The sequence below is a fragment of the Dendropsophus ebraccatus genome, chromosome 5, assembly GCF_027789765.1.
Source record: "Dendropsophus ebraccatus isolate aDenEbr1 chromosome 5, aDenEbr1.pat, whole genome shotgun sequence".
Lineage (NCBI taxonomy): Eukaryota > Metazoa > Chordata > Amphibia > Anura > Hylidae > Dendropsophus > Dendropsophus ebraccatus.
Window position 1 is genome coordinate 19923792 of NC_091458.1, and position 144179 is coordinate 20067970.

The 144179-nt window shown below is 46.8% G+C and overlaps 1 protein-coding gene and 1 non-coding gene across 6 annotated transcripts; both read right to left on the minus strand.

The window, feature by feature from the left end:
- Window positions 1-5579: 5579 nt before the first annotated feature.
- PIWIL4 (piwi like RNA-mediated gene silencing 4) lies at window positions 5580-111229 on the minus strand. Of its 5 annotated transcripts, none has more exons than XM_069969639.1 (21): window positions 111129-111229; window positions 88985-89064; window positions 88169-88220; window positions 74735-74860; window positions 59870-60084; window positions 59227-59348; window positions 57056-57136; window positions 54817-55014; window positions 50985-51096; window positions 50706-50832; window positions 45154-45271; window positions 41376-41487; window positions 39152-39336; window positions 28982-29054; window positions 20221-20421; window positions 19699-19802; window positions 18220-18290; window positions 15720-15873; window positions 15210-15335; window positions 10049-10196; window positions 5580-6560 (listed from the first exon to the last, which is right to left on the minus strand). In XM_069969639.1, exons 1-21 carry the CDS (start codon window positions 111166-111168, stop codon window positions 6444-6446), a joined length of 2562 nt encoding a protein of 853 aa, XP_069825740.1. In that variant the 5' UTR covers window positions 111169-111229; the 3' UTR covers window positions 5580-6443. The 5 variants fall into 5 exon arrangements, with proteins under 5 accessions (XP_069825740.1, XP_069825742.1, XP_069825743.1 ...); XM_069969641.1 differs by having other exon boundaries at window positions 110908-111212; XM_069969642.1 differs by having other exon boundaries at window positions 110871-111212.
- TRNAV-UAC (transfer RNA valine (anticodon UAC)) lies at window positions 11242-11314 on the minus strand. Its single transcript has one exon. It is a non-coding gene; the product is annotated as a tRNA-Val (tRNA).
- Window positions 111230-144179: the final 32950 nt, after the last annotated feature.

The following is a 144179-nucleotide window of genomic DNA, read 5'->3' on the forward strand; positions in this document are numbered from 1 at the left end:
CTGGGGGGGGGGGGGGGCGCCTCAGCATGCAAAGTGCCTAGGGCCGCATGAACTCTAAATACAGGCCTGAAGACGACCATTGATTGGGGACAGGGTGGTGGTCACCAAGGATTATTGATGTGTGGGGTGAAGGCTAGCCCATCTACTCTGATCCCATACAAGAGCTGCTGTACGGAAAACTGCTGAAAAAGTCTATAATAGATAAGAGTGTGATCACACATGACATGTATGGGGCCCCACAGACCGGTCATGTGACCCCTGTCCACCCCCTAATGTGTCTATAATACACATCAGTACTGGGGCATGGAGCAAGGCCTTAAGTCTGATGGGTCATGTTACATGATGTGGACAGCCAGGTGCATGTGCGTCACTTACCTGGGGAGGAGATGGCACCAGGATGCACTATGGGAGAAGACAAGATGGCGGGAGCAGTGTGATGGGCAATGGTCTGCTGGAGACCTTGTGTCCTGGCATCATGTGGATGTTACTGTGACACCGACCACCTACCTGACCATTGTACACACCAAGTCCCCCCCTTCATGATAATGCCCCGGGGGTCACACTGCAGACATTGTACAGGACAAAGAGATCAAGGTGGTGACTCCAGATTCCCCCGATCTCAAAGCAATCGATCATCTGTGGGATGTGCTGGAGAAACAAGTCCCATCCATGGAGGCCGCACCTCACATCGTACAGAACCTGTGTCCCGGCATCATGTGGATGTTACTGTGACACTAACCCCCTACCTAACCATTGTACAGTCCTCCCCTTCATGGCAGTAGGACTCCCTAATGTATATACTGTATACCCCAAAAGCTTTCCTGGCACATATGGTAAAAGGTATTGAAGATCCCTAACACCGTTCCCTCCGCTTCCACTCTATAGTAAGCAGATTATTATGACTGGCCCCAATTCACCTTTGGCTGATTTTAAGTACTAAACCTATTTGTTTTGATTTTTCTCTGCAACTTTAAGTAGACTTATCCCAAGGCGGCATATCAGGCTTATTACAGGATTAGACTCAGGGCTGCAACCTGCAAACCTAAAGTACGACTCGCTTTGTTGCATAAATTAAGTAATTTTAATCCTGAGCCAGACAGTTTATCCCTGTGTGGTGACAACCAGCGTGGAGTATGTGATACGGTCACCTTCAGCTACAGCCTCATATACAGTACAGACATACATCTTTTAGGGAACATATACAAATATATTGTAGGAGCTGCACTACTGGCGGTGACCAGCAGGGGTCAGTAAAGAACTTTCATTGCTTTGTGTTACACAGCAATTTGTAGTCTACAATGGTTAGGATTCATCTGTACCACATCTAATGTCCCACTATGGGCAACTTTTACTGAGTTGTTGGACATGTAGCTCCAACACTGGCACTTTATTGATGCTCTACTGCACTATAGTTTTATTTTACTGTTTGCGCGCTATGAAAAAGCGATGCCTATTGTTTCTAATGTACTCTATTGCCATCTAGTGGTTACATGGTATAAGAGCAAATAACTAAGGTTACTGTATTAAAGGAGAAGCCCCATGGAAGGACAATAAATGTAGGCAGGCTGGTGGGGGCAGGAAAATAATAAAGAACTGAACTCACCTGTTCCCGTGCCTCACATGCTCTGGTCCCGGGTCCGGTACACATCAGCCAGTGACTTCATGACCCCAGCTGAGCGATTGCCCACCCAGCAGGACACTGCCCGTCACTAACTGGCTGAGCGGCGAACGGACAGCCGGCTGCAACGAACGGGGAGAGATGAGCGAGCATGTTCAGGTTCATCTGAGCCCAAACTCTCTGCATTTGATTACAGGTGGCTGAAGAAGTTGCATACCGCCCTGTTTTTTTCCCCAGGACTCCCTAGGGCTGCATCCAACTTCTTCAGCCACCGGTAATCAAATGCAGAGTTTGGGCTAAGATGAACCTGATTGTGCTCAAGGTTCTCCCCTCTCTATAGGCGATATCATAACTAGAAGAGGCTAAAGCTTTGCTGTCCAGGCATGATGGGAGTTGTAGTTTTGCAACAGCTGGAGAGCCAAGGTTCCCTACCCCTGGCTTAGAGAGTCTGCAGAGTCTTGGGTCACATGGATCTACTTGCCAGACTACCCAGGGGTTAGTAGTCTAATAAAGAAGGTTCCTAAGTTATTCTTCAGGATCTAAACGAATGGTCCGTTTACAAGAAGCGATAATTCGCCCGATCGATTGTTTAACGATTTTGAAGCAACAATTGGGTTTTTATCATGATCAACGTTTAGACGAAGAAATAAATTGTTAGAAAAAAATCCTTTTTGCAATCGTTTTAAGATGTGTCATTGCTGTATTTTTTTTTTTCTAGTCCAGGCGATTTTAAGAAACGTTGTAATTGGGTTTATTAGGCAAATCTTCCATTATCTACATTCAAAAAGACTTTCCCCAGGTCCCCCCCCCTCTCTCTCATCCACTGCTCATTATCAGGAAATCTCGACTCTTTTACATTAGTCGGTCCCTGATTAATCTATGGAGAGGGGAGGAGGGAGATTAGTCGCCAGCAGAGAACAAAGGACTACACAGTGGGACCTGTGTGAAAGCCATATTCAGAGATCAGAGAGGTCAGTGCTGACTTCAGAGGAGATAGCCTGGTGATGTAGCTGTAAATTAATTCTATGTTGTCCTGTATTGGGTCCTCATCTCCCTTCACCCCTCCCCTCTCCATAGAAAACCATGAAGACAGGGGGGAGAGCTTCAAACTGCTTTTTCATGATAAAATTGCATTTTTCGGCTAATAAACCCAATTACAGTATAAAGTTTCTTAAAATCGCCTGTACTATTGTAAAGTAAAGGATGTTACTGTATACAAAAACCAAGCGGAAAATCAGATGAGGCTGCCAGCACGAGGCGTCTGGGGGGCAGGTGTAGGAATCCGTGATGGTCATTCACTGGCAGCGCCACTTGTTCTTAGGTTTTGTTTCTTGCTGCCTATTAATTGTGGATAATTACAATGGAAACTTTTTATTTCACAGTATTTTTTAATAGAGACAATAAAGTGCAATAAATGCTGCCCCTATAACTGCAGCGAGGGTTGTAGCCAAATAAAAGCTTCCAAAAAACACCATTCATAGTAAATGTGGCTCGATGGAAGCTGTTCAAGAAGTTAGGGCAACACAAAATGGGAATAAGGCCTTGCCTGCCTGTGTGTTGTGGTCTTTAGCACCATCTAGTGGTTGTAAAATGGACTTATATTTCAGAATGCAACAGAAGAGCAAAACTCATCACAAAGAAGACAGCTTGGTATGAGGATGCAGCATGATGGGAGTCGGCGATTTTTAAATCATAATGACAACCAAAAACATCCAAATGACCCTGATCAAAAGTTCACATACCGTAATAAGTTCTTACTACCGTGTATTGCCAGAAAGTTTTCTGATTGAAATTCCTCGCCTATTCACCTCTGGCAGAATAGGAGAAGAATTTGAGCGGAATTCAAGCAGAATTAAAGCCCCATTGACTTCTATGGGATTCCTCTAGCGGAATTTGCCCAAAGAATTGACATGTCAATTCTTCAGACGGAAAGCGGATCCGCGGCAAAATTTTCAGCGCGGAAATTCCGCTGTGTGAACAAATAAGCGGAAAGCCCATTAAAGCCAATGTACATTCACAATGTTCATTCTTTACGGGCGGAATTCCATGCGGATTCCGCAAGCATTTTGCCGCCTGAAGATCCGCGAGAATTCCTCAGCGTGAACCCGCCCTCAGGATGCACTTGAAGAAAAATGGGCTGCATGCTCGAGTCACCACAAGAAAGCCATTACTGTGCAAATGCCACAAAGTATCTCACCTACAATACGCCAAACAGCACAGAGACAGGCCTCAAAACTTCTGGAACAAGGTCATTTGAAGTGACGGGACCAAAATCTAACTTTATGGCAACAACCATAGACGTTACATTTGGAGGAATGTCAACAAGGCCTATGATGAAAAGAACACCATTCCTACTGTAAAGCACGGGGGGGGGGGGGGGGGGATCGCTGATGTTTTGGGGATGTGTGAGCTACAGAGGCTCAGGAAACTTGGTCAATGTTGAAGGAAAGATGAATGCTGCATGTTATCAGCAAATACTGGGGGGAAATTTGCACTCATCAGCTTGGAAGCTGCGCATGGGAGGTACGTTCCAACATGACAACAAGCCAAAACACAAGGCCAAGTCAACCTGTCATTGGCTACAGCAGAACAAAGTGAAGGTTCTGGAGCGGCCATCTCAGTCTCCTGACCTCAATATCACAGAGTCACTCTAGGGAGATCCCAAGCGTTCAGTTCATGCAAGTCAGCCAAGGAATATACAGGAACTGGAGGCTTTTTGTCAAGAAGAATGGGCAGCTTTACCATCTGAGAGAATAAAGAGCCTCATCCACAACTACCACAAAAGACTTCAAGCTTTCAGTGATGTTAGAGGGGCCAATACATAGTATTAAGAACTGGGGGATGGAAACTTTTATTCAGGGTCATTTGGATACTTTTGGTTGTCATTATGGTTTAAAAAGAGAAAAAAAATCAGTTTGACATTTATATTCTCTGAAAAAAAAGAGAAGAAAGCAAAAAATCTGCCGGGGTATGTAAACTTTTGAGCACAACTGTAAGTGAGGCAAAGAGATGGAATGAAGGGGTCGTCTGTGTCTGCATAGATATAAGTGGATCAAACCCTCCTCTTTACTGGTGATCTGTGTTGCCCGTCTGGATCCTGTCCGCTGTGTGAGCCCTTAAGTGTCCACTGCTCCCAACACCTTTAATAGCTTGGCGGGCAACTCATCTAAATGACCATCCTGCTATTCTCAGCCCCTCTCAAAGTCTGTCACCTGGGAAGAATGAGCACATCGTAGAATCATGTCTAGTAGTGAATGATCTCTCATCAAGCAAGGAACTAGCACTTATTTTTAGGTTCTCTATAGATGACAGATGATCACTGGTGATCCCAGCAAGAGGGTTGTGATCAGGTTAAGACTAGGATAGGGATTGTCCGTAGCTGGGAACTCCTTTATCTGGATGTGAATGAATCTATAGGGTCATGTGTCATCCAAAGCTCCCCCTACTCACAGCCAGAATCCCACCTATTCACTACATTATGTCTATCATAAAACAAACCATGAGCTGCCACAGAGATATATCAGGAAATAAATCTGCAGAGAATTTTAGATATTCATTATTAGGGCTCTGTTCACACTACGTTTTTCGTAAAAAAAAAAAAAAAAAAAAGAAAAAGAAAAAACCGTATGCCTTTGTGTGCATCCGTTTTTCCATTGACTTCCATTATAAAAAGAAACAGATCCTTTTTTTAAACGGACACAAAAATGAGGTTGACTACGTTTTTGTGTACGTTAAAAAAAACGAATCTGTTTTGATCCATTTTTTTTTATATAATGGAAGTCAATGGAAAAACTGATGGAAGTCAATGGAAAAACAAACGCGCACAAAGGCATACTTTTTTCATCCCTTTTTTTTTTTTTACAGAAAACAGATGGAAAAAAACAACAAAAACGGATTGCAAAAACTTAGTGTGAACCCAGCCTAAGGGTCTCCTATTTTATACAGACCACAGACACCAAAGTGCAAGTAACAAAACTTTACTATAAACATTTGTACCAATCATTTTGGACAAATCCAAAGTTCCTCCTGGTTGGAGGGGTCCTTGTTATGTTTCCTCCTCTATGGTTGGAGGGGTCCTTGTTATGTTTCCTCCTCTATGGTTGGAGGGGTCCTTGTTATGTTTCCTCCTCTATAGTTGGAGGGGTCCTTGTTATGTTTCCTCCTCTATGGTTGGAGGGGTCCTTGTTATGTTTCCTCCTCTATGGTTGGAGGGGTCCTTGTTATGTTTCCTCCTCTATGGTTGGAGGGGTCCTTGTTATGTTTCCTCCTCTATAGTTGGAGGGTTCCTTGTTATGTTTCCTCCTCTATGGTTGGAGGGGTCCTTGTTATGTTTCCTCCTCTATGGTTGTAGGGGTCCTTGTTATGTTTTCTCCTCTATGGTTGGAGGGGTCCTTGTTGTTTCCTCCTCTATGGTTGGAGGGGTCCTTGTTATGTTTCCTCCTCTATGGTTGGAGGGTTCCTTGTTATGTTTCCTCCTCTATGGTTGGAGGGTTCCTTGTTATGTTTCCTCCTCTATGGTTGGAGGGGTCCTTGTTATGTTTCCCCCTCTACACTGATGCCCCTCGTTGTATGAGTTTCTCTTGTACCTTGTTTCTTTATTATAAAATTCTTAGACAAAGAATTAAGATTAAAAAAAAATCTAAAAAAATGTTGAAAACATTTAAAACATCCTAAAAACCTAAGTAAGAACAAAATAAAGTCAAACTCAGCCCCTCGGATAAGGAGATGACAGGGAAGAGGAAAATATCCCGGTTATATCACAATGTCTTCCTGAGTCAGATCGCTCCTGACATTACTGGGTGACCTGTATATATAACATATGGATTTATAGGTAAAACAAGGTGTTAGATAGCTCAATTCTTGGCTCCCGGTGGATGCTCTGGCCAACCAGGAAGGTGAGTTTATGGGCGTACTGGCATGGAGCAGGTACACGGATCACACCCTGTGGAGACACAACAAATAAGAGACAAATAAGAGCCAATCACTAGTGTTGAGCGGTCTTCCCAAACTGTACAGGTTTGGCGGCTGGAGAAGTAGGGGGTATTGCTTCACACTGAAAAGATCCAGCTGGGTATGGAATCTTACAAGCAATGCTCCATGGGAAAATATGCAAATAGCTTTCCTTCAAAAGGAAGAAAACTCTCTCTAGTGCCACCTAGAGGCTTCTAGGCGCACTACAGTTTTCTTCATTCTGGAGGAACAACACTTAGCATAACTCGCACTAAAGCAGGGTAGGGAACCTTGGCTCTCCAGCTGTTGCAAAACTACAACTCCCATCATGCCTGGACAGCCACAGCTTTAGCTTTGGCTGTCCAGGCATGATGGGAGTTGTAGTTTTGCAACATTCTTTCAAAATAAATTATATATATTTTTTAACATTTCTTTAACCCCTTAGCGACCCATGACGTATCTGATACGTCATGGTGCCGCTCGGGGTGTTCAGAGCGGGGTCCCGCCGGGACCCCGCTCTGAACGGCGCTGATCCCGGCTGACACGTGCAGCCGGGCAGTGCCTCTATTAGCCGGCGCGGGTCCCGTTGCCGCGCCGGCTAATTAAGCCTCTAAGTGCAGCTGTCAAACCTGACAGCTGCACTTAGAGGCTTTGTACACACTATCCCTGGTGTCTAGTGGCTCGGATCTCCCCCCCGCGATGCGATCGCGGGGGGGAGATCCGTTCTTCTGGCCGTGCCGGGCCTCAGCGTCGGAATGACGCTGATCCCGGCTCGGCAATAGATTGCTGTGGCCTGCAGCAGGCCATAGTAATCTATGACCGATCTAATCGATCTTTGCTGTGTATATACACAACATTGATCTCTATGAGAGATCAGTGCTGTCTATATACAAGTCCCCCAGGGGGGCTTCTAGTTACAGTAAAAAAAAAAAGTGTTTTTATTAATAAAAAATCCCCTCCCCTAATAAAAGTCCAAATCACCCCCCTTTTCCCATTTTATAAATATAAATTAATAAATAAACATATTTAGTATCGCCGCACACGTAATCGCCCGAACTATTAATTAATCACATTCCTGATCTCGCACGGTAAACGGCGTCTGTGCAAAAAAATTCCAAAGTGCAAAATTGCGCATTTTTGGTCGCATCAAATCCAGAAAAAATGTAATAAAAAACGATCAAAAAGTCGTATATGCGCAATCAAGGTACCGATAGAAAGAACACATCATGGCGCAAAAAATGACACCTGACACAGCCCCATAGACCAAAGGATAAAAGCGCTATAAGCCTGGGAATGGAGCGATTTTAAGGAACGTATATTTGTTAACAATGGTTTGAATTTTTTACAGGCCATCAGATACAATATAAGTTATACATGTTACATATCATAGTAATCGTAACGACTTGAGGAACATGCATAACAAGTCAGTTTTACCATAGGACGAACAGCGTAAATGCAAAACTCCCCGAAATCAAAACAAATTAGTTTTTTTTTCAATTTGACAGCGCAAATGATTTTTTTCCGGTTTCGCAGCATATGTTATGGAAAAATAATGCCCGTCATTGCAAAGTACAATTGGTTTCGCAAAAAATAAGCGCTCATATACGTCTCTAGGTGAAAAAATGCAAGCGCTATGGACTTTTAAACTTAAAATGGAATAAGCAAAAGCGCAAAAACGAAAATAGGCTTTGACCTTAAGGGGTTAAAGTTATATTTTTTTTTAATAAAACTTTATTAACGAAATGTAAAAAGAAAGAATATCCCTTTTAATTTTATTATTTTGGTCCCATCCTCTATAGTCTCTCCGTTTCGGGGAATCTGCTCTACATGAAGCCTTAGGGCCCTATTCCACCGGACGATTATCGTTCCGATTATCGTTAAATCGTTTGAATCTAAAAGATAATCGTTCGTTTGAATAGCAGTTAGCGATTAACGACCGAACGAGAAATCGTTGATCGCTTTATAAGACCTGGACCTATTTTTATCGTTGCTCGTTCGCAAATCGTTCGCATTGAATAAGACGTCGTTCGGTCGTTCGCAGTAGATACGAACTCAATAGCGAAGAAAAAACGATCGCCAATGCGATCATAAGTAACGATTGTCGTTCCATGGAAATGAGTGAACGTTTTCAGGTCTTTCGCAATAGCGGTCGGTTGAGAACGTTAATCGTTAACGATTATCCGGTGGAATAGGGCCCTTAGTTTTTTCTGATATGACAGCGTGGTGTTCAGCTCCTTCAGACCCTGACGGTTTGTAGACGTCTTCCGTCTTGCGGACTGATAGGCATCACTTCATGAATATGGTCTCGGCGTGACTAATGGCGGCTGGGCTGTGTAGGAGGTGACGGATGAAGTCTCGGTGAGGACCTTTGGGCTGAGCGGCTGCATCACTCTGATAATTCTGGGATATGTCAGAATAAGTGATGTTGGACAATCTGTTTTCACGCTGAGACTGGGGCGCAGAGACTTCATGGATGTGACTATTAAAGCTCAGCGGCTGCAAGGTTAAACCTGTTAGGGTAAGGCCAGGCGTAGCGGATATTCTCTGACCTGGATTTTTCAGGGAATCCAAAGCAAATCTGCAATTTATATGTAACAAAATAATTAAAATTTCATTACATTGCAGATTCACTGTGTGCACTGCAAAAGGTCTAATGAGTAGAGATCAATAACTAAATTTTTTATGGGATTAGCACAGTATATAGCTACATATGTTGCTCACAGCTTTTGGAGGTATATAAATGAAATGCACTGCTAGTTACAGTGTGAATAGTGTCAGAGGAGATAGATGCACTGGGAAGTTTCAGGCTGCTGCACTTCTTGACATCCACCAGCAGAGGTCACTGCAGCACAGCTATTGCATACAGCAGCACAGTCTTTAATTTGAAGTAAATCTCCAATACACTTATATCTAGTATACAAAATCCCTGACACATCTGGTATAATCTGTACAGTATTAACAAATGCAGAACACACTGATGGCGAAGATCTGCAATGCATTCGCTGTAAAACAGAACGTGCCGAAGTAAGGAATATAGGGGGGATTTAGAATGATAGAACCCTCTCTATAAAGCCTTACTATACAAGAGATGAGACAACCGCTTCTTAACATTCAACGCATCATTACATGTGATGTCGGGGAGGTTGTATGGATTGTGCTCGGGAGTTGAGCCCGCTCCATATAGGTGAGTATTACAGTGACACCTGCTGGCAGCGGTCAGGACTGGAGAAAACTCTGATCCTGGCCATTTACTCCATAGGTGTTGCTAGAGCAGGGTAGGGAACCTTGGCTCTCCAGCTGTTGCAAAACTACAACTCCCATCATGCCTGGACAGCCAAAGCTAAAGCTTTGGCTGTCCAGGCATGATGGGAGTTGTAGTTTTGCAACAGCTGGAGAGCCGAGGTTCCCCACCCCTGTGCTAGAGGTTTCAATGAGAAGAAACCCCCTGTAATGTAGGTGCCGGAGGCGGTCACTACTCACCGGCCAGTTGTAGTACAGGTGACACAGCTTATAGGTGAGGCGCTGCAGGTGATCTGGTTTCAGGCCGTTGGTGTCGTACAGGACGTTGTAGTAGGTCGGATTCACCGTTCCCTGTCGGGCATTCTGACTTATCAGGAAAAAGTCATACCTGCGGGAAAGGACGGACGTCACAGGAAATACGGACCAAAGAGCGTTTCCTTCCCTGGAGGGATATCTGGCTATTCCCGTGTTTTGAGGCTCCGTGGACCCCTTTCTTTTAAATATAAATATACAATCCTCATGTCTGTCTACTTCCCCTTTTCTCCCTACACATAGAGGTGTGCTCACAACTCATATAACAAAGACAGTTGTTCCAGAAGCAGCGCCACTCCTGTCCATGGTTGTGTCTGGTACTACAGCTCAGCTCTATAAAAGGGGGTTAGAAAGACATGGCCGCTTGCTCCATAAACAGCACCACCCTTGTCCCCAGTTTGGGTGTGGTGTCCCATTAAAATTAATGGAGCTGAATTGTAATACCACAGACAACCTGAGGATGGGGTGGCGCTGTTTCTCCATATAAGTACCTGTGTTTTATCTAATCCTTGATAATTCCTTTCAATTTTTTTACCTTGAAGAAAGTGTCTGTTTTTCTACCCCTAGACAACCTCTTTACGGGCCCTATTAAACGGGACGATTATCGTGCGAAAAATCGTTATATCGTTCGAATTTAAACGATAATCGTTCTGCGTAATTGAAGGCAACGATCGAAAAATCGATTGTGTGTCGTTGATCGTCGATTTGCATCTGAACCTAAAATTATCGTTAATCGTTCGCTTTAGTTCCACATTCGTTCGCTAATCGTTCAGTGTAATTGCACATTGTCCATTGTTTTGCTGGGATCAGATGGAGCAAACAATCATAGTAACGATTGTAACTAACGTTAATCATATCAATCTCGTTTGCTATCTTTATCGTTAGTCGTTAAAAGTCGCTCCGTGTAATAGGACCCTACGCCACCGCAAAGGGGTAGACAAAGCAATGCTGCCGGTTGTAGACTAGGTGCGTATATGGAGCTGAAACCCACATTGTACAAAGTGAAACATAAAGATTGTGCAGCAGAACTTTGTCTCTTTTTTCTGCCTCATGTGAACATACCCTAAGAAGAACTCCGTACATAAAGCTAAACATGGCACTTGGGCTCCCACAAAAGTTTATGGTTTCACTGGGGATCGAACCCAGGACCTTCTGCGTGTAAAGCAGACGTGATAACCACTACACTATGAAACCACCAGGTGTCAGTGTCCTGTGTACTACAGCACTCACCACCCAAGTCTCTGTCCTCTGGGCTTTGTCTCAGGAAACAGTCAGACTTAGAGGGGCAAAATTGTGAAAAAGTGTTTTTCACAGTTTTTTTTTTCTACCACTGATCTTTCTGGAATTCTGTATGCCAGAAATACATCTTACCTAGAAAAAGCTGAATGTTCACGATAAACGCTAAAAATACTGTGCAAAAAACCGCATTGATTTGGATGCAGAAGAATCAGTGTGGATTATGGTCATACTGCTGCATCCCTAATTCCCAGGGAAGCCCAGGGCAAAAGTTAAAGGGGTACTCCGACGTAAAAATATGCTTTCAAATCAACTGGTGTCAGAAAATTATACAGATTTGTAAATTACTTTCATTTTAAAAAAAATCTCCAGACTTCCAGTACTTATCAGCTGCTTTATGTCCTGCAGGAAGTGGTGTATTCTTTCCAGTCTGACACAGTGCTCTCTGCTGCCACCTCTGTCCATGTCAGGAACTGTCCAGAGCAGGAGAGGTTTTCTATGGGGATTTGCTGCTGCTCTGGACAGTTCCTGACATGGACAGAGGTGGCAGCAGAGAGCACTGTCAGACTGGAAAGAATACACCACTTACTGCAGGACATACAGCAGCTGATAAGTACTGGACGACTGGAGATTTTTCATTAGAAGTTATTTTCTGACACTAGTTTATTAAAAAAAAAAAGTATGTACCACTTTAAAGGGGTTATCCTGGCTTAGAAAAACATGATCACTTTCTTCCAGAAACAACGCCATTCTTACCCACAGTGAATGGAGCAGAATTGCAATACTACACACCACCTGAAGACAGGGGTGGCACTGTTTTTGCAAGAAAGTAGCTGTGCTTTTTCTAATCCTGGATAACCCCTTTAAACGAGTATTCCCATGTGGACATCAACAGGAGATAGATGAGGCTTGTATACGGCTGGTAATCCCTTGCATCTCACTGAGCTGCAATACTAAACATATCCAATAAGTAAGAGTGGCGCTGTGAAAAATGATCAGATCCCTGTGTCTAACCTCAGAGAACCCCTTGAAGTCTCAGTCCGGAAAAGCTGTACCCGATTACCTGAAGACATGGGAGTAATATTCCAGCTGTAAAATTAGCTTTTCCTTCATTAAAAAAAATCATCTCCTTCAGCTTCTGCTCGTGTTCACACATAACGCAGTGTAAGTTCTCGCATATCAACTCTGCATGAACTTTTATCACATAGTTTCAGCCATTGCAGAAAGCGAGGCACAGCGGGAATGTTACCAGGAACATTCATCTTCTTATAGGCATATATTAAAGAGGAACTCCAGCAAAAATCTTTTTTCCTTCAAATCAACTGGTTTCAGAAAGTTATATACATTTATATCTCAAGCCTTCCAGTACTTATCAGCTGCTGTATGTCCTACAGGAAGTGGTGTATTCTTTCTAGTCTGACACAGTGCTCTCTGCTGCCACCTCTGTCCATGTCAGGAACTGTCCAGAGCAGTAGCAAATGCCCATAGAAAACCTCTCCTGCTCTGGACAGTTCCTGACATGGACAGAGGTGGCAGCAGAGAGCACTGTGTCAGACTGGAAAGAATACACCACTTCCTGCAGGACATACAGTAGCTGATAAGTAAATTTCAAATCTATTTTAGTTTCTGAAACCAGTTGATTTGAAAGAGAAAGATTTTCGCTGGAAACACCTTTAAAGGGGAACTCCGGATAAGAAAAACTTGTTTTCTATTAAAAGTACATTAAAAGTTATATAGATGTTTCTATACAATGTATTACTGTATCTGTGCTGTTCTGCCACACTGGGAGCTGATAGACATCCAGGAAGTGAAGAAAATTGGCCCTTGTGCCAATTCACATTGTCTCCTGCTCCTACTGCTCTCCCCCCTTAGGCTAGGTTCACACTGCGTTTTCAGCATCCGTTTAACGGATCCGTTTTTTTTAACGTCCAGAAAAATAGGGTCAGCAACGTTTTTTGGTCCGTTTTGGTCCGCCAAAAAAAACGGATCCGTTTTTTTTTTATAATGGAAGTCAATGGAAAAACGGATGCACACAAATGAATCCGTTTTTTGCAATCCGTTTTTCATGCGTTTTTTGCAAAAAACGGATGCGTTAAAAGGATGCTGAAAACGCAGTGTGAACCTAGCCTTAGGAGACAAATCTTCCATGCCTCTGTCTCACATTGTGTGTGTTTGCTGAGCACAGGCTGATGATGCAGACAGGGGGCAGGGCGTGATGTCACAGGAGGCTTGGCTGGATCCCCCAATCCCCTGGGTGATCCACCATCTCTGACCGGCCAGAAGCAGCTGCTGCACTAATTTTACTGATTGTGATGGGTGGGGGACTGTGATGATCAGCTGAGGGAAAGCATTGCATTCTGGGAGCTGCTCAACCAGGAAGGACAGAAACACAATACAGAACAAAAAAAAAACCCAAACAAATTCATTTTTGGTAGTTTCAAAACTGGGATAGATAGGTAAGTAATGCTATATGCTTCTGCAGAAGTTTAAATTTATAACCCCTACCTGAAGTTCCCCTTTAAAGGGGTTATCCAGCAAAAATCTTTTTCTTTCAAATAAATTGATATCAGAAAGTTTTACAGATTTGTAATTGAGTTCTATTGAAAAATCTCAAGTCTTCCTATACTTATCAGCTGTTGTATGTCCTGCAGGAAATGTTGTTTTATTTTCAGTCTGACACAGCGCTCTCTGCTGACATCTCTGGCCAAGACAGGAAATCTGTCTCAGTTTTCTATGAGTCCCCATAGAAAACCTCTCCTGCTCTGGACAGTGCCTGTCTTAGCCAAAGATGTCAGCAGGGAGCACTGTGTCAGACTGAAAATAAAACATTTCCTGCAGAACATACAGCAGTTGATAAGTATGGGAAGACTAGAGATTTTTAAATAGAAGTAAATTATAAATCTTTATAACTTTCCGACACCAGTTGATTTGAAAGAAAAAAGATTGTCGCTGGATAACCCCTTTAAGGCGAATGAGCTGTCAGAAAGCAGGGGCTGCTGCAAACATCTCCAGGACCTGTCGAAAAGGTTTTTTTTAATTGACAGGGACACAAGCTACAGGCCAAATGCATGTGGATGTTACTGTCATGAGACTCTGTGGATGACACTGTTATGGGGGATCTATAGATGACACTGTGTTATGGGGGATGTGTAGATGACACTGTGTTATAGGGGGATGTGTAGATGACACTGTTATGGGGATCTGTAGATGACACTGTGTTATGGGGGGATCTGTAGATGACACTGTTATGGGGATCTGTAGATGACACTGTTATGGGGGATGTATAGATGACACTGTGTTATGGGGGGATCTGTAGATGACACTGTTATGGGGATCTGTAGATGACACTGTTATGGGGGATGTGTAGATGACACTGTGTTATAGGGGGATGTGTAGATGACACTGTTATGGGGATGTGTAGATGACACTGTTATGGGGGGATGTGTAGATGACACTGTGTTATGGGGGGATGTGTAGATGTGTTATGGGGGGGATGTGTAGATGACACTGTGTTATGGGGGGATGTGTAGATGACACTGTGTTATGGGGGGGTGTAGATGACACTGTTATGGGGGATGTGTAGATGACACTGTTAAGGGGGATGTGTAGATGACACTGTTATGGGGGATCTGTAGATGACACTGTTATGGGTGATGTGTAGATGACACTGTGTTATGGGGGATCTGTAGATGACACTGTGTTATGGGGGATCTGTAGATTACACTGTTATGGGGGGATGTGTAGATGACACTGTTATGGGGATCTGTATCCTGTTGGGAGTAGTAGTGTCCAACCTGTGAGTCCTTATATGTAGTAGTATTCCTAAGGCTTTGCAGACTGGACGATTACTTGCCATTCTGGTCTTGTGGCTCCACTGTCAACAACAGTTCCCAATGGCGGGTTCTGAAATCCTCGGTGGGACTCATTGTAGAACCTGACGGTACATCTCTTCCTCACTACCACCACTGTGATCCTGGGGCTAAAGCAGATACGATACAGAATTACACAGGGTACATTGGTTCTCCAGGATTAGCACTTCCTTACAAAAACAGCGCCACCCCTCTTCTTAGGTTGTGCATGGTATGGTATTTACTTCAATGGAATCGAGTTGCGATAGCACACCTGAAGGGTACGTGTACACTACGGAATCCCGACAGAAAACGAGTGGCCGCCAGAGTCTGCGAGCGGGTGCAAGCTGTGGAATCTGCAACGGGTTTTCTGTTGGGATTCCGTTGTGTGAAGCACAAACTGAGCACAGGAGAGGTGTTGTTTCTGAATAAAAGCGGCCATGTTTTGGTAAGCATGGACGACCCCTTTAAGTTCCCCCATGAGGCCATGCTCCCACTTTCACCTGTCCTCATACCTGTGAGCAATCTGACATTCTCTAAAGAACCCAAGAAGTTGGGGGATTTCATAATCTAGAAGCATCTGTAGCTGTCCGTCCCCGACTCCGTCCCGATAGATGATAATACGGCTGGGGAGTTCCTTGTTACTTTTCTGCCACTGTTCAATGGCGCCTAAAGTAAAGACATAGGTCAGATAGGGGGCTTAGTATTCAATAGGGAACATTGCAAGAGGAACTATGGTTAGGTAGGTGGTCGGTATCACAGTAACATCCACGTCAGGAACTGTCCAGAGCAGGAGAGGTTTTCTATGGGGATTTGTTACTACTCTGGACAGTTCCTGACATGGACAGAGGTGGCAGCAGAGAGCAGTGTGCAGACTGGAAATAATACATCACTTCCTGCAGGACATACAGCAGCTGATAAGTACTGGAAGACTTGAGATTTTTAAATAGAAGTAATTTACAAACCTGTATACCTTTCTCTGTACAGCGCTGAGGAATATGTTGGTGTTATGCACACAATATTAAATAAGGGACATTAATCTGGACTAGTAATTCTACCACAGCCTTTTTCCCATGGTGCCCTGCAGATATTGTCCATTAAGGTCGGGGTAAGATAATGTTTGGAACGATTTACACTGTCCGTGCTGAACAAATAGAGACACAAAGCCTTATCAGCCCCGTTCTTTATTAAGAGCCGGGATAGCGGAGTCCTTGAGAACGTATTATATTTTCCACTTCTTATCTTCAGCCTCAGATGAAAGCTGTCTGCCAGCGCTCATAAGAGTCCAGATACTTTTCATTAGATGCCTGAGCGGCACGTAATACCGCTATCAATATATACGGCTGAGCAGCACGTAATACTGCTATCAATGTATACGGCTGAGCGGCAGGTAATACCGCTATCATTGTATACAGCTGAGCGGCAGGTAATACCGCTATCAATGTATACGGCTGAGCGGCATATAATACCGTTATCAATGTATACGGCTGAGCGGCAGGTAATACTGCTATCATTGTATACAGCTGAGCGGCAGGTAATACCGCTATCATTGTATACAGCTGAGCGACAGGTAATACTGCTATCAATGTATACGGCTGAGCGGCAAGTAATACTGCTATCAATGTATACAGCTGAGCGGCAAGTAATACTGCTATCAATGTATACGGCTGAGCGGCAGGTAATACTGCTATCAATGTATACAGCTGAGCGGCAGGTAATACTGCTATCATTGTATACAGCTGAGCGGCAGGTAATACCGCTATCATTGTATACAGCTGAGCGGCAGGTAATACCGCTATCATTGTATACAGCTGAGCGGCATATAATACTGCTATCAATGTATACGGCTGAGCGGCAGGTAATACCGCTATCATTGTATACAGCTGAGCGACAGGTAATACTGCTATCAATGTATACGGCTGAGCGGCATATAATACCGTTATCAATGTATACGGCTGAGCAGCAGGTAATACTGCTATCATTGTATACAGCTGAGCGGCAGGTAATACTGCTATCAATGTATACGGCTGAGCGGCAGGTAATACTGCTATCAATGTATACGGCTGAGCGGCAGGTAATACTGCTATCAATGTATACAGCTGAGCGGCAAGTAATACTGCTATCAATGTATACAGCTGAGCGGCAGGTAATACCGCTATCATTGTATACAGCTGAGCGGCAGGTAATACCGCTATCATTGTATACAGCTGAGCGGCAGGTAATACCGCTATCATTGTATACAGCTGAGCAGCAGGTAATACCGCTATCATTGTATACAGCTGAGCGGAAGGTAATACTGCTATCAATGTATACAGCTGAGCGGCAGGTAGTATTGCTATCAATGTATACAGCTGAGGGGCAGGTAATACCGCTATCAATGTATAAAGCTGAGCGGCAGGTAATACCGCTATCATTGTATACGGCTGAGCGGCATATAATACTGCTATCAATGTATACAGCTGAGCGGCATATAATACTGCTATCAATGTATACGGCTGAGCGGCAGGTAATACTGCTATCAATGTATACGGAGCTCAGCATGCCTGACCTATTGGTGGACAGAGCAAGGGAGCAGGGCTCCTGCTGCAGTCAGCAGCCAAACAGCCAAGGACAAGTCCGATCTCCAACAAGAAGAGGTGGAGGGTAATTCTGATAGCAATATGATGGACTAGAATGAAATTTTGGGATAATATTGTCCTGCTGGTTGTACTCTCTTCCATCAGAGAACACTGCGCACTGTGACAATAATGTGTAAGAAAACACGACCATCATGTAAGTTTATGAACAATAATCAAAGTGCGCAGGTTTTCATGTTGCGTTGGGTTAATATTCCGCCGCCTAGTAGAGAGCTGTGTTTGCGGTGCGTGCCCCGGTCTCGGCACACAAGACATTATGCAGATTAATGGTAAACATGTTTTCGCTGCCTATTTTGCTGTCTGATATTTCAGGACTGATTAATACACAGGGAGCGCTATCTGCCAATCTCAGCCGCTCCGGGCCCGGCGGATAAATTACCTTTCATGCACACTTTCAAGCAATCAGCAAAATCTGTCGATGTCTTCTGAATCATACATTGTGAAAACCACCTGGAAAAAAAAGAAATATATAAGAAAAGATGAAAACATCGGCAGAGCTGAAATTTCGCAAACGCCATTCTGGGGGTGAGCGGCGGAATAATGTGGGATATTAACTCGCCCTAAGTGGAGAAAACAAACTTTCAGGCGAAATTGATGTTGTGTTACCTACAATGATTTACATTTAGGAGACAGTCTACAGAGGGGGAATAAATCTACAGAAAAAAGGAAAGAAAACTGAGATATGATAAAAAAAATTGTTACTTCAAGGGATTGTTCAAGTGCTTGAACATGACTGGCTGCGTGTGTGTCACTGTGTGTCTCCCTTCTCTTCTACCTATAGACTTCTATAGGAACCAGCTGTAACCTGATCTCTCAGTAAAGCTGAAAAGTTGTCTGCTTTCTGGCTCCTGTGTATGGATTTTTTAAAGAGGTACTCCTAAGACTCATTTTTTGTTAATACATTTCTTTAAAGTGAATGTACCATTCCAATGGAGCTGCCCCACAGAGGGGCAGGTGTTTCCTGCCACTGGGGGCAGGCTGGCCCGCCTCCAGTACTTCAGTCTGGGCCGGTGCTCGGTAATAGACCAGCCCTGTGCGCGGGAACTGGTCCGCGGTTCACAAAAAAGACGGCAGCAGCGGCTTTCCAGCGCCATTCTATTGATATACAACACTTAAGGCGAATAAACCTGATGGTACATTCACTTTAAAAAAGTTAGATTACTTTATTTGAAGTTTTATAACTTTATTTAAAAAAAAGTATTGTGTTTTTATTTACCTATACACTTCCGTTGAGTGGCAACAGTAAGGGGTGACAAGTTTCCATTTCCACTGGGTACTGTATATTCTTATATGGGGGGTGTCACAGTGTCTTGCTGCCTCTGCACAGTAAGCGGTGATTGCTATTACAGTATAGTACATCTGGTGGTTCAGTTCATAGCAAAGGTGATGCCAGCAATGATTCATACTGTGCTGTCTGCATTGCTGCCCAATAACCAGAAGGGCTGTGGGGCTGCAATGAATGTTAGGTAAAAGGTGATCATATAATGTTCATTGCAGCTCACATGTGGGACCCGGGGAGAAGCAGAGCGCAGAAGGAGCCCTGGACCATGGATAGGTAATGTATGCACTTTGCAAATCATCAGCCGCCGGCCGTGCACCATTATTACACTTAGCGATGCATGGTTGGTGCCTGACAATTATAGGTCCAAACCTACAGTATATCAACGACCAGACGATCGTTGTCCTCGGCTGAGCGTTGTGTTTATTACTCAGAACGATAATCGGCCGGATAGGGCCGATTGGCCGTTAATAGGGCCCTAAACCGCGACTGATAGCAGTGGATTACCTATACAAAACAATTGTCATTGATAGTGGTGTTGTGATCAATAGCTGTATCCTATGTACTGTACATACTTACTTGGTTAGTCTTGAATTTGTGCTCGCCACGAAGCCCACCACTGACTGAGACTTATTGATGGCGTCTTTGTTGACATCTATCCCAATCACCATAAGAGACTTGAGCTGTAAGACATTAACCGGCATTTAGTTAAGGCCGTATTCCACGGGCCGACAGTGAGGAGCAAATAAGCGCTGTGAGCGCTCGTTTGCTCCTCATTCCCCGCTCGCTGCTGCCGCTATTCCACACGGCAGCTGATCGTCCGGGCAGCCCATAGGATATAGCGGCAGTCTGCTGCCGCCGCTCCTATTCCACGGTGCGACGGCAGCAGATCGCTGCTATATAAGTCGTTTGTCTTTCAACATGTTGAAAGACAGACGACTTCAACGATCAGCCGACATGAACGATGTCGGCTGATCGTTGCCTTCTATTCCATGGGACGATTATGGGCCGTAACGGCCGATAATCGTTCCGTGGAATAGGGCCTTTATGGTAATGAGTCCTTATGGCTACTGTCTGTAAGGGGGGGGGACAGAGACTTACAGGAATCTCCACTGCCCACAGTTCTCCTCCGGTTTTACAGATGATCTGCATGGCGATTTTAGTGGCAACGCTCATAATCATGTTCTGCCTGGTCAGAGTGCGGTTCTGCACACATTGGCTCGGGACCGGCTGCTCAAGGTTGAGATACTTCTTTATGGAGTCATAGTTGTCCTTGGATTGGGAGGGTAGAATGCAGAACACCTGGAAGGGATATAAAGGATGACTGAACACATATCCCAGCCTCGTGGTGTAATCTCCTCTCCATCCCATGGTGAAAATATTACACATTTTATACAATTTCCATTAGAACATCACATTTTCTTATATGTCACTGTGTTATATATGTAGCAGTGTAAGAATAAAAGAAAAAAAAAAAGGAGAGGGCAGATAGACACCGACAGACCCCCAATGACCTTAATGGGCTCCATCAGGGTTCCAGCATGGTGCCTGTCATTTTATTGGGAAAAAATAAGTGCTTGTTTTTTGTTGTCTGTGTGTGAACATAGCCTTAATGGGGTTGCCCAGGCATATTATCCCCCATCCAACACTGGGCATCCAGCTGTGGAGAAACATGGCCGGTCAGATGGATCCAGATCTCTGTGGAGAAACATGTCTTAGTCAAGTGGACCTAGATCTCTATGGAGAAACATGGCCGGTCAGGTATGTCCAGATCTCTGTGGTGAAACATGGCCTGGTCAAGTAGATCCAGATCTCTGTGGAGAAACATGGCCCAGTCAGGTGGATCCAGATCTCTGTGGAAAAATATGGCGGGTCAGATGGGTCCAGATCTCTGGGGAGAAACATGGACAGTCAGATGGGTACAGATCTCTGTAGAGAAACATGGCCTAGTCAGATGGATCCAGATCTCTGTGGAGAAACATGGCCTGGTCAGGGAGATCCAGATCACTGCGGAAAAAATGGCCTTGTTAAATGGATCCAGATCTCTGTGGAGAAATATGGCTGGTCAGGTAGATCCAGATCTCTGTGGAGAAATATGGCCTGGTTAGATGGATCCAGATCTCTGTGGAGAAATATGGCCGGTCAGGTAGATCCAGATCTCTGTGGAGAAATATGGCCTGGTTAGATGGATCCAGATCTCTGTGGAGAAATATGGCCTGGTTAGATGGATCCAGATCTCTGTGGAGAAATATGGCCGGTCAGGTAGATCCAGATCTCTGTGGAGAAATATGGCCTGGTTAGATGGATCCAGATCTCTGTGGAGAAATATGGCCTGGTTAGATGGATCCAGATCTCTGTGGAGAAATATGGCCGGTTAGGTAGATCCAGATCTCTGTGGAGAAATATGGCATGGTTAGATGGATCCAGATCTCTGTGGAGAAATATGGCCTGGTTAGATGGATCCAGATCTCTGTGGAGAAATATGGCCTGGATAGATGGATCCAGATCTCTGTGGAGAAATATGGCCTGGTTAGACGGATCCAGATCGCCAGGTAATGGCCAATCGCTGCTGTGGTCATCAGCACAGCATCTTAGCCCTAAAATGGCCTTTTGCTAAAACGTGTACATTTACTTTAAGCCACTCTTCCTGGTGAATATAGAAGAAGGGGGCGCACGTGGCCATACCCAGCACCTATCATGCCTTCTGAAAAATGGCAGGATGAATACTTATGAATATCCAGATTATAAAATGGCTGCCGACGGGTTTCAGTAACTCAAGCATGTAAGATTAAAAACCTGAAATAATTCCTTTGTAATTAAATTTTAGTGAATTCATTACTTAAAACATGGACACTCGCATAGACTGGGGCGTGCGGCTCTGATGATGCCGCATTAGCCGGGTGTTATGAGATGGCTGCCATGTTGATTTATCCTCTTCTTAATCAGAACCTCTTTTGTAATGATCCTGACAATAAAAACCTTGTTTTTTTAGATGGCGTATTTGTTCATTCTGCCTTCGGTTTAATAGGCACAAGATTATCTGCCAGAAGATTATTACGTATCGCTACGGCTGGGGTTTTTTTCTCCTTGTTTGCGGCTGACTGAACCGGCTATAATCATCCGGAACAAAATATTATATCTCATCGTCTTTACTAAGGAAGTGTTTTCTAATTTCACTCCAGCACTTTGGTTGTTAGGAAGCAATAAGAAGCTACATAAAGATGATGGAAGGAAATAGGGTGGAAGGCCTCAAACTAGAAACTTAGGAGAGACTCACAGAACTTTATCTGTATAAGCTGGAGGAGAGAAAAGAAGGGGGCAGTATAGGTTATATGGGGAAGAAGGGAAAGGAGGACATGATATGTTACAGGGGAAGAAAAAAAATAGTATGGTACCATGTTAGCCAGGAAACGCCATGTGGTGGTAAATGCTTCCGATCTAACTATTTTTTGTTGGCCAATAATGGTGTTAGTCCTAAAATACTTTGATTAAAACTATTTACCACCACATGTTATAGGGGAAGAAGGGAAAGGGAGGGCATGATGGAAACCATGTTCTAGGGGAGGAAGGACTTGATGGAAACCATTATATGTAATAGGGGTAAGAAGGGAAAGAAGGAAATGGTGAACATTTTTATATGGTATAGGAGGAAGAAGGGAAAGGAGAAAATGATGGAAACCATTATAAGTTAAAGGGGAACAAGGGAAAAGAGGACACGATTCAAACCTTTACATGTTATTGGGAGAAGAAGGGAAAGAGAGGACATCATGGAAACCTTTATATGTTATAGGCGGAAGAAGGGAAAGAACAATATGATGGAATCCTTTATATATTATAGGAAGAAAAAGGGAAAGAAAGACATGATGGAAACCTTTATACATGTTACAGGAAGGAAGAAGGGGAAGAAGGACATGATGGAAACCTTTATACATGTTACAGGAAGGAAGAAGGGAAAGAAGGACATGATGGAAACCTTTATACATGTTACAGGAAGGAAGAAGGGAAAGAAGGACATGATGGAAACCTTTATATGTTATAGGAGGAAGAAGTGAAAGAGGGACATGATGGAAACCTTTATATGTTATAGGAGGAAGAAGTGAAAGAGGGACATGATATAAAGTAGAAGGGAATAGAGGACATGATGGAGGACATGATGACAAGTTTTATCTATGTTATAGAAGGGAAAGTGGAGTGATGATGAAAACATGATGGAAATCTTTATGTATGTTAGGAGAGGAAGAAGGGAAAGGAGGGATGTGATGGAAACCTTTATATATGTTAGAAGAGGAAGAAGGGAAAGGAGGGACATGATGGAAACCTTTATATAAGTAATAGGAGGAAGAAGTGAAAGAGGGACATGATATGAGTTAGAAGGGAAAGGAGGACATGATGACAAGTTTTATGTATGTTATAGAAGGGAAAGGGTAGAGATGATGAAAACCTTTATAAATGTTATAGAAGAGAAGAAGGGAAAGGGGGGCATGATGGAGACCTTTATGTATGTTACAGGAGGAAGAAGGAAAATAATGAAAACCTTTATATATGTTACAGGAAGAGGAAGGGAAAGGGAGAACATGATGGAAACCTTTATATATGTTAGGGGAGTAAGAAGGGAAAGGAGGGACGTGATGGAAACCTTTATATATGTTAGGGGAGGAAGAAGGGAAAGGAGGGACGTGATGGAAACCTTTATATATGTTAGGGGAGGAAGAAGGGAAAGGAGGGACGTGGTGGAAACCTTTATATATGTTAGGGGAGGAAGAAGGGAAAGGAGGGACGTGGTGGAAACCTTTATATATGTTAGGGAAAGGAAGAATGGAAATAAATAAAAACCTTTTCATGTTACAGGAGGAAGAAGGGAAAGGGGGACATGATTGAAACCTTTATATATGTTACGGATAAGAGTAGAGCAAAAAAGGGAAAAGGGTGCTCAGACCCCCACTGTTTTCTCGAAGTAGACTATAGAAGCCAGAGGCTGAAGAGCGCACTTCTTCTGATAGACCTGTATATTGGTGGGATATTAACACCTGGACCCCAGGCCATGAAAACATTTGACATGTGACTAGAGATGAGCAAACCTGCCGAGGTTCGGGTTCGTATGAACCTGAACTCTCGGCGTCTGATTCCCGCTGTCTGCCTGCTCCGTGAAGAGGGTGGATACAGCCGGAGGACCGCCTGGAAAACTGGGATACAGCCATAGCTATAGGCCATATCCCAGTTTTCCAGGCGGTCCTCCGGCTGTATCCACCCTCTCCACGGAGCGAGCAGACAGTGGGAATCATATGAACCCGAACCTCGGCAGGTTCACTCATCTGTACATGTGACATGTGAAAAGTTTTTTGCCACTAACAGGAACACTTATAATGAGGTTGTAGGTTGGAGTGTTTTATTATTAAACTAAATAAAAGGAGGGGGGCCATTGTGAGATTAGTTGTGAGGGGGAGATCAGACCCGATCATTATTAATTCACTCATTAAAACGGAGAATCAATTGCAGAGAAAAGAACATGACGCGGTATGTCAATCACACAATCCATTACACGTACCAAGAATAGAAGGCAGCCAATAATACGTGGGGGGCGAGAGTCCTAACAGCACGTCAGTACACAGAGCAGCGTGTTCCTGTGGGTAGGCTTCTGGGGTTTATAAGTGCAGCCTAGTTACACCTCATTTGACATACACAATATTCCCTACCTGGTGTTCTAAGGAATATAAATAATCAAATATAAGCAATGTGTCCGCCTCCCGCTATTCCTGGCTTCACAGTTAACACTAATGGACAGAGTGTGTAGAGACGCTTCTTCCCATTAACAAGGGTAATGGGAAACCTTTCTATTTTTTTCATTCTTGACGAGTTCTAGGAAAAGTTGCTCCAGAATTGTTATTACGTTAGAAATATACGTAGTTCCTATAACATATAGAGCTGACGAGACTTCTATCGTTTCTTATGTCTTATTTCTGATGTCAGAAAATTATACAGATTTTGTAAATTACTTCTATTTAAGAATTTTGAGTCTTCCAGTATTTATCAGCTGCTGTATGTCCTGCAGGAAGTGGTGTATTCTTTCCAGTCTGACACACTACTCTCTGCTTCAGGAAGGAACTGTCCAGAGCAGTAGAAAATCCCCATAGAAAACCTCTGCTGCTCTCGACAGTTCCTGACATGGACAGAGGTGGCAGCAGAGAGCACTGTGTCAGACTGGAAAGAATACATCACTTCCTGCAGGACATACAGTAGCTGATAAGTAATGGAAGACTTGAGATTTTTAAATAGAAGTGATTTACAAATCTATCCAACTTTCTAGTATCTGTTGATCTAAAAAAATCTATATATTTTTTGCTGGTATTCTATTTTATTAGGTTGCGTTGACATGTACAGGATCTGCAGCAGATTTGATATCAATCTAACAAAAAAACTGAACATAGCATCAAATCTGCGCTGTCAAATCTGATGCAAATCCTGTACATGTGTACGCATACTTTAGGGACCTCTTCCACAGAGTGATAATAGGCCAATTATCGCTCCGTGGAATAGAGACAACGATCAGCTGATGATCGTGTCATCGGCTGATCGTTTATTTAGGTGCAAACCTAAAATAATCAGGCACCGATCGCGCATCGCTGCATGGAATAGTAGTGCGCGACCGGCGACCGAAGATTTCACAAACACCATACATCACCTATCCATGTTGCAGGTCTTCTCCTGCGATCCTTCTTCCTCCCGATCCCGCGCGCAGCAGCAGCAGCTTCGGAGCGCCCTGTCTTAGCTGACAGACCGCTTAGCCAATCACTGGCCAGGACCACCGCAGGCTCAGACAGGGCGCTCCGAAGCTGCTGCTGCGTGCAGGATCGGGAGGAAGAAAGAGCACAGGAGAAGCCCTGCAACATGGATAGGTAATGTATGCTGTTTAAACAAGGGCTGCAAGGACATCGGTAATGATGTCCCTGCAGCCCTCCCTAAACAATTATCAGGCGTGGAATAGGCCCAGTAAACGAGCGCCAATCTATCAGATCGCCCGGATGACTCTGCTTTTTTCCCATTTCATTTTTTTTTTGAAATATGAGAAAGCATTAAAACCAACAATTTTGGCCCTGGCTAGCTAATCTTTTTCTTACTGTGTCCATACATACAGTGATATTTTCATAGTTTGGACATGACAATATTATTATATTTTATATTTATTTATTGTTTTACATTTGTTTTCGACTGCTCTTTTTCCTGTATCACTACAGCACTTAACATGTGATTGCTCTTACAATACGTCTAGACTGCAGCATACTGTACTTTCCCAATTACCTATTACACTCTGTAAAAGAAGTAGTAACGTGGCAGGCGTGGACGGATCAGCATGGCATGGTGGTGTCATGTGATAGTGGGGCTCTGTCCAACATGGTCTCTACTGACCGTGGCATCTGAGGAGTTAAATGGCAGGGACTGGTGTTATCCCAGATGCTGCCTGTGGGTTGCATCCGTGTAAGACGTACTGCGTTTCTCCAAAAATAAGACCTAACTTTATTTTGCAGTTTTGCAGACTTTTTGGAGTAGGAGTGAAATATAAACCCTACTCCAATAATAAGCCCTAGTTATAATCAGCTGACCTTATCCCTGGCACTGGGTGGTGTGTATCAGCCAATCAGGGCCAGACTTGGTATGCTCCTCCCCCAACTGCTCGCAGGGGAGGCAGGAGGGGTATGAAGATGCACAGTAGGGGACATTGAATATGGGGGGGGAGGTGGAGGGTACGTGGGCCAACTACAGCATGGGGACTACCTGCAGAGGCGGATGTCTAAAGTAGGGGGGGAGGTATACAGTATAGGGGAACAACTACAGAGGAGGAGGGAGGTATACAGTATGGGGGGGGGGGGGGTTCTTACTGCAGAGGGGGATGTATAAAGTATGGGGACTACCTGTAGAGGGGAGAAGAATGTATAAAATATAAGGGGAGTACCTGTGGAGGGGATAAGGATGTATAAAGTATAAGGGGAGTACCTGCAGAGGGGGAGTATGTAGTATAGGGGAACAATTATAGAGGGGGTATATATAGTATACAGACTACCTGCAGATTGGGAGGTATACAGTATGGGGGAATAACTACAGGGGAACTTACAGTATAGGAGCCTAACAACAGTGGGACATACAGTATGGCGGCTAACTACCATATAGAGTGAGGCTACAGTGAAGGGGCATACCATGTTTCTCCGAAAGTAAGACCTACCCTGAAAATAAGCCCTAGCCTTTTTTTTTCAGAAAAGAGAAATAACATAAGACCCTGTCCTATTTTTGGATAAACAGGGTATAGAGCAGTCACAGCTCCAGGACCCCCATCCTATTTCCCCCTATTGTCCCTTTAAGGCTTCTCCATACTATCTGTCTAATAGGAAACGTGGATGTAGACCAGAGTCTCCTTTCAGGCACTGAAGGCTCCTAGATAAAAGCTGTGCCTTTCAAGCACCTGTTTCAGCTTGATGAGACTGGATACCGAGGGCTGACTCTTATATCTGCACCGAGCTGAGATACAGGTTCCCCAGGGCAACTCTTATCTTCTGGATACAATCACAATTAAGTAAATCATTCGGAGCAGAGAAGACGCCCGGCTCATTAGATTGCTAGGAGCGGCCCTGGGAACGTGTCACCTACTCATCAGGAATGTTAATATGGGTTTATACAACATGAACGTCTTAGAAGAAAGCCTCCAATAACACAGGGGGGCACTATTATTTACAGGCTGAAGGCCACATTATCAGATGGCGCTAAAATCTGGGGTATTCACAGGATCTGCCATAAACGTGTGAACTCCAGGAATCGGCAAGTCCATGTTGGTTATTACAGTCTGTACTAATGATTGCTTTACTTTAATGAGCCACAATGAAATAGGGGATGGGTAGTAAAACTACTAGGATCTAATGCAGTGAAGGGCTTAAAGGAGAAGTCTGGCCATTTGCAAAATCTCACAGCCAGCAGGGGCAGGGGGGAACATAACAATCAATCATTGCTTACCTCTCACTGTACCCGCAATGTGCTGCGTGCCCCGAGACCCCCGACAGAACGCATTTTCCAGAGTTGTGATGACATCATCACAACCTGGGGGGAGGGATGAAATGCCTGTCCCAGCTGGTGGACAGCCCGCTCAGCCAATCAGTGACTGCAGCGGCGTCCCCCCAATCACTGACTGGCTGAACGGGCTAAATTTATTTATGATAGGAGATCCTGGCACCAACACCCATCTGTAAAACATACGGATTAGAGATGAGCGCAAATGGAGCGTTCAGCATCTGAATACCGGTGGCTGAAGAAGTTGGATGCAGCCCGAGAAAGTCCTGGAAAACATTGATAAAACCTATGGCCATAGCCCATATCCATGTCTTCCTGGACTCCTTAGGGCTGCATCCAACTTCTTCAGCCATCAGTAATCAAATGCAAAACGATTGGATTCGCACATGCTCCAGTTGCGCTCATCTCTAGTATGGATGTATATATGGACAAAATTAACAGACCTTGGCCAATAAAAACTTTTCACATGTCCCTGCTACTTGACAAAAGTTTTTCTTATAACACTTCACCCATCACTGAGCTTTTTGGCGTTCCAACGACCTTATGAAAACTGATCACATACAAAGATCTGATAATGCTGCTATGTGGATGTATACAAGTATCCCAGATTCTGTATCCGTTTCATCATTGCTCTTACTGCTATGGGATGCTGAGCAATGATATGGGGGGGTACTGTGGATAAAACTGGCAAGGGCTGGCTCTACTATACAGTCACAGAGGTTGGTTATGGTATCCAGGCAATGTCACTGCTGCTTCTCATAACTATTTCATGATATACCACCTGTACTTCCTCAGAATACATAGCACGTACCAGCTGAAGATCAGGGTTCACATGTTGCTGCAGAGCACGCAGGAAGGAAACCGGGCTGTCTTCTACCTGGATTCTGGAGACACAAGTACAATAATGATATTAGATAGAAAGACTGGTATGGGCATTCATTCATATAATCTAGTGCAAGAATATTCATCCAGAAACCATTCCCAAGCACATGCAGGTACATGAGGATGTCACAGAGACCATCAATCCCTATGATAACTACTCCTTCATGTCCACACTGGCTGCAGTACCAGGATAATGGCTGCCCTGCACCATCATAGAGAACACTGGTTATATCTCACACCAGCTACAGTATATACCAACATGTATGTGGCTTATGTGGCCAATACACCGCATCATTCACCACCCACTGTTTGGTGTAGAAAGACAAAAGCTGCCATTGTTTATTAGGCAAATGTTACTTTTAAAAAAAAACTTTTCACCATAATCCGGTGACACCTGAACAACCACTGCGGGCTGGTGTATATAAACGGCCAAGAAGTGGTTAATTCAATGAGCGCTATTGTATTTTGTATATTGTGTTTTATTGCAGAAATCAATAGTACAGGCGATTACTGTAGAGGGGAGACGTGGAGGGAGATGAGACACCAAAACAGGACAACTAATAGTTAATTTACAGCTACATCACTGAGCGATCTCCTCTGAAGTCAGCACTGACCTCTGACCTCTGAATGGCAGCTTTAACACAAGTCCCGCTGTGTAATCCTTTGTTCTCTGCTCTCTGCTGGTGACTAATCTCCCTCCTCCCCTCTCCCTAGGTTACACAGGGCCCGACTGATGTAAAAGAGTCGAGATTTCCTAATAGTGAGCAGTAAATGGGAGATAGGGAGGGGGGGCACCTGGGGAAAGTCTGTTTGAATGCAGATAATGGCATATTTGCCTAATAAGCCCAATTACAAAGTTTCTTAAAATCGCCTGGACTATTGATTTCTAAAAGAAAAAAAAAAAATATGACAGTGACACTTTAAGAAGTAGCTTGTTTCCTTCACTTACCACTAGAGGGCGCCCCTAACCAGTAAGAAGTTGAGTACTAACTTATAGAGATCGTCAGGGTGTATCAGTTCCTATTCAGATCTTTAGAATGTATGGGGTGCGCCATAGAGTTGATAAGACTGAGGAAAGTGAACAGCTCAAACACTAGGAACTACTTTATCACAGGTATCTGGGCAAACACATTAACTTGTACAGGGTGTATTGTTATCATAGTGACCTGTGCCCACACCTTACACTTCTATAGGGTATATTGTTATCATAGTGACCTGTGCCCACACCTTACACTTCTATAGGGTATATTGTTATCATAGTGACCTGTGCCCACACCTTACACTTCTATAGGGTATATTGTTATCATGGTGACCTCTGCCCACACCTTACACTTCTATAGGGTATATTGTTATCATAGTGACCTGTGCCCACACCTTACACTTCTATAGGGTATATTGTTATCATGGTGACCTGTGCCCACACCTTACACTTCTATAGGGTATATTGTTATCATAGTGACCTGTGCCCACACCTTACACTTCTATAAGGTATATTGTTATCATGGTGACCTGTGCCCACACCTTACACGTCTATAGGGTATATTGTTATCATAGTGACCTGTGCCCACACCTTACACTTCTATAGGGTATATTGTTATCATGGTGACCTGTGCCCACACCTTACACTTCTATAGGGTGCATTGTTATCATGGTGACCTGTGCCCACACCTTACACTTCTATAGGGTATATTGTTATCATGGTGACCTGTGCCCACACCTTACACTTCTATAGGGTATATTGTTATCATAGTGACCTGTGCCCACACCTTACACTTCTATAGGGTATATTGTTATCATGGTGACCTGTGCAAGCACCTTACACTTCTATAGGGTATATTGTTATCATGGTGACCTGTGCAAGCACCTTACACTTCTATAGGGTATATTGTTATCATGGTGACCTGTGCAAGCACCTTACACTTCTATAGGGTATATTGTTATCATGGTGACCTGTGCCCACACCTTACACTTCTATAGGGTATATTGTTATCATAGTGACCTGTGCCCACACCTTACACTTCTATAGGGTGCATTGTTATCATGGTGACCTGTGCAAACACCTTACACTTCTATAGGGTATATTGTTATCATAGTGACCTGTGCCCACACCTTACACTTCTATAGGGTATATTGTTATCATAGTGACCTGTGCCCACACCTTACACTTCTATAGGGTATATTGTTATCATGGTGACCTGTGCCCACACCTTACACTTCTATAAGGTATATTGTTATCATCGTGACCTGTGCCCACACCTTACACTTCTATAGGGTATATTGTTATCATGGTGACCTGTGCCCACACCTTACACTTCTATAGGGTATATTGTTATCATAGTGACCTGTGCCCACACCTTACACTTCTATAGGGTATATTGTTATCATGGTGACCTGTGCAAGCACCTTACACTTCTATAGGGTATATTGTTATCATGGTGACCTGTGCAAGCACCTTACACTTCTATAGGGTATATTGTTATCATAGTGACCTGTGCCCACACCTTACACTTCTATAGGGTATATTGTTATCATAGTGACCTGTGCCCACACCTTACACTTCTATAGGGTGCATTGTTATCATAGTGACCTGTGCCCACACCTTACACTTCTATAGGGTATATTGTTTTCATGGTGACCTGTGCAAGCACCTTACACTTCTATAGGGTATATTGTTTTCATGGTGACCTGTGCAAGCACCTTACACTTCTAGGCTATGTTCACACGCTGGTAACACATCAGCCATTGTTTGGCTGATAATGCATTATCGGCCGCAGGAACATTATTTAATACCCATTGAAATCTGCCGTCCGGATCTGGGAATGAATTAAGCATTGATTTCCAGGAACACTAGGGTCGGCATGACATAAGCACAGTGTGTGAACCGGCTATTATTTGTGGCCGCTGTTTAGAAACAATGCCCAGAAATAATTGACATGTCAATTATTTCCGCATCCGTATTGAACAACAGCCGTTGTTCAATACACTTTGTGAATGACGGCCGTTGTTTGCATTGATTTCAATGCAACTCAATTTTTAATGACAAGAACGTCCGTTGTTTAAATCGGCAACAACGGCTGTTCTTGTCATAAAAAATAGATTGTGTGAATGTAGCCCTGTAGGGTATATTGTTTTCATGGTGACCTTGGATCACAATGTGCACTATTCAAAGTCAAATGCCAGTGCAAGGGATCAACATGTGACCATGGACAATACACAGCTCCATCAGTCACTAAAACGAGCCAGGACTAGTGCTCAGCTAAGTGATTCCCTCCCTCTCTCTATCCTAGCTGCTCCATACACGTTTCATAGAGGAGAGAGAAGCCCTTAGCTAAGACCCCAGCCATCTGTGGGGGTCTCTTCAACCTGACTCCCTTTGACCATCACAGGTTTCTATGCATTTTTCTGTTTTCTTTAAAGCGACTCTGTACCCACAATCTCTCCCCCCCCCCCCCCCCCCAAACCACTTGTACCGTCAGATAGCTGCTTTTAATCCAAGATCTGTCCTGGGGTCCGTTCGGCATGTGATGCCGTTTTTGTCATAAAAAACAACTTTTAAACTTGCAGCCCTGTGTCAAATTGGTGAGGCCTAGAGTGCCTGTGCCCTAGGCCTGCAATGCCCCTCTGTCCCTCCTCCCCATTAGAAACGCCCCAAGGCAGGGTTTCTCCTATTCATCACTTGACTGAACACTGCACAGGTGCCATAACGATACAGCATTTGTGTCGTGTTCACACAGGTGATGAATAGGAGAAATTGTTCTAGGGGCATTCCTAATAATGAGGAGGGCGGGGAGGAGGGACGGAGAGGTGTCGCAATCCTAGGGCACAGACACTGTAGGTCACGCCAATTTGACTAAGGGCTGTAAGTTTATAAGTTGTTTTTTAGGACAATAACTGCATCACCTGCCGAACGGACCCCAGGACAGATCTTGGATTAAAAGCAGGTATCTGAAGGTACAAGCGGTTTGGGGGGGTCAGATTGTGGGTACAGAGTCATTTTCATGAAAGGAACATGATTCTTTTTTTCAGTCATTTATGGTCCAAAATATGCCTGTCTGTCAACCGTTTTTAGATGTTTTCATCCCGAAAAAAAACGACTTGCAAATTGCATAATCCTGTGTCCTGCACACAGTGTGCTCCTAGCTTCAGAGGGTTACCAGGACTAGAAGGCACCTACCTGCCATTACATCTGTTGGTAACATAAAGGATCCCATTAAAAAGTACAATTGGTTTTAAAGAAAAAAAACAAGCCTTGATGGAGCCCTTTTAAAAGCACCATGTAACCCGGCCTCAGTGATACTGTGTTATAGGATACTGAGTGAGCGGCCCCAGTGCTTATCACACGGCTCCTGGCTTGAAGGCATCTGCCAGTCATGAAGTCTATGGGCCATGCTGACAGGATCAGTAAGCATAGACAGGCACAGCGCCATCGCTGTATAAGAATGTCGGCAGCTACAAACAGCCAAAACTATACAGGGTGATATCACTGACCAAATACATTGCATCATGTACAGAATACCAGAGTCGCCTCATTTATGGTTTGGAAAATGTACATTGTAATACAAGTGAGGAAGGACACAACCAATGTAAGTGTGACATATTCACCTCCATCCAGTGCCAATTTTTTGATTTGCTAGTTGCACCCAGAAGACTCCATGAGTCCCAGAAAAGCCCCGCCTAGTTGACACTTTTAACCAATGAAATGAAGCGAGAGTAAAGGGGGGGGGGCAGTATCACTTTATCATCTAGGGACTGTAAAGCCCAAGGAACCAAGGGAAACTCACTGTCACATTCCTGAAACCAAGCCATGACTATACAAGACTTGTGGATGGTGCATTGTCCTGCTGACAGTCTCTTGCTGCCATGGAGGGATGAATTTGGTCAGGATACTTTAATTTGGTCAAATACTCTTCCTGTGTGTTATACCCAGGTGTGTCTACCTGCAGTGTATGTCATCCTGTGTCGGTGTGATGACCTCTCCCCCCTGGTACAAGGGCAGAGATTGCAGATCCCCCTGCAGGGTTCCTCACGAACTCATTTCTTTGGCCAACCGAGGTTTACTAAATCTGGCTGGGAAAAAGGGGGTGTAGCTTTATTTAACGTCCCGAGTGTCCCCCCTTAAAGTGTCACTGTAATTTTTTTTTTACAGAACTCAATAGTACAGGCGATTTTAAAGGGAACCTGTCCCCCCCCCCCCCCCGTGCCTGGGCAGAGCCCGGCCAACGCCCGCTAGAGACCCTTATACCCTTATCCCGCTCCTGGAGCTGCTCCCGTTGCTGAGTTATCACTGTCGGAAGCCCGGATGAGTCCGACACTCATAGAGAATGACAGCTCTATTCATTGTCCATGAGCGTCGGACTCATCTCTGATGCGCGCGCGCCGGGCTTCCGACGGTGACAGGGGGGGGGACCACAGGTTCCCTTCAAGAAACTTTGGAATTGAGTTTCTTAAGCTAATGTGCCATTATCTGCATTCAAAAAGACTTTCACCAGGTCCCCCCCTCTCTCTCATTCACTGCTCATTATCAGGAAATCTGGAGTCTTTTACATCAGTCGAGCCCTGTGTAACCTATGGAGAGGGGAGGGGGGAGGTGGGATTAGTCGCCAGCAGAAAACAAAGGATTACACAGAGGGAGCTGTGTGAAAGCCGGTATTCAGAGGTCAGAGAGGTCAGTGCTGACTTCAGAGGAGATAGCTTGGTGATGTAACTGTAAATTAACTCGTTGTTGTCCCCTCTCCATAAGAGAACCATAAGGACAGGGGGGAGAGCTTCAAACTGCTTTTTCATGATAAAAATGCATTTTTCAGAATAAACCCAATTACGACGTTTCTTAAAATCGCCTGGACTATTGATTTCTGCAAAAAAAATATTAAACAACAGTGACACTTTAACTTCCCCAAGTGTTCGCATCTGGATAACATTGCCAAACCCAAACAATTTCACAGATCCACTAAACACTACTTGTGAATAAATGTCCTTTTTTTTTTTTTTCTTAGGGATAGGCCACCAATACCACCCTGTGTAGCAAGACTCAATAGCCAGGCTCTACTTCTTACAAAATGATCACAAATTACTGGTACTGATAATCTCTCCTGGATGGATCGTCCTATGTTCTGTGTGGATGGGACCAAGGACCCCCCCCGTCTAATGCTAGCTATGATGGCAGTGACAAATCTCCCCCTGTATCTACATGTAGTATAAGTCTGACACTTAGCAGGTATACCAAGACTGTCACTACCAGAGCCTGGTCCCCTGTGCTTAACTTACCTACATTATTTGCTCACATTGTAAAACAAGCTAAAGACGTGCGGATACACGAAGGAGACAGCAAACAAAAGTAAACACGTAACCGAACAATGTGGCCGCGTCCTAGACAGGGTGTCCGCCTCACATCTCCGTATCGCTGAGCTTCCTCCTGCCGTCCCTATTATGCAGATTGCTGGAATATAGAGCATTTATTATTCGCTTACACTAAACTCTTATCTGCGGCGTCTCGGGCGCCCCGCTTGCCCCGTGTTCAGACACGGCCAACTTGAAAAGGAAGAAGAATGCAAACAGAACGCTCCCATTAATCCCTTATGTGTCACTTTATTTGTGCAGATGAAAAGGCTTCAGCCGAGGAGAGGAGCGTTCTTCCCAAATCAGAGCGGATTTAACTCCCGGGCCTTTGTCTGATGGCTCAGGATCCACGTCACGGCGTCTCTTTGTGAACGGAACAATGCGGGAGGATTGATACCGCCCGTACAGAGACGCCGCTAAAGAAGATGCCACAAAGCCTACAAAGTGTATATCCATACGGCAAAGGGAAAAGTAGGCTAAAGGTATCCAAACTATAAGAAGTTGGAGGTGTCACGGTCCAGTCACATCCTGAGCTGTATTCTGAATTCTGCTAAAGGCTAAACTCACCTTATCTTTTAAGGTAAAGACCACTGCAAATACACAGGGTGCATTGCCTGTCACTACTAGAGGGGGCATCATGAGAGTCCCTGTCCGAAGACAGAGCCTGGATCCTCCCCCCCCCCTACACAGGAGCGAGGAGCATGGCAGGAGTTTGTGGAGGAAGAGACACGCGAAAGTGATGTGAGCGATGTACAGGGGAGACAAGTATGATGGTGAGCAATGTACAGGGGAGACAAGTATGATGGTGAGCGATGTACAGGGGAGACACGTATGATGGTGAGCGATGCATTGGGGAGACACGTATAATGGTGAGCGATGTACAGGGGAGACACGTATGATGGTGAGCGATGTACAGGGGAGACACGTATGATGGTGAGCGATGTACAGTGGAGACACGTATGATGGTGAGCAATGTACAGGGGAGACACGTATGATGGTGAGCGATGTACAGGGGAGACACGTATGATGGTGAGCGATGTACAGGGGAGACACGTATGATGGTGAGCGATGTACAGGGGAGACACGTATGATGGTGAGCGATGTACAGGGGAGACAAGTATGATGGTGAGTGATGTACAGGGGAGACAAGTATGATGGTGAGCGATGCATCGGGGAGACACGTATGATGGTGAGTGATGTACTGGGGAGACAAGTATGATGGTGAGCGATGCACAGGGGAGACACGTATGATGGTGAGCGATGCACAGGGGAGACACGTATGATGGTGAGCGATGTACAGGGGCGACACGTATGATGTTGAGCGATGTACAGGGGAGACACGTATGATGGTGAGCGATGGATCGGCGAGACACATATAATGGTAAACGATGTACAGGGGAGACACGTATGATGGTGAGCGATGTACAGGGGAGACACGTATGATGGTGAGCGATGTACAGGGGAGACACGTATGATGGTGAGCGATGTACAGGGGAGACACGTATGATGTTGAGCGATGTACAGGGGAGACACGTATGATGGTGAGCGATGGATCGGCGAGACACGTATAATGGTAAACGATGTACAGGGGAGACAAGTATGATGGTGAGTGATGTACAGGGGAGACACGTATGATGGTGAGCGATGTACAGGGGAGACACGTATGATGGTGAGCGATGCATCAGGGAGACACGTATGATGGTGAGCGATGTACAGGGGAGACACGTATGATGGTGAGCGATGTACAGGGGAGACACGTATGATGGTGAGCGATGTACAGGGGAGACACGTATGATGGTGAGCGATGCACAGGGGAGACACGTATGATGGTGAGCGATGTACAGGGGAGACACGAATGATGGTGAGCGATGTACAGGGGAGACACGTATGATGGTGAGCGATGCATTGGGGAGACACGTGTAATGGTGAGCGATGTACAGGGGAGACAAGTATGATGGTGAGCGATGCACAGGGGAGACACGTATGATGGTGAGTGATGTACAGGGGAGACACATATGATGGTGAGCGATGTACAGGGGAGACACATATGATGGTGAGCGATGCATCAGGGAGACACGTATGATGGTGAGTGATGTACAGGGGAGACACGTATGATGGTGAGCGATGTACAGGGGAGACACGTATGATGGTGAGCGATGTACAGGGGAGACACGTATGATGGTGAGCGATGCATTGGGGAGACACGTGTAATGGTGAGCGATGTACAGGGGAGACAAGTATGATGGTGAGCGATGCACAGGGGAGACACGTATGATGGTGAGTGATGTACAGGGGAGACACGTATGATGGTGAGCGATGCATCGGGGAGACACGTATGATGGTGAGCGATGTACAGGGGAGACACGTATGATGGTGAGCGATGTACAGGGGAGACACGTATGATGGTGAGCGATGTACAGGGGAGACACGTATGATGGTGAGTGATGTACAGGGGAGACACGTATGATGGTGAGCGATGTACAGGGGAGACATGTATGATGGTAAGCGATGTACAGGGGAGACACGTATGATGGTGAGTGATGTACAGGGGAGACACGTATGATGGTGAGCGATGTACAGGGGAGACACGTATGATGGTGAGCGATGTACAGGGAAGACACGTATAATGGTGAGCGATGTACAGGGGAGACACGTGTGATGGTGAGCGATGTACAGGGGAGACACGAATGATGGTGAGCGATGTACAGGGGAGACACGTATGATGGTGAGCGATGTACAGGGGAGACACGTATGATGGTGAGCGATGTACAGGGGAGACACGTATGATGGTGAGCGATGTACAGGGGAGACACGTATGATGATGGGGAGCGATGTACAGGGGAGACACGTATGATGGTGAGCGATGTACAGGGGAGACACGTATGATGATGGGGAGCGATGTACAGGGGAGACACGTGTAAGTGGTGGTGCATCGGGGAGACACGTTTAGGAGGAGACATCCTGGTGGATGAGCTGGTTGTGTGGGCAGTACCAATGTGTTGATGGTTTAGACACCTGAAGCGCACATGACCCATTCCACAACGGTGCATTGACCTACGGAAAGCCATTTACACAGTATACAGCTACAGCGACTATCTCTACTGCGTCTGTCACGGACTGTGGTAACCGCTCACCTGCGCTTGGAATTTCATAGAGGTTCAAGTGTCACGATGGTCTGGACGAGTCGGTCTGTCTTACATATTCCTGACACCAGTGGACACTGGTGGGGATCCCTCTTCCTTTGAGCTGCGGTGATTTATGTATACTACAACACCATTCTATAGGGTTGTGCCTATTTCTAGGTGAGGTGAGGTAATCTGGTGTGTGTTCTCACCTTTGCTGATTGTATTGCACTAGGAAGCGCCCTCTTGTTTGTTTCTATAATTAATTGAATAGTGTTAAGTGGCACCATATGGGAATGGTACGTATATATATATATATATATATATATATATATATATATATATATGCTATAAACATTTTTTCCACTTCCAGCTCTGGAGTACACACAGGATGTAACACTGGATGGTAATATACACTATAAAACTCCATGTTACAAATACACATACAGGGGGAGATTTATCGAACATGGTGTAAAGTGAAACTGGCTCAGTTGCCCCTAGCAACCAATCAGATTCCACCTTTCATTTTCCGAAGGGTCTGTGAGGAATGAAAGGTGGAATCTGATTGGTTGCTAGGGGCAACTGAGCCAGTTTCACTTTACACCATGTTTGATAAATCTGTCCCACAGTCTGTATCTTACATTTTGGGGTATTCAATGGGGAAGCCCATCCCATCGCCCACTTTTATCAGACATTGGACCAGCTGCTCGGCGACATCTCCGCTGCGGTGACTGAAGAGCAGAATCCAGTTGGACAGAGGCTTAGCCTGGATCATTCTGCCGCCCCGTGTATCTCGGGACCAGTCGGCAGCAGATGCAGGTTGACACTGAAAGACAAATAATACATAAATATTAAAATAACTTGAAATTTTATTCATCCATAATTCCATTTTAGTCTATTTCTGAGAAAAGCTGGGTGACAAGTAATATTGCCGCTATGAGGATTCTTTACCATCTGTGATCTGAGTATCCACCAGGGATTTCCTCTGGGTTTTCATCACTTTTGTGAGTAATAATACATGCAGTGCTATTCCTGCCATCAATGATGGAGAGTCTGACACACCGTATTATCATTTACTGGCTCTATTGTGTTTGGATCCACCACACTGTACATGTGATCCGTCACAGCATCGTGACTTCTGCTGATCCAGCCTGCTCTAACATTTCAGGGGTGTTCATGGTGCTTGCAGAAAACCATTCACATGCTGCCCAGCAACCCCAGTCAGATGAATGATTGATGATGACTGATTGTACGTCTGGGTAACATACACTGTGTCACAGGTGTCAAACTCGCAGCCCTCCAGTTATTGCAAAACTACAATTCCTATCATGCCTGGACAGACAAAGCTTAACACCCTGCTTCCTGCGGCCGATAATCGCAGCTGTGGATAGAAAAAACGCTGATCGGGTCTTTAAAGCGAGCTTCAAAATCTATTGTTATCGGTTGTACATCTTCCTTTGTAAACAGGGGATGAGGTCAACAACGATAAAGGCAAACTGACTGCACTATGTAGGTAGGATATACAGTACATATAGGATATGTATATAGGGTATACTGTACATATAGGATATGTATATAGGATATACTGTACATATAAGATGTGTATATAGGATATACTGTACATATAGTATATATTTATAGGGAATACTGTACATATAGGATATGCATATAGGGTATACTGTACATATAGGATATATATATAGGGTATACTGTACATATAGGATATATATAGGGTATACTGTACATATAGGATATGTATATAGGGTATACTGTACATATAGGATATGTATATAGGATATACTGTACATATAAGATGTGTATATAGGATATACTGTACATATAGTATATATATATAGGGAATACTGTACATATAGGATATGCATATAGGGTATACTGTACATATAGGATATATATATAGGGTATACTGTACATATAGGATATATATAGGGTATACTGTACATATAGGATATGCATATAGGGTATACTGTACATATAGGATATATATAGGGTATACTGTACATATAGGATATGCATATAGGGTATCCTGTACATACAGGATATGTATATAGGATATGCTATACAAATAGAATATGTACTGTATATATGATATACTGTACATATAGGATATGTAGGATATGATGTACAAATAGAATATGTATATAGGATATACTGTACATATAGGATATACATATAGAATATACTGTACATATAGGATATGTATATATATGTGCTGTCAGTTTCCAGATCACACAGCAGTACATACTTACTATCCGCTCTGCTGTTGTGATCCAGGATTCTGTTCTCCCTCTTTCCCGTCCAGCTGCTGTATTTTCAAGCCACCACCTCCTCCAAAATGATTGACAGCCGGAGAGGTGGGGCCTGAAGACAAAGCAGCTGAATGGAAGAGTCGAAGAACAGGATGATCGATCACAGCAGCAGTGCACTAGGTAAGTATGTACTGCTGTGTGATCTGGAAACTGACAACACAGATATATGTATATCAGTGCTGTCAGTTTCCATGGCTGCACAAACAATACATACATCGATTATGCAGCCTGCCCACTCCATACTGTAAATATGTGATTGATGAGGTTGGAGTTGTCAACCTCAAAAACAAAGGTTTCCAAATGCCCCTTATGAGCAGAGTGGGTCTGCCTGCTTGACCGTTGCTCCATTTCCTACCAGTGTTCTAATAGAGATTTCCTTTAGTGTCTCCGCCAGTTCCATGGCAGTGAATGGAGCAGTGGACATGGAAGTGCACAGCTGCCTGCTCCCAACTTCCATTTCCTCCATTCTTGTGACCACTGGGTCTACCCCATCGCTTACTTAATGAATGACAGGCAATGTATATCACAATGTACTTACTATATTGTCCCTCAAGCAGATCCGTTCAGGCGGTATAACACGTCCGGTGATAGTCAGCTGATCCTCCAGTCGCAGCCCCCATTTAGCTAGTTCGGCGCTCGCCTCTCGGCTTCTGTGAAAAAAACAAAACAAAACAAAAAAACATTAAATCAGCACATTAATAATGTACATTGTTACTTCTGTCACCCGCCGGCCTTCCTTTCTGGCAAAACCAAAGTGTAGGAGGGTGGCGTGAAACAGGATCCTCTGGTATCATTAAATATATATACTGTTCCGGTGCCAACTTATAAGAGGCTTGCTAATGCACCCGGCATCCTTCTCATCCAGAGCTGCAAATAAATCAGCCGTATAAACAGATAAATGAATGAGGGGAATGTATCTGAGAAATCCCATCATCATCCGCTGTCACCTGAACTTATATTACCCATCAAATGAATTGCAAAGAAATGTTATCAGAAGGGATACATTAGTTTATTCCGGGTGATGAACGGCTGACAAGTACTGATAGGCTTCTCTGCCAAAGGGGTTTCACAATACTGACAGGGTATCCTCAGGACAGGCTATCCACACTGGGTAAGGGGGAAGGGATATGACTCTTGGTATCCCTGGTGTTCAGACAAGTGCTGCAGCCCCTTCAATAAGGGACGTGCAAGGTAATGCTGCCAAATAAGTGGAGTCCGCAGCTCCGTACCTTGTACATATCCTGCTAGAATTGCTACACACTAAACATCTCCTAATGTCTATATAATACATGTTAGCATTACAATATGTATTGCACTTGAGGAGCTGTCTGTGTTACTAGTGCTGCAGCCTCCCAGATATCTATATAATAGATGTTACAATTATAATGGGGGAGCTGTTTGTGTCACTAGTTCTGCAGCCTTCCCTGATGTCTATATAATACATGTTACTATTAGAATAGACATTACACATGGTGGAGCTGTCTGTGTCAGTAGTGCTGCAGCCTCCCTGATGCCTATATAATACATGTTACCATTAGAATAGACATTACACTGGGGGGAGCTGTCTGTGTCACTAGTGCTGCAGCCTCCCTGATGCCTATATAATACATGTTACCATTAGAATAGACATTACACTGGGGGGAGCTGTCTGTGTCACTTGCTGCAGCCTCCCCTGATGTCTATATAATACATGTTAGCATTACAATATGTATTACACCGGAGGAGCTGTCTGCATTACTTGTGCTGCAGCTTCCCTGAAATCTATATAAGGGTATATCCACACGAACGGTCTCGCAGCGAGATTCTCGCTGCGAGACCGGCAGGTCCTGGCAGTTCCCACAAACGATATACTCGCTGCGGTCTGAACGACCGCAGCGAGTATGTCATTCTGCCGCCCTTAACCCCTTCTGCTCCCGGCCGGCTCCCCTGCTGTAAGCATACATTACCTGTCCTCGCTGCACGGGTCCGGCGTCCTGCTCTTCCGCCCGGCCAATCAGTGTGTTGCCCAGCCGCAGCCACTGATTGGCCGGACGGGAGAGCAGGACGCCGTGCCCGTGCAGAAGGGGTTAAGGGCGGTAGAATTACATACTCGCTGCGGTCATTCAGACCGCAGCAAGTATATAGTTTGTGGGAACTTCCAGGACCTGCCGGTCTCACAGCGAGAATCTCGCTGCGAGACCGTTCGTGTGAATATACCCTAATACATGTTAGCATTATACTGGGGGAGCTGTCTGTGTCCCTAGTGCTGCAGCCTCTCCTGATGTCTATATATTAAATGTTACCATTAGAAAAGACATTACACTGGGGGAGCTGTCTGTGTCACTAGTGCTGCAGCCTCCCTGATGTCTATACTATACATGTTACCATTAGAATAGACATTACACTGGGGGGAGCTGTCTGTGTCCCTAGTGCTGCAGCCTCTCCTGATGTCTATATATTAAATGTTACCATTAGAAAAGACATTACACTGGGGGAGCTGTCTGTGTCACTAGTGCTGCAGCCTCCCTGATGTCTATACTATACATGTTACCATTAGAATAGACATTACACTGGGGGAAGCTGTCTGTGTCACTAGTGCTGCAGCCTCCCCTGATGTCTATATAATGCACATTACCATTAGAATAGACATTAGGGAAGCTGTGTCAATAGTGCTAACACTAGTAGAGTGAGCCGGGATAACTGTAAAACACTTCTTGCTCTTTTACACTGTGTCTGGAGCGTCTTCAAAGCTCCAGGCACAGACAGCTTCACCAAGTGTAATGTCAATCCTAATGGTTACATGTATTATATATACATCAGGGGAGGTTGTAGTGCTAGTGACACAGACAGCTTCACCCAGTGTAATGCCTATGCTAATGCTCACATGTATTATACAGACATCAGGGGAGGCTGCAGAACTAGTAACACAGACAGATCCCCTCAATATAATTGTCTATTCTAATGGTCACATGTATTATATAGACATCAGGGGAGGCTGCAGCACTAGTGACACAGACAGCTCCTCCCACTGTAAAGTCTATTCTAATAGTAACATGTATTATATATACATCAGGGAAGGCTGCACATCACCAACCCTGTCCTCAGGATCTTTATGGTATTACCATTTAACTCCATGTACTTAAAGGAGAAGTCCGGTGAAAATTTTTATTAAAGTATTGTATTGCCCCTCAAAAGTTATACAAATCCCCAATATACACTTATTACAGGAAATGCACATAAAGTGCTTTTTCCCTGCACTTACTGCTGGATCAAGGCTTCACTTCCTTGATAAAATGGTGATGTCACGACCCAACTCCCAGAGCTGTGCGGGCTGTGGCTGCTGAAGAGGATGATGGCAGAGGGATGCTCAGTGTCCCTCCAATGCCCTGTGTCCCTCAATGTCCGTCTGCCATCATCCTCTCCAGCAGCCACAGCCCACACAGCTCTGGGAGTCGGGTCGTGACATCACCGATTGATCCAGGAAGTGACATCACCATGTTATCCAGGAAGTTACATCACCATTTTATCAAAGGAAGTGAAGCCTTGATGCAGTAGTAGGTACAGGGAAAAAAAACACTTTATAAGAATTTCCCATAATAAGTGTATATTGGTGATTTGTATAACTCTTGGGGGGCAATACAATACTTAAATAAAAATTTTTGGCGGACTTCTCATTTAAATGGAATTGAAACGCAAAACACCCTGACTCTAAGTGAGCACAGGATTGGTTCTGTTTGTGGATGAAAGTGGCCATGTTTTTCTAAACCTGGATAATGCTTTTAAGGCTTTAATATGCAACCTGCACATATTTCTTTTAAAGGGGTATTCCAGCTCCTACAAAATACTGAAAAAGAAAAGAAAATTGAAAAATACTATACCTACCTGGCCCTGGTCACCCACTGGTCCCCTGCCGCTTCTGAGGCAGGACCATAGTCGCTATGAGATCAGCAGGTAACCAGTGCTAGGTAAGTATAAAATTTTTTTTTCTATTTTTGCAATACCCCTTTACCTCAATTCACTGTGCACAAACATTACTAAGCTTTCCGGATTTATTTAGATTCCCGTATAATGGAGGTTTCCCCGGTGCGATATCTGGGAAGGATCTCGCCATACTTACTGCTAGTGGTGAAGGGTTGGAGGAATCCTCAGTGTCAACACTCAATCAATGAGAAGTGATTTACTCGCAGCAATATCCCCCTCTCCCCTCTAACCCTCTTAGACGCAGTTAAGCGATACACACGGGTTACTAAGCCTCACTCAATAATTTATCCGAGGTCATTTTTTTTTACGTGATTCCTGTAATGGAAACAAGTCAGAAAGCAAGCTGAATGCATTACTCCTGGATGTTTTCTGCCAGGCTCTGCAGCCTCTTCTGCCGCCGCTCCGGGTTTAATTGTGTTTCCAGCGACAGGTCTTTCATCAGGCGGAAGTCCGTGAGTGCGCGGCTCGACAGTCCTGGTGATAATGCAGAAACGGCAAGAAATTGTCAACATAAAACAAGCTCTATAGGACATAGTCTGACATATATACGGCGTGTGAGAGAACAAAGAACAACAATACTGTAAGGAGGATATCACACATGGCGTTTAGAGAAACGCTCCATTTTTTGGTAAATGATCGGATGTTAGCTAGAAGCCAATAGGGAAATACATATGTCAGGCCTACAAATGTTGGTGTTTCCTGCCATAGACCTCCACAGAGCTCTATGCTGCCACCTCTGTCCATGTCAGGAACTGTCCAGAGCAGGAGAGGTTTTCTATGGGGATTTGCTGCTGCTCTGGACAGTTCCTGACATGGACAGAGGTGGCAGCAAAGAGCACTGTGCCAGACTAGAAACAAAACACCACTTCCTGCAGGACCTACAGCAGCAGATAAGTACTGGAAGACTGGAGATTTTTAAATGGAAGTAAATACAAATCTATATAACTTTCTGACACCAGGTGATTTGAAAGATTTTTTTTTTTTTTTTGTTAAAGCCCTTTAACAAAACATGTGACTTGCATTGATGTGGAATGTGACTTGTGCAATTGTTACATCACAGTCGTGCTATGTCGCAACTGAAATGCAACGTCATTCACTAACATTACGTGATATTTGTCTAATAGTGGCCTTAAAGGGGTAGTTCACCCAAATCTTTCTTCTTTCAAATCAACTGTTCCCAAAGATTTATAATTTACTTCTATTAAATAAAATCTTTTCCAGTACTTATCAACTGCTGTAGGTCCTGCAGGCAGTGGTGTATTCTTTCCTTTCTCACATAGTGCTCTCTGCTGCCACCTCTGTCCATGTCAGGAACTGTCCAGAGCAGCAGCAAATCCCCACAGAAAACCTCTCCTGCTCTGGACAGTTCCTGACATGGACAGAGGTGGAAGTCAATTACAAATCTATATAACTTTCTGACACCAGCTGATGTAAATGTAAAACATTTTTAGTGAACTACAACTTTAAAGAGGCTCATAGAGACATCCCATATCCATTAGCTCCGAGTATGACCTGTTTGACTGTAAGTCTCTGACGACCATCTCCTGCACCTAGTGATGTCGAGACCCTGACCGATCAAACCTTACAACATGTCTGTATGTGTCAATAGTCATAGTGACACCTTAAGTTTCAGTGTCATTCTATCTGGTACCCAAATAGTTAATAAGAAATCGTCTGCTTGTAGCACTTCTGGCAATTACTTAGATGTTGAGTGGGTGTCTGACAGCCTGGTGGCTGGTGTAATGTATGCTGTATGTATAGTATAGATAAATATTTGATGACACGCTCCTTTGGCGGAGGAGCGTGTTGGCCTCATCCCTGCATTAGAACAATGCCCCATTCACCAGAAGGGCTCCCTATGTCCTGAGCCAGGATCTGTGTGCCGGGGCGGGTCAGCCTGGTACACACACACTGGAGTGGGTATGTCTGCCCATGGCTTCTGCTGCCAAGAATTTCACTTCAGTTGTCCCTGGCTGAGATCTGCTTTCAGTGCGGTACAGGCAGGGCAGCCCTGAGGCTGGATAACCATCTCCATAAAGGGATCGGATAACAATCTCATGTCTATGGGACTCCCCGCAGTTCCCTGATCAGCCACTGGTGGCAGGAGAGGGGCAGATCCTATGTGGTCACTTATGGTCCTGCAGCTGCTGCAAAATTACAATTCCCATCATGCCCGGACAGCTGCAGCTTTAGCTTTCGAGGCATGATGGGAATAATACATACAGGAGGCAGCTCTGCTGTCAGGGATGTGTATGCTGACACGCTGGGTACAGTAAGGGCCCTATTCCACCGGACGATTATCGTTTGCATAATCGTTAACGATTAACGATCTCAAACGACCGCTATGGCGAAAGACCTGAAAACGTTCACTCATTTCCATTGAACGATAATCGTTACTTATGATCGTAATTGCGATCGTTTTTCTTCGCTATTGCATTCGTATCTATTGCGAACGACCGAACAATGTCTTATTAATTATTATTAATAATAGCAACGATAAGAATAGGTCCAGGTCTTATAAAGCGATCAACGATTTCTCGTTCGGTCGTTAATCGTTAACTGCATTTCAACTGAACGATTATCGTTTAGATACGAACGATTTAATGATAATCTGAACGATAATCATCCGGTGGAATAGGGCCCTAACAATGAGCAGCAGACAGCTCACGGCCATAGCTCAGGATCTGCAAGTAATGTCAGGTAGTTATATCCTCTTATGGAGGGAACGTGTGAAATGGAGTCCAAGAATGAAGAAAACAAAAGGAGTACTAAAAAGTAACAGTATAGTAATACAATGCTTAAGAAGTTAAAGGGAATGTGTCCCCTAAATTTTCTTTTACTGATTAGAGTCAGATACTATACAGAGTCACCATTTGTACATTGTTATGTGGGCTGCCATCTGGGCTGAGCTGTTTTTAACAGCACTTAGTGACATGCTTTACAGCAATTTTCATGGACATAGGCAACAAGACAGACTCTGTCCCTTTTAAATGAATGAAAAACATTACTGAGCGTGCTCTGTGACCTGTGAAAAGGTCATTCCACAGGAAGCTGCTATTGTCTCCTTTATCTACTGATGTCGCTGAAATGCTGTACAGATCACTTTACAACAGCCTCCTCTTATCACCACAGACAGAACAGGAAGTCTCAGCTTAGTTTTAGCCCCAGTGGTGAGAACCAGGTGTGAACACACCCTAAGGGCCCTATTCCACCGGACGATTATCGTAATGCATAATTGTTAACGATTAACGATCTCAAACGACCGCTATTGCGAAAGACCTGAAAACGTTCACTCATTTCCATGGAACGATAATCGTTACTTATGATCGTAATTGCGATCGTTTTTCTTCGCTATTTATTCGCTATTGCGTTATTGCGTATCTATTGCGAACGACTGAACGATGTCTTATTCAATGCGAACGATTTGCAAACGTTTTGCGAACGAGCAACGATAAAAAAAGGTCCAGGTCTTATAAAGCGATCAACGATTTCTCGTTCGGTCGTTAATCGTTAACTGCATTTCAACCGAACGATTATTGTTTAGATTCGAACGATTTAACGATAATCATCCGGTGGAATAGGGCCCTAAGGCAATGTTCACACATGGGTCAGTATTCACAGCCAAAATGAGGAACAAAAGGGCAAAATTATATTGGGAACATTTGCACAGTTGCTGTGTTTTAAACCCACTCCTGGTTTCGGTTGAAAAAAATATTTCAAGCGGAAACTGCATGCGTATTCCGATTGAAATTTCGCTAGAGAAATTTTAAAGAAGTCATTGGGGCTTTGAATTTCTGCTCCAATTCCACCAGAGCTGAAGAGGGAGAAAACTTTCCTCTTTAATTCCTTGCCTATTACTCAGTGTGAACACACCCTAAGGCTCTCCGCACTCTGCCGTGGCCATTTTTACAGTCAGGAAACACTGATCAAGAACCCTTTTATAAGACTATAAAAGCAGAGAAGGAAAAAAAAGTACAACAAACTCACCAGCAGCAGAGTCCTCCCCTCCGGCTTATCCTTCTGTCTTCCTGCTCTGCCAGCGCGCGAGTGACGTCACTTCTGCACTACAACACTGTGGGGGAGAACCGCCTCTTGTGGCCGGAGGCATATAGCTATCTCCCTCCGCAAGTGTGACTGGCAGGGTGGGAAGCCAATTGCTCCTGGCACTGTCAAACACTGCACCACATTTAACTGTATACACTCCAGACTAGGAGACTTACAGTTAAGGGGCCAGCATCAGCACCTGGCGGCACCTGCCTGGACGTTGGCACTGGCCTGGACTGCCAAGCAATGCAGCCAGAATTGTGGATGTGGATGCAGAGTTGTCTGGAATTCTGGAAGCCTCCATAGGGCTCTATGGTTCATCCATACCAGAATTCTGGACAATTATAGGACATATTCTATAATTTCCGGGCCTATTTCCCAGCAAGGACACCTTTCAGGAAAAATCCTGATGGGTGTCCCTGCTCAAAAGAACCCTATGGGTCAGGAAATCTATTCAGATTTTCCTGATGTGTGCAGGGGGCCTAAGGCTGAACAAACTTTCCATGAGGTTTCCGTCAGACACAAATTTTACACAGCATTTTTTTGGACAACAGATAAAAAAAATCCCCCCAAAAACCAGCAGTTTTTAACGCTTTTTGGTGTGTTTTTTTTGTCTGGCAGCTTTTCTAGCGGTTTTTCATCTTAGTGTATATTAGTATAGGTGTTGTTCTTTTTTACATTAAAGGTCATGTGACTCTTTCATCATGTGATTCTAGGTTTTCTATTGAAGAATTGGGGGAAAGAAAACGCCAATATACAAACAGACATTGCGTTTTTTTCGTCCTATAGAAGTTCATGGGAGGAAAAAAAACACTACTTCTGCATATATCTCTCTTGACTTTTAGCTAATATCCGGCTATGGCGTACATGAGCCAAATATACCATGTGTCAGTATCCCGAGGGTGGCAGGATGGCCTGACTTTGTTCTTTGTTATAATTCCCAAAAAATTCCAGGAATTAACTATTGTAAATGTATCAGGGCCAAATCCCTCCCATGATGGAGTGGTGCAAGCAGTGTAAAATCAGAAACAAAAGGAAAGCATATCGTGTTTCCCCAAAAACAAGACAATGTCTTATATTAATTTTTGCTCCAAAAGATGCGTCAGGGAATGTCTTATTTTTCCATAAAGATGAATTTACATGTCACATGCACCGCAGGGACAGGGTGTACGGTATGATGGCTTCTGGCCACTAGGGGGAGCTCCCACTACACACTTGTACAGCACAGCAGGGACAGCGTACAGTATAATGGCTTCCGGCCACCAGGGGGAGCTCCCACTACACACTTGTACAGCACAGCAGGGACAGCGTACAGTATAATGGCTTCCGGCCACCAGGAGGAGCTCCCACTACACACTTGTACAGCACAGCAGGGACAGCGTACAGTATAATGGCTTCTGGCCACCAGGGGGGAGCTCAACACAGCACACTCGTATAGCACAGCAGGGACAGCATACATTATGGCGGCAGGCGATGGCTCTACATCTGGCAGTAGGGGACAACAGGGACGGTGGCTGGCAATGTGCCTCTTGATGCCTTGCCTGCACACTTGCAAGTGACGGCCGTGGAAAGGACAATTAGGTTTGGTAGCAGGTAACGGTCTTCATGTCCTGCATGCAGCTGCTCTGCAATGGACAGGGATGGTAGGGGACAACGGCAGCAGGCTAAAAAGAATCCCAGCTGCATGCCCTGGTGTTATGTTCTGATATAGAAACTTTGCTAGGTCTTACTTTCGGGGGAGGCCTTATATTTATCAATTCAGTAAAACGTCTACTAGGTCTTATATTCAGGGGATGTCCTATTTTTGGGGAAACAGGGTAGTGCCCCCCAAATGTATTTTTATGCAGGAACTGATGCCCCGTACCGGTCAGATAGCTCAGTTCTGGGAGTAGGTGAACCACCCGGGGAGCATCACACGCCTCGTTCTTCCTCGCCTTTAAGCTGCTGACCAGCATGGGCTGGAAAGGGTCAGTCACCTCTAGATTGTATTGCTAGAAAAGACCAAAAAGACATCAAAATATAACATTTATGGACCTGTAAAAGGACAGTGTAGTCATAGCTGACCTGAAAGAAATCCAGTGCTATCATGTTAGCAGAGACATCACTCCCACTCATACTCGCCTATACCATGATGTCCCTTTACCTGCTTATAATATTCCACGTAGGAGATCTGAGTGCCGTCTTTTTTGGGGAATTTGTCTGTGGGTTTGGTGGACCAATCGATGTCATCCACTCTGTAGGTTTTATTGTTGTACCTAGCAGAGAATGAAATCCTTGTAAATAACATGAGATACACAAACTTAAAGGGGTTATCCAGCGCTACAAAAACATGGCCACTTTTCCCCCTCTCTTGTCTCCAGATTGGGTGGGGTTTCAAACTCAGTTCCATTGAAGTAAATGGAGCTTAAAGAGGATGTACCACCAGGTACATCCTGTTTAACCTGAACCCACTGATCGAACAGCGCCGTCACGGGAAAGCCGGTGCCCGTGCACGGCGACGTTCTGCCGGTGCTCAAGCACTGGAGGCCGGCCGAGCCACCCCCAGTGGGAGGGAATTCTCTCCCCTGTATGACGCGGCTCCATTCATTCTAAGGGAGCCGCGTCATACGTCTTACTACATATCTGCAGGATTACTGGGGGTCCCACCTCTGTGTGTACTTGTGGTCAGGGAGCCGAGAGCAGGCGGGTCAGCTGTTCTATACAGGTTGTGTAAGCTCCTCTGATGTTACTGGCTGTGGTATATACACTGTAGGAATATGTCCGCTATGTGTATGTAACTTGGGCTAATGCTGGCTGAGAATCCAAAGCATCAACTGCAAGAGTGTCCTTAGGACGTACATGATGGTGAATGCTACAGAGCAAAGATCAACCGTCTCCTTCCCCCAGTGCTATGTAGGCTGCCTTAGGCCTGAGACCTACAAGAGTCTGGTAGCAGCACAGGACCTCTGCTCCAGAAAGTGGAGGTGAATAGGAAGGAGGCATTTATTATTTGGCTCAGGGATTTATCTACACTGGGAGCGCCTCTCTCTCCATCCTGGGGGCAATTATCTACACTGAAGGACACCTATCAACATTGTGGGGCATCGACATCCATCCTGGGGACACCAACCCATACTAAAAGGCTCCGAACGTTCTAAAGGGGGGCAGCTATCTACTGTACACTGGAGGTACTTGTCTATATCCCGGGGTTACCCATCTACATCCCCGGGTTACCCATCTACATCCTGGGGTTACCCATCTACATCCCGGGGTTACCCATCTACATCCTGGGGTTACCCATCTACATCCCCGGGTTACCCATCTACATCCCCGGGTTACCCATCTACATCCTGGGGTTACCCATCTACATCCTGGGGTTACCCATCTACATCCAGGGATTGCCCATCTACATCCGGGGGTTGCCCATTCACATCCTGGGGTTACCCATCTACATCCTGGGGTTACTCATCTACATCCTGGGGTTACCCATCTACATCCTGGGGTTACCCATCTACATCCCCGGGTTACCCATCTACATCCTGGGGTTACCCATCTACATCCTGGGGTTACCCATCTACATCCAGGGATTGCCCATCTACATCCGGGGGTTGCCCATTCACATCCTGGGGTTACCCATCTACATCCGGGGGTTACCCATCTACATCCTGGGGTTGCCCATCTACATCCGGGGGTTGCCCATTCACATCCTGGGGTTACCCATCTACATCCGTGGGTTACCCATCTACATCCTGGGGTTACCCATCTACATCCTGGGGTTACTCATCTACATCCTGGGGTTACCCACCTACATCCTGGGGTTACCCACCTACATCCTGGAGAACACCTATCTACACCTAAGGGGCACCTATTTCTATCCTGGGGGCACTGACCTATACTAGCACCTACTGATCTATACGGGGGCAGCTATCTACTGTACACAGGGGCACCTTTCTCTCCATTCTGTGGAGCAACTATCTACACTGGGAGAACAACTAAATACTTCCTGAAGGACACTTGTGGAGCACCTATTTCCATCTGGGGGGCACCTCCTATACTAAAGGCATCTATAGGGGAACAACTATCTACTGTACACTAAGGGTTACCCATCTGCATCCTAGAGGACGCCTATTTACACTATGGGGGGCACCTATCCACACTTACCTACCAAGAAACCACTATTACCACTTGGGGCACTAAGTTTGGGTAAGAGCAAAGAATGTGTTGGGAAAGAGTGCAGTCCATGTTCTGCAGATACAAGGGGTGGAAGGAAGAAGTCTTCATGATGCACTGGGGCAGATAGAAAAGAACTAGTTGTCTTATTAGCTTGGGGCACAGTGCCATACAGAGCCGCATTGTCAGGGGGGAAGAACACGTGACACCAAAGCAAGAAAAAGCTGAAAAACCAGACTGGCAGGATGTGGGCTCAGGAACTAAGATATAATGGGAAAAAGTTCCAAAACAACAAAGGGTAAAACAATTATATCGAGGTCAGATGCCCATGGCGTTTTTTTTTTAAACTTTTATCATGAATGTGTATTGTGCACCTAGTCACACATGTAATACACCTGTAAACACAGCTCCCACTGATTCCAATTGGAAATCCGCATCAATACGCATCTTGTAAAATTTTTAGTGTCAGGTTTATTCTTCATGTGCTTCTTTTTCCCATCTGCGAGTGTTACTTAAAGCTATGTTCACACTACGTAAAATAACGGCCGTTATTTTCAACGGCCGTTATTTTGAGGCCAAAACAACAGCCGTAGAATTACGAACGTACGGGCTAGTCATGAAACTAAGGCCGTTGTTTAATATTGCCTCCTAGCATGTTTTTAAATCGGGCTGAAACATGTCATTTAATTGAAATACTGCGACTAGCCCAATAAACCACTCAGTAATTTTTTTACATTAAAAGTTTAATTTGGCCGAAATAAATTTTACGTGTGCGGCCGCATTGAAATCCACGGCCGTAGTTGTAATATTACCGACCGCAAATAAATGTCATTTTTCGCGGGTCCGTACGAACTACGGCCGTAGTCTTATACGCTGTGTGTATCGTACGAATTGCTATATCATATCATCCTCAAAACAACGGCCGTAGTTTTGCGGCGAGAACTACGGCCGTTGTTTTACGTAGTGTTAACATTGCCTAAAGGGTATTGCTGTACACAATTTCCACCTTTAACTCACAGGTGTCAAACTCAAAGGTGGCAAAACTACAATTCCCATCATGCCTGGACAGCCAAAGCTTTAGTAGGTTTATGGCGTCCTATCTCAGGGAAGCACAAATAAGTGACAGAGAAGCTGAACAGAATGACGTATCACTTACATTGTTCTGTGCAGATGATTTGGGGATATCCTCCCGAATAACATGGACAATAAGTAGCTCTCTCCAGTATGTGCGTGTGCTCCGTAGTCCTAGATTTTAATGAGCACTAGCAAACTCCGCCCACCAGCTGCTGATTGGCAGTTATCTATCCATGCTGTGTATAGGCAGCCAACTGTCAATCAGCAGCTAGAGGGTGGGGTGAGGGGTGTGGCCAGAATCCTATTCTCTTGCATATTAGGAGAACAGCTAAACAAAATTATGTAAGTAATACACCGATCTGTTCAGCATTTCTGTCACTAGCTAATGCTGCCATCATTTAAGGCAGCATAAACCTAGAAACAGATTCCCTTTAAGCTTTATCTGTCCTGCATGATGGGAATTGTAGTTTTAAAACACCTGGAGGGCTACGAGTTTGACACCCCTGTTCTAGCTGAATGCACTTTAAACTGCGAGGGAAGTCCCATCTGGCAGAGATACTTTGGCAATGATCACTTCTGGCTCTCTCGGTGATACAGATCTGCCCAAAACAACTCACAGACAGATGCTGCACTGCCCCACATATATACTGATCTGGATGGTGGAATGGTGCCCACTGGGCCAACACTTTCCCAACATGTTGCAGATGCCCCTTTAACCCCGATGAGCAACGACTTAGCACCCAAGGCCGTACCTGGTAAGTACAACCGACCCCAGAAACTCTTTTTCGCAGGCATCGGTGAATCTCTCTTTTGGGATCCTGTGGAACATCTCATTCATAGAGTCCAACACCGTCTCATTTCGCAGGACCTTGTGGCTTACGTCTGCACACAGTGTCAGCTGTTTTTCAAGGGGAGCGACTGCTACGGAGAATCCGGGCCACAGAGACAGCCTATGAATAAAGACAAGTAAGCGTTAATATCTATGAGCACGCTGGATGCATCTGATGCTGCTGTGACCACAGAAATGATGGAAAATATTTTATTATTAAAACAGTAGTAGATACTTGGAACAAACTTCCAGCAGATGTGGTTAGTAAATCTACAGTAAGTGAATGTAAACCTGCCTGGGAAAAACATATATCCAACCTAAGATAATAAGAAAGGTCATTCGCCAAAGCGGTCGTTTGAGATCATTTATCGTCGAAAAATGGTTTTCTGGAATAGGACCCTAACGGTCCCCATTGCCATTATTTACTAGACTTCTGGAGGAGGGATTTATTGGACCATAGTTGGAGTTGAGAGTTTTTCCCCTAGTTTGAGTCAACTGGGATCAGGCAGGCAACTCGTGATCAACACAATAGCATTAAAGGGGTACTCTGGCCCCTTAAAAAATTTTTTATAGGTTGCTGCCTTTGCAGAGAACATGATATTCTTACTCCACTGCACTCCCTTGGGGTCCTCCTACAGACTCATCTCTGGCAGTGACAGCCCGCCCTGCCAATTACTGCCAAAAAAAGTCCATCTTGGAAGAGGCAACGGGAGTGTTCAGTGAGGACCTGAAGGACCCTGGAGAGTGTGGATAGGTAAGAATAGGATGTTTATTGTGTTCTCGGCAAGAGCAATAATTTATAAAGAACTTAATATGCAAGAGTACCGCTGTATGGGTGGGTTCACACTAAGGAATCTGCACAGAGAAGTTCCTCATCCACATCTCCGCCTGTACCATAGACTCCATTCTATGCACAGGCGGATTCTGCCATCCGCTGAAAGAATTGACCAGTCAATTCTTTTGGCAGACGGCGGAATTCGCCTGACCATAGAATGGAGTCTACGGGGGGGGGGGGGGTGCCTCTGCTTCCGTCGCTCTCCACTCAAATAAATGGACGTGTCAGAGAGTGGCGGGACCCATAGGGTCCTATTACACGGAGCGATTTTTAACGATTAACGACTAACGATAAATAATCGCAAACGAGATTGTTTACAGTTAACCTGAAATCGTTCACCATATTACACAGAACGATGGTCGTTAGATACGATCGTTATTACTATCGTTATTGCGATTGTTTATCCCTTGTGATCTAAGGAAAACAATGGGCAATGTGCTATTACACTGAACGTTTAGTAAAAAAATGCGGCGTTACAGCAAACGATTAGCGTACGATTAACGTTAATTTTAGGTTCAGATCTAAATCAACGATTAACAACATACGAATGATTTTTCGATCGTTGCATGCAATTACACAGAACGATTATCGTTTAAATTCGAACAATATAACGATTTTTCGCATGATAATCGTCCCGTGTTATTGTGTCTATTCAGAAGGTGATGCCTGTGTTCTCCATGGGGAGGGGTAAGATACAGCTCTGGCACCAATTAATGCATTTTAGGACAAAAGGGTCAGACAGTGAAACTCCATGACACTTGACATCCTCTATCAGTGGAAATTCAGAAGGCCCCCATACACCAGAAGACTTCAAGCGGGTGTACCATCAAGTAAATATTTTTTTTTTCTTACAGTTGCTGATTGGCACCGGAGCATGGTCCATGGCATGGTCCTTTTTTTGAAACGCTGCCCAGTTCCCACGCCCGGTGTCGTTCTTATGCCGTGCTCCGGCCCAGCTATATGCGCTGGGGGCGGGCCCACCTCCCCTCAGTGTGACAATATCCACTCCCTTCTGTGACGTGGCTCCACTAGAATCGTCACAGTGAGGAAGGGAATGGTCACACTGGGGGGCGATGGGCCTGCCCCCAGTGCATGGAGCCAGCGTACAGCAAAAGAACAGCACCGAGCACAGGAACTGGGCAGTGTTTCAAAAAAGGACCATGCCACCGGGATCCCCGCTCCGGCGCCGACCTGGTAATGTTAAAAAAAAAAAAAAGGTACCTAATAGTCCATTCACTTGCAGTATAAAGAGTATGGGGTCCTCTGGTCTTTTTGCATGCACCATATAAGATAACCTGTTGTATAGATATCTTATTATCTGTCTTACTTGTGCTGAGGAATATTCACAGGATTCGATGGGCTGAAGTAGTTGCGTCCCACTTGGTACATGTTAAGGAATTTAAACACTCTGTAAATCAACAAAAAGAGAAAAATATTACTAGATCAAATAGAAATCATGCAAAAAAGAAAAAATATTACTAGATCAAATATGTATTAAAAAAAACAATAAAAACCATGCAAAATAGAAAAAAAAAATCACTTCATCAAACATATATAATAAACAATAGAAACCATGCAAAAAAAGAAAAAAAACATATTACTACATCAGATATATACATAAAAAAGTGCAAAAAAAAAAATATATCACTACATCATATATATTTATATATATACAGTGGTACCTTGGTTTAAGAGTAACTTGGTTTAAGAGCGTTTTGGTTTAAGAGCTCACAGTTTTCCAAAATTGTGACTTGGTTTAAGAGCATTGCTTTGGTTTAAGAGCTCCCTGTACTGGGTGGGAGCGCGAGTGGAAGAGGGGCATGGTCTGCATAGCGGGGTCTACAGCCCTGTACTCTGACCCAGGAAGTCTCTCTCTCACCTTCCAAATCATAGCAGATCCGCTTCAGACTGGGGCTTGCATAAGGGGACAGGACTGTGGAGGTAATCTCTGCATAGCTGTAACCCCTCTCTCCCCGGACAGAGAGTGCTGCTATACTGTGCCCACATCTGTCTTGTGTTTCCCATCCTCTCCATTACTGTACAGTAACTTATAATATCACAGATTCTGCTGTTTCTGAATGTTTGCTTCATTTGTTTTACATGTTATTCAGAATAATAAATCATTATTTTTGGGGCGGGGAACCAACTGTCTGCATTTCTATGAATTCTTATGGGAAAATTTGCTTTGGTTTAAGAGTGGACTTGGATTACAAGCGCCGTCCCGGAACGAATTATGCTCGTAATCCAAGGCACCACTGTATATATATATATATATATATATATATATATATATATATATATATATACAAAAAACTAAAAAATATCACTACATCAAGTATATATACGTGAAAAACAATAGAAACCATGCAAAAAAGAAAATGAATATTGTACAACAAATATATATAAATAAAAAACAAAACAATAGAAACCATGCAAAATTACAACTCCCAGGATGCCCTGACAGCCTTTGGCCTTAGTTTTGCAACAGCAGGACTGCCACAGGTTGGGTAATGCAGCTCCTTTATTATATTCTAGCTACAAATCCAGGATCTCCTGCATCTTCTCTCTCCCGGAGAGCGATGTGCGGCTGGCATCTCATAGGCTTCTATTATCTGTTACATACAAAGATAAATTACTGAGCGCGATGCTGCTGAGATGGCGAGGGAAGAGGAAATGTCAGCCCCGTCGTATTTTCTGCTGTGTTTTGATTATAAAAAAATATAATAATATAAATGAAGAATAGATATACATTAGAGGGTGACAAAGACGTCAAGAGTTGAAGGGGCCATAACCAAATGTATTTATTATAGATGCCCTGATGATTCTAAAAGATGGAACAACTCCTCCTCCCTTCCGACCAATAACCTCCACACAGGTCACAGAGCATGCCCACAATACTCTCCCACAGTAAGTGAGTCATCTCTAGACTACAGGTACCTATGATCCATACTGTTGTTAAACATATCTCTAAGCTGCTGCTAACAGGATCATAGAAACCAGTAGTCTGGAGAAGACTGTGGAAGAGTGTTGTGGGCATGCTTTGTGACAGAAGGAATAGGATGGAGGCCATAACCAAATATATGTATTATAGATACCATGATGATTCTAAGAGATGGAAAAACTCCTCCTTCCTCCCTCCTGACCAATAACCTCTGCATGGGTCACATGCATACCCACAATACTCTCCCACAGTAAATAAGTCATTTCTAGACTACCTATGATGCACACTGCTGTTAAACATATCTCTGAATTGCTGCTAAAAGGATCATAGGAACCTGGATATAACTGTGAGAGAGTGTTGTGGGCATGCTTTCTGACGGAAGGATTGGATGGAGGCAATGAATGTATGGACAGAGCTTTCATATGCTACAAAAAAACCTTCTTACATCAGCATATGAGCTCAGACAACCATGTGGCTTTACATAGCTGCAATTACTATTGTATCAGGCATCTACATATATTGATATAGATCTAATCTCTTGGGGCATAAAAACGTACTTTTTGAACAGGACATGAAAGAAGTGGATGCAGACGGGGGAGCCTGGCATCAGCGTGCTGGTCAGGGTCACTGTGATCTTCACCACTTCCCCTCTGTTGGTGGTGCTGCTCAGTTCTGTCACCTGAAGAAGAAATAGATCCCATTGCTTCACCAGTGGATTCACTAAATATGTGACCGTATTATACCAAGGTTAATCATAGTTTACCAGGTGTCGTATTCCAGTACTTATCAGCTGCTGTATGTCCTGCAGGAAGTGGTGGGTTCTTTCCAGTCTGACACAGTGCTCTCTGCTGCCACCTCTGTCCATGTCAGGAACTGTCCAGAGCAGGAGAGGTTTTCTATGGGGATTTGCTGCTCTGCACAGTTCCTGACATGGACAGAGGTGGCAGCAGAGAGCAATGTGTCAGACTGGAAAGAATACACCACTTCCTGCAGGACATGCAGCATCGGATAAGTACTGAAAGATTGGAGATTTTTAATTAGAAGTAAATTACAAATCTAGATAACCAGATGATTTAAAAGAAAAAGATTTTCACCGGAGTACCCCTTTAACTTGGCACAGTCTCATAGTGAGTGAATGCATTCTCCACCGATGTGCCATTTCCTTAGGGGACAAGGGGACACCTCTTTGTGGTCACTTACCTTATTCTCAAGTTTCCTTGTCAGGAACAGTATGGCCCCATCGAAGGCGCGAGCAGTCCCCAGGACATCCCCATGACTGTACAGCAGGGCAGCCTTCAGCCTCATTGAGGCCATGGCAGGGTTGAAATCCACATGGTATTGGTACAAGTACCACTGGGTGGGCAGCCCCAAACCAAAGAGATTTGTCAAAAGTTTCACTGGATCTCCACTTGATCCTGAAAACAGATAAAGAATGTAATTTCCTTTATTTTATCCTCCCTTCACCTTCACCACTGTAAAGTTCCTGTTACACGGAGCGATTTTTAACGATTAACGATAAACGATTGCAAACGAGATTCTTTATTGTTAACCTGAAATCGTTCACCATATTACACAGAACGATGGTCGTTAGTTATGATCGTTTCTATGATCGTTTATTCCATCTCATCCCAGCAAAACAATGGACAATGTGCAATTACACTGAACGATTAGTGAACAAATGCGGAACTTGAGCAAACAAATGCGGAATTACAGCTGAAAGATTAGCGATAATTTAAGGTTCAGACCTAAATCAATGACACACAAACGATTTTTCGATCGTTGCCTGCAATTACACAATGATTATCGTTTAAATTTGAATGATATAAAGATTTTTCACACGATAATCATCCTGTGTAATAAGGCCCTAAGAGGCTCCAGTATTAACATCTAGGTATCAGAACAACAATGAGCTGCAGTAACCCGGCGTGGCCACTATACAGTGTATGGCACTGTTCTCTGTGGGAATACAGGGGAATCCAGTTGTGTCCTCCACTCTTTATCCCATCTTTTTTCTGTTCTTTTTATTATATAGGTCTCTATATATGTATGTATTTATCATTAACACAAGGTGATGCTGGTCTAGGTCTCATAAGCCCCGCCAGCTACCTGGCCCACAATCGCCAATGTAGGAGGGATAAAGCCTTATTGTTCCTGCTGAGCTGTATACGCGGTGCTCATTGAGTGCAGTGTATACAGTGAGTGTGAATGGTAATATCAGGTCTCCATCGTATCCCAGGAGAGTCGACTCTTCTCTCTTGCGGATGGGACTTGTTTCTCCAGCACATCCCACAGATGATCGATCGGATGGAGATCTGGGGAATCTGGAGGCCGAGTCACCACCTTGATCTCTTTGTTCTGTACAATGTCTGCAGTGTGACCCTCGGGGTATTATCCGCTGCCATTAGGGATCCCGCTGCCATGAAGGGGGGACTTGGTGTGTATAATGGTTAGGTAGGTGGTCGGTGTCACAGTACATGATGCCAGGACACAAGGTCTCCAGCAGACCATTGCCCATCACACTGCCCCCGCCATCTTGTCTTCTTCCCATAATGCATCCTGGTGCCATCTCCTCCCCAGGTAAGTGATGCACATGCACCCAGCCATCCACATCATGTAACGTGATCCATCAGACTAGACGCCTTCCTCCATTGCTCCATGCTCCAGTACTGATGCCCATTATAGACACTTTCGGGAGTGGACAGGGGTCACATGACCAGTCTGTGGGGTCCCTGTCCTGTGTGATCTGACTCCTTTCTATCATAGCCAGCAGGAAGTTTTTCAGCAGTTTGCTCTACAGCATCTCTTCTGCAGGATCGGACCAGACTCCTGATGGACATTAGTAAGCCTTGGGCCCCCGTGACCCTGACCCTACTAACCATTACATACCGAGAACACCTCACAAGACTGGAAACAAAATGTGTAGCGTGACCCCCGCCACACGTCAACCTATACATTGTGTTAGTCCTGGAGGGCGGACTGCCAATGAGCTGGAACCTGTAAATGTAACAATACAACAGAAAGAACATTGTGTAGAGGGGGAAAGCCTTGAAGTTTTTATTCCTGTAGAATAATTCCGGTCTGGTTCCTCTCCCATCTATTTATCATCCATTCACATGACAATGGAGCGCGAGGCGATTATGTGGTTGGGGCCGCTAGGTGCCACCGTGACCAGGAGAACACAAAGACCGCTGCATTTCTTCCATGTTATTAGCCGGCCTGCCATCAATGTATTCAGCCCGTGCTCCGGGAACAAGCTGAGTTATACACGACTTCATTTTCTAAGGGAAGGAATCGGCTTCTGCTTCATTAAGCCGTACACCTATTAAGACGTAAGCGCTTCTTAATGAAGACTTAGAAGGTCAAGTTGCAGCTAGAGAAATTTCTTGCTAACAGCGTGAACGTGCAACCTCTCCTCACATAATAAGGAAGATTCCTACCACCGCGCCATAAATATTCATCAGGGAGTAATCCCACTTTTCATCATGATATAAGTATAACCAGTGGGGATCAGAAGTATTCTCTGTACCATCTCAAGGATTATCGCTGCTCGAGTCACACGGTACAATGCTATATACACTAGTTTGTGCATCGCCTGGTCACACCTATGCAGGAACAGTATATGGACCCCCAGGCGACCTGCCATAGACCCCCACATTCATGTGAAATATGGTATGATTGTCATGGCCGCGGCGGCGTCCCGTGCTCCGGGCCGCCGCCGCGACCGCCATCCTGCCCAGGCAGCTGCCGGGGTCCTGGTGCAGGGACCCGGCGCTGCGGTCTGTTCGGCCCCGGGGGGCGCCTCACCTCGTCCCGCTCCGCCTTCCGTCTGTGCCGGCCGGCGCGCGCGTCCCCGCCTCCTAGGGCACGCGCGCGCCGGCTGTCTCAGATTTAAAGGGCCAGTCCGTCCCTAATTGATAGTTGCACCCAATCACTCCCTATAAATCCCAGCATGCCCTGTCCCCTGTGTTGGAGCCTCTACATGCTTCCCATAGCGTTTGGCCCAGCTCCCTGTTGTTCCTGATACCTGTCCGCTACCTGGTCCCTAGTCCTTGTTCCTGATACCTGTCCGCTACCTGGTCCCTAGTCCTTGTTCCTGATTCCTGTCCGCTACCCAGTCCCTACTCCTAGTCCCTGGTTCCTGCTTCCCGTCTCTCTGCTGTTCCTGTGTTCAGCCTGTCACCTGCGGTACGCTTACACGCCATTGTCAGTACCTGCTCCTGTCACGCCTCGCCTGCCGTCACCAGCAACCAAGCCAGGGGTAGCGACCTGGGGGTCGCCTGCCGCAGCAAGTCCATCCCGCCTTGCGGCGGGCTCTGGTGAAAACCAGCGGCCCCTTAGACTCCGCTCCCTGGTGAGGTTTGTGCCATCACTGGTGCCGGTCCAGTGGATCCACTACTCCGGGCGTTACAGTAGGCTCCAACCATGGATCCCGGCGAGGTGCCTGATCTCCGTGACGTCGCCAGAGTGGTCGCTCAACAGGCTCAACAGATCCAGCAGCAGTCGCAGCAAATCCAGCAATTGACTGCCGCCCTACAGCAGCATACTACAGGCCAGCGCCCACCACCACCTGCAGCCACCTCGGGACTTCGATTGGCCCTCCCGAATAAATATGGAGGCGATCCCAAGCTGTGCTGACTCAATGCACAATGCATATTGAACTGTTAAGTAGTCAGTTTCCCACCGAGCGCTCTAAAGTGGCCTTTATCATCAGCCTATTGGAGGGTAGAGCTCTGGCCTGGGCCACGCCACTGTGGGACCGTGATGATCCTGTTGCTGCCAATCTCCGGGCCTTCCTGGCCGAGTTTCGCTCCGTCTTTGAGGAACCTGCCCGTGCCACCTCTGCTGAGACTGCTCTTCTCAACCTCTCTCAAGGGAGCTCCTCTGTCGGTGACTACGCCATCCAGTTCCGCACCCTGGCAGCTGAATTGGACTGGAACGAGGCCGCCCTTGTAGCCACCTTCAAGAAGGGCCTATCCAGCCGAGTGAAAGACGTACTCTCCGCCCGCGACCTCCCTTCTTCTCTAAACGATCGTATCTTACTGGCTACCAGAGTCGACAACCGGTTTTCCGAGAGAGAGGAGGAGGTCCGGCAGGAACGACGACTGAGCCTGCCCCGTCGCCATCCTCGGCTGGCACCGGTGTTCCAGAGTCCCGTTGCTCCTATACCCCAGTCGTCTCCAGAGGTCCCAATGCAGGTGGAACGAGCTCGCCTGACGACTGATGAGAGAGCCCGTCGGATGGAGCTGAATCTCTGTCTCTATTGCGGTGGTGCAGATCACTACCGGCAGAGATGTCCCCAGCGTCCTCAGCGTCCGGGAAACGCTCGCACCTAGGTCCGGTGGGAGAGGCCTCCCTAGGTGTGAATGCCACCTCTCCAAGGTTGACTATACCCGTCTCTATCCAGACGCCTTCAGGGCAAGTTTTCCAGACTACTGCCCTCATCGACTCTGGCTCTGCCGGCAGTTTCATCTCTGCTTCTTTGGTCCAAAGATGGCGGCTACCCGTGATCCAGCTAGCCCAACCCCGGTCTATCTCTTCGGTTACGGGGGAGATTCTTACCGAAACTGTGCACTGCCAGACGGCACCCCTAGCCCTCCAGGTGGGCGCCTTACATCAGGAGAGGATCTCCTTCTATGTCTTGTGCCATTCCTCTTCCAACATCCTGCTGGGCCTTCCTTGGCTGCAATTTCATACCCCTAAGCTGGACTGGAGAACTGGGGAGGTTCTCAGCTGGGGCCAGGACTGTCATAACCGGTGTCTGAGATCTCCTCAACCCAAGTGCTCTACGAGGTCACCTGCTGATGTCAAGCCTCTAGCCGGTCTACCGGAGGACTATCAAGATTTCGGTGATGTTTTCTCGGCCAAGGAGGCGGACTCTCTACCACCTCATCGGGCCTATGATTGCCCTATTGACCTTCTTCCCGGGGCATCTCCTCCACGTGGTCGGGTATACCCTCTCTCTGTGCCCGAGACTGAAGCCATGTCCTCCTACATCCGGGAGAACTTACAAAAGGGCTTCATCCGTAAATCCACGTCTCCCGCTGGCGCAGGATTCTTCTTTGTCCAGAAGAAGGACGGTTCCCTTCGCCCATGCATAGACTACCGGGGCTTGAATAAGGTGACTGTTAAAAATCGCTATCCTCTGCCACTTATTCCTGAACTATTCGACCGTCTTCGTGGAGCTAGGATCTTCTCCAAACTGGATCTCAGGGGAGCGTATAACTTGATCCGTATTCGCAAAGGAGACGAATGGAAGACCGCTTTCAACACCAGAGATGGGCACTACGAATACCTGGTCATGCTATTCGGCCTATGCAATGCCCCAGCGGTCTTCCAGGAATTCGTGAACGACATCTTCCGAGACCTCCTCTATGTCTGCGTCATTGTCTATTTGGATGACATTTTGGTCTTCTCCCCAGATCAGCAGACTCATGTGGCACAAGTGCGTCAGGTCCTCCGAAGACTACGGGCCAATCATTTATACGCCAAGCTTGAGAAGTGTGTTTTCCATCAGCGCAGTCTTCCATTTCTTGGCTATATCGTCTCCGACCAGGGTCTACAAATGGATCCGGCCAAGCTCTCAGCTGTCCTCCAATGGCCACGCCCTGTGGGACTTAGAGCTATCCAGCGCTTCCTTGGATTCGCCAACTATTATCGGCAATTCATCCCTCACTTCTCCACCCTGGTCGCACCCATCGTGGCTCTCACTAAAAAGAAGGCGGACCCCAGACGTTGGCCTCCAGAGGCCGAACAAGCCTTCAATAGCCTCAAGTCTGCCTTTGCCTCTGCTCCTGCCCTAGTCCGCCCGGATGTCTCCAGGCCGTTTTCTCTCGAGGTCGATGCTTCTTCTGTGGGCGCAGGAGCCGTTCTCTCGCAAAGGGACTCATCAGGCAAGACCAGAACCTGCGGGTTCTTTTCTAAGACTTTCTCCCCTGCCGAGAGGAACTATACTATTGGGGACCGTGAACTCCTGGCCATTAAGTTGGCACTGGAGGAGTGGCGTCATCTACTAGAGGGGGCTAAACACCCCGTTAACATCTATACGGACCACAAGAACCTCCTCTACCTCCAGTCGGCTCAACGCCTCAATCCCCGGCAGGCCAGGTGGTCTCTCTTCTTCTCTCGGTTCAACTTTACCATCCATTTCCGTCCAGCCGAGAGGAACCTAAAGGCCGATGCATTATCCCGAGCATCCGATGTCATGGGGCAAGAGGAATCTCCTCGTCACATTATACCTCCCGACCGCCTAGTACCAGTAGCTACTTCTGCTCTGCAGAGACTGCCCCCCGGGAAGACTTATGTGCGCCCCGCGCTCCGTAAACGCATCTTGAAGTGGGGGCATTCCTCTTTGGTGGCCGGGCATCCAGGAACTAAAAAAACTGGGCAATTGATCTCCCGTCACTACTGGTGGCCCAATCTCCTCCAGGATGTCAAGGATTTTGTGGCTTCCTGTGCAGTCTGTGCCAGGAATAAGTCTCCTCGTCAAAGACCTGCCGGCCTACTTTTGCCCTTGCCAGTCCCGGACCATCCCTGGCACCACATTGGGATGGATTTCATCACAGACCTACCTCCATCTGCGGGCAATACAGTTATTTGGGTGGTGACGGACCGCTTCTCTAAAATGGCTCACTTCGTGGCTCTTCCTGGCCTACCCTCTGCTCCTCATCTGGCTCAGTTGTTCTTCCGACACATCTTCCGCCTGCATGGACTTCCTCTTCACATTGTGTCCGACCGAGGCTCTCAATTTGTCTCTAAGTTTTGGCGTTCCCTCTGCTCGCAGCTCCAAGTAAAGCTGGACTTCTCATCAGCCTACCATCCCCAGTCTAACGGGCAGGTGGAGAGAGTCAATCAGATCCTGGGTAACTACCTACGGCATTTTGTGTCCAGCCGCCAAGACAACTGGTCCGATCTCCTTCCATGGGCGGAATTCTCCTATAACCATCTGGACTCGAGTTCCACAGGCAAGTCTCCTTTCTATGTGGTCTACGGGCATCATCCTCGTCCTCCTCTGCCTCTCTCTCCATCCTCTGGGGTCCCAGCCGTGGAGGAGCTGTTATCTGACCTGCAGTCGATCTGGGAACAAACTCGACAGTCCTTACTCAAAGCCTCTGAACGCATGAAGGACCAGGCGGATAAGAAGAAGAGACCTGCCACGAATTTTCGTCCAGGTGACAAGGTCTGGCTCTCGGCCAAATATGTTCGACTCAAGATTCCCAGCTACAAGTTGGGTCCTCGATTCCTTGGTCCTTTTTCGGTGCTAAAACGCATCAACCCTGTCACCTACAAACTCCGCCTGCCTCCTACTATGCGGATTCCGAACGCCTTCCATGTCTCCCTCTTGAAACCTGTGGTCCTCAACCGGTTCTCCGATCAGTCTCCGTTCTCTGTACCACAAGCCGTCTCAGACGACGTCTACGTTGTTAAAGATATTCTGGCCATGAAAACTGTCAGAGGGAGACGTTTCTTCCTGGTGGACTGGAGAGGATTTGGTCCTGAGGAGAGGTCCTGGGAACCCGAGGCTAACATCCTGGATAAAGATCTCATCAAGGGGTTCCTGCAGGCAAGAAAGAGGGGGAGGCCAAAGGGGGGGGGGTACTGTCATGGCCGCGGCGGCGGCCCGGACCACGGGCCGCCGCCGCGACCGCCATCCTGCCCAGGCAGCTGCCGGGGTCCTGGTGCAGGGACCCGGCGCTGCGGTCTGTTCGGCCCCGGGGGGCGCCTCACCTCGTCCCGCTCCGCCTTCCGTCTGTGCCGGCCGGCGCGCGCGTCCCCGCCTCCTAGGGCGCGCGCGCGCCGGCTGTCTCAGATTTAAAGGGCCAGTCCGTCCCTAATTGATAGTTGCACCCAATCACTCCCTATAAATCCCAGCATGCCCTGTCCCCTGTGTTGGAGCCTCTACATGCTTCCCATAGCGTTTGGCCCAGCTCCCTGTTGTTCCTGATACCTGTCCGCTACCTGGTCCCTAGTCCTTGTTCCTGATACCTGTCCGCTACCTGGTCCCTAGTCCTTGTTCCTGATTCCTGTCCGCTACCCAGTCCCTACTCCTAGTCCCTGGTTCCTGCTTCCCGTCTCTCTGCTGTTCCTGTGTTCAGCCTGTCACCTGCGGTACGCTTACACGCCATTGTCAGTACCTGCTCCTGTCACGCCTCGCCTGCCGTCACCAGCAACCAAGCCAGGGGTAGCGACCTGGGGGTCGCCTGCCGCAGCAAGTCCATCCCGCCTTGCGGCGGGCTCTGGTGAAAACCAGCGGCCCCTTAGACTCCGCTCCCTGGTGAGGTTTGTGCCATCGCTGGTGCCGGTCCAGTGGATCCACTACTCCGGGCGTTACAATGATATGGGCCTAAGCCTACTCCATATGCAAGAAGTTTCAGCAGAGTCCCCCACAGCCCCCAGTCACCTCCTTCACATCCCTCCATACTTCTCTCTTATTCTTGCATCCAAGACAAGTGCTCAGGGGCAGAACCTTCCGGCTCAGCCAATCACTGGCCACAGCGGTGTTCTGTCTCTGACAGTGATTGGCTGATCTGGCACATCCTGCCCCCGAGGACTCATCTCAGGAGCAGGAAGAAGAGAGATGATTTGGGGTCCGGATAGAGCCAAACAGGAGCTTCAGGAAATCTATTTTATTTTATTTTCTAATATTAAAGGGGTATATTATCATCTAATATAATTATACTCGCAGGACTAAATACATTCAGTAGTAGTACTGAAGTAGTAGTACATTTAGTAAACCTGTCTTCTTCTCCTTATATGCTGCTCTTTCCCTCCCATTGTTAACAGCTCGTTGTCTAGATTACAGACCACCGCTCTGCTCTAAAAGTAGTGGTCTGGTTGTTGTGTACAGTATATATAGCTATAGTATACATATTTACATATAGTATACAGTATATATCCACTATATCTCTATATGTCTACATTATAGCTATATGTAAACTAGCCAGACAACTGCTTTTAGAGCAGAGTGGTGGTTGGTAACCTTCACACTGAGCTGTCAACATTGGGAGGGGAAGAGCAGCATATTAGGAGAAGGAGACACCTTTCAAGTGGATGTATTTGCACAAATATTTATCTTGACAAATTTTACAAGTATAACTATATAAGGTGAGATGAGAAAACAAAATTTTTTAGCCTAGAATAGGAATACCCCTTTAAAAATAAAAAAAAATTATATATATATATATATATATATATATATATATATATACTGTATATTGGAATATAGAAAATATATAGATTATGCCATGTCAAAGAGACGTCAAAAGTTCTAATTGGTTAGGGTCTGGATGCGGAGACCCCCAAAGGTTGCTAGAATGAGGCGGGAGAAGTGGGGACGTTCCATAGGGCTCCATTAAAATTACCTTGACTGCTACTTTAGCAGTGAGACGGAGATGAAGAGGCAGAACCTTTGCTTCTTAGTGTGTTTGCCCCTTTATTCTAATGATTGGCGGGGGTCTCAGCACCTGGACCCCAACCGCTAGAAACCTCTGACATGTCGCTATGACATATCAGAAATTTGTTTAAAGGATAGGTACCCTTTAAGTCAAGTCTGTGTAGCTGTCTCCTGCAGTAATCCACATAGGAAAGAGCTTAGCCAGGTGCTTCTCCAATGTTGTTCTGGCCACCATTGAGGGTCTCTGACCAAGGGTACAAGGAACCATCAGGGTACTTTATAGGTTCTCCCCCTACCCGCTGCAGTTTTTGACACGGTTAATGCCTGGCATTGCTGGAAAGTCCCCATCTTATAAAGCACTGACTACACTCAGCATCCCCTACAATCTTCTCACAGTTCATCTCTGTCTAGTACATGCATTCTGCTCGCGTTTATACGATGTTCCCAGGCCCTATGGAAACACGAGAAACGTTTATAGCCGATCAAATATTAATAGTGATAATGCATGACGCCAGTTTTATTTAACCATCAATTTTTAATTACAAGGTCCCTGAATCATTGCTGGAGCGGTGACGCCCCTCCTGGCTCTGTCTATGTATAATTCATCAGTCGTGTAATGGGCTGCGCAAATATTAAAAACCTTGGTGCTGAGTTGTTGTATTTTCCATACAGAATGGTGAGAACCTGACTTTTAAAGGTCTACCACCCCCCCAAGTGTATTGCATGTCTATGGAATACTGTGGAAGAAATCCTGTGCTGAAACTAAGGCTCGGAGTTCAATCGACCTTAGATCTATCAGCAAGTCAGAAGAATCTAACCTGCTGATAGCCCCCTATAGCGGTATGTCTTACCTTCCTCCTTGGTGCCAGTCCCACGCTGTTACATGGGTTGAAGTCCGCTCCGGAGCACCGTTAGGAGCACTGCTGCGTTATCCAGCCCACCTGTCCATTGATTATCATTAGAAGGGGTAAGCTGGATGACGCAGCAGTGCTCCTAAGGGTGCTCAGGAGCGTCCCTGTTCGCGGCGCTATTAGACAAATCTAACCTGCTGATAGTTCCCCTTTAAAGGGGCACTCCAGAGAATTCTTTTTCCCAAATAAATTATTGTCAGAAAGTTATATACATTTGTAATTTACTTCTACTTAAAAATCTTCAGTCTAAGGGTAGGTTCACACTATGCAATCCGTGGCTCATACCCATTCACGGCGGCGCGCATATCTGCCAGCTCCATAGACATCATTCTATGGCTGGGCCAATTCCGCTGTCAATCAAAAGAATAGACATGTCAGTTCTTTTGGCGAAAGGCGGAATCCGCCCGGCCATAGAATGGTGTCTAACGGGTACGAGCCACGGGACTTATCTGCACGGATTTCGTACTCTGAACCTACCCTTATAGTAATTATCAGCTGCTGTATGTCCTGTAGGAAGTGGTGTATTCTTTCCAATCTGACACAGTGCTCTCTGCTGCCACCTCTGTCCATGTCAGGAACTGTCCAAAGCAGGAGCAAATCCCCATAGAAAACCTCTCCTGCTCTGGACAGTTCCTGACATGGACAGAGGTGGCAGCAGAGAGCACTGTGTCAGACTGGAAAGAATACACAACTTCCTGCAGGACATACAGTAGCTGATTAGTACTGGAAGACTTGAGATTTTTAAATAGTAAGTAATTTTCAAATCTGTATAACTTTCTGACATCTAGTGATTTAAAGTGACTCTGTACCCACAATCTGACCCTTCCAAACCACTTGTACCTTCGGATAGCTGCTTTTAATCAAAGATCTGTCCTAGGGTCCGTTCGGGAGGTGATGCAGTTATTGTCCCAAAAAACAACTTTTAAACTGGCAGCCCAGTGCCCAACGGGCGTGGCCTAGACTGTGTACGCATTAGGCTGGCACAACCTCTCTGTCCCTCCAACCCACCCTCCTCATCATTGGAAATACTCCAGGCAGATTGTCTCCTATTCATCAGCTGTGTGAATACTGAACATGGGCTGGATGGTTAAGGCACCTGTGCAATGTTCAGACAGGAGAAAATGTTCCAGTGGCATTCCTAATGATGAAGAGGGTGGGGAGGAGGGATAGAGAGGGTGTGCCAGCCTAATGCATACACAATCTAGGCCACGGCCGTTGGGCACGGGGCTGCAAGTTTAAAAGTTGTTTTTTAGGACAATAACTGCATCACCTGCCGAACGGACCCCAGGACAGATCTTGGATTAAAAGCAGCTATCCAAATGTACAAGTGGTTTGGGGGGTCAGATTGTGGGTACAGAGTCGCTTTAACACCATTTTTCCTCTGGAGTAACCCTTTAAGTCTACTAACTTAGAACTAGATAAGTCCATATAGGTAAGAGATCAGTTCTCCCTATATCCAGTTAAAAAGAAAACAACCTTTCTCTTGTTTTTTTTCTTTGGATTTTACGGGTATTTCTTTTTCTCTTTATAAAGCAATCCCCATGTAAAGGAATCGCAGGTAGGCAACATATTCCGAGCGCTGAGATGGAAAATAAATCGCCTTGACAGTCATTACTCCGTATAACCTATAGACAGGCTGGCAGGGCGGCAGAACTATTGGGTAAAGCGGCGGGGGGTCTGGGCTGCATAAAGTACAAGCCGCGGGAAGCGAGCGTTTATTGTGCTGCTTTATACATTATTACTGAGACCTCTGTTACGCGTCCACCCGAGGAGATTTTACACAGCGACCTCAACAACAAAGAGAAAGGCTCAGACACTCCCGCTCTGCATGGAGCAAGGCGACGTCTACCGCTCCGGCGCTGCGTGCTACACATCTGCTGCCATTAAACCCAAACGTTTTAAAAACCGCAACGCAACACCGACCTTCTGAATCCATTTATGCTCCACATGAACGTCTCCACCTTAGAGACGCTTACGGCAATATCTGCTTTAAAGAATCAAAAATAATAAAACATATGGTCCTAATTAAAAGTATTCTATTGATCTTGTATACAACACCTATGTATCGCCATGGTAACAGACTACAAACAAACTGGGTGTAGTCTGCACCTACAGTTACATGTTACTGCATTTGCTCTGCCCTTTCTTCTTCCTAATCTACAGTCTCTATGGCAGTATATGATGGCCGTAAGAGGAAAAAAGGCTGCAAATAAGAGCCAAATGTATGGCCCCCGATCCGAGAGCCCATAAGACCGCTCGGCCACACTGACTGTAGGAGGGCAGATGAAGTACTCTTACACTTTCTTTCCAGAAAAACTGAGATGGTGGCTTTAAAATTCTAGATTTCATTAAAAGAAAGAAACAGAGACCCCCACCAATTGCTAGAATGATTGGGAGAAGTGCTTACTGAGCTCTTCTCTCTCTCCTTGCCGCAGGAGATGGGCATATAGACTTATAACAAAAGCGATCTCCAGCAACGAGGACAAAATGGTGTGAGAGGCCCCAAAAAAGCACTTCTGGTTCATTCAAGCGATTGGTGGGGGTCTCAGCACCAAGACCCTGTGTGACTCCAGGACAGGTCAAGAGTCAGAGTCAGTGCCCTCATTATTCCACAATACTAACACTGTTAGATAGCTGTTGGGGCAAGGAGTCACATAGTACCTTTCATATATTGGTCTGTGCTTCCATAACATAGAAGAAAGCTTGGGTGTTAAACAGGCGTTCCCTAACCTTTGAAGTACCAAGGCCTGTAACACCTTCTCACTCCCCGTCCCATCCCTATGCCAGCTTTTAGCTGACTTTCATTAAGCAGGGTCAGGAGGGGGAACAATCAGAGGTTACAGCTTGGGAACACATTTTTGACAATAGAATAAAAGCACTTTTCTATGTTATGGAAGCGCAAACAGATATATGAAAAGCCCCATGTGTCTCCTTGTCCTTACAACTATCTAACAGTGTCAGCAGTTCTGAATGTGAATTACGGCTGACAGATTCCCTTTAATGGTGCGTTCACACCTACAGGATCTGCAGCTGATTTTCTGCAGCAGATTTCATTTAAATAACTGAACACAGCATCAAATCTGCTGCAGATCTGCTGCAGATCCTGTAGGTGTGAACGCACCCTAAAGGGGAACTATCAGCAAGTTAGACAAATCTAAGTTGCTGATAGTACCCTATAGTGCACGGGGTGTTTAGGAGGAAGGTACGTCTCTTACCTTTTTCCTTGGTGCCTTTGCTGCGATGTTAGCAGTTTACTCCTTGGTCCTGAGCACCATTAGGAGCACTGCCCCCCCTTCTAATGATAATGCTCTGGGGCAGGAAGCTCCTAACGGTGCTCCAGACCGAAGAGTAAACTGCTAACAGCACAGGCCGGCGCCGAGGTGGAAGGTAAGACACATACCTTCCTCCTCTGTGCCCTGTGTGTAATAGAGACATATCTGCAGATTAGATTAGTCTACCCTGCTGATAGTTCCACTTTAACTATTCAAGGATAATATGTACATTAAAGGACCCTATCCTACTTCAATAATGAAAGCCTCTAAGCATCTGAGTCATCCTCTCTGTTTACTATGACTTTACAGGCGGCTGTATATAATTATCGCCCGTTGAGGATTGGATTTATATATATATATATATATATATATATATATATATATATACGTTTAAGAAGCTAGTGTTCCCTTGTACAACATGTTTGCTTAAAGGTACGGTCACCTGTGGCGAATCTGGAAGGTACATGCATTGTCGGGAAGGAACTGTAAGTTTTGTGTGGCTGTAAGAGTCCATGTATTCTGCAGGACAAGTTGTAGTTTATATAGGAAAGAACAGCAATAACACTGGGTTTCTTTTGCCCTTTCCCCCACACTTTATTCTGTGGGTCAACATACCAAATATGTGTAGTTTTTTGTATATTTTAGTGTTTTTCCAGTGTTCTTATGGCAACTGAGCAATGTCACTCTACTCATTGGTAGGACATCGGACATTTCTTCTTGTGATGGGTGGAGATCCCAGTGGTCGGACCACCCTTGATCTGCTAGTTATCACCTATCTTTTATAAGATAGGACTAAAAGAACTAAAATCAGGCTCCCCTCCTCCAGGCTGTGCTGTCCTGCCCTGTGGTGCTTCTGTCCATAAGATGACTGACATGGAGGAGAATGTGACCATGCCCCGCCCCCAGTGTCCACCACTGAGCCTGTATATGCCTATGGAGGACACTGGGGGGGGCGGGGCATGGTCACATGCTCCTCCATGTCTGCTATGTTATGGACAGACTCACCACAGAGCAGGGCAGCACAGCCTAGAGGAGGGGAGCTGCTGTCAGTAAGTAATGTGAATAAATTTACTTATACTACACACAAGAAAATTTTACTATAACAATCCATTTAGTGCCAAGGGTTTGGGCACAATTTTTTTTTTTTAATATGTAAAAAAAACTTGCACATTGTGAAAATACCAACCTACACTTTACCCTGCTTTTCTGAAAGAGAAATTCGACAGTAGTTTTCCTTTTTTTTAACTGTATTACTGTTATTTAGCTTTTAAGGACTGCAGCAATACCAAGTATGTGGTTGAATTTTACACATTTACAAAATAACATTTCTTTAGAAGTTTTTTTACTAATTATTTTTTATTTATATAAATTTTTCCATTTCTTACATTTTTTTTACTCTTTTTATTACTTATATATAATGCCTTGGTATCCAAGGTATACCAAAGCATTATTGCAGGCAATATCACCATATACAGGGTGAATGAGTACATACCAGTCTTGCCATCCTTAACATGAGCCATCGTCTGCCGGATAAGGATTCCCAAATCTTGTATATTACGTCCAGCTCTCCGTCCTCTCTCTGCCACCACATATTGTCCTTCTCCAGCTGACACGTTACCTAAAGCAATGAAGGATATAGTGGTTAGATCAGTTCACCTCACACCTGTGGCTTAGATTCAATTCGCTTGTAGGAGGGATGCACAGTAAAAGAATATGTGATATTATAAGTTACTGTACAGTAATGGAGAGGATGGGAAACACAAGGGCGGACAGAGACGGCAGGGAGCATGAAGGAATGAGCAGGACAGATGTGGGCACATACATGCAGCGCTCTCTGTCCGGGGAGAGAGGGGTTACAGCTATGGAGAGATTACCCCCACAGTCCTGTCCCCTGATGTAAGCCCCAGCCTGAAGTGGATCTGCTATGATTTGGAAGGTGAGGGAGACTTCCTGGGGCAGAGTACAGTGCTGTTGATCCCGCTATACAGACCATGTATTTTAATCCGGGGCTTACATTAGTATATGCATTAGGCTGGCACACCCTCTCTGTCCTTCCTCCCTGCCCTCCTCATCATTAGGAATACTCCAGGCAGATTACTTCCTGTTTGTCAGCTGTGTGAGCCCGGCACATGGGCTGGATCGTTAATACACCTGTGCAAAGCTCAAACAGCAGTAAATGTTCCTGGATCATTCCTAATGCTGAGGAGGGTGGGAAGGAAGGATGGAGAGGGTGTGTCAGCCTAATGCATATACAGATGTAAGCCTCGGGCGTTAGACACAGCGCTGCCGGATTAAAAGTTGTTTTTATTACAATAACTGCATCCTCTGCCGAACGGACCCCAGGACAGATCTTGGATTAAAACCAGCTATCCGAAGGTACAAGTGGTTTGGCAGGGACAGATTGTGGGTACAGAGTCACTTTAAGCCCTTAAAGGGGGTTATCTCAAAAGTGAAAATGATCACCTATCCACGGGGGATAACTGCTGTGACCCCCACCAATCACAAGAACAGGGGTCACTTGTCTCCAGAGTTAACGGAGCAACAGTGCGTATGCTTGGCCTCTGCTGTATTCAATTTTATGGCACCACTAAATAGCTGTCACTTAGCTGTCACTTCGTTCTAGTAATTGGTGGGGCTTTTGGCATAATAAACCCTGTAACAAACAGGGCATAAAGAAGCTCCGTCCGCTGCCCTATAAAAAGCCTCAGATGCTACTTTTGGGTAGTGTACCTCTTGATGAGGGCTCTTCACCATGTCATTGACAGCAGTCACTGTTGCCTTCATTTACAGCGTCGTCTGGAATAAGATAACTTTTTGGAATAATACTGGGGTATGCTTCTGTATGTGTCTACATCGACGTATTATACAGCTGTATGATATTTATACTTGTGTATTGAGGTTTCATTAAATTCTCAGTTCTTATCCTATATTTGAAGGTTTTTTATCGCCGTACAGTCTTGAAGGACGCTTCTTTTTGACTAGTTTATATATCATTCTTCTTAAGGCGCCCAAGGAAAACCAAGTGTCTGGAAAGGGAAGATTGCGTCTCTCTCATAATATCGTATTTATTTCAAGAGACTTGTCTACACTTTAATACAACCATCCATCTCTTTATAGCACCATCCCCGGCTCATATATTCTTTCCTCATCCGGAGGGCTTGTTTTTGGAGGAAGACTCCAGCGGCCATAAATAAGCGCTGTCAGGTAGCGGGCCGAGGGCTCGCTGTAGGTAGAATGCGTTCCTTATTGATTAGTATTGCCCTTGGTGACGCCGCAGTTCACATACGGGAGAATAAAATGTTCTTGGGGTCTGCGGTTTACGTCTGTCCTCTTGTTGCTGTTGTCTGAGTGATATCTCTCTCCAGACGGTTCTCTGGTCTCGTGCGTCCTCTTACTAGTCTGGGGATGAAGCCGGAGCAGACAGAAACAGATGAGGCAGTGGTCCTATCTGCGATTGGTTTTCCTTCATTGCAGGTCAATTACCAAGCAGGGGGCATGAAAAACTTCGGCAATTGTTTCAGGGTTTTGTTTTTTTTTTCCCTTCCTCTGCCTGACGTATAGAGGAATAGATGAGGTTTTTATGCTGGAAGGACTTTATAATAGGAAAAAAATAGAAGGAAACTATAGTCTGGCTTCAGAAGATGTATATAGATTACCAAAAGTATGTAATAACTGTACATTAAAGATTACAGCTATTCTTCCAGTATATGTACCTAAAGCACCCCTGTCGTTTAATTTTTTTTTTTTTTTTTTTTTGCAGAAATTAGTAGTCCAGGCGATTTTAAGAAACGTTGTAATTGGGTTTATTAGCCGAAAAATGCATTTTTATCATGAAAAAGCAGTTTGAAGCTCTCCCCCCTGTCTTTATGGTTCTCTTATGGAGAAGGGAGGGGTGGAGGGAGATGAGGCACCAAAACAGGACAACAAAGAGTTAATTTACAGATACATCACCGGGCTATCTCCTCTGAAGTCAGCACTGACCTCTCTGACTTCTGAATACCAGCTTTCACACAGGTTCCACTGTGTAATCCTTTGTTCTCTGCTGGCCACTAATCTCCCTCCTCCCCCTCCCCTCTCCATAGAACAAACAGGACCCGACTGATGTAAAAGAGTTGAGATTTCCTGATAATGAGCAGTGGATGAGAGAGAGGAGTGTGGGGGGGGGGGGGCTGGGGAAAGTCTTTTTGAATGCAGATAATGGCCTATTTGCCTAATAAACCCAATTACAAATTTTCTTAAAATCGCCTGGACTATTGATTTCTGCAAAAAAAGAAAAACGACAGTGAGACTTTAAAGGAGAAGTCTGCAGGGGGAAGAAAAATTCAGTTCAGGTAGAGGAATATAATACAGGAACGCATATTTACGGCTCCCCGAGCGAGGCTGTGCCGCAGTCCATAAAAGTAGAAGGAAATCACAGCTCCAAAAAAACGTGAAGGAGTTAAAATGTCCAAAAATCTTTATTCCAAAGCATATTAAAAAACAACAACCATGTTAAAAACAGCACGTCTACGCGTTTCGGGGACAAGCCCCATAATCATGACAGTACAACAACATAATAGGCAAACTTATATATGCTTTGGGTAATGGCGTCTGAAAACCCAAGTTCCACCCCTCTGCATCTCTGGAATAGGAGAAGGGAGGGTGAGGGGGGGGGGGGGGGCTGTGCCGCAATCTGCTCCAGGCCACCCGTCGGCATTCTCCACCTATCAGATCTTCAAAGTCACAAGCCAGTTGATGGAGGATGCCCTGGTCAGAAAGTCAGTGAATGGGGGGTGGGGGGTGGTGTCACCGCTACAATCACTGATTGGCTAATAGGGCATTTATCAGATGGAATGGGAATTTTCCCCTTGAGTAGTGACGTCACCAGAACTCGGGGGTAAAATGCCATAGAGTGGAGGTCCCGAACTTTTTGACACGGGGATTCGCAGCCAAGGGTAGAGGTAAGTAGTTGTTGCTTATGATGTACCCTTCCCCCCCCCCCCCCCCGCCCCTGTCGGCTATCAAATAAAAATAAAACATTAAGGGGGTACTCCAGAGAAAATAAAAATGTTTTCAAAGAAATCAAGCGGCACTCCGGCAACAATTAACCGGTGTCAAAAAGTTATATAGATTTCTAATTAACTTCTATTTAAAAATCTCCAGTCTTCCAGGACTTATCAGCTGCTGTATTTCCTGCAGGAAGTGGTGTCTTCTTTCCAGTCTGACACAGTGCTCTCTGCTGCCACCTCTGTCCATGTCAGGAACTGTCCACAGTAGGAGCAAATCCCCATAGAAAACCTCTCCTGCTCTGGACAGTTCCTGACATGGACAGAAGTGGCAGCAGAGAGCACTGTGTCAGACTTGAAAGAATACACCACTTCCTGCAGGACATACAGCAGCTGATAAATAAGGGAAGACTCGAGATTTTTAAATAGAAGTAATTTACAAATCTATATAAGTTTCTGACTCCAGTTGATTTAAAGGAAAAAAAAATGTTCTCCTTACTGTTCCCCCTTAAAGGGGTAGTGCGGCGGTAAACAATTATTCACAGAATAACACACATTACAAAGTTATACAACTTTGTAATGTATGTTATGTCTGTGAATGGCCCCCTTCCCCGTGTCCCACCACCCCCACCCATGTACCCGGAAGTGTGGTGCGCTATACATACCTGTCACGTGCCGACTCGTTTCCGATCTTCAGTCAGCGATGTCGTCTTCGGCCGAATCCCTCCGTCCGTCCTGAGTGCCGGCCGCCCTCTGCCGCGTCATCGGCTGCTCAGCCGCGATTGGCTGAGCATAACTGTGCTAAGCCAATCGCGGCTGAGCAGCCGATGACGCGGCCGTGTCATCAGCTGCTCAGCCGCAATTGGCTGAGCCAAACTGTGCTCAGCCAATCGCGGCTGAGCATCTGATGACGCTGAAGAGGGCGGCCGGCACTCAGGACGCTCGGAGGGATTCGGCCCGGCCGTCCGAAGACGACATCACAGACTGAAGATCGGAGACGAGTCGGCACGTGACAGGTATGTATAGCGCACCACACTTCCGGGTACACGGGTGGGGGTGGTGGGACACGGGGAAGGGGGCCATTCACAGACATAACATACATTACAAAGTTGTATAACTTTGTAATGTGTGTTAGTCTGTGAATAATTGTTTACCGCCGCACTACCCCTTTAAGTCTTTTTCCAAAACAGGCCGTGATGGCGTCCATCCATAATATTTCTCACAGTGGTCTCCATGGTCATTGATTCGGTGATGGGCAAGCAAGTCACTGCATGGAGAACAGGTCATGGTCTAGACAGGAGCGATGAACGTGCACCGCCATGCAGGTGACGCCTGCCGCCCCGCAGCCATTTCCCTCCCGTCTCCATCTATGATATAGTAAGACGCGGTGTCACGCTGAAGGTAAAATCAATTCCATTCTCAAAGATTCTTCAGGATAATAAACATCATCTATATTTATGTGGTCTTTTCCTCGTCGTGAGATTTTCAGATGAAAGAGTTATATTTTCTGGCTCGGCTTTTTGCTGTTGTTGGTGACGGCGCGGGGTTAGAATATTAATCCCCTCGCGTCATTTTTCTTCCAGTATTTCAGAAGTAAAAGAGGAAGAAAACACTGGCGGCTGGCGGCACGGGCGCACAATGCCAGGCGTCTCCTGTTTGCTGTAGTACTTACGGGTAAGCGGGCCTCATTGTGTCAGGATTAGTGTCATCACTGATAGAACTGTACGGGGGGAGGCTTAACCCCTGGGCGACCCACAACGTAATATCATGGCCCTGTGCTGTATTATTGCAGTGCTCCATGAGATCAGAGGCATCCTAGTCAGAGATACCATACGCAAACCAGGATGCGATCTATACCCTTAGCACTTGAGGGAGGTCTGTGCAGGATGCCTGTTGTTAGGACATACCAAGGTATATATATAGTTATTTATTATTATGTACATGAGGAGCAGCACTATTTCTGTCCATTATATATTACATATTTGTATTTTTCACCAGTTTTCCCTCTGTAGGCTCCGCCTTTAATCTTCAGTTGTCTCTGGGCTAGTGGGTGGAGCCTATTTGCTCTGATGTCCAATGCACCACACACACACTCAAGGGGATCATGCTATCCAACGTCTCCATACACACCGTATAGAGCAATATTATACAGCAGTAGTGAATAAGGTAGTGCCCACATGTCCGGACCTTATGTCTTCCCCACTCTGTGAGAGCAGCAATGGTAAGTGTAATACCATATCCATACTTGTGTCGTTTGGGGGCAGCCTTCCCTGCCGGTGGTGCTGGCTGGGTTTTGGTGGGGATTTTTGGGTCTGGTCCTGTGACATTGGGGTTGCAGGGCCGTTCCATGGCCTCCCTTCCCTGCATGTGCACGCTTTGCGGGGTTGGCGGTCGCTGACCGACACGGTGTGGAGTTAGCGTAGGGACCCGTGTGGACCAGAGGACCTGCGCGGTGGTACACAGGGCAATATGGCTTTATCAATTCATATACAGACACTCTGGTGTTGATTTTTAATATAGGCCTAGCGGCATTAGTATCAGCCATAGATGGGATGTGCAGCCGTTCCATTCTCTCCAGTTAGTGAATAGTTTAAGCTGTTAACCCAGAGATCTGTTACTAAGGGTGTTATTACACAGGCCAATGGGGGCCCAATATTAACTGTAAACGAGCAGATCGGCGCTCGTTTACTGGGCCTATTACGCGGCCCCATAATCGTTTAACAAGGGCTTACCGATGTCCTTGCAGCCCTTGCTTAAACTGCATACATTACCTATCCATGGTCCAGGGCTCCTCTTGCGCTCTGTGCTTCTCCCCGGAACCCACGCGCTCCAACTTCTGAGCGGCCTGTCTCAGCTGACAGGCCGCTCAGCCAATCACTGGCCGTGGCAGTCCCGGACAGTGATTGTCAGCTGAGACAGCTCTGAAGCTGGAGCCCGTGGGACTCAGGGAGAAGCAGACTGCAAGAGGAGCCCTAGACCATGGATAGGAAATGTATGCACTTTGCATATCATCAGCCACCGGCTGCGCACACCGCTATTACATGTAGCGATGTGTGGTTGGTGCCCAACAATTATACGTCCGAATCTTTATCAACGATCAGCTGATGATCGTTGTCATCGGCTGATCGTTGTGTTTATTAAACGGAACGATAATCGGCCGGATAGGGCCGATACAGCCGATTATCGTTCCGTGTAATAGGGCCCTTACAGAAGCTCCTGTGAAATCTCTCTGCTTTGTCTCTCTAGTCACTCCCAATCCCATCTACCTCTATGTATAGGCAGCTTGTAATACAATCTCTCAAACAGCTGCAGGTCTGTCTTGTAAACACAGGACAGAATTAAGCAGTTTTTTCAGAGTGAATGAAGGTTTGGCAAGAAGAGGGGGAAAAAGACTTATAAGAAAAGAAAGAAGCACTGCCCTCAGGCAGCCTGGAAAACGTGGATCCAGCCATAGGCCTATGGCTGTTTCCATGTTTTCCCAGACTCCATAGGGCTGCATCCAACTTCTTCAGCCACCGGTATTCCAATGCTACACGCTCGGGTATGGACGGACTTGAACATGCTAAGAGTTGCCATTACATTTTTTCTTATATCCAACTGGAAAAGCTGAATAGCCCACAATGACTCCATCACAGCTCCCCCTAGTTGCAGAACCTCAGTATAGCCCTATACCTTTGGCGCTCTAAGAGAGTTGGGTAAGAGTCCGATAGGATCCATCACGTTCTCTTCCATTACCAGGTGTGTTATTTTTCACTTTCTATTAATCTCCATTATTCTCGGAGGTTGGAAAGGCGCCGGCTCGTGAATGCTGATGAATCCGATCCTTCACGCGTCACGGAGAATACATAAAACCCACCTGAACCCAGCGTTCGGGAGTCAATGTTGTTTCTAATTGTTAATAGCAGATGTGCCGTAGTCTTATCAAACAGTATCCTGCGGTCCTGTCATGGCAGAGTATAGAAGGGGCGCCCGGCTCGGCGTGATCTCGCTCGCACTTCATCCGCGGGAGTCGATGACTGACACATAGACAAGAGACCTGAGCTTTCCAAACTCCCAAATACAGCTGCGGCTCTTTGTTCTCTTCCCGGTGTGCGGCACACTTTGTATTTGCACTTCAAGCTACTTTTCATAAGGTAACTTCTTAGCCCGTTACATATTGTGCCGCATGCCAAATGAAGCGCACCGCCGCCTTTTATTAATGTGCGCACCGTCGGGTATTTCATGCGCTTTCAGAAAAGGCCTTTTCCTCTTTTCTCTCAGCTTCCGAATGACACGGGAACATCAAAAAGGAAAAAAAAAACACACAGTTGTCATCCATCTCGGAGAGAGAGGATCCTGACAGCTCCGATATATAACTCATGTCACAGAACTACAAACTGATTACATCCAAAGAGGAAGAACGCCGCCGCTGCTCCCCGGGCGCATCACTCTTCTGACACTGGGTATAAATAAAGCACAAGGAGCCGGAACCATACCGCCAGTCCTTATAGACGACGATTGAATCGGGAAGGTCATGTGACCCAACAGGTATGACAAGCAATAAAGGACTGATGAGATGAGGAGAAACATAATAATGATGTCATCTAACCTGACACGCTGAGATCATGAAGGAGAAAAAAGCGTCCGTGTACAAAGAGGTAGAGCAGTGCACCATGGGAGTCTACGGACATTATATCTACATGCTGACATAAGTTGTCTCCTGAGATATATGAAGCATTAGTCAGCTACATAAACGTTTGACAACTTAGATTGCGATGGGTCTCAGTCCTGAGACTAGGCGATCTTGAGAAGCCTATGTCAATGCACTAATTCCCTGGTCACCTGATCAGTCTGATGCGCTCCACAGATTACAATAGAGCCCATCAGTCTGATCAGGCAGTTGGTCAGGGAGTGAAGCACACTGCCACAGGCTTCATCCGGCTATAACTTACAATCACAGCAGGGTCTCTGGATTGAGATCCAGTGTTATCTTTACTTTACATAAATTTCTGTGTGAGCTTTTCTCTCTGTCTTCCCCTCCTCCCCTCTCCCTTCTGAGACGGCTGATGGAAACAAGCCCCTGGCAGGCTTTATCTGTAACATTGTAGCTTCTTTGTAATGCTTGGAGGATTAATCAGTGAGCTCATCAGCAACTTGACCTCAGATTAACCCTCCCGGCATTACAGAGAAGCTACAATGATGCAGAAGAGCCAGTCAGGGACTTGTTTACATCAGCCGTCTCAGAAGGGAGGGGGGAGGAGGGGGAGACGGAGAGAAAAGCTCACACAGATTTTTGTGTCTTCTGCAGAAAGCAGCAGCTCAGAACTGGGGAAGGAGAAGTATGGAAGGAATTGTTAGTCTCACTATGGGCATCAATATTTCAAAAGTTATGTTTGAGTGGAATACCCCTTAACCCTTTGAGGACCAGGCCCAAAATGACCCAGTGGACCACGCAAATTTTGATCTTAGTGTTTTCGTTTTTCCCTCCTCCCCTTCTTAGAGCTCTAGCACTCTCAGTTTTCTATCTACAAGGCCTTGTAAGGGCTTATTTGTTACAGGAATAGTTGTACTTTGTAATGGCGTCATTCATTTTACCATAACCTGTATGACGGAATCCCAAATATATTATTTATGAAGATATAAATAGGTGAAATCGTAAAAAAGAATGCAATATGGTAACGTTTGGGGGATTCCTGTGTCTCCGTAATGCACTATATGGTAACAGCGACATGATACTATTATGCTATAGGTCAGTCCGAACACAACCATATGCAGGTTACACAGATTCTCTAATGTTATATATATATTTTTATGAAATCCTTTTTTTTGGCAATTAAATATTAATAAAATGGGCCTATTGTGACGCTTATAACGGTTTTATTTTTTCACCTACGGGGATGTATGGGGTGTCATTTTTTCCGCCATGATCTCTAGCTTTTATTAATACCATAATGTAACATAAAATCGGTAATCCGCGCACTTTTTTCCCTCTTTTTGTGTACGCCGTTCACCGATCACAATGACGCTTGTTATATTTTAATAGATCGGACAATTACGCACGCTACGGTATATTATATGTTTATCTATTTATTTATTTTTATATGTTTTATTTATATAATAGGATAGGGGGGGTTATTTAAACTTTTATTGGGGGAGGGGTTTTGGGGTAGTGTAATAGTGTTTTGAACTTTTTTTTTTTTACACATTTGAAGTCCCTTTGGGGGACTTGTACATACACTACTTGGATTTCTACGCTGACCATTGCTATGCCATAGGCATAGCATTGATCAGTGTTATCGACGATCTGCTCATTGAGCCTGCCTGTGCAGGCTTAGTGTAGCAGATCGCCGATCGGACCGCACGGAGGAAGGTGAGAGACCTCCGGCGGTCCGTTTTACCGATCGGGACCCCCGCAGTCACACTGCGGGGATCCCGATCGGTAAGTGACAGGGGACTCCCCCTGTCACTTACACTTAAAACGCCGGGGTCGCGCCGCGATCGTTTAAGGGGTTAATGGCACGCGGCAGTGCGATCGCTGCAGCGTGTCATTACTGGTGAGGTCCCGGCTGCTCACTGCAGTCAGCCCCCACCTCCTATGAAGCGCGCTCCGCTCCGGAGCGGGCTTCATAGCGGGAGAAACACCCAGGACGTACAGTTACGCCCTAGGTCGTCTGGGGACAGACTTCCATGACGTAACCCTACGTCCAGGGTCGTCTAGGGGTTAAAGCGTAACTGTCATTTCAGGGTCATTTTTCTGAAAACATTAAATATCAACAGTACAAGCGATTTTAAGAAACTCTGTAATAGGTTTTATGTACTAAAAGAGTTTCCTTCTGTAGTGAAAAAGCAATCTCCCAGCCTCCCCCCTCGCATCAGAAGAAGCAGGATTTCTGTCTCCATTATGTGGCTATGGAGAGGGGAGGGGCTGTGAGGAGTGACTGAGCACGGAGCAGCCCTGCAAAGCACAACACCCTGCAATCTTCTCTCAGTAAGTTCATAGATAAGCACTGACCTTTCTGACACCTGAATTTAGCGTTTTAGGTGCCCAGAGAGTCTACAAACAGCTGACCTTCATGTCACCTCTTCCTGCTCCCTCATCTCCCTAAGCCCCTCCCCCCTTCATAGGCTTACAATGGAGAGAGCAGAGCCCGTCTTCACTGGCTTCTCTGTAATGAAGACATGTTTGCCTGATCATGCACAGATAAGAAGTCAGGGGGGGAGGCTGGGAGATTGCTTCTTGAGTACAGAAGGAGGCTTTTTTGACTGATGAAACCTATTACAGAGTTTCTTAAAATCGCTTATACTACTGATTTCTGCAATAAAAAAAAACATGACAGTTACTCTTTTAAGGTCTAAGGATCTTCTGCAACAAGTCCTAAGTGCACAGCAATTGGTGGGGGTCTTGGCAAAACTTCCCTGTGTAGTATGTTAACTCTTTTTTAGGTGAAAGTAAAGCTTTAACCCTTATCCCCTATCCAAAAGATTGCTGAGCCCCCATGTCACTGAGAATAGGGTTCGGAGTCTGCCATCTATTAAGTATAGCCTATCTCCACCACCATAGACAATAAATGGAGAGGCAGTACATAGGTCCCAGCCGTAGTATCATTCCCTTCCCTCCTATCTTATGGAGAAGTGTTAATAGTCGTACAACGCTGCCCAAATCTGCAGCTCTGCGCCGAACAACGACTGCATACACCTGGCGAATAAAGCATTGTCTTATGCAAACTCTATTCAGCCTTTTATATTTGCAGATAAAGTTGAGTGATAACCAATATGGCCGCCCTTACAGATAGCGCCACTTTCCCAGACTCCTGAATAGTGAATCCGCCTTGTTTGGTAGTGTTACATCCCCACCCTAGTATCTCAGTATAACCAGGCAGATTTACTATTCATGTGTCTGGTAAAGCTGGGTCCCGCGGGATCTGTAATTGCTCAATGTAGTGATGCCGGCTGTCACCTGGGATAAAAATAGCGAGAACTAAGGAACTAAGGAAGGTTTCTTAAAAAATAAATGGTAAAGCGTGGAGACGACAGAATAGGGACGTCCGGTGTACAGACATATGCTTTTCATAAAGGTCAATGATAGGAGTGGTTGTCATCTAATGGTCGCCCAGCACAATGCACAAAACAAGACAGAGCGGATCATTCTCCTGTACATCTCGCTGCGTCAGAGCGTTAGGTCACTGACGGACAGGCGGATTTTCTGCAGCCTCTTCAGTGTTTCCCAGCGCTCATACCTGCAGCTATACCTGCAGTATAAGGAACTGCAACTATGTCCCATATAAGTGAACAGGGCAACGCTGCAGAATATTGCACCTTCACCTGCAATGCAGGATTATGTGCTAGCAAGCAAGAAAGAAGCTGATCAGTGGAGGGTGCCAGGAGTCTGATCCCTGCCTGACACTGAGGACAGGCGATCAATTCATAAGGCGGGATTATCCCTTAAAGTGTCACTGTCGTTTTTTGTTTTTTTTGCAGCTTAAAGTGACACTGTCCCCCCCTTTGTGCATTCTGACATCTCTACACAGGTGTAAAGTGTAAATTTAGCGGTTTTCATACCTTATTTTATATCATACGTCATGGTGCTTCTTCAAGTAAAAAGTCATTTTTTATCAACTGCAGATTGTGTTAAGTGGGCGGGGCCTCACGGCATTAGCACCACTTAGCCCCGCCCACAACGTCACAGTCGGCCCCCTTGGTGCCCATTGGTGGGCCGACCTAGAGGGGGTGGAGCTTAGACCTTTAGGCCAGCCTGTTCCAATGGCCGATGAGGGGGTGGGGCCAACGATGATGTTGTGGGCGGGACCAAGTGGCGCTGACGCCCACTTATCACAATCTGCAGTTGATAAAAGATCACTTTTTACTTGAACAAGCACCATGACGTATGATATAAAATAAGGTATGAAAAACGCTAAATTTACCCTTTACACCTGTATAGAGATGTCAGAATGCAAAAAGGAGGTGACAGTGTCACTTTAATTAGGCTGGGTTCACACTACATATATTTCAGTCAGTATTGTGGTCCTCATATTGCAACCAAAACCAGGAGTGGATTAAAAACACAGAAAGGATCTGTTCACACAATGGTGAAATTGAGTGGATGGCCGCCACATAACAGTAAATAACGGCCATTATTTCAATATAACAGCCGTTGTTTTAAAATAACAGCAAATATTTGCCATTAAATGGCGGCCATCCACTTAATTACAACATTGTGTGATCAGAGCCTTTCTGTGTTTTCAATCCACTTCTGGTTTTGGTTGCAATATGAGGACCACAATACTGACTGAAATATACGTAGTGTGAACCTAGCCTTAAAGAAACTTTGTAATTGGGTTTATTAGGCAAATATGCCATTATCTGCATTCAAAAAGACTTTCCTCAGGTCCCCCCTCCTTCCTCTCTCTCATCCACTGCTCATTATCAGGAAATCTCAACTCTTTTACATCAGTCGGGCCTATGGAGAGGGGAGGAGGGAGATTAGTCACTAGCAGAGAGCAGAAAACAAAGGATTACACAGCGGGACCTGTGTGAAAGCCCGTATTCAGAGGTCAGTGCTGATTTCAGAGGAGATAGCCCGGTGATGTAACTGTAAATTAACTCTTAGTTGTCCTGTTTTGGTGCCTCATCTCCCTCCACCCATCCCCTCTCCATAGACAACCATGAAGACAGGGAGGAGAGCTTCAAGCTTTTTCATGATAAAAATGCATTTTTCGGCTAATAATTCCTAAAATTGCCTGTACTATTGATTTCTGCAAAAAAAATTTGAACGACAGTGACACTTTAAAGAAGGATACAGGGGGTTTATGCACATCTATTATTATCCCATATCTCCATCCCTACGTAAGGGGAAGTTCCCGCCAGGCCCAATCACTGACTGTGGGATATTTCTAATATATCTATCTCCTTTAGGGTCGTATTATTTGAATGCACATAGTAAATGCAGTTAGTGATGTACTTACATGTGGCGCTGCCATAAGTGCTGTCCTTCAGAGCTTTATCTGGAAAGGAACTCTGGGTAATGAAAAGAGAAGCAAACAGATTAGACACATGGGGGAAGATTTAAAAAAGTGAAATCAGATTCCACCTTTCATTTTCCAAAGAGTCTGTGAAGAATAAAAGGTGGAAAGGTGGAGTGCAAAAGTGTAAAACTTCCCAAAGCAAATTTAAAAGGAGAAGTCCGGCCTCTGAGGTTATTTTTTATATGGCAGAGGCACGGAGGAAAATAACACAACTCACCTAGTACCGACTCACCTCTCTTTGTGCCTCTTCAGCACCTGATGGCCGCTCAGGGACCCCCGCCGGGCTTCGGGATCTCCTGCGCTGCTGACCTCACGACCCGGCTGATGGACTGGCCGCTCAGCCAGTCAGTGCCTGGGGTGGGATACTGCTGCAGTCACTGATTGGCTGAGCGGGCTGTCCATCAGCCAGGACAGGCATTCTCCCACGATTCATGACGTCATCACAACTCGGGGGAAAACGCCTTCCGGTGGGGGGTCCCAGAGCCGAATACACGGCAGATCGCAGACACAGGGAAAGTTAAGTAAGGACTGTGTTTTATGTTTTCCCCTGCCGACTCTTCAGTTTCTCCCTATTGTATTCAGCCATCTTTGTGCGGCCTATACAGTCAACTGGAGTGATACCGTGCATATCCAAAGGACGTTATATTCAGCCAGATTAGACAAGGGATCCCCATTTTCCTAATCGGGGAGCATACCCCCCCTATACTGAATCTCTTTTGTGGGTAAACCCCTTTAGCATCACATAAGAAAACATACCTGGTTAGGTGGTCCGGTGCTGGAGCTGTGACCACTTTCAGACAATTTTCTCTTCGGTGGACGTCCAGTCATCATTTTTGCTGTAAGAGACAGGAGAGATACTGTGTTGATTCCTCCATCATTTACCTGCTCACTCAAGACTGGCTTAGATGTTACGGACATTAGTAACTGTGGCATCTAGGAAGTTATCTGGGCTATCAGGGTCCTGTGCAATACAGCTGTGTAGGGTTGATCCACTGTAATGGTAGCCAGGGCCCCTCAGAAGACCTTCATGGCTATAATGTCAATGAGTAATTCACCAAATTAGCAGTACACTGCAATATATAGTATTGCAGTGTACTGTTTACCTAGGGGGGGTCTAAATAAAAATTAACAGCTGAAAATGTCTGATCTATTTCTTTTTTTTTTTTTTTATGTCACATCATACAAACCATAGAATAAAAAGAGAGTAAACAGCACCTATCTACATCAATGGTATTAATTAAAACTAAACCTCACTACGAAAATATTAAAAAATAAAATATAAAAAAAAAAAAAAAACAGCCCTCACACAGCTCCATAGACAGAAAAATAACAAAAATTATAGTGGTCAGAATATGGCAAAAGCGAAGCAATTACAGTGGAATCTTGGATTGTGAGCATAGTTTGGTCTGGGGAGGTGCGTGTAGTTCAAATCACTCTTATATCAAAGCAAATAAATAGAAATAACTGAAATGCGGACAATTCGTTCCACAACCCAAAAATAAGGTAGGTAAGGGGTTCTGTATCAGTAAGGAAGGAGTTAATCAGTTAACTCTCCCTCTATACACGTCTCCCCAGGTGGCGGCAAACCTGCTGGTGATGGTACTAGCCTGTAGCAGCTATCGGTGAAGGGGTTAATTCAGGGGTCAGAGGGAAGAAGCAGTGACACGGACAGGCGACAGAGGAGAGACGGAGGGTGTCCGATCACCAGCAGAGAAACAGTGGGTTAAAATGATAGAGCTTTCCACCCAATAAAGTATCAGCATGGGGACACAGGGGGCTCGGAATAAGAAATCTTGCTCATTTACCGAGCTACAATTTTTAAAATTATTAGCGTTTTGCAAAACACTCTCAGATCACGTTACTTGTAATCCAAGGTTTCACCTTATATGAATTGGAAAAAGCGCAATGCTTCCTTTCTCCTGCGGAGGCACTGTAGGAAAATGAGACCCTTACTAAGTTACCCTGGACAGCTGATAATAAGCTTATCATTAGGGGGGACCCTTCTAATACAAAGCAGACAACCCCTTAAAGTTGGACTGAGAATCATTTGCTTCCGAGAAACACAACCTAGCCTATGATCTATGATATATGATCTATTCCCGTATACACTGTAAGCTGCCGCTATATCACGAAGGGGGAGCGTTAAATGTTAATTTATTCTTTTAAAATAACCCTCCTATTTATTACAGCGGGGTGTTTGTTGGATGCAAATCTTTCCCACTGTTACGCTCCTGTGCTCCACACAGCATCCAGTATCATTTCTATAGATGACAGCCGGCTGCCACCGCTGCTGCCTGTGCAGTTTGTGCTGATTACGAGCAGGGACAGGAACGGCGAGGATCCCAGCACTGATTAATAAGCCGCCCGCCGGACCTCAGTGCACAGCCCGTCCTGGGGGGAAATCATCAGCCGCCTCCCATACATCTCCGCTCCATCCTCATCAAGCCTCTCTGCATTAGTCTGATGATTGTGTATCACTATGTTCCCTTACAGGACATTGATTGCCGGCACTGACCGAGAGAACAACACGTATCCCTGATCCGCAGTCAATGTTCACACTGGGTGTAGGTAGGGTCACAACCTAAAGTATTGGCCAGTATTCCACGGCATATCATTTTATTTTTTTTACATTTCTTTAATAAAATGACACTTTGTGTTTTTCTTTTTTTCATTAAAGGGGTACTCTGGCAAAAATCTTTTTCTTTCAGATCAACTGGTTTTAGAAAGTTACACAGATTTGTAATTTACCTCTATTAAAAAAATCTCCAATCTCCAGTACTTATCAGCTGCTGCATGTCCTGCAAGAAGTGGTGTATTCGTTCCAGTCTGACACAGTGCTCTCTGCTGCCACCTCTGTCTATGTCAGAAACTGTGCAGAGCAGCATCAAATCCCCATAGAAAACCTCTCCTGCTCTCCAGACTGGAAAGAATACACCACTTACTGCAGGACATACAACAGCTGTTAAGTATGGGAAGACTTGCGATTTTTAAAAGGAAGTAAATTACAAATCTATATAACTTTCTGAAACCAGCTGATTTAAAAGAAACATATTTTCGCTGGAAATTTTCCACTTTAAGTGGCTGCCACCATTGGCTGCATTGGGAACTGTAGAACTGCACAAGCTCTGGGTCAGCACAGTTGATCGCATAATGAGACCTGGACCTATCTTTATTGTTGCTCGCTCGCAAATCGTTCGCATGGAATAAGACGTTGTTCGGTCGTTCCCAGTAGCGACGAACAAGACGACCGCAAGAACGATCATAAGTAACAATCATCGTTACGTGTAATTGGGTAAACGATTTCAGGTCGTTCGCAAAAGCGGTTGTTTGAGATCGTTTATCGTTAACGATTATCCGAACCATAATCGTCCCGTGGAATAGGGCCATAAGTGAGATGGGTAAAGGAACACAGACTAGGTGCAGCTATAGGCTCTGTCGTCTTTTTCAGAAAATTGTGGCAGAAACCAGAGGTTAACCCCTTAACGACATCGGGCGTAAATTTACGCCCTGATGCCGGTAAGGGAGTTCAGAGCGGGGCCGCGCGGCGGCCCCGCTCTGAACCGCGCCGGTCCCGGGTGCCGCGTGTAGCCCGGGACCGTAGGTATTAGCGGGCACGGTCCGATCGCCGTGCCCGCTAATACAGTAATCGGATGCAGCTGTCAAAGTTGACAGCTGCATCCGATTACCGGACGCAGCTTCATCCCTGGTGTCTAGTGGGGAGATCGCTCCTCCGGGATAACATCCCGGAGGAGCGATCTCCGCAAATGAAGCCGGCCGGGGACCGCTCCAAGATGGCGCCGTCCCCGGCTCGGCACTCGTTTACTTCCGGCTGCAGCAGCCGGAAGTAAACGAGTGCCTATCTCATGGATCTCTGCAGCATATCTATGCTGCAGAGATCTCAATGAGAGATCCAAGTGTATATACTAGAAGTCCCCCAGGGGGGCTTCTAGTATATGTGTAAAAGTAAAAAAAAAAGTATTGTTAATAGTAAAAAGCCCCCTCCCCTAATAAAAGTCTGAATCACCCCCCTTTTCCCAGGTTATAAATAAAAGTAAATAAATAAATACATAAACAAACATGTTTGCTATCGCCGCGTGCGTAATCGCCCGAACTATTAATTAATCACATTCCTGATCTCGTACGGTAAACGGCGTCAGCGCAAAAAAATCCCAAAGTGCAAAATTGCGCATTTTTGGTCGCATCAAATCCAGAAAAATTGTAATAAAAAGCGATCAAAAAGTCGTATATGCGCAATCAAGGTACCGATAGAAAGAACACATCATGGCGCAAAAAATGACACCTCGCACAGCCCAATAGACCAAAGGATAAAAGCGCTATAAGCCTGGGAATGGAGCGATTTTAAGTGTTGTATATTTGTTGACAATGGTTTAAATTTTTTACAGGCCATCAGATACAATATAAGTTATACATGTTACATATCGTTTTAATCGTAACGACTTGAGGAACATGTATAACAAGTCAGTTTTACCCCAGGGCGAATGGCGTAAAAACACATTTCCCCCAAATAAACAAAATGCGTTTTTTTTTTCAATTTCACCACACTTTGAATTTTTTTCTGGTTTCGCAGTGTACTTTATGGAAAAATTCAGCCTGTAATTGCAAAGTACAATTAGTGACGCAAAAAATAAGGGCTCATGTGGGTTTCTAGGTGGAAAAATGCAAGTGCTATGGCCTTTTATGCACAAGGAGGAAAAACCGAAAACGCAAAAATCGAAATTTGCTCTGTCCTTAAAGGGTTAATAAAGGAGTCCAGCAGGGGTGAAAAATCTATTTGGGCAGGGGGTGGGGGGAAAATAACAGAGACCATATGCTTACCAGACCTCATGCCTGCGCTGTATCATCGGGCTCCCATACCCCGCCGGACGTCGATTTCTCCTGGCTTCAGGGTACGTCACTGAAGCCGGCTCAGCCAATCAGTGACTGCAGTGGTGTCCCGGCCCAATCACTGACTGGTTGAGCGGGGCATCTGTCAGCTGGGTCGTGATGTAGCTGCAATGGAAGATCCGTCTGTTAGCGGGGTCCAGGAGCGGGTCGAAGCACTGCGCAGGCACCAGGACGGGTAAGTATAACTTCTTTATTATGTTCATCCCATGGAAAGGATTTTCAAAAAGGGTCCAAAAAAAACTCACAGAGGGAAATCTGTGGACTACACTATGGACAACACTAATGCTGCGATTACACGAAACGATAATTTGTATGATTATCGATGTCGGAGTAACCATGTTTTTTCATAACGATCAGCGTTTAGACGGTACGATATATCGTACGGAAAATTCCTTTTTATGATCGTTTTAGCCTATCTCACACATTGGTTAAATCGGCGAACGACAGTTCACACGGAACGATCTGCGAATTTTTCGAACGATCAACGATGATTTGAGAACATGTTCAAAGATCAAAATGAACGATTTCTCGCTCGTCGTTTGATCGTTTGCAGCGTTTACACGTACGATTATCGTTCGAATTAGATCGTTATCGCGCAAATTCGCACGATAATCGTTCCGTATAAACGCAGCATAACGGGGACCTGTCATCACTCCTGACCTGTCTTAGTAAATCCTCGTATTCCCAGTGAAATAACGATTCTAGATCACCTGCTCTTATAGCTCTGTGATCTGTGCCGATCCTCTGTTATTCTTACGTCACTGTCTGACACCACTAGGCAGTCCTGGTGGCTTATCCTATTGGTCCTATTAGACAAAGCGTTTTTAAACGATTGACGATGAACAACGGCACACAAGAGTTACCCGAGATCGTTCCCCATGTTACATAGAACGATAGTTGTTACTTATGATGGCTACAACAATCGTTTACCCCATCTGACTCCAGCAAATGAAGGAACGATGTGAAATTATGGTCCTTTTACACTGAGCGATAATTCGCCCAATCAATCGTTAAACAATTTTGAAGCAACAATTTGGTTTTCATAACGATCAGCGTTTAGACAAATGAATCGTTAGAAAAATAGTTAGAGAAATCGCTTAAGCCCATCTCACACATAGGGTAAATCTTTGAAAGACTGTTTACACGAAGCGATCTGTGAATTTTTAGCGAACGACCAACAACGATTTGAGGACATGTTGAAAGATCACGATGAATGATTTCTCGCTCGTCGATTGATCATTTGCTGCATTTACACGAGCCGATTATCGCTCAAATGCGATGGTTTTTGAGAAAATACGAACGATAATTGTAAACGCACCATTACACTGAACCATTAGTGAACGAATGCGGAATTACAGCGAACGATTAACGATGTTTTTGGTGTCAGTGATGAATGATCGTTTAAATTCAAACACTATAACGATAATGTGCACGATAATCGTCCTGTGTAATAGGGCCCTTAGCCGAAGGCTATTTAAATAACCAGCACTCCCTCCCTTTGACTGCAACACAACCAGCACTGATCTCAGGCAGGGAGACTGAACCTCCGGCTCTCAAGTTGTTGTAAAACTACAATTCCCAGCATGCCTGGGCAACCAAAGGTTTAGCTGACTTAAAGGGATACTCCGGCGAAAATCTTTTTTTTTTTTTTTTTTTCAAATCAACTGGTTTCAGAAAGTTATATAGATTTGTAACTTGCACCTACAGTATTTAAAATTCTCAAGTCTTCTAGTACTTATTAGCTGCTGTATGTCTTGCAGGAAATTATGTTTATTTTCCAGTCTGACACAGTGCTCTCTGCTGTCTATGTCAGGAACTGTCCAGAGCAGCAGCAAATCCCCATAGAAAACCTCTCCTGCTCTGGACTCTTCCTGATATGGACAGAGGTGGCAGCAGAGAGCACTGTGTCAGACTAATAATAATACAGCACTTCCTGTAGAGCATACAGCAGCGGATAGGTACTGAAAGGCTCGAGATTTTTAAATACAAGTAAATCACAAATCTGTATAACTTTCTGAAACCAGTTATTTAAGGCTGGGTTCACACAGCGTTTTTGCAATCCGTTTTTTTCTATCCGTATTTTGCAAAAAAAAACGGATGAAAAACGGATGAAAAAAACGGATGCATTTGTGTGCATCAGTTTTGATCCGTTTTTCCATTGACTTCCATTGTAAAAAAAAACGGATCAAAACGGATCCGTTTTTTTAAAGGACACAAAAGTAGTGTCAGCTACGTTTTTGTGTCCGTCAAAAAAAACGGATTAGTTTTGATCCGTTTATTTTTACAATGGAAGTCAATGGAAAAACGGATCAAAACTGATGCATACAAAGCATCCCTTTTTTCATCCGTTTTTTGCAAAAAACGGATTGCAAAAACTCAGTGTGAACCCAGTCTAAATGAAATCTGCTGCGGATCTGCTGCAGATCCGCTGCGGATCCGCAGCAGAAAATCAGCTGCGGATCCGGTAAGTGTGAACGTACCCTTAAGGACATTCGAGATTCGTGAATTTCGAAAATTTCCCCCATGCATCTGAATGGGATTGTTTCAGCAATGTGGCGGGATTTCAGCAAAAAGACATGAATTGATCAGATTATCAGTCGGAGAACCGTCCACAACAAATCCGTATCATTTCAAAAAAAGGTTCTGCCCGCTGTTGGCAATGTGGCGCCCGCTCCTCGTACCCTTGAGCCCGTCCGCTCGATGTGATTTCTCTCTTCATTAATGGCCTCTCCCCTCATTGACTCCCTATAATACATTTTATGCGAGTCACTTACCGGCGCTGTCATGCGGCTGTTTTGTTTAGTGCCGCCATAATGATTTTATTGTAGCGTGGGTACGGTGTGTTCTTGTCTACCCCCTGCGCCCGTCTCATCCGGCTGTGACAGCTTTACGGCCCGGCCGCCGCGCTCTGATTTAACAATGTAGTTCCGTCGTTTCATGATGTACTTACCACAAGGATAAATTGCAATGACAATATCACTCAGGATAATAAATCAAAGTTACATTTATTTTCATCCCCCCCGAACGGTTTTATCAGAAGAAACGCAGATCTGTTTCTGGGAGATAGTGGTGCTCAAGGAGCCGGAACTGTACAACATTACATGGAGGGGAAAGAAGAAACTCGAGGAGAGAAAGGGTGATTATTCTTAGCTCTTTTTACTTTTCTTCTTAAAGGGGAAGAGGGACTGACCCCTCCCCCCTTCTGATCATCGAAGAAGATAGAACCCACTTAAAGGAGAAGAAACTGGATGTGAAATGTATTGCCAAAGTCCTGTATGAGAGATAGAGACTGACTAATTTTCAGAATTTTGATAACCTGTTGTCCTTGGTTACGACCCACTAAGGCAGGTCGAGCACGCTCAGTTCAACAGTAATTTCCAGGAAGTGAGTCTCCACTGGGCCTGCAAGCAAAAGGGATTGTGGGAAAAAGAGTGCACTGTTGCATGGCAACTACATGCACGGTCACAGGCTGGTCCGCCTCCAGTGCTTCAGGACGGCTGGTGCTTAGTAATATACAGGCTCCGCGCGCTGGAACTGGGACGTGGTTCAAAAAAAACCTTCACTTTAAAGGGGTTATCCAGCTCTACAAAAACATGGCCACTTTCTTCCAGAGAAAGCACCACTCTTGTCTCCAGTTCAGGTGCGGTTTGCAATTAAGCTCCATTCACTTCAATGGAAATGAGTTACAAAACCTGCACCCAAACCGGAGACAAAAGTGGGGCTGTCTCTGGAAGAAAGTGGCCATTCTTGTGTAGCGCTGGATAACCCCAATGAAGAAACCAGCAAGAGATGAAATCCATGGGGGAGAAAAACAGGGATATAGGTTACTTTACCTAAAACAGCAGATTTGTCCTCATTTACATATATCTATGTGATATAAATCTAATTTTACCATCTTCACCTCAGGGCACAACCCTTTAAAGGGTTATTCTAAGATAAAATAACCTGTCCCCCACCCCTCGGCGATCTCCAAATCGGGCCCCTGACTCCTTTCTTTTGAATACAGCCGCAGGTATGGAGCCGCCAGAGAGAGCGATGTACAGAACTCCCCTCTTTCTGACGGCTCCATAAGAATAAATAGAGCCGCGGGTCATGTGCAGTACCTGCGGCTAAATTCAAATTCAAAACGGGGGGGAGGGGGCGGCGGTTTATTACAGATAACGCAAAACTACTATTTATTCTGGTAAAACAGTGTCAACCATTACAGTATCGAGCAGACCCCTGGGTGGGTGGACACAAGATCCTATATTGTAAGGCTTATTTTCTTATTTTTGCTGCGTAGATTAGGGCAGAATAGGAAGAGGTCAGAGGTCATCCTCTGTGTTTTAAAGTGTCTTTTTTTTTGCAGAAATCAATAGTCCAGGCGATTTTAAGAAACTTTGTAATTGGGTTTATTAGCTGAAAAATGCATTTTTATCATGAAAAAGCAGTTTGAAGCTCTCCCCCCTGTCTTCATGGTTGTCTATGACCTCTCTGACCTCTGAATACCGGCTTTCACACAGTTCCCACTGTGTAATCCTTTGTTCTCTGCTCTCTGCTTGCGACTAATCTCCCTCCTCCCCCCTCCCCTCTTCATAGATTTGACAGGGATCGACTGATGTTAAAGAGTCGAGATATCCTGGTAATGAGCAGTGGATAAGAGAGAGGAGGGAGGGGGAGTCTTTTTGAATGGAGATAATGGCAGATTTGCCTAATAAACCCAATTACAACTTTTCTTAAAATCACCTGGACTATTGATTTTTTGCAGAAAGAAAAACACAGTGATACTTTAAAGTGTCACTGTTGTGAAATTAATTTTTGCATAAATCAATAATACAGGCGATTTTAAGAAACTTTGTAATTGGGTTTATTAGCCGAAAAATGCATTTTTATCATGAAAAAGCAGTATGAAGCTCCCCCCCCCCCCCCCCCCCGTCTTCATTGTTCTCCGATGGAGAGAGGTAAATAAAAGACCAAAACAGGACAACAAAGAGTTAATCTACAAATACCTCACACTTTATCTCCTCTGAATGTCACCACTGACCTCTCTGAGCTCTGATTACAGCTGTCACCCAGCTCCCTGCCTGTAATCCTCTATTATCTGCTTTCTGCTGTCTGCTAACTCCCTCCTCCCCCCTCCCCTCTCTATAGAACAGACTGGGTTGTGTCTGATGCAACAAGTCACAATTTCCTGATTTTTTGCAGTGGATGGAAAAGAGGAGAGGAGGGGGGGACCTGGGAAAAGGCTTTTTAAATGCAGAAAATGGCATATTTGGCTAATAAACCCAATTACAAAGTTTCTTAAAATCGCCTGGACTATTGATTTCTGAAAAAAATAATAATAATACGACAGTGACTCTTTGAAGTTTTTTTTAATCTTGTAAAGTTGGGTACAAAGATATTGATGGTATTATGGACAGACTATCTGATAGACACTTCGGGCGAGTGATACTGATGGCTCCATATTGAGGATTTTAGTCCCATGTACTGTACTGATCTCATCACCCCCTCCTCCAGATACCGGACACTACACGTCTCATCCCATCCTCCTCCAGATACCGGACACTACATGTCTCATCCCATCCTCCTCCAGATACCGGACACTACAAGTCCCATCCCATCCTCCTCCAGATACCGGACACTACACGTCTCATCCCATCCTCCTCCAGATACCGGACACTACAAGTCCCATCACCCCCTCCTCCAGATACCGGACACTACAAGTCCCATCACCTCCTCCTCCAGATACCGGACACTACAAGTCCCATCCCATCCTCCTCCAGATACCGGACACTACAAGTCCCATCCTCCTCCAGATACCGGACACTACAAGTCCCATCACCCCCTCCTCCAGATACCGGACACTACAAGTCCCATCCCATCCTCCTCCAGATACCGGACACTACAAGTCCCATCACATTCTCGTCCAGATACCGGACACTACAAGTCTCATCCTCCTCCAGATACCGGACACTACAAGTCCCATCCCATCCTCCTCCAGATACCGGACACTACAAGTCTCATCACCTCCTCCACCAGATACCGGACACTACAAGTCCCATCCCATCCTCCTCCAGATACCGGACACTACAAGTCCCATCACCCCCTCCTCCAGATACCGGACACTACAAGTCCCATCCTCCTCCACATACCGGACACTACAAGTCCCATCCTATCCTCCTCCACTTACCGGACACTACAAGTCCCATCCTCCTCCAGATACCGGACACTACGAGTCCCATCCCATCCTCCTCCAGATACCGGACACTACAAGTCCCATCCCATCCTCCTCCAGATATCGGACACTACAAGTCTCATCCTCCGCCAGATACCGGACACTACGAGTCCCATCCCATCCTCCTCCAGATATCGGACACTACAAGTCTCATCCTCCGCCAGATACCGGACACTACAAGTCCCATCACCCCCTCCTCCAGATAGCGGACACTACAAGTCCCATCACCTCCTCCATCAGATACCGGACACTACAAGTCCCATCCTCCTCCAGATACCGGACACTACAAGTCCCATCCTCCTCCAGATACCGGACACTACAAGTCCCATCCCATCCTCCTCCAGATACCGGACACTACAAGTCCCATCCTCCTCCAGATACCGGAAACTACAACTCCCATCACCCCCTCCTCCAGATACCGGACACTACAAGTCCCATCACCCCCTCCTCCAGACACCGGACACTACAAGTCCCATCACCCCCTCCATCAAATACCGGACACTACAAGTCCCATCCTCCTCCAGATAGCGGACACTACAAGTCCCATCACCTCCTCCATCAGATACCGGACACTACAAGTCCCATCCTCCTCCAGATACCGGACACTACAAGTCCCATCACCTCCTCCAGATACCGGAAACTACAAGTCCCATCACCCCCTCCCCCAGATACCGGACACTACAAGTCCCATCCTCCTCCAGATACCGGACACTACAAGTCCCATCCTCCTCCAGATACCGGACACTACAAGTCCCATCCCATCCTCCTCCAGATACCGGACACTACAAGTCCCATCACCGCCTCGATCAGATACCGGACACTACAAGTGTCATCCTCCTCCAGATACCGGACACTACAAGTCCCATCCTCCTCCAGATACCGGACACTACAAGTCCCATCCCATCCTCCTCCAGATACCGGACACTACAAGTCCCATCACCGCCTCGATCAGATACCGGACACTACAAGTGTCATCCTCCTCCAGATACCGGACACTACAAGTCCCATCACCTCCTCCTACAGATACCGGACACTACAAGTCCCATCACCCCCTCCTCCAGATACCGGACACTACAAGTCCCATCCCATCCTCCAGATACCGGACACTACAAGTCCCATCACCCCCTCCTCCAGATACCGGACACTACAAGTCCCATCACCCGCTCCTCCAGATACCGGACACTACAAGTCCCATCACCCCCTCCTCCAGATACCGGACACTACAAGTCCCATCCTCCTCCAGATACCGGACACTACAAGTCCCATCACCCCCTCCTCCAGATACCGGACACTACAAGTCCCATCCCATCCTCCTCCAGATACCGGATACTACAAGTCCCATCACCTCCTCCTCCAGATACCGGACACTACAAGTCCCATCACCTCCTCCATCAGATACCGGACACTACAAGTCAAAACCCATCCTCCTCCAGATACCGGACAGTACAAGTCCCATCCTCCTCCAGATACCAGACACTACAAGTCTCATCCTCCTCCAGATACCGGACACTAGAAGTCTCATCCTCCTCCAGATACCGGACACTACAAGTCTCATTCTCCTCCAGATACCGGACACTACAAGTCCCATCACCCCCTCCTCCAGATACCGGATAGTATAAGTCCCATCACCCCCTCCTCCAGATACCGGACACTACAAGTCCCATCACCCCCTCCTCCAGATACCGGACACTACAAGTCCCATCACCTACTCAAGATACCGGACACTACAAGTCCCATCACCTCCTCCAGATACCGGACACTACAAGTCCCATCCCATCCTCCTCCAGATACAGGACACTACAAGTCCCATCCCGTCCTCCTCCAGATACCGGACACTACAAGTCCCATCACCTCCTCCTCCAGATTCTGGACACTACAAGTCCCATCACCTCCTCCTCCAGATTCTGGACACTACAAGTCCCATCACCTCCTCCATCAGATAACGGACACTACAAATCTGATCCCATCCTCCTCCAGATACCGGACAGTACAAGTCCCATCCTCCTCCAAATACCGGACACTACAAGTCCCATCCTCCTCCAGATACTGGACACTACAAGTCCCATCCTCCTCCAGATACCGGACACTACAAGTCCCATCACCCCCTCCTCCAGATACCGGACACTACAAGTCCCATCACCCCCTCCTCCAGATATCGGACACTACAAGTCCCATCCTCCTCCAGATACCGGACACTACAAGTCCCATCCTCCTCCAGATACCAGACACTACAAGTCTCATCCCATCCTCCTCCAGATACCGGACACTACAAGTCCCATCACCCCCTCCTCCAGATACCGGAAACTAAAAGTCCCATCACCCCCTCCACCAGATACCGGACACTACAAGTCCCATCCCCCTCCAGATACCGGACACTACAAGTCCCATCACCTCCTCCTCCAGATACCGGACACTACAAGTCCCATTACCCCCTCCTCCAGATACCGGACACTTCAAGTCCCATCACCCCCTCCTCCAGATACCGGACACTACAAGTCCCATCCCATCCTCCTCCAGATACCGGACACTACATGTCCCATCACCTCCTCCTCCAGATACCGGACACTACAAGTCCCATCCCATCCTACTCCAGATATCGGACACTACAAGTCTCATCCTCCGCCAGATACCGGACACTACAAGTCCCATCACATTCTCGTCCAGATACCGGACACTACAAGTCTCATCCTCCTCCAGATACCGGACACTAGAAGTCTCATCCTCCTCCAGATACCGGACACTACAAGTCTCATCCTCCTCCAGATACCGGACACTAGAAGTCCCATCCTCCTCCAGATACCAGACACTACAAGTCTCATCCTCCTCCAGATACCGGACACTAGAAGTCTCATCCTCCTCCAGATACCGGACACTACAAGTCTCATCCTCCTCCAGATACCGGACACTACAAGTCCCATCACCCCCTCCTCCAGATACCGGACACTACAAGTCCCATCACCCCCTACTCCAGATACCGGACACTACAAGTCCCATCCTCCTCCAGATACCGGACACTACAAGTCCCATCCCATCCTCCTCCAGATACAGGACACTACAAGTCCCATCCCATCCTCCTCCAGATACCGGACACTACAAGTCCCATCCTCCTCCTCCAGATACCGGACACTACAAGTCCCATCACCTCCTCCATCAGATACCGGACACTACAAGTCTGATCCCATCCTCCTCCAGATACCGGACAGTACAAGTCCCATCCTCCTCCAAATACCGGACACTACAAGTCCCATCCTCCTCCAGATACCGGACACTACAAGTCCCATCCTCCTCCAGATACCAGACACTACAAGTCTCATCCCATCCTCCTCCAGATACCGGACACTACAAGTCCCATCACCCCCTCCTCCAGATACCGGAAACTAAAAGTCCCATCACCCCCTCCTCCAGATACCGGACACTACAAGTCCCATCACCTCCTCCTCCAGATACCGGACACTACAAGTCCCATCACCTCCTCCTCCACATACCGGACACTACAAGTCCCATCCTCCTCCACATACCGGACACTACAAGTCCCATCAAATCCTCCTCCAGATACCGGACACTACAAGTCCCATCACATTCTCGTCCAGATACCGGACACTACAAGTCTCATCCCATCCTACTGCAGATATCGGACACTACAAGTCTCATCCTCCGCCAGATACCGGACACTACAAGTCCCATCACATTCTCGTCCAGATACCGGACACTACAAGTCTCATCCTCCTCCAGATACCGGACACTACAAGTCCCATCACCCCCTCCTCCAGATAGTGGACACTACAAGTCCCATCACCTCCTCCATCAGATACCGGACACTACAAGTCCCATCCTCCTCCAGATACCGGACACTACAAGTCCCATCCCATCCTCCTCCAGATACCGGACACTACAAGTCCCATCCCATCCTCCTCCAGATACCGGACACTACAAGTCCCATCCTCCTCCAGATACCGGAAACTACAAGTCCCATCACCCCCTCCTCCAGATACGGGACACTACAAGTCCCATTACCCCCTCCTCCAGACACCGGACACTACAAGTCCCATCACCCCCTCCATCAGATACCGGACACTACAAGTCCCATCCTCCTCCAGATAGCGGACACTACAAGTCCCATAACCTCCTCCATCAGATACCGGACACTACAAGTCCCATCCTCCTCCAGATACCGGACACTACAAGTCCCATCACCTCCTCCAGATACCGGAAACTACAAGTCCCATCACCCCCTCCTCCAGATACCGGACACTACAAGTCCCATCCCATCCTCCTCCAGATACCAGACACTACAAGTCCCATCCTCCTCCAGATACCGGACACTACAAGTCCCATCCTCCTCCAGATACCGGACACTACAAGTCCCATCCCATCCTCCTCCAGATACCGGACACTACAAGTCCCATCACCTCCTCCATCAGATACCGGACACTACAAGTGTCATCCTCCTCCAGATACCGGACACTACAAGTCCCATCACCTCCTCCTCCAGATACCGGACACTACAAGTCCCATCACCCCCTCCTCCAGATACCGGACACTACAAGTCCCATCACCCCCTCCTCCAGATACCGGACACTACAAGTCCCATCACCCCCTCCTCCAGATACCGGACACTACAAGTCCCATCCTCCTCCAGATACCGGACACTACAAGTCCCATCCTCCTCCAGATACCGGACACTACAAGTCCCATCACCCCCTCCTCCAGATACCGGACACTACAAGTCCCATCCCATCCTCCTCCAGATACCGGACACTACAAGTCCCATCACCTCCTCCTCCAGATACCGGACACTACAAGTCCCATCACCCCCTCCTCCAGATACCGGACAGTACAAGTCCCATCCTCCTCCAGATACCAGACACTACAAGTCTCATCCTCCTCCAGATACCGGACACTACAAGTCTCATCCCCCTCCAGATACCGGACACTACAAGTCCCATCACCCCCTCCTCCAGATACCGGACACTACAAGTCCCATCACCCCCTCCTCCAGATACCGGACACTACAAGTCCCATCCCATCCTCCTCCAGATACCGGACACTACAAGTCCCATCACCTCCTCCATCAGATACCGGACACTACAAGTGTCATCCTCCTCCAGATACCGGACACTACAAGTCCCATCACCTCCTCCTCCAGATACCGGACACTACAAGTCCCATCACCCCCTCCTCCAGATACCGGACACTACAAGTCCCATCACCCCCTCCTCCAGATACCGGACACTACAAGTCCCATCACCCCCTCCTCCAGATACCGGACACTACAAGTCCCATCCTCCTCCAGATACCGGACACTACAAGTCCCATCCTCCTCCAGATACCGGACACTACAAGTCCCATCACCCCCTCCTCCAGATACCGGACACTACAAGTCCCATCCCATCCTCCTCCAGATACCGGACACTACAAGTCCCATCACCTCCTCCTCCAGATACCGGACACTACAAGTCCCATCACCCCCTCCTCCAGATACCGGACAGTACAAGTCCCATCCTCCTCCAGATACCAGACACTACAAGTCTCATCCTCCTCCAGATACCGGACACTACAAGTCTCATCCCCCTCCAGATACCGGACACTACAAGTCCCATCACCCCCTCCTCCAGATACCGGACACTACAAGTCCCATCACCCCCTCCACCAGATTCTGGACACTACAAGTCCCATCCTCCTCCCGATACCGGACACTACAAGTCCCATCCTCCTCCAGATACCAGACACTACATGTCTCATCCCATCCTCCTCCAGATACCGGACACTACAAGTCCCATCACCCCCTCCTCCAGATACCGGACACTACAAGTCCCATCCCATCCTCCTCCAGATACCGCACACTACAAGTCCCATCCCATCCTCCTCCAGATACCGGACACTACAAGTCCCATCCCATCCTCCTCCAGATACCGGACACTACAAGTCCCATCACCTCCTCCTCCAGATACCAGACACTACAAGTCCCATCACCCCCTCCTCCAGATACCGGACACTACAAGTCCCATCACCCCCTCCTCCAGATACCGGACACTACAAGTCCCATCCTCCTCCAGATACCGGACACTACAAGTCCCATCACCTCCTCCTCCAGATACCGGACACTACAAGTCCCATCCTCCTCCAGATACCGGACACTACAAGTCCATCACCTCCTCCTCCAGATACCGGACACTACAAGTCCCATCACCCCCTCCTCCAGATACCGGACACTTCAAGTCCCATCCTCCTCCAGATACCAGACACTACAAGTCCCATCACCTCCTCCAGATACCGGACACTACAAGTCCCATCACCCCCTCCTCCAGATACCGGACACTACAAGTCCCATCCTCCTCCAGATACCAGACACTACAAGTCCCATTCTCCTCCTCCAGATACCGGACACTACAAGTCCCATCCTCCTCCAGATACCGGACACTACAAGTCCCATCACCCCCTCCTCCAGATACCGGACAGTACAAGTCCCATCACCCCCTCCTCCAGATACCGGACACTACAAGTCCCATCACATTCTCCTCCAGATACCGGACACTACAAGTCCCATCACCTCCTCCTCCAGATACCGGACAGTACAAGTCCCATCCTCCTCCAGATACCAGACACTACAAGTCCCATCACCCCCTCCTCCAGATACCGAACACTACAAGTCCCATCACCTCCTCCTCCAGATACCGAACACTACAAGTCCCATCACCTCCTCCTCCAGATACCGGACACTACAAGTCCCATCACCTCCTCCATCAGATACCGGACACTACAAGTCTCATCCCATCCTCCTCCAGATACCGGACACTACAAGTCCCATCACCTCCTCCTCCAGATACCGCACACTACAAGTCCCATCACCCCCTCCACCAGATACCGGACACTACAAGTCCCATCACCTCCTCCTCCAGATACCGGACACTACAAGTCCCATCACCCCCTCCTCCAGATACCGGACACTACAAGTCCCATCCTCCTCCTCCAGATACCGGACACTACAAGTCCCATCCCATCCTCCTCCAGATACCGGACACTACAAGTCCCATCATCCCCTCCTCCAGATACCGGACACTACAAGTCCCATCCCATCCTTCTCCAGATACCAGACACTACAAGTCCCATCCTCCTCCAGATACCAGAAACTACAAGTCCCATCACCCCCTCCTCCAGATACCGGACACTACAAGTCCCATCCTCCTCCAGATACCGGACACTACAAGTCCCATCACCCCCTCCTCCACATACCGGACACTACGAGTCCCATCCCATCCTCCTCCAGATACCGGACACTACAAGTCTCATCCTCCGCCAGATACCGGACACTACAAGTCCCATCCCATCCTCCTCCAGATACCAGACACTACAAGTCCCATCACCCCCTCCTCCAGATACCGGACACTACAAGTCTCATCCTCCTCCAGATACCGGACACTACAAGTCCCATCCCATCCTCCTCCAGATACCAGACACTACAAGTCCCATCCCATCCTCCTCCAGATACTGGACACTACAAGTCCCATCACCCCCTTCTCCAGATACCGGACACTACAAGTCCCATCACCCCCTCCTCCATATACCGGACACTACAAGTCCCATCCTCCTCCAGATACCGCACACTACAAGTCCCATCCCATCCTCCTCCAGATACCAGACACTACAAGTCCCATCCCATCCTCCTCCAGATACCGGACACTACAAGTCCCATCACCCCCTCCTCCAGATACCGGACACTACAAGTCCCATCCTCCTCCAGATACCGGACACTACAAGTCCATCACCTCCTCCTCCAGATACCGGACACTACAAGTCCCATCACCCCCTCCTCCAGATACCGGACACTACAAGTCCCATCACCCCCTCCTCCAGATACCGGACACTACAAGTCCCATCCTCCTCTAGATACCAGACACTACAAGTCCCATCACCTCCTCCAGATACCGGACACTACAAGTCCCATCACCCACTCCTCCAGATACCGGACAGTACAAGTCCCATCCTCCTCCAGATAAAAGACACTACAAGTCCCATCCTCCTCCTCCAGATACCGGACACTACAAGTCCCATCCTCCTCCAGATACCGGACACTACAAGTCCCATAACCCCCTCCTCCAGATACCGGACACTACAAGTCCCATCTTCCTCCAGATACCGGACACTACAAGTCCCATCACCTCCTCCTCCAGATACCGGACACTACAAGTCTCATCCCATCCTCCTCCAGATACCGGACACTACAAGTCTCATCCCATCCTCCTCCAGATACCGGACACTACAAGTCCCATCACCTCCTCCTCCAGATACCGGACACTACAAGTCCCATCACCCCCTCCTCCACATACCGGACACTACAAGTCCCATCACCTCCTCCTCCAGATACCGGACACTACAAGTCCCATCACCCCCTCCTCCAAATACCGGACACTACAAGTCCCATCACCCCCTCCTCCAGATACCGGACACTACAAGTCCCATCCTCCTCCAGATACCGGACACTACAAGTCCCATCCCATCCTCCTCCAGATACCGGACACTACAAGTCCCATCCTCCTCCAGATACCGGACACTACAAGTCCCATCCCATCCTCCTCCAGATACCGGACACTACAAGTCCCATCCTCCTCCAGATACTGGACACTACAAGTCCCATCCTCCTCCAGATACCGGACACTACAAGTCCCATCACCTCCTCCATCAGATACCGGACACTACAAGTCTCATCCCATCCTCCTCCAGATACCGGACACTACAAGTCCCATCCTCCTCCAGATACCGGACACTACAAGTCCCATCCTCCTCCAGATACCGGACACTACAAGTCCCATCACCTCCTCCATCAGATACCGGACACTACAAGTCTCATCCCATCCTCCTCCAGATACCGGACACTACAAGTCCCATCACCTCCTCCTCCAGATACCGAACACTACAAGTCCCATCACCTCCTCCATCAGATACCGGACACTACAAGTCCCATCACCCCCTCCTCCAGATACCGGACACTACAAGTCCCATCCTCCTCCAGATACCGGACACTACAAGTCCCATCCCATCCTCCTCCAGATACCGGACACTACAAGTCCCATCCTCCTCCAGATACCGGACACTACAAGTCTCATCCCATCCTCCTCCAGATACCGGACACTACAAGTCCCATCCCATCCTCCTCCAGATACCGGACACTACAAGTCCCATCCTCCTCCAGATACCGGACACTACAAGTCCCATCCTCCTCCAGATACCGGACACTACAAGTCCCATCACCTCCTCCATCAGATACCGGACACTACAAGTCTCATCCCATCCTCCTCCAGATACCGGACACTACAAGTCCCATCACCTCCTCCATCAGATACCGGACACTACAAGTCCCATCACCCCCTCCTCCACATACCGGACACTACAAGTCCCATCATCTCCTCCTCCAGATTCTGGACACTACAAGTCTCATCCTCCTCCAGATACCGGACACTACAAGTCCCATCCCATCCTCCTCCAGATACCGGACACTACAAGTCCCATCCTCCTCCAGATACCGGACACTACAAGTCCCATCCTCCTCCAGATACCGGACACTACAAGTCCCATCACCTCCTCCTCCAGATACCGGACACTACAAGTCCCATCACCCCCTCCTCCACATACCGGACACTACAAGTCCCATCACCTCCTCCTCCAGATACCGGACACTACAAGTCCCATCCTCTTCCAGATACCGGACACTACAAGTCCCATCACCCCCTCCTCCAGATACCGGACACTACAAGTCCCATCCTCCTCCAGATACCGGACACTACAAGTCCCATCCCATCCTCCTCCAGATACCGGACACTACAAGTCCCATCCTCCTCCAGATACCGGACACTACAAGTCCCATCCCATCCTCCTCCAGATACCGGACACTACAAGTCCCATCCTCCTCCAGATACCGGACACTACAAGTCTCATCCTCCGCCAGATACCAGACACTACAAGTCCCATCCTCCTCCAGATACCGGACACTACAAGTCTCATCCTCCGCCAGATACCCGACACTACAAGTCCCATCACCCCCTCCTCCACATACCGGACACTACAAGTCCCATCACCTCCTCCTCCAGATTCTGGACACTACAAGTCCCATCCTCCTCCAGATACCGGACACTACAAGTCCCATCCTCCTCCAGATACCGGACACTACAAGTCCCATCCTCCTCCAGATACCGGACACTACAAGTCCCATCCTCCTCCACATACCGGACACTACAAGTCCCATCCTCCTCCAGATACCGGACACTACAAGTCTCATCCTCCGCCAGATACCGGACACTACAAGTCCCATCACCTCATCCTCCAGATACCGGACACTACAAGTCCCATCACCCCCTCCTCCACATACCGGACACTACAAGTCCCATCACCCCCTCCTCCAGATACCGGACACTACAAGTCCCATCCTCCTCCAGATACCGGACACTACAAGTCCCATCCCATCCTCCTCCAGATACCGGACACTACAAGTCCCATCCTCCTCCAGATACCGGACACTACAAGTCCTATCCCATCCTCCTCCAGATACCGGACACTACAAGTCTCATCCTCCTCCAGATACCGGACACTACAAGTCCCATCACCCCCTCCTCCAGATACCGGACACTACAAGTCCCATCCTCCTCCAGATACCGGACACTACAAGTCCCATCCCATCCTCCTCCAGATACCGGACACTACAAGTCCCATCCTCCTCCAGATACCGGACACTACAAGTCTCATCCTCCGCCAGATACCGGACACTACAAGTCCCATCACCTCATCCTCCAGATACCGGACACTACAAGTCCCATCACCCCCTCCTCCACATACCGGACACTACAAGTCCCATCACCCCCTCCTCCAGATACCGGACACTACAAGTCCCATCCTCCTCCAGATACCGGACACTACAAGTCCCATCCTCCTCCAGATACCGGACACTACAAGTCCCATCACCTCCTCCAGATACCGGACACTACAAGTCCCATCCCATCCTCCTCCAGATACCGGACACTACAAGTCCCATCACCTCCTCCAGATACCGGACACTACAAGTCCCATCCCATCCTCCTCCAGATACAGGACACTACAAGTCCCATCCTCCTCCAGATACCGGACACTACAAGTCTCATATTCCTCCAGCAAGTGTGATAGTATATATAGTAATCAGAGGCCCCATGCCCATAATGTACAGTCACCTGTGGTTATATTATACCGAAGTACAGGAGTATAATAAGCAGATAATGTACAGTCACCTGTTGTATAACACACCGCGGTACAGGAGTATAAGTATAATAGAGAGACATACAGGAGTATAATAAGCAGATAATGTACAGTCACCTGTTGTATAACACACCGCGGTACAGGAGTATAAGTATAATAGAGAGACATACAGGAGTATAATAAGCAGATAATGTACAGTCACCTGTTGTATAACACACCGCGGTACAGGAGTATAAGTATAATAGAGAGACATACAAGAGTATAATAAGCAGATAATGTACAGTCACCTGTTGTATAACACACCGCGGTGCAGATAACGCAGGGCGCAGGTCACACTCACCGCCCCCGAGCTTCACTGTAGCCGCTCACACCGGGGAATGAGGCAAGAGCTCCCCTAGCGGTGACACGGTGCACAGCACAGACGGCTCTGGAGGGTTCTAGAATGTCGGGGGTGTGGTTGGGGGGAGGGGACCGAGAAAGACGCCATGATGGTTCCTATGGTTACATCCTTATAGGTAGTGACTAAAGACACCACCCATCCTTATAGTATAAAGGCCAGACTTGGACGTCCTGTACTGAGTCTTTCATGTAATTCATTCATCACATTGTCTTATAGGGAGATTCTCTTCTCTTTGGTGCAACCAATCACAGCTCAGCTTCTCCCATGGTAAAATGAAAGCTGCTCTGTGGTTGGTTGCTATGGGAGCTGTCAGTGGTTGCTATTGGCAACAAGGAGAGCCTTGGCAGATGATGCTTTTTATCTGTTTCCATTGTTTTATACCATTATTGGTGTAATCTTTCTGGTGGCCACGGAGCGAATACCCCGCCGGGTGCTTCACTCTGCCATATTGTGTGATGGCAGCAATCCTACCCTCTTTATCTTTTTACGCGTCTGAAGACATCTGAACAGTTATTTTATATGACACCAGTGCCTTAATATTGTTAAAACTAGCAGTATCTCCCCTTTAAGGAGTGACGGAGGCTCCGGAGTACCCCTTTAACTGAACACCAGAGATGTCAAAGGTGTTGATCAGTGGAAGTGTGGGTGTCCATACTCGGACCCATCGCTAGACTGAGCTGGGAGAAGCACCCACCTATGCACTTCACTCCCTGGCTCGCTGCCTTTTGACCAATTAAAACATTTCATATACTTTTTTTTTTAAAGTGACAGTCACTTTAAAATTAAAGGGGCACAAAAAGTTTTTTCCAAAAATCAAACATTTGTAAAGAAATACTGAGCTGCCCCGGCCTGTATAGAGGGCGCTCCGGGGAGGTGGTGGTGTATGGTTTTTGCATCCATTTATGCCACGTGCACGTGGTGGAGCCGTATACATGGCCGCCATAAAAGCCGTCTCCTTGACTCAGCAGGGTTTTATAATCAGCTCACGCTCCCTCCGGTAAATCACCGAGGTTCATCTCCGCAGATCAGAGGCGGGCGGCAGGCTCCGGCCCTCCATCTATTTCAGTCCATAACAAACCTAGGGGAAGCCGGACGATCCATCTGATAAACAGGCGGCACATGTACATATTTTACCAGCAGAAAAGAAAAAAATGAGCTCCTGCCTGTTCCCCCAGCAGCGAGTAATGCAAATGAACAGCGGCGGCTGCGGCGGCCATGGGAAATATGAAGGGGACAGCCGGTAGCTGTGAACATAAGTGCAATATAATCAGCCGGAGCGCCGCCACCACCGCCATCGCCTCATCTCTATGCACATAAACAATCACAGGAGCTCGCTCAAGTGCAAATCAGATTTTGTGAGAAAGCAGTCGCTATATATCAATGGTTTATGGAACAGATGTGCTACAACAACGGGCTCCGGGCCTAAACTTGTGCTTAAAGGGCAACTCTACTCACAGTAATAAAAAAATCTTTAAAGGCATACTCCCATCTCAGCTAATAAAGTTTTACTTGTAGGACTCGTCTACCTAAATATATATCAGTAGACTTGTCTCCTTCTCCTGATAGGCTGCTCTTTCTCTCCCATTGTTGACGACTCATTGTCTTGGTCACCGACCAACACTCTGCTCTAAAAGCAGTGGTCTGGCTGGTGTGTGTATATATAGGTGTAGTATGCATATTTTTAAATATATTATACAGTATATATACACATTATAGCTATATACACACACCAGCCAGACCACTGCTTTTAGAGCAGAGTGGTGGTCGGTAACCTAGACAACGAACTGTAAACAATGGGAGGGGTAGAGCTGACTGTCAGGAGAAGGTGGCAAGTTTGCTAAATGAATGTAATATAACAAGTATAATAATGTTAGCTGGGATGGGAATATCCCTTTAAATTATGTGATTTTCTATTAACCCTTTACTTTATATGTTCTTCTTCTCCTTATCTTCTACCACTCATAACGGTTTCATTTTTTGTTGTCATTTTTTATTTTACCATTTAGGCTATTGCTACTGCCCTGTATAATTCCAGAGGAGGCAGCAGAGAGCACTGTGTCAGACTGGAAAGAATATATCACTTTCTGCAGGACATACAGCAGCTGATAAGTACTGGAAGATTTTTAAATAGAAGTAAATTACAAATCCATATAACTTTACACCAGTTGATAAAAAAAAAAAAAAAAAACATTCTCCGGAGTTCCCCTTTAACCCTCCCAAGAACAAAATTCCAATACATCTTTCCCCAACATTATGTCACAGGAGAGTCTGAAAGCCCAATACACATTCATGAAATCCTGTGTAGATCCCGTTCCCTTACTATGAATGACGGACATGTCCGTGTAAGCAAGGTGACCCCCAGGATTGTTGCCGCGGGGGTCCAGTCCTCTTTGTATGCCTGTACTGTTTACTATTGACACACAGATCAATTACAGCGTCGATACAAAATCGGTGACACTGATCGCCCCTTATCTCAGTGACAGCAGCCCTGTCTATTGTCATGTCCATTGTATGTCAGTCTAGGCACGCACTCTATATACTGTATATGTATACACAGCGTATAGATCTAGGACCGGACACCACTCATTGCTGCAGTGTCAGCAGCACATTGGGGATGGAGACATAACGGGGTAGAGCGCTCATTGTCATAATGCGGATAATTAGAGGAAGTGACAATGCTAATGATAATTCCCCTCCGGCGCCATATTGCTGCGCCCCCGGGCAGGACAGTGATGTACAGCGCTGGGGACACGACAGCCCGTGTATTCCTGACAAATCTGACTAATTGCATTTCTAGAATACAGAGAGTGTTATACTGTCAGAAAAGCTTCTCCACCACATCAGGTCGCGTTACTGTTGGGAAAAGTGACAAGTGACTGGATGCCGAGCGACTCTCAGATAGGTTATTAATGTTTCATTGCTATGGGTTCCATACCTAGGACCTCACCCGCACACAGGCACAGCGCCATACATACAAATGTGCTTGCACCTGGTATTGCTGTTCATTTCTATGGAACACAGCTTCATGGCAACAGCGCCATTTAGCCCCTCCCACAGTGCCACTGTTGACCCCGCCCCTCTAAGACACCGTTGGCACATAGGCCCCGCCTCTTCAACGCCCTTTTGTATGGGCCGACCTAGAGGGGGTAGGGCCTAGACCTTTAGACGAGGATGGTCCAATGGTCAGCAAGGGTGTGGGGCCTATGTGCCTATGACATCATAGAGGGACAGGGCCAACAGTGGCGCTGTGGGCGGGGATAAGTGGTGCTGTTGCCATGAAGCCCCGCCCACTTTGCACAATCTGCAGTTGATAAAAAAAAATCACTTTTTACTGGAACAAGCACCATGACGTATGATATAAAATAAGGTATGAAAACTGCTAAAGTTACCCATTACACCTGTGTAGAGATGTCAGAATGCAAAAAGGGGGGGACAGTGTCACTTTAAAGGGAATGTGACATTAGAAAATGACATTGTTTAAATAAGGTTTTTATGTTAAACATTTAAAAAAAAATTGGTGAAATTTTTCAAATTTTATTTTATTTTTCTATCTATATTATAAAGTAATCTGGAAATCTTGCAGTTTTCATTCTCATCACTGGGGCTAAAACTAACCTGAGACTTCCTGTTGTGTCTGTGGAGGCTGCTGGAAAGTGATTTGTGCAGCATTGCAGCATCATGTGACACCAGTAGATAGAGGAGACAATAGCAGCTCCCTGTGGAATGACCTTTTCAAAGGTCACAGAGAATGCTCAGTAACGTTTCACATTCCTCTCGAGGGGACAGAGCCTGTTGTCGTCTATATCCATGAGGCTTGCTGTAAAGCATGTCATTAAATGCTGTTAAGAACTGTTCAGGCAATATGGCAGCCCCCATAACAATATACTAAAAGTGATAGAAAAAAATAAAGTCTGAAAATAGAAACAGACTAGAAAAAAAGAACAAGTTTTAGTATTTGACTCTGATCAGTAAAAGAAAATTTAGGTGACACATCCCCTTTAAAGGGGTAGCCCCATCTGAAGATGTTATCTCTCCCATCCATAGCTGATCCCATTGATCCCAATGGAATAAATGGTGTGCATTGCCCATGTGTAGTCAGCTCTCCATTCATTCTCTAAGAGGCTGAGTGCACAAAGGTTTTCAATAAAGGAGAGAAAGCCGTTGCCAGATACCTCTCTTACATCTTGGAAAAATATACTGAGATTTAACAGCCCTGATCCGTCTGTCATCCCTGACATCATCTTCCAGGAAGAGTCAGAGGGCGCTATACATATTAGACAGGCAGATGGCCCCACCAACATTAGAGGGTTCTGACAACTTGTGTATTGGGGTCCGTTACTTATTGACCATAATATAGCTGTCCATGTTACATCTGCAACACCCCGATCTACTGATAGAACTGAATTTAGATCTCTGGCTATGGTCACAGAGGCAGATTAACTTTACTGTAGGCCCCGGGCTGTTCACTAAGCCTGCCCCCCCCACCCCCAACCCACTGTAACTATGACAGCACTAGCATAGTGTTCATAATACATAATAGATAATGTCATAATGCCCTGAACTGTGCAAAATTGCTGTAAAAAAGCAGCGATTATTTGCAAATCATGGCAGAACTGTAGCCAGGACACATTACAACACTAAAAATATAAGTTTTTTTTGGGTGGCCATGGGCCCCCAGGAGCTCAGGGCCACGGGCTGCCGCCCGAAACAGGCCTATTATAACCCACTACTGGCTGGTCATACACATTAGAAGAAAGTTATCTTAAGCCACTGATTTCACTTGGACCACCAACCATCTAATAAGTATAGGGCTGTCCCAATACGTCCATGATAGCAGATGTCAGGGTAGACAGAAGTTGCATGTCGTGGATTTTTTAGATCCTCTTGTTCTTGAAGGGAATCCGTCTCTAGGTTTATGTCTTTGAAGTGTACCTGTCTTTATAACTTTCAAAATCTAAATCAATAGTAAATGTGATATAAAGCATGTTTGCAATATACATTCATTATTTTTGTTGTCGTTATCATGCTGTAAAACAGAGCTGTACTTGCCAGAAATCCAGGTCCAGTCTCATGAAGGCTGCTATATAACAGCTATATTTACCTGTATCCAGGTCCAGTCTCCTGAAGGCTGCTATATAACAGATATACTTACCAGAAATCCAGGTCCAGTCTCCTGAAGGCAGCTATATAACAGCTATACTTACCAGAAATCCAGGTCCAGTCTCCTGAAGGCAGCGATATAACAGCTATACTTACCAGAAATCCAGGTCCAGTCTCCTGAAGGCAGCTATATCGCAGCTATACTTACTGTATCCAGGTCCAGTCACCTTAAGGCAGATTTTCTGACACAGGAATTCCGGCCAGTACAGAGAGTCACGGCTCAATGTGTCAATCACATGACTGCCTTCTCTCTGTGAGCGCTCAGATGGCCTGGGATACACAGGACTACCTGCTTTCTGACTGTTTCCTGTTTTGCTTTTTAGAAAAAAACTGTGAGCAAACAGGAAGTGCCGTGTATTCCATGATAACTAAAAAAATAAAATAATGAATGTGAATTGCAAACTTGCTTTATATCACATCTACTGTTGATTGAGATTTTGAAGATTATAACAACAGTGACACTTTAAATGAGGGCAGCATAAACTAGTGACAGAACTGCTGAACAGATCAGTGTATTACTTACATCATTTTTTCCCGCCGTTCTCCTAATATGCAGGAGAATAGGATTCTTGCCACACCCCTCCCCCTGACCCTGCAGCTGCTGATTTACAGTTGACTGCCTATACACAGCATGGATAAATAACTGCCAATCAGCAGCTGGTGGGCGGAGTTTTCTGCTTCTCATGAATATTAAGGACTACTAGGCTCATGCACATAATGGAGAGGGCTACTTATAGTCCATGTTATTGAGGAGGATATCTCTGTATCAGCTGCACTTGTGACACAGACAGCTTTCCAAGTGTAATGTTCTAATTGTATTCTAATGTTAACAAGTATTATATAGACATTAGGGGAGGCTCAATATGCAGATATGTCGGGACCAGTGCTTGAGCAGTCTTGCAGTTCCAGACACAGCCACAGGCAGCAGAGGAGCCATGTCAATGTAACAAAAAAGAAATAAATAACTAAAATTATTTTATTTAATGAAGTTATAGTACAAAGTTATATACCATGTTATATCACCTTACCCTCAGGATTGAGACGCATTGCCGGCAATATATTTGACCTCAGGGGTAAATGACGGGACAGGCAGAATAGTAAGCTTAGTATGTCAGGCTTGTCAAGGCTTTATGGATGACTGTCACAGGAGCCTCTGCGATGGAGGAAGCGATAAGTCAGCTAACAATACCGTAAAGTGAGTCCATTAGTTGACCCTGGTGCCACATCGAGAATAGGTAACTTGCTCCTACAAGGAACAGACGGGCTCTATGTGAAGAAGAATAGACTTCACCGCAGTATAACAAATTGCTCGGCTACAGAATAAGTCAGGCTTTGCTAGTCACAGAGCTGTCCGTGGTGTGGGTTACTGCAGGCTGAATGGCCGCATTTGTCTCCATGCCCCGCCGACCTCTCCGAGGGAATGAGGACTTTGTGGAGTTGTCACTGGGTTAAATAAATATCTTGTATTCTTACATTGTTACTGCTCCGAAGCCGTCTGTCTTGTGGTCTCATGGGAGGGTAAATCTCAACTCAAGGAGACCCAAAGCCCTGAAATGAAAAAAAAAAAAAAAAAAATATATATATATATAGTGGTACCTTGGTTTAAGAGTACCTTGGTTTAAGAGCGTTTTGGTTTAGGAGCTCATAGTTTTTCAAAATTGTGACTTGGTTTAAGAGCATTGCTTTGGTGTAAGAGCTCCCTGTACTGGGTGGGAGGGGGAGGGGGGGGAGGGGCATGGTCTGCATAGCGGGGTCTACAGCCCTGTACTCTGACCCAGGAAGTCTCCCTCACCTTCCAAATCATAGCAGATTCACTTCAGGCTGGGGCTTACATCAGGGGACAGGACTGTAGAGGTAATCTCTCTATAGCTGTAACCCCTCTCTCCCCGGACAGAGAGTGCTGCATGTATGTGCCCACATCTGCCCTGCTCATTCCTTCCTGCTCCCTGCAGTCTCTGTCAGCCCTTGTGTTTCCCATCCTCTCCATTACTGTACAGTAACTTATAATATCACAGATTCTGCTGTTTCTGAATGTTTGTTTCATCTGTTTTACATGTTATTCAGAATAATCATTATTTTTGGGGTGTGGAACCAATTCTCTGCATTTCTATGATTTCTTATGGGAAAATTTGCTTTGGTTTAAGAGTGGATTTGGATTACAAGTGTGGTCCCGAAACAAATTATGCTCCTAATCCAAGGCACCACTGTATGTGTATATATATATATATGTGTGTGTGTGTGTGTGTGTGTGTGTGTGCTGAAAAGCAGAATTTGTGCTTTCTTGTCCTTTTTTCAGAGAATATGAATAAAAACAGAAAACCTTTTTCCCACGCATGGTTAGTGGTCGGGTGAAGCCATTTATTGTCATACTACTGTGTTTTCTCTTTTTTAAATCTAATGGCAACAAAAAACATCCAAATGACCCAGGTAAAAATGTACATACCCTTGTTCTTAATAGCGTCTATTGCCCCGTCTAACATCAATGACAGCTTGAAGTCTTTGTGGTAGTTGTGGATGAGGCTCTTTATTCTCTCAGATGGTAAAGCCGCCCATTCTTCTTGGCAAAAAGCCTCCAGTTCCTGTAAATTCCCGGACTGTCTTGCATGAACTGAGAGCTTGGGATCTCCTTAGAGTGGCTCAATGATATTGAGGTCAGGAGACTGAGATGGCCGCTCCAGAACCTTCACTTTGTTCTGCTGTAGCCAATGACAGGTTGACCTGGCCTTGTGTTTTGAATTGTTGTTATGTTGAAACGTCCGAGTACGTCCCATGTGCAGCTTCCAAGCTGATGAGTGCAAACTTGCCTCCAGTATTTGCTGATAACATGCAGCATTCATCTTTCCTTCAACTCTGACCAAGTTTCCTGAGCCTTTGTAGCTCACACATCCCCAAAACATCAGCGATCCCCCCCCCCCCCCCCCCCCCCCCCCCCCCGTGCTTTACAGTAGGAATGGTGTTCTTTTCATCATAGGCCTTGTTTACACCTCTCCAAATGTAACTTTTATGGTTGTGTCTGTTCCCTCTGTCCCTGTCCCTTGTGGCCCGCAAACTTTTATCAACTCCCACACTGTGTGTAAATGCAGGCGAACTAGTCACTTGGCAGGTCCTAGTCGCCAACTTGTGGTCAAAACATTCTATTAGTACTTGTTGCAAAACTGCAATTCCCATCATGCCTGGGTTGCCAAAGCTAAAGCCTGCACAGCCCAGCTCCATGCTTCTCTACATACCCCCTGCACAGCCCAGCTCCATCCTTCTCTACATCCCCCCTGCACAGCCCGGCACCATCCTTCTCTACATACCCCCTGCACAGCCCAACTCCATCCTTCTCTACATACCCCCTGCACAGCCCAGCTCCATCCTTCTCTACATCCCCCCTGCACAGCCCGGCACCATCCTTCTTTACATACCCCTGCACAGCCCAGCACCATCCTTCTCTACATACCCCCTGCACAGCCCAGCACCATCCTTCTTTACATACCCCTGCACAGCCCGGCACCATCCTTCTTTACATACCCCTGCACAGCCCAGCACCATCCTTCTCTACATCCCCCCTGCACAGCCCGGCACCCTCCTTCTCTACATCCCCCGTGCACAGCCCAGCTCTATCCTTCTCTACATACCCCCTGCACAGCCCAGCTCTATCCTTCTCTACATACCCCCTGCACAGCCCAGCACCATCCTTCTTTACATACCCCTGCACAGCCCGGCACCATCCTTCTTTACATCCCCCCTGCACAGCCCAGCACCATCCTTCTCTACATACCCCCTGCACAGCCCAGCTCCATCCTTCTCTACATACCCCCTGCACAGCCCAGCTCCATGCTTCTCTACTGACCCTCTGCACAGCCCAGCTCCATCCTTCTCTACATACCCCCTGCACAGCCCAGCTCTATCCTTCTCTACATCCCCCCTGCACAGCCCAACTCCATCCTTCTCTACATACCCCCTGCACAGCCCAGCTCCATCCTTCTCTACATACCCCCTGCACAGCCCAGCACCATCCTTCTCTACATCCCCCCTGCACAGCCCAGCACCATCCTTCTCTACATCCCCCCTGCACAGCCCAGCTCCATCCTTCTCTATATACCCCCTGCACAGCCCAGCTCCATCCTTCTCTATATACCCCCTGCACAGCCCAGCTCCATCCTTCTCTATATACCCCCTGCACAGCCCAGCTCCATCCTTCTCTATATACCCCCTGCACAGCCCAACTCTATCCTTCTCTACATACCCCCTGCACAGCCCAGCTCCATCCTTCTCTACTGACCCTCTGCACAGCCCGGCACCATCCTTCTCTACATCCCCCTGCACAGCCCGGCACCATCCTTCTCTACATACCCCTGCACAGCCCAGCACCATCCTTCTCTCCGTCCCCCCTGCACAGCCCAGCTCCATGCTTCTCTACTGACCCTCTGCACAGCCCGGCACCATCCTTCTCTACATCCCCCTGCACAGCCCGGCACCATCCTTCTCTACATCCCCCTGCACAGCCCGGCACCATCCTTCTCTACATCCCCCTGCACAGCCCGGCACCATCCTTCTCTACATACCCCTGCACAGCCCAGCTCCATCCTTCTCTACATACCCCCTGCACAGCCCGGCACCATCCTTCTCTACATCCCCCTGCACAGCCCGGCACCATCCTTCTCTACATACCCCTGCACAGCCCAGCACCATCCTTCTCTCCGTCCCCCCTGCACAGCCCAGCTCCATGCTTCTCTACATCCCCCCTGCACAGCCCAGCTCCATCCTTCTCTACTGACCCTCTGCACAGCCCAGCTCCATCCTTCTCTACATCCCCCTGCACAGCCCAGCTCCATCCTTCTTTACATCCCCCCTGCACAGCCCGGCACCATCCTTCTGTACATACCCCCTGCACAGCCCAGCTCCATCCTTCTTTACATCCCCCCTGCACAGCCCAGCTCCATCCTTCTCTACATACCCCCTGCACAGCCCAGCACCATCCTTCTCTACATACCCCCTGCACAGCCCAGCACCATCCTTCTCTACATCCCCCCTGCACAGCCGGGCACCATCCTTCTCTACATCCCCCCTGCACAGCCCAGCTCCATCCTTCTCTATATACCCCCTGCACAGCCCAGCTCCATCCTTCTCTATATACCCCCTGCACAGCCCAGCTCCATCCTTCTCTATATACCCCCTGCACAGCCCAGCTCCATCCTTCTCTATATACCCCCTGCACAGCCCAACTCTATCCTTCTCTACATACCCCCTGCACAGCCCAGCTCCATCCTTCTCTACTGACCCTCTGCACAGCCCGGCACCATCCTTCTCTACATCCCCCTGCACAGCCCGGCACCATCCTTCTCTACATACCCCTGCACAGCCCAGCACCATCCTTCTCTCCGTCCCCCCTGCACAGCCCAGCTCCATGCTTCTCTACTGACCCTCTGCACAGCCCGGCACCATCCTTCTCTACATCCCCCTGCACAGCCCGGCACCATCCTTCTCTACATCCCCCTGCACAGCCCGGCACCATCCTTCTCTACATCCCCCTGCACAGCCCGGCACCATCCTTCTCTACATACCCCTGCACAGCCCAGCTCCATCCTTCTCTACATACCCCCTGCACAGCCCGGCACCATCCTTCTCTACATCCCCCTGCACAGCCCGGCACCATCCTTCTCTACATACCCCTGCACAGCCCAGCACCATCCTTCTCTCCGTCCCCCCTGCACAGCCCAGCTCCATGCTTCTCTACATCCCCCCTGCACAGCCCAGCTCCATCCTTCTCTACTGACCCTCTGCACAGCCCAGCTCCATCCTTCTCTACATCCCCCTGCACAGCCCAGCTCCATCCTTCTTTACATCCCCCCTGCACAGCCCGGCACCATCCTTCTGTACATACCCCCTGCACAGCCCAGCTCCATCCTTCTTTACATCCCCCCTGCACAGCCCAGCTCCATCCTTCTCTACATACCCCCTGCACAGCCCAGCACCATCCTTCTCTACATACCCCCTGCACAGCCCAGCACCATCCTTCTCTACATCCCCCCTGCACAGCCGGGCACCATCCTTCTCTACATCCCCCCTGCACAGCCCAGCTCCATCCTTCTCTCCTGACCCCCTGCACAGCCCAGCACCATCCTTCTCTACATCCCCCCTGCACAGCCCAGCTCCATCCTTCTCTACATACCCCTGCACAGCCCAGCACCATCCTTCTTTACATACCCCTGCACAGCCCGGCACCATCCTTCTTTACATACCCCTGCACAGCCCAGCACCATCCTTCTCTACATACCCCCTGCACAGCCCAGCACCATCCTTCTTTACATAGCCCTGCACAGCCCGGCACCATCCTTCTTTACATCCCCCCTGCACAGCCCAGCTCCATCCTTCTCTACATCCCCCCTGCACAGCCCCGCACCATCCTTCTGTACATACCCCTGCACAGCCCAACTCCATCCTTCTCTACATACCCCCTGCACAGCCGGGCACCATCCTTCTTTACATACCCCCTGCACAGCCCAGCTCCATGCTTCTCTACATCCCCCTGCACAGCCCAGCTCCATCCTTCTCTACATACCCCCTGCACAGCCCAGCACCATCCTTCTTTACATACCCCCTGCACAGCCCAGCTCCATCCTTCTCTACTGACCCCCTGCACAGCCCAGCTCCATCCTTCTCTACATACCCCTGCACAGCCCAGCTCCATGCTTCTCTACATACCCCCTGCACAGCCCAGCACCATCCTTCTTTACATACCCCTGCACAGCCCAGCACCATCCTTCTCTACATACCCCCTGCACAGCCCAGCACCATCCTTCTTTACATACCCCTGCACAGCCCGGCACCATCCTTCTCTACATACCCCCTGCACAGCCCAGCACCATCCTTCTCTACATACCCCCTGCACAGCCCAGCTCTATCCTTCTCTACATACCCCCTGCACAGCCCAGCTCTATCCTTCTCTACATACCCCATGCACAGCCCAGCTCCATCCTTCTCTACATACCCCTGCACAGCCCAGCTCCATCCTTCTCTACTGACCCTCTGCACAGCCCGGCACCATCCTTCTCTACATACCCCCTGCACAGCCCAGCTCCATCCTTCTCTACATACCCCCTGCACAGCCGGGCACCATCCTTCTGTACATACCCCTGCACAGCCCAGCTCCATCCTTCTCTACATACCCCCTGCACAGCCCAGCACCATCCTTCTCTACTGACCCCCCTGCACAGCCCCGCACCATCCTTCTTTACATACCCCTGCACAGCCCAGCACCATCCTTCTTTACATACCCCTGCACAGCCCAGCACCATCCTTCTCTACATACCCCCTGCACAGCCCAGCTCCATCCTTCTCTACATCCCCCCTGCACAGCCCGGCACCATCCTTCTCTACATCCCCCCTGCACAGCCCAGCTCCATCCTTCTGTACATACCCCCTGCACAGCCCAGCTCCATCCTTCTCTACATACCCCCTGCACAGCCGGGCACCATCCTTCTGTACATACCCCTGCACAGCCCAACTCCATCCTTCTCTACATACCCCCTGCACAGCCGGGCACCATCCTTCTTTACATACCCCCTGCACAGCCCAGCTCCATCCTTCTCTACATACCCCCTGCACAGCCCAGCTCCATGCTTCTCTACATCCCCCCTGCACAGCCCGGCACCATCCTTCTCTACATACCCCCTGCACAGCCCAGCTCCATCCTTCTCTACATCCCCCCTGCACAGCCCAGCTCCATCCTTCTCTACATACCCCCTGCACAGCCCAGCTCCATCCTTCTCTATATACCCCCTGCACAGCACAGCTCCATCCTTCTCTACATACCCCCTGCACAGCCCAGCTCCATCCTTCTCTACTGACCCTCTGCACAGCCCGGCACCATCCTTCTCTACATACCCCCTGCACAGCCCAGCTCCATCCTTCTCTCCGTCCCCCCTGCACAGCCGGGCACCATCCTTCTGTACATACCCCTGCACAGCCCAACTCCATCCTTCTCTACATACCCCCTGCACAGCCCGGCACCATCCTTCTCTACATCCCCCCTGCACAGCCCAGCTCCATCCTTCTCTACATCCCCCCTGCACAGCCCGGCACCATCCTTCTTTACATACCCCCTGCACAGCCCAGCTCCATGCTTCTCTACTGACCCTCTGCACAGCCGGGCACCATCCTTCTTTACATACCCCCTGCACAGCCCAGCTCCATGCTTCTCTACATACCCCCTGCACAGCCCAGCTCCATCCTTCTCTACATAACCCCTGCACAGCCCAGCTCCATCCATCTCTACTGACCCCCTGCACAGCCCAGCTCCATCCTTCTCTACATACCCCTGCACAGCCCAGCTCCATCCTTCTCTACATACCCCCTGCACAGCCCAGCTCCATCCTTCTCTACATACCCCCTGCACAGCCCAGCTCCATCCTTCTCTACATGCCCCCTGCACAGCCCAGCTCCATCCTTCTTTACATACCCCCTGCACAGCCCAGCTCCATCCTTCTCTACATCCCCCCTGCATAGCCCAGCTCCATGCTTCTCTACATCCCCCCTGCACAGCCCGGCATCATCCTTCTTTACATACCCCCTGCACAGCCCAGCTCCATCCTTCTCTACATACCCCTGCACAGCCCAGCACCATCCTTCTTTACATACCCCTGCACAGCCCGGCACCATCCTTCTCTACATACCCCCTGCACAGCCCAGCACCATCCTTCTCTACATACCCCCTGCACAGCCCAGCACCATCCTTCTTTACATACCCCTGCACAGCCCAGCACCATCCTTCTTTACATACCCCTGCACAGCCCAACTCCATCCTTCTCTACATACCCCTGCACAGCCCAGCTCCATCCTTCTCTACATACCCCCTGCACAGCCCAGCACCATCCTTCTCTACATACCCCCTGCACAGCCCGGCACCATCCTTCTCTACATACCCCCTGCACAGCCCAGCTCCATCCTTCTCTACATACCCACATACCCCCTGCACAGCCCAGCACCATCCTTCTTTACATACCCCCTGCACAGCCCGGCTCCATCCTTCTCTACACCCCCCCTGCACAGCCCAGCTCCATCCTTCTCTACATACCCCCTGCACAGCCCAGCTCCATCCTTCTCTACATACCCCCTGCACAGCCGGGCACCATCCTTCTCTACATCCCCCCTGCACAGCCCAGCTCCATCCTTCTCTCCGTCCCCCCTGCACAGCCGGGCACCATCCTTCTGTACATACCCCTGCACAGCCCAACTCCATCCTTCTCTACATACCCCCTGCACAGCCCGGCACCATCCTTCTCTACATCCCCCCTGCACAGCCCAGCTCCATCCTTCTCTACTGACCCCCCTGCACAGCCCAGCTCCATCCTTCTCTACATACCCCCTGCACAGCCCGGCACCATCCTTCTCTACATACCCCCTGCACAGCCCAGCACCATCCTTCTCTACATACCCCCTGCACAGCCCGGCACCATCCTTCTCTACATACCCCCTGCACAGCCCACCTCCATGCTTCTCTACATACCCCCTGCACAGCCCAGCTCCATCCTTCTGTACATACCCCCTGCACAGCCCAGCTCCATCCTTCTCTACATACCCCCTGCACAGCCCAGCTCCATCCTTCTCTCCGTCCCCCCTGCACAAACCAGCTCCATCCTTCTCTACATACCCCCTGCACAGCCCAGCTCCATCCTTCTCTACATACCCCCTGCACAGCCCAGCTCCATCCTTCTCTACATCCCCCCTGCACAGCCCGGCATCATCCTTCTCTACGTTCTCCCTGCACAGCCCAGCACCATCCTTCTCTACATACCCCTGCACAGCCCAGCACCATCCTTCTCTACATCCCCCCTGCACAGCCCAGCTCCATCTGTCTCTACATCCCCCCTGCACAGCCCAGCTCCATCCTTCTCTACATACCCCCTGCACAGCCCAGCACCATCCTTCTCTACATACCCCCTGCACAGCCCAGCTCCATGCTTCTCTACATACCCCCTGCACAGCCCAGCTCCATCCTTCTCTACATACCCCTGCACAGCCCGGCACCATCCTTCTCTACATACCCCCTGCACAGCCCAGCACCATCCTTCTCTACATACCCCCTGCACAGCCCGGCACCATCCTTCTCTACTGACCCCCCTGCACAGCCCAGCTCCATGCTTCTCTACATACCCCCTGCACAGCCCAGCTCCATCCTTCTCTACATACCCCTGCACAGCCCAGCACCATCCTTCTCTACATACCCCCTGCACAGCCGGGCACCATCCTTCTCTACATCCCCCCTGCACAGCCCAGCTCCATCCTTCTCTACATACCCCCTGCACAGCCCAGCACCATCCTTCTCTACTGACCCCCCTGCACAGCCCAGCTCCATCCTTCTCTACATACCCCTGCACAGCCCAGCTCCATCCTTCTCTACTGACCCCCCTGCACAGCCCGGCACCATCCTTCTCTACATACCCCCTGCACAGCCCAGCTCCATCCTTCTCTACATACCCCCTGCACAGCCCAGCACCATCCTTCTTTACATACCCCTGCACAGCCCGGCACCATCCTTCTTTACATACCCCCTGCACAGCCCAGCTCCATCCTTCTCTACATCCCCCCTGCACAGCCCAACTCCATCCTTCTCTACATACCCCTGCACAGCCCAGCTCCATCCTTCTCTACATACCCCTGCACAGCCCAGCTCCATCCTTCTCTACATACCCCCTGCACAGCCCAGCTCCATCCTTCTCTACATACCCCCTGCACAGCCCAGCACCATCCTTCTCTACATACCCCCTGCACAGCCCAGCTCCATCCTTCTCTCCGTCCCCCCTGCACAGCCCAGCTCCATCCTTCTCTCCGTCCCCCCTGCACGGCCCAGCTCCATCCTTCTCTCCGTCCCCCCTGCACGGCCCAGCTCCATCCCTTTCCCTCTGCCTCCTGGATTAGTCTGGATTCATCATTCATCTTTGATGGACTGTAGGAGGATTTATATCACCAGCGCGGAGTAACTCCATCTACTTATTAATCTTGTATTATCACTGACAACATTCTTCTGGAAATAATGCATTCTTAATCTGATGGGATTTATAATATCTCCAAACTAGCACAGCATTAAAAAGATTAATCCATTTTAGAAGACAAATGAATGCCATGAAGGCAAACTCTGTGACGGGCGGCAATTGCAGATAGTTTATGTTAGATGGGGTTTATTTTATACTACAGGAGATCAGGGATGGGGGAAAGAGATTATAATGTATTGTCCTACCTGACTGTAATGTCACCACTATTACGGCCCACACATAGGGAATGTCACTGGTTATTAAGGTACAGGCAGATTTATACTGTCGGTGGCTCCATTCACTTTAAAACGTCCCTGTCACTTTAAAGAAAAAGTTTAGACGTGTTCCTTTTCTGCGCGCGCACACACACACACACGTATGGTGCTGTGTTTATAGGTGCTGGAGCAGGCAGGGGGAACAGAGTCCCAGGCGTTTTTTATAAAAATATAAAAATTTACTGTAGAACTTGGCAAATAAACAGTACACGCTCTGTAGACAGTGTAATCTTGACACAGACTCAAGTGCTGACTTAGTGCTTTAGAAAGAATAGAGCTTTGGTAGTAGTAGTGCTTTGTAGAGGTAGAGAGAAGAGGAGTTTGCCAGAGGAGCCCTTGCCCAGTGTAGATTTTGTACTCTGCTGGAACTATAGTGTAGATAGATAAGTAGTGAAGTGATCTGTTTAGACCTATGTCTGACCGCCTTCTGCTTTGCAGTGGCGAGCTACTCGTACTGCTAGGGTACAGTCCCAATTGTCGGTTATCTCAGTGAAGCAAGGTGCCTGAGTTGTCCCAGTCGACCTGCACTGCGCAGTAGGATACGTAGACCTTTTAGATACCAGTAGCTTTGTCCTACTGGGGTCAGCTCCTCTTGATTCAGAAGTCTGCCTTGCACGTTTTCGAGAAGTTCCTGGTGTGGGCTAAGGTATTCCTTGGGGACTGCTTTCCCCTACGATAGTTTAGCACTGCATCATAGAACCAGTGGTCATTGCTGTAGAAACAATCTGTGACTGAGCTGGTCTCTCACACTTCCGTCCTCACGGACCTCCAATGACTAACTCCCTCTTACTTTCTCCCACAAGGAGCTAACTCCTCCTCCACGGACTTTTGTGTACCCTCCTGAGAGTATGGGGATGAGTGTGTGTAGAGAGAGGGAGAAGAGGATAGGATAGAGAAGAAAGAGCACCTACAAGTGGTCAGCACATAAGACATGGTACAGAAACACTTAACCCATAACCTTCATAAAAGTAATACATATAATGATGCCACTTTTTTATTTTATTTTATTTTGTGTTTTTGTCACCTTTTGTGGTCCAGCAACTAGGTCAAAGTTCCACGCACAAAAATGCCAAAACCACACACAAAAAAAATAAATCATTCACACATAAAGTTAAAAACAACAGAAAAAAAACCCAACCCCCCTCCCCCCACAAATGCATGGAAAAAACGCCATGGCGTTTTTTATGGCGCTTTTTTTTTTGCCTGAACAGACAAAAAGTGTGTGAGGGCATATTTATACAGTTTTCTGTGTCTTCAGAAAGCAGCAGCTCAAAACTGGGGGAAGGAGAATGCAAAAATAATAAGTATGAAGCAAATTGTTAGTTTCCAGGAGGCAGAATGATTCCTCATGTATTTCACCTGAACAGAATACCCGTTTAAGGGGTTAAACAATTGTAATTTTGCTGTTGCAGACGGCAGGTGTCCCGTTCCCTTTGATTGTGTTGGCTCTCTGTTCCCCGTCTATATACTATTCTCTATACACAGATGCACGGTGTAGCAATTCCCTGTTATAAATATTCTGGCTCAGAAGTACTCAGTGAAATTATCATCTGAGAACTAACTGTAATAAACCTGAACGCGAGCCAATATCTCTCCATTATGCAGAGATCCTTCGGGAAGCCACAACTTCTGACAAGTCCGCTTATACCGGGTCGGCCTTAACTAAAGGTGGCATTGCCGCCCGCTGTTTACCAGTCAGCGTGTGGCTGTCGACTCTGCCAAGAAAGCTATCCAGCTGTGATGGATAGTGAGCTCCCCATTCAGCCTCCTGACAGGTAACCCTCCAAGACGTCTTCCCCGAGATGCAAACGGTGGAAGGATCCGTCTCCTTTATGTAAAGTATCCTACAGAAATAATCCAATTAAAAGCCAGGCTGTTTTGAATGTCTGAGTGCAATTCCCTCAGGGACGACGTGTTCTAAGAATATTGATTAATTTGGAATTAAATCAGTGTATCAGACGCCGTTATTATGGAGGCCGTACTCATTCTTCATGATTTATAGAGACACGGAAGGAAGAAAAATCACACCGCGCAGGAATGGAAAACGTAAAATGTCAAGACCGAGCAATTAAGAGTGTGTAACAAATCTATCTATCTATCTTGTAGCTAGAGTGTATAAAAGAAAAGGTCAGACGCTGATGGTGGGGAGAGGCCCGGCTCGCTGCCTCTGTTCTAGGTGTTGGATAGGGCTGAGGTCCAGGCTTTGTGCGGTCAGTCATGTTCTTCCACACCGGACCTTGCTGTGTGCGCTGGGGTATAGTGATAGCGGAACAAAGAGAGGCCGAACCCAAACTGTGACCACAAAGATGTGCAAAATGCCATACTGTATTAAAGCTTTAAAGGGGAACTATCAGCAGGTTAGGCGAATCCAACCTGCTGATAGCCCCCTATAGTACCCAGAACTGTGTCTTACCATCCTAGTCGGCGCTGGTCCCACGCTGTTAGTCAGCGCAATCTTCGTCTGGGAGCACTGTTAGGAGCACTGCCCCACTCCCACAGCATCACCTGGTCCACCAGCTCATTTGATAATCAATGGATTTGCTGTATGTTCTGCAGTAAGTGGTGTATTTTTTTCCAGTCTGACACAGTGCTCTCTGCTGCCACCTCTGTTCATGTCAGTAACTGTCCTGAGCAGGAGCAAATCCCCATAGAAAGCCTCTCCTGCTCTCCAGACTGGAAAGAATACCACTTCCTGCAGGACATACAGCAGTTGATAAGTACTGAAGACTTCAGAGTTTTTAATAGAAGTAAATTAAAAATTACTGGCACTTGCCCGGACCAGTTCATTTGGAAGAGAAATATTATTTTGGTGCATACCTCCCAACCGTCCCGGATTCCGCGGGGCAGTCCCGTTTTCGCGGTTCTGTCCCGCAGTCCCGGAACGGCCCCCCCGTGTCCCGCATTATATGTGGCCCGACCAAAAAAACAATAAGCCAGTAACTCACCTGTCCGCCGGTCCCAGCAGAGTGCGCACTCCCGTCATCCTCCGGGGCGGGCAGCGGGGTACAGAGACACTGACTGTGCCGGAAGTGACCTGCAGCCTCTCATGAATTACTTCCGGCACAGTCAGTGACTGTATACCCCGCTGCCCGCCCCGGAGGATGATGGGAGTGCGTGCTCTGCCGGGAGAGGAGCTGCTGGGACCGGAGGACAGGTGAGTTACTGGTTTATTGTTTTTCTGGTCGGGCCACACAAATGGAGGCATTGGCTACTATGTGAGGCACTATATGGGGGATTGGCTACTATGTGGGGCACTATATGGGGGATTGGCTACTATGTGGGGCACTATATGGGGGATTGGCTACTATGTGGGGCACTATATGGGGCTGTGGCTATTATGTGGGGCACTATATGGGGGCATTGGATACTATGTGGGGGATTGGATACTATGTGGGGCACTATATGGGGGCATAGGCTACTATGTGGGGCACTATATGGGGGCATTGGATACTATGTGGGGCACTATGTGGGGGATTGGATACTTTGTGGGGCACTATAATGGGGGATTGGATACTATGTGGGGCGCTATATGGGGGATTGGATACTATATAGGGCATTTTTTCGGGGATTGGATACTGTATAGGGCACTATTCAGTCAGCAGCATGTGGTGACTGTAGGGGAGTGGCTAGGGAGGGTTGCTATGGGGGCGTGGCTATGGAGGGTCGCTATGGGGGCGTGGCTATGGGGACCGTGGCGCACATGTCCCTCTTTGCTCTTTGCAAAAGTTGGGAGGTATGTTTTGGTGAACTACCCCTTTAAAGAGACTCTGTCAGCAGGTTTATGCTGTCCTATCTCAGGGTAGCATAAACTAGTGGCAGAGAAGCTGAACAGAATGATGTATCACTTACATTGTTCTGTGCAGCTGATCCAGAGATATCCTCCTGAATAACATGCACAATAAGTAGTCCTCTCCATTATGTGCGTGAGCCTGGTAGTCCTGGATATTCATGAGCACCAGGAAATTCTGCCCACCAGCTGCTGATTGGCAGTTATCTATCTATGCTGTGTATAGGCAGTCACCTGTCAATCAGCAGCTGGAGGGCGGGGGGAGGGGGTGTGGCAAGAATCCTGTTCTCCTGCATATTAGGAGAACGGCTGAACAGAATGATGTAAGTAATACACCGATCTATTCAGCATTTCTGTCACTAGTTTATGCTGCCATCATTTAGCCCCTAGACGATTCATGCCGTATAGGTACGGCACAGGCACTTGTCACCAGATGAGCCATGCCATACCCGTACGGCACATTGCTATAAAGCGAGCTCAGCAGCTGATAATGACAGGCCGCAGCATGGTGCTGCAGTCTGTCATTAACCCCTTAAAGGCAGTTATCGCAGCATTTAGGTGAAGTGACAGGAACAGCCCCTGTCACTTACTGATCGGTGCCCCTCGATCTCTTTCCCGGACTGCCAGAGACCTCTTTCCTTCCTCCGTGCAGTCCGATCGGCGATCTTGTCATAGAGGCCAGGTCATGAAGGGGTTAAGGTGGCATAAACCTAGTGACAAATTCCCTTTTAACACTTCCACTTTTCGATCCCAGCTGATGGGGGAAAATCCAGCAAAGAAGTTTCAGGACCTGACATATTGCAGCAGTGGCTTCTACTACAACACCGCTCTGGTATCAGGGAGCTCTATAGAACAAGCCATTCTCACAGATGTTTATAGGCTGCATTTACAGGGCAGGCTGCATTGGATGTTATACACCGAGGGCAATGGGACCAAAGGAAACATCTGAATTTAATAATGAAGGAGAGCAATTTAGTCTATATAATGTATTTATCTACTTCATATCTATCTATTAGACTGCTGCCTTATGAAGCTGCATACTGTCAGAATTGACATCTCATCTGTGTATTTATTGGATGGATTTTACAATGACGGATAGATGTCACTTGTTATCATTGTCAGTTCGTCATCAGTCTGAAAAAAAACTTGGTATAAATTCTAAAGAGCATACACAACATAGAGAGAGAAGAAGGGACAGCATAGAGGGAGAGGAATAGGGAGAGAATAGGAGAGAGAGGGGAAAGGGGAAAGAGAAAAGAGAGAGAGGGGAGAGGGGAAAGAGAAAAGAAAGAGAATAGAGAGGGGAGGGGGGGGGGGAAAGAGAGAGAGAAGAGAGGGGAGAGGGGAAAGAGAGAAGAGAGAGGGGAGGGGGGGAGAGAGAAAATGAGGGAGACTAGAGGGGGAGAGAGAAGAGAGAGAGAATGAGAGGGAAACTAGAGGGAGAGAGAGGGGGAGAGAGAAGAGAGAGAATGAGAGGGAGACTAGAGGGAGAGAGAGGGGGGAGAAGAGAGAGAATGAGAGGGGGACTAGAGGGAGAGAGGGGGAAGAGAGAAGAGAGGGAGACTAGAGAGAGGGGGAGGGGGAAAGAGAGGGAATGAGAGGGATAATAGAGAGAAGAGAGAGAGAATAAGAGGGAGACTAGAGAGAGAGAGGGGAGGGGGAAGAGGGAGAACGAGAGGGAGAATAGAGAGAGAAGGGGAGAGAGAAGGGAAAGAGAATAGAGAGGGGGAAGGGGAAAGAGAGAATGAGAGGGAGGACAGAGAGGAAGAGAGGAGAGGGGGAAAAGAGAGAGAAAATGAGAGGGAGACTAGAGGGAGAGAGAGAGAGAGGAGGAGGGGGGAGAGATAAGAGAGAAAATGAGAGGGTGACTGGGGGGGAGAGAAGAGATGGAGACTAGAGAGAAGGGAGGGGGTAAGAGGGGGAACGAGGGGGATAATAGAGAGGGATAGGGGGGAGGAGGGAAAGAGAAGAGAAAGAGAATGAGAATTAGAGGGAGACTAGAGAGAGAGGGGAGGGGGAAAGAGGGAGAACGAGAGGGAGAAGGGAGAGAGAATTAGAGGGAGGATAGGGGAGAGAAGAGAAAGAATGATAGGGAGAATAGAGAGAGGGGGAGGGGGATAAGGGAAGAGAGAGAGAGAGAGAGAGAGAGGGAAAATATAGAGAGGGAGAGATAATAGATAGTGAATGAGAGGGAGAGAGGGGGGAGAATAGAAAATGAGAGGGAGAATAGAGAGACAGCAGAAAGAGCAGAATATAGAGAGAAAGGAAGAGAATGAGACAAAACAGAGAATAGTCTAAATAAAAGGAGGGGAAGAGACATTATAGAAAAAGAAAGGAGACAGAGAGGCAAAAAGAACGACTAGAGAGAGACAAAAGGAGAGGAAAAGAGAATAGAGAAAATGCAGATAGACAGTAGATGGGAAAATGGAGAGATAGACAGTGTGGAGCTGAGGGGTCACCATCACCAGTGGAGTTTCTTCTGGGGGGCCCACAGTTACTATACATGTAAATATTACCTGGTCACTTTAAGGTCTCATAAAGGTACGCTCCTAACCTTGTAGATCAGATGAGCACAGATGTCATAGTAAGACATGGAGCGCTTACTATCTAAGGCCCTTGTGGTACCATCACATCATGGTGTGGGAAGGGCTTATTCCCACAAGGTTGCAGTCATTCCCCCCCCCCCCCCCCCCCTTTATTAGTTTTTTTTCAGCTGACAATGTCTCTGTCAGGTATCGCACAAAGGGGATGAAGGAGATGTTGTTATGTGTTTTCCCCACTAGGTGTCACTTTCTTTCTTGTGTGTTATGTATTGTTCTCTCTCCTCTTTCCACAGCCCACCAATCACCACACAGCTTAGTTTACCCCTATAAAAGGGAGGTTAGTTCCTGGTGGGAGGTCTTTTGTCATTAGAGGTGTAGAGGGACTGAGACACTCAAGCAAGCACACTTTCTTCTATTTAGGTAACCGCTCCAGTATGCAGTGCTAAATCCCTGGGAGAGGAAGCCGTCCTCTGAGGAAAACCTTGTCCATGCCTGGGATAAAGGGCAGTAACCACAGCTAGGTACTGACCCTAGTAGGTCAAATAGCGGAAAGCTGACGTATCCTACTGTCTGCACGGCTCTTCTGGGAAGTCTTGAAACGTCTGCTACACCCAGTTGTAAAGGCCTGGGGCTTGTACTACCCACCTGGCACTTGTGAACTGGTTAGGGCAGAAGCCGGTCAGATAGCCCCCTATCTAAACGTGAGTATGAGTATTGGTAATGGAAAAGAGGTATAGTCATTGGGAATAGGAACGTCCGAGGAACCCTCATTTATCTGATAATAAGGAGCCAGCGACCAGATCATGAAAGCGCAAATGCTCCTTAAAGGGGAACTATCAGCAGGTTAGGCAAATCTAATCTGCTGACAGCCCCTTATGGCACTGGGGACGCTGAAGAGGATGGTGTGTCTATTACCTTCCTCCTTTGTTTTGGTCCTGGCAGTGAATAGAAAGAAAGAGACAATAGAGAGAGGAGTGTGTGTGTGTGTGTGTGTGTGTGGGGGGGGGGGGGGGGGTGCAGGGCAATAGACGACTGAAGAAGAAGGACGGGATAGAGAGAGAATAGAGAGAGGAATAGGAGAGAGAAAGAATGGAGGGCGGAGAGAGTGTGGGGGGAATAGAAGGAGACAAGGAGATAATTGAGAGAGAAAAAGAAAGGAGGAGGCAGATTATAGGGAAATAGTGAATTTAAAGTGTCACTGTCATTATCACTTTCAAAATCCAAATCCACAGTAGATGTGATATCAGGCAAGTTTGTAATTTTCAAATTTTTTTTGTGCCCATTCTTTATAACAAAGCTATACTAACCAGAAATCCAAGTCCAGTCTCCTGAAGGCAGCTACATAACAGCTATACTTACTGTATCCAGGTCCACTCTACTGAAGGTTGATATATAACAGCTATAATTACCAGAAATCCAGGTCCAGTCTCCTGAAAGCAGCTATTAAGAGAAATCCAGGTCCAGTCTCCTGAAGGCAGCTACATAACAGTTATACTTACTGTATCCAGGTCCAGTCTCCTGAATCTAGCTATATAACAGCTATACTTACCAGAAATCCAGGTCCAGTCTCCTGAAGGCAGCCATATAACAGTAATACTGTATCCAGGTCCAGTCTCCTGAAGGCTGCTATATAACAGCTATACTTACCAAAAATCCAGGTCCAGTCTCCTGAAGGCAGCTATATAACAGCTATACTTACCAGAAATCCAGGTCCAGTCCTCTGAAGACAGCTATATAACAGCTATACTTACCAGAAATCCAGGTCCAGTCTCTTGAAGCTGGTGGTTGGGTGAAGCCATTTATTGTCAAACTACTGTGTCTTCTCTTTAAGGCTATGTTCAACAACAGCCGTCGTTTTTGTGCAGCGGAACACAGCCTATTAAGCAATGGGATCCCGGCCGGAGCGCACACACATCGTATACGCTCCGGCCGGGATCTGTGCGGCCCCGCAAATAAATTCGCTTCACTGTGTGCTATGGGAAGCTCTGATGCGGGCGCACGCTGATGCGCACGCATCAGAGCTCCGCGGCCGGAAAGATCATCTGGCTGGTACTTAAGTACGAAACGGCCGGTCTCATACGTAGTGTGAACATAGCCTAAATCATAATGACAACCAAAAACATCCAAATGACCCTGATCAAAAGAAGACATCCCCCAGTTCTTAATAGGGTGTATTGCCTGCTCTACCATCAATGACAGCTTGAAGTCTTTGTGGTAGTTGTGGATGAGGCTCTTTATTCTCTCAGATGGTAAAGCTGCCCATTCTTCTTGGCAAAAAGCCTCCAGTTACTGTAAATTCCCGGAATGTTTTGCATGAACTGAACGCTTGGGATCTCCCTAGAGTGACTCTATGATATTGAGGTCAGGAGACTGAGATGGTCACTCCAGAACCTTCACTTTGTTCTGTACAGAGCTGTACACTATAAACTGATTAAAGGGATTGTTCACCAAAATAGTTTTTCTTTCAAATCAACTGATGCCATAAAGTGCCAGAGCTTTGTAATTTACTTCTAATAAAAATCCTCATCTTCTGGTACTTATCAGCTGCTGTATGTCTTGCAGGAAGTGGTATTCTTTCCAGTCTGGAGAACAGGAGAAGTTTTCTGTGAGGATTTGCTACTGCTCTGGACAGTTCCTGACATGGACAGAGGTGGCAGCAGAGAGCACTGTCAGACAGGAAAGAATACACCCCTTCCTGCAGAATATACAGCAGCTGATAAGTACTAGAAGACTGGATACTTTTTTAATAGAAGAACATTACAAATCTCTGGCACTTTCTGGCACCATAAAAAGCAAACATTTTTGGTGAACTACCCCTTTAATGCCATACAACAACTTTGGCTCTGCTGCACCTGTCACTAATATCCCTGAAAGCTGCAGCCGGATATGGAAATATAAGGTGAGCTTGCTGCCATCTCCAGCTCCATCGCCCGGGGAACAGTTCAATTCATTTGAACCTATTAGAAATTGTGTTAATCCTTTGTATTCTGCCTGGAATCTCTTCTTCTAAACAGTTTAATCCTCTTTATTCAGAGCAGAGCAAATAAATCAGTCACAAGGATTAGGCCGAATTGTCATCAACCCAATGAATCAGGACGCACTCTCAGAATGAGGGAGCACGCCTATTACTGATCGCACTGCCTGGATCTTATCTGGGGTACTCCACCCTCACAGCTCCTGGTGCAGACCCCCACCCCCACCCCAATGGCCTGGCTGCATGATACACTATAATAACAGATAATACACACAGTGATTTCATAGTATACAGATAATACACACAGTGATGTCATAGTACATAGATAATGAATACACTGATGTCATAGTATAGAGATAATTCACACAGTGATGTCATAGTACAGGAATAATACACACACAGTGATGTCATAGTATATAGATAATGAATACAATGATGTCATAGCATACAGGTATTGCACACTGTAATGTCATAGTATAGAAATAATAAATGCAGTGAGATCAAAATAAAAGGACAATCTACTAAATAAGGTATCCACACAGGAATAGTACCAGCTAGAGTGCCCCCATTATAGTAACTGCCAGAGTACCCCATAATATTTCTAGATGGAGTGCCCCCATAATAGTACCTGCCAGAGTGCCCCATAATGGTAACTGCCATAATGCTCCCATAATAGTAACTGTCAGAGTACCATAACAGTAACTGCCAGAGTGCCCCCATAACAGTAACTGTCAGAGTGCTCCCATAATAAAAACTGGCAGAGTGCTTCCATAATAGTAACTGTCAGAGTACCATAACAGTAACTGCCATCATGCTCCCATAATAGTAACTGTCAGAGTACCATGGCAGTAACTGCCAGAGTGCTCCCATAATAGTAACTGCCAGAGTGCTCCCATAATAGTAACTGCCAGAGTGCTCCCATAATAGTAACTGTCAGAGTACCATAACAGTAACTGCCATAATGCTCCCATAACAGTAACTGCCAGAGTGCTCCCATAATAGTAACTGCCAGAGTGCTCCCATAATAGTAACTGTCAGAGTACCATAACAGTAACTGCCATAATGCTCCCATAACAGTAACTGCCAGAGTGCTCCCATAATAGTAACTGCCAGAGTGCTCCCATAATAGTAACTGTCAGAGTACCATAACAGTAACTGTCATAATGCTCCCATAACAGTAACTGCCAGAGTGCTCCCATAATAGAAACTGGCAGAGTGCTTCCATGATATTAACTGCCAGAGTGCCCTCATAATAGTACCTGTCAGAGTGCTCCCATAATAGTAACTGTCAGAGTGTGCCATAGTAGTACTAGTTAGAGTGATACCATAGTATTCCCATAACAGTAACTGCCAGAGTGCTCCCATAATAGTAACTTCTGGAGTGCCCCCATAATAGTAACTGTCAGTGTCCCATAATAGTACCTGCCAGAGTGCCCTCATAATAGTACATGCCAGAGTACCCCCATACTTGTAACTGCCAGATTGCCGCCCTAATAGTAGCTTCTGGAGCTCCCTCCTATGGAGACAACATTCACCCCATATAAGTGACACAGGACCCCCATAATGGTCATAGCTGCATCCTTCCTATGACAGTTCCATAAGAGTGCCCCCATAATGGACATGTAGTGCACCCAGTGCCTGGTATCAGTCTGTCACACTGACACGTATCAGACCAGACTATACTGCCAAGCATCTGTGAGAGAAAAGTCGCTGCCTATCCAGGTGGGTCGCCATTCCTCATCATTGTGAAAGAGATCGATGAGATTATGTAACATTCTCACCATAACAAACTGAGACATAGGAATAAATTAAGCCGTGCCCGTATTTCACCCTAAACACTCCACACCCGCCATCAGGACTTTGCCCGCTCTCATGTGTTTGTCAGAGACTGAATTCGGAAGTGAAGGTTGTAATAAGAGCCCCATACACATTATAGACAACATAGCCAAACCTGCCAGTATTGGGGGGACAGCTGCTATCTAATATGTATGGGGTCTCCCGACTCTCCCATGACTGATGATGTCAGGAGAAAGTCGCATTGGGCATTAATGCTACTTTCTCATTGTTGAAAAAACGTGTAAGTAGTGTAGCTGTAAGCGTATGAACATCTATAGTATCTTATTATAATTGTCAGAGGAGAAAGTTACTTGGATTAAAAAATATCTTCCAGTACTTATGAGCTGCTGTATGCCCTGCAGGAAGTGGTGTTCTTTCCAGTCTGACACAGTGCTCTCTGCTGCCACCTCTGTCCATGTCAGGAACTGTCCAGAGCAGCAGCAAATCCCCATAGAAAACCTCTCCTGCTCTGGGCAGTTCCTGACATGGACAGAAGTGGCAGCAGAGAGCACTGTGTCAGACTGGAAAAAAAACACCACTTCCTGCAGGACATACAGCAGCTGATAAGTACTGGGAGACTGGAGATTTTTTTAATAGAAGTAAATTACAAATCTCTGGCACTTTCTGGCACCAGTTTATTTGTAAGAATTTTGGTTGGTGAACAACCCCTTTAAGACTCGGAACCAATTACTGAATACGTCACTCGTGCTTGTAGGATAAGAATAGAAAAGTGCCAGACTACAGCCTATACTTGTGCAGTACTGCAATCCACAGTACTCCATATATTGAGGGTATACGGCTGTCCTGGCGCTCGGCTGCCGTATCTCTGGTATATGATTGCTTTTGTATTGTAGCCATAACAGCGCGCACCTGCACATTACCTTACGTTATAGTCCGGATCTGCTGACTAACATGGTTTTTTAGTATATTTTTCTACCTTTTCAAAAACTCTGCTCAGGAGTAGTCTATTTTAAAGGGGAACTATCAGCAGGTTGGAGGAATCTACTGATATGTCCCTATTGTGCAGGAGACACTGAGGAGGATGGTATGTCTCTAACCCGTTCCTGCACAGTTAGTTTGCTCCTTAGTCCGGAAAGACCATAAGGAGCATTGGAGCTCCGTTAGGAGCACTGCCCAACTCCACAGCGCCGTTCTACCCCCGGATCGGCGCTGTGGGCATGGGCATTCCTCCTAGCTAGCTAGCTATATCCTATATCCTTTCCCCTGTGGTTGGTGTCTCTTGGGTACTTATCACGGTGGTCCGGAGTGGAGTTGTGACCCACCCAGACTATCGGTACCGCCACCCACAGAAAGAGGAGATGACCCAAGGATGATCCAATGACTGTGTAGGTGCTGGAACAATAATCACTGAGTCCTGTTACCATAAATAAAATCATCTTTACTTAAAGAGAACCAATCACCTAAATGTAACTGTCCCTATTATAAAAGTATATCTCTCCCTAAGTCTATTCATGAAGATACAGACTGCCTTTGCAGTCTGTATCTTTATACTTTACCTGATCCTCTGTTCCCTGGCTGTTCCGGTGGGCGCCGCCATCTTGATGACGTCACTTGCGTTCCAGCGGTGCGTTCCAGCGTGACGTCATCAAGATGGCGCCGCCGCCGGAACAGCCAGGGGACAGAGAATCGGGTAAAGTATAAAGATACAGACTGCAAAGGCAGTCTGTATCTTCATAGATAGACTTCATGAAGATACAGACTGTATTTGCAGTCTGTATCTTTATACTTTACCTATCCTCTGCTTCAGTGCCGCACGGCCGGGCGCCGCCATCTTGATTACGGGCCTTGCGTTCCACCGCTGGAACGCAAGTGGTGTAATCAAGATGGCGGCGCCAGCCTTGCTGCACCGAAGAAGAGGATAGGTAAAGTATAAAGATACAGACTGCAGAGGCAGTCTGTATCTTCATAAATAGATTAGAGAAGAGGGACTAGAAAATACACAGCGATCTTGCGCTGTATAGCGCGAGATCACTGTGTATTAACGGAGCGGCGGGCAAAGGATCATGGGAACCTTTCCTGCCGCTCTGCATGACGGGAGTTTCCTGTCTCGCGCCGGCTCTTTTGAAAAGAGCCGGCTCGAGACAGGAAAGTAAAAAGTGAATAATTAAAAAACGTGGCAATAAAAATAATGAATTATATTTACAAATGTCAATAAAATGTTGATTTACATCTAATTAGGGAATACATTTTTTTTAACTTTCGTCCATGATTGGTTCTCTTTAAGGAATACTTTGTACAGGAGCAGACAATAGACTTCTCACTTGACTAGACACAATCTGCGTTAAGAGCTTTTAGAACAGAAGAGCTGCGCTGACTTGGTTGTGTGCTTAGGAGTAGAGTGAGTTCAGAGTAGTAGAGAGGAGTTTGTGCTGAGAGTTCCAACCCAGGGTAGAAGTGTGCTTTGCCAGAACTTTGGAAGAAAAAGAAGTAGAATACTGAAGAATCCTTGAAAATAGAAGACTACTTGTGCCCGTGTTTCAACCTTTGTTGTCGCTGTACCACCTGTTGCCCTACAGTGTCGGGTGACCGTCCTTCTAGGGTGACACAAGCCCAAGACCTTGTTACCTGAGTTGAGCAGGGTGGCCAAATTACCTGGTTACACCCGCGCTGCGAGATACAGTATATAGGCTTGTAGCGACTTTGCTCTATCCGGATCAGTTCCAGGATACCGTCCTGCACTGTTAGAGATGTTCACGACGTAGGTTGGGTTGATCTCTGACTTGTCCTCTCCTGAGTGGCTTAGTACTGCATAATAGGAATAGGCGTTGCTTTGGAGAAGAAAAGAGTCTCTGTGTTTTCCATATGTCTGTCCACTACCACACACTAGACTAGACTACACTGGACTGGTGGGGGACTTGGCAGAGCCAGGGCCCAGCTAAACCACAGCAGGGACCGTCTTGTCGTGTGTCCTCTCTCTACCAATAAGAGAAACAGATTGCTGATATCTGGCTAGTCCTGTGTTTTGAGACTCTTCAATGAGGCTCCATGGGCTCTTCTTTTGCTCTCTCTACCAAGACTTGGATAAGACTCACTAAGTGTAGGAGTGTACTTCCTCTCACCATGTGACATCCTACAGGATGTGTAATACCTCCTGTGAGTCGTGGAGAAGAAAGTGGAAAGAGAAGAAAGGAGAATAGAGGTACGTGAAGAAAAGAAGTTCTTATTTGAACAAACAACCAATAACCCTTTGTTCACTAGAGCTGTGCAATATACAAGTGCATATATAAATAATAGCGACATCTAGTGGTAAAACTTAGGTAAAACTTCATTACCACATTTACCTGTAGTACAGGATTTTGCGAGGGGTGTTCAAACTAGTACCACCACATGAGACACCCCATGCGGATAGTTCCTCTTTAGGGTAACTTCACACATACCGGATCCGCAGCAGATTTCACACTGCGAGTTTGCAGTGAAATCCGCTGCAAATGCATGTAGTGTGAAGTTCAATGGGGTTACATACCTGCAGTGGAATTTTTATTCCAATGCGAGTATGTAACCCGGACCCTTTAACCCCCTCCCCCCCCCCCCGCCGCCTACCAGCTCGGCGCTGCGGCTGGGTGTGAGGCTCTCGCCTCCCGTCATTCCCAATCAGCCATTCAGTGCACGGCAGTACTGATTGGCTGATGGGGACTGACAGGAGTCGGGAGCCTCACACCCAGCCGCAGCGCCGAGCAGGTAATATATGCTCCGGGCCGCGGGCTGTGGGCGGCGGTGGGGGTGGGGGGGTTAAATACTCTCAGTGGAATGAAAATTCCACTGCGGGTATGTAACCCCATTGACACTACATATATTTGCAGCTGATTTCGCTGCAAACTCGTGCAAACTTTTTTTTTTTTTTACCATAGAAGTCAATGGCAATAAGATCCAACTGTATTGACTTATATTGGGAAGATTTATCAAGCTGGTGTAAAGTAGAGCTGGCTCAGTTGCCCCTAGCAACCAATCATATTTCAACTTTCATTCCTCACAGACTCTTTGGAATATAAAAGCTACAATCTGATTGGTTGCTAGGGGCAACTGAGCCAGTTCTACTTTACACCATGTTTGATAAATCTCCCCCATCACAGTAAGGCCTTATTCACACACCCGTTGTGCAGTCTGCAACCGCAGACCTGCGGCCCGCACTACAAATGTGCACGGAGCACTATAATCACACTCCATTACCGTAGTGATCCATGCTGCAAAAAAACATCTGCATTACACATTTTCATATACTTTTAATGTAATGGTGCTCATTTTTTAGATTCTTATTTTCGATTTTATAGATTTTTTGTACATGTACATCTTGAATTTTTAAGTTGTTAATAAAACGATATTTTTATTAATTTGAACCATACCCATATGTTCTCTTTTGTGTATGCATTACAATATGTCTGATTTTTTTGCGGCACGGATCGTCGCCCTGTATACACTTACGGATGTGTGAACGGGGCCATTGAATAACATTGGCTTTATGTTCTGTGTAGGGATGGTCCGAACCGAGTTCGGTTCGGGTTTGTACGAACCCGAACCCTCTGTAATGATTCCCACTGTCTGCCCGCTCCGTGAAGCGGGCGAATCCAGCAGGAGGACCGCCTGGAAAACTGGGATACAGCCATAGCCATAGGCTGTATCCCAGTTTTCCAGGCGTAACTCCCGCTGGATCCGCCCGCTCCATGGAGCGGGCAGACAGCGGGAATCTGCTGCCGAGCGTTTGGGTTCATATAAACCCGAACCTCGGCAGGTTCGGACCATCACTGGTTCTGTGCGCAATTGCGGACAGAACAACGGATGTGTGAATGTAGACTAAGCAGTAAAAAAAACGTATGGTAGAAACAAAGTGGTAACCTAGCTGGATCTGGATTTGGCTTCAAAGGGCATGGAAAATGTCTCCAGACTTTGCTGTGTGAACCAACCCTATTGGAGAAACCTTAAAATATTCTCCTAAAAGGCCGTATATTAGCGTCATCTTCCCACTTCCAGCAAAATATAAGGAAGCTTTGCATCAAGAACAGTGTTTGCTCACTTTTGCTAAGGGTACGTTTACACTTACCGGATTCGCAGCGTATTTTCTGCTGCGGATCCGCAGCGTATCTGCAGCAGATCCGCAGCAGATTTCATTTAAATAACTGAACACAGCATCAAATCTGCACCATCAAATCTGCTGCGGATCTGCTGCGGATCCTGTAGGTGTGAACTTACCCTTAGGGTTTTTTCTGTCTGCATTTCACCTGGATCCAATCAGTATGCTGCTGTTTATGGATCTATTCTCAACTCTACTTGGTACGTTTGATTGGGTAACAGTTTCCTGATCTGAAGGGTCTACAGGATCCAAAAGCTCTATAGACACATGAACATTAGTCTTGGTCCAGCGTGTCCTCATTGGAGAGAGGAGGGGTAAGCTGCTGCCAGTCAGCTCTGGGAAAGGCTTATCTCCCTGGGAACAAAAGGATCAAGCAGTTAACCCTTTAAGGACATGGCCCATTTTCGTTTTTACGTTTTCGATTTTTCCTCCTTGTGTTTAAAAGGTCATAGCACTTGCATTTTTCCACCTAGAAACCCACATGACCCCTTATTTCTTGCGTCACTAATTGTACTTTGCAATTACAGGCTGAA

Bases quoted from the DNA above. Each gene is read 5' to 3' on its own strand.
- PIWIL4 (XM_069969639.1), bottom strand. From the start codon at position 111,168: ATGAATGAATTACATGAAAGACTCAGTACAGGACGTCCAA. The intron at 55,015-57,055 runs GTAAGACAGATA...CTTTATTCATAG, and splicing joins GTGAATATTCCTCAGCACAA to GCTGTCTCTGTGGCCCGGAT. The intron at 15,336-15,719 runs GTATGAGGACAG...TATCTGCTTTAG, and splicing joins GAATGTCAGATTGCTCACAG to CCCCAGGATCACAGTGGTGG.